We start from the raw sequence: 142,997 nt of genomic DNA on the forward strand, positions 1-142,997 counted from the left end.
AGGGCCACCAACCTCCACATTTCATAGCAGACCAGGCTGCCCAGGGCCCCATCCAACCTGGCCTTGAACACCTCCAGGGATGGACGGGGCATCACAGCCTCTCTGGGCAGCTGTTCCAGCACCTCACCACTCTCATAGGAAAGAACTTCCCCCTGACATCCAACCTCAATCTTCCCTCTCTCAACTTTAAACCATTTCCCCTCGTCCTGCAGTCATCAACCCTTTCAAAGAATTGATTCCCCTCCCCTCTGTAAGCTCCCCTTAGGTTGCAATGAGGTCACCCTACGGCCTTATGTCCATGCTTCTGTCCAGGATCTGTCCGTGCTATCCTGTTCCTTTGGTAGATAATTACTTTTCTCTAAATCACTTTATTTATTGACGGTGTAATCACGCTGCACTTTTTATTGGTGTGCTTCAGTTATCAGAAGAGATTTTTTTTAAGGTCGGCAGCACATTTTTGCAGAAACGATCCACAGGAGAGATGATGAGCTGCTAGAGCTTAAATTTTGCTTCATTGTTCCATCGGCCACATCCTGTATATTTCCATTTATTTTCAAAGGGGCTGTAAAAGGCTTACTTCGCGCAGGGGTATGGAGGCAAGGTTAATAAGCTACGTTATTAGAATACTAATTGGGGATCCTCTGCTGTGCAGAAGGACTCAAAACATCTTTGTTTAGCATGAGCCAAATAGGGGAAATTCAGGACTTCAGGAAGCCCCCCCCTGTGGGATGAATGGGAGCATATAAAGCAGAAGGCTGGAAGTCTGCTGGTGTTTACTGTGATGTAAATCCTGTGTAATTGATCCCAGTAAAGAGCAGAATGTGGCTCAGTATTAACAAAGGGGTTTCCTGCAGACTAACAATAACCAACACGCAGAAAAGTGTGGAGCGCCTCGTTGCACCGTTTTTCTGCTTTAGTATTTCAGGGATTTATATGGGCTGAAGTGCGTAGAAATGCATAGAAATGACAGCGTCAGCCTGAATTTGCAGTGCCTGGAGACGAGGTGAGAGGGAGGAACCTCGGGCAGAAATAACGACACGGTGGTGCCTGAGCACAGTGCAGATTGGAGGTTTGATCACGGAGGGATTTCAGTTCATGAAGCCAAAGTGAAAGGCTGCAAATTACTGTTCAGCCAATTCCACCTGAAAACAGTGTGAAGCAGATCTGATGAGGTTTTCCTTGTAAGCAGAAAGTCTGCTTTCTGGAAGTTATGTGAGATGCTGCTCCAGAGCAACAGACTTCACACAGGACTGATTTGTTGCATTAATTGGACACAAACCCAGAAAAGACAATGGCATCATGTCCTTCTCCATCAGATACAGCTCCAAAATGCAGACACCTAAAATGCTAAGCAGAGAACAGTGTTTCTGTAATGAAGCAGGACCCCCCAGACAGTTAAATGCTTAGAATTAACATTGCTGGAAACATATTTCTACTGACTTGTATTGCTGTTAAGGTCAGCTTGCAGCCAACCATTTCAGTCAGATGAACAGCTACACTTCTGCTCTCTTTCTGAGGGCCTGAGCACGGTGCTTCCACCACCTTTGAATAGCACAGGGTTTGTTTGATTGAGTTTCCTGCCGAGATCCGGGAGCACAACAGCTCCAGACCCAGAGGTGAATAAAAGCAGAGCTGTGTGCTCACCTTCAGGAGAGCTCAGTGAAAGGATGGAAGTCATCGAAATGGTCAAAGCACGACCTGGTGTGCAGAGCCCTGTTTTGCGGGGTGGTGTTTGATGCCAAGCACGCAATTAATTCATACAAGTGTCCTCATGTTTGCTGTACGGAGCAGGGCGGTCTCTGATCTCTCAGTGCTGCAGTTCCTGCAGGGCCTCCCCCTCAAACCTCCTGAACTCCAGGTCTGTGCTTTCGTGGAAGAGTCAAATTCTGATCTGTGAGCTCGCATAAATATGAGGTTAAACGCCTGGATTAACATTTAAAAGGGCCCCCACATCTGCCGGGCCTTCCCACAGCTGCTGCATTTCGGCAGCAGTGTCTGCTGGCTCCCATCCACAGGGCAGGACAGCGTGCTCTGCTCACTCCAACCACAGCATCCAGCAAAGAGCTGAGGTTTGGAGCAGTGTCACACAGAGCTTTCTGCTCGTGCTGCCACTGTCCTGGCATGCCAGCCGGGTTACACGCTCTGCAATGACAACTGTTTTCACTGGGTATCATGTTGGCAATGCAATGTTTTGTTCACCAAAACCAGCAAGGCAGTAGCTGTAATCAAGTGACCCATTCAGCCCTAACACGGCACAGAAGCTGAGATTTGCCCTGTAGAGGTAATGATCCATGGAGCACTCTTTTCTAAAACAAACTTTGCCCTTTTTATCATTCACCTTCAGGGGGGGTGCAGCACTGCAGATCTCCTTTCCATGAGGTCCAAAGCATTCTCTCCTTGGTTTACTCTCATTTCACGACTGTATCTTCCAGACAGGGCAGGATCCTCTTCTGTTAGGGAGGAAACAAGGGAAACTAAGACCAGCTAAAACAAACTCATCTTTGTCAGTCTTTCCCATTTCATTCATTCAGAGTCCCAAGAATGAACTGTGAGTGAGCTGGGGACGTGTGGGCTTTGTGTTCCTTCACTTTGGTGGGGCTGAGATGCACAGCACAGCCCTTAACTATTGTCTGAGGAATGGAGTTTTGAGTATACACACAAATCAGCTAGATTAAACTTCATTTGTGTAAGTCACAGTGCTGTCAGTCACGGCTTGTCGTGTTCGTCCTCCTCATCTGTAAAGATCTCGTGTGGTGGGGCTGAGGAGGAGGTCCAGCTGCCCAATGGTGTCACGGTGAGGGACCGGTGTGTCCCTGCCAGCACCACCACAGTGTGCATAGACAGAGCTGCTGGAAGGATTTCTTAGATGTACTGTGGAGAATGACAATTCTGAAGAGTGAGAACAGCGACTCTTTGGCCTGGCTTAAGTTTAAGTTCAAGGTGTTGTTGCCCAGCTCCTGCTTCTCACTCAGCCTGGCTTCCTAAGGATAGGGATGTGTCTGCACCCAGCCCACAGCCCAGGGTTCCGCCAGTAGTTCCAGCAGTGACAGGAGGGCAGGAGAGGAGGCTGGGGCTGGGTGAGATGCAGGGCTGCAGCAGGCCGTGGTGTGAGTGGGCACAGAGCAGCAGGCAGTGCGTGGCAGGAGGCTGCCCTGAGCAGCAGTGCGGGTGCTGTGCGGGATGTGTCTGCCCCACTGGGCAATTAGAGCTCCCAGACGAACCTCTGCCAGGAAAAGAACCTGTCTGAGGAGCTCAGACCTGTGATGGCTTTCTTACAAAGATCTGCAGAGGCAGATGTAGGCAAACGTGTTCCGTCGGTGGCTTTTGCTGAAGTAGGGCTGTCCCAGTGGCTGGCTTCATTCTCCTAACGAGCAGGAAAAGCCCCGGGGCTGCCACAAATTGACAGGAGGACCATGAGGGGGCTGTGAAGGAGATGGCAGTGCTGTGACAGCCGTGGAGATGGGGGCTGCACCACTCACCCCTGCCAGACCAGCACAGCCTGCCCAGCCTGCAATAATTGCTCTGGTAGGGTGGCTGCGGAGCACCGACAGCTGCAAATACACCACCCCATATTTTCTTCCTTACTTAGAAATAGTTCCACGCGGTTTATGTACAATTACAGTTCTTAGCTAATAGATTTGTCTTCTTAAAAAGCAATCAAACATCATTAAGCAATTAAACACAACTGCGCGGTTGCATGACAGTTCCATGCAGGTGTAGTGCAGATTCACCAGTAGCACCATATGCTGCCAAACGAACAAAAGGCTTTGACGGAGCTAAAGGCTCCTGTCTGGGAGCCACGCCAACGCTGGCTCTGTGTCCCAAAGCAGTTTGTTTCAGCCCTGCATGGCTGCTCTGCAGCCTCCTTCGCACAGGTGTACGTGCTGCCCAGCAGTTACACCCCGCAGTGTGGGAGGGGGTCCCCAGAAGTGCTGCAGTGTTTGGGATCAGCATCGCTGCAGGAGGGGCCTCTGGCTGTGCTTCACCCCTGTGTTTGTTTCTCCCATAGGTACCCGCACCGCTTCTGCAACCCACGGCAGCTTTAGAAAGCTGACAAGTGAATCCGTTGATAACAAAATTCTAAAGCCCTGGTGTTGGTACAGCAGCCCTCCATTAACACCGGGCACTGAGCAGCACGGGAGCCAACAGCAGAACTGTCAGAGCTCAGATTGTTCAGAAGAGTGTTTCATCTGTGCTGAAATACTGGGACAAAACGAGAATCAAAGGTTACGGACTTCGATATCAGCATATATCTGATAGGAGTCATGTACCCGACCCAGCTCCACCCCACACAAGCACCTACATTGGGGTGACACAGATGAGCCAAACAGTCCCTTCCACATTTTATGCGCAAAGAAGTCAAACCCCAAACGTCCATTTTGAATTGCACTTAAACGCAACGTCTTACCGCACTCAGTTACGTGGCAGCACTGCACAGAGCTGTGTGTGGCACACGGCGGGCCCTCGTGGGGATTCTGCAAGGCAGGAAGGCCCGGGATGTGCTCTGGGGCATCTGCAGAATGCCTTAACCCCACCGGGGGGCGGCGTGGGGCAGAGAACCGCCTCCAAACTGAGATCCCCCGTAACTCAGACCCCGGTCCCGTGTGCGTGCCGCACAGGTCCAGCTCTTGGTTAGACTTCCTTACGGTGTTTTCTTTGATGAGAAAGCTGTACAGGACGGGTCCATGTGTAAATAAGGGATTACGTTTATGTAGATGTTAATATTTACATGTAAAAAGTTATGTACATAGGAAAGAAAACAACGGCTCAAAGAATGTTTTTAAAACAGTTTCTTCTGTCTAAAGGCACAGAAGGACAGCGACACAGACGTGCTGCTGAGCTCAACATAAGCTCAGCTTTGTGCTCGGCTTGGAGAGGCTCGGGGCTCGGTCCTGGGGGCTGAGGGGCCCTGGGCAGCCCCAGCCCTGCTCCAAACAGGACGGAGGGGCACGCACTGAACGCACTGCCCGCTCACCGCTGCTCTGCTATGGCAGCCTGATTTCACCTACCGGAGTTTGGAAAGAGCGTGCAGTGTGTTATGTGCAGCACGGGGAGCTTCTGGAGGAACGCCGGAGGAGTCACAGGTGCTCCCAGTTCGGGTACTGCAGCGCTGGGCAGAGGCACGGCCTGGGCTGGACTGATGATGCAACACAGCTGAACTAAGAGCCGCTCTGATCTCAGCTCACCCGGCTGCAGGAGCGCGGCCGTCAGTGAGCGCTGTGCTCCAGCAGCACCCCAGCTTTCAGCGCATCCCCGAGTGCCTTACGCAGCTCCCAAACGGAGCCACTGGCAGCCCAGGGGCTCAGGAATCCGTGCTGCGAATAGTGCAGCACAGCCCCTACTGATGCGAGGTGCGTTTGCTAAAAAGGAACGCTGAACATCGATGCGAACCGGAGAAAATGGTTCCCCGGCCGCCGTGCTGTGCGCTGCGCTGTGACCTCCAGCAGCCGCATCCCGAGTGCAGAACGTTGGGTCGGTGCTGAGGCGACGACTGCTGGGCCCAAGGCGGGGCTGCATCGATCAATTACAGAATTTTACACGTATTTTTGTATCGTGATTCATATGATATATATCAAGAGACTTTCTATTCATTTGTAAAATACATAAATTATTGTAAACTTTTAATAAAAAGAGCAGTTTTAAACCTTGAAATCGGCGACTTGTTTTCTCCCTGCCACAGGTGGAAGCCAGGTGTTACTCACTTCGCTCACCCTTTCCATTATGCCCTAATTTTAAACAGCTGAAGTTCCACCCGACCCATCGATGATACCCGGAACAAAACCCGCACCCGCAGCGCAGCTCCTATTGCCGGGCTCAGCGCCGATCTCTGCCGTTCTCAAACCGCTGACCGCGGAGTTCCATCGCTGCGGAGTGCCGCCCGCGGCGGGGGGCGGCGCGGAGAAGCGCCGGGCGCGGCGGGGGGCCGCTCCCAGAGGACGGGCCGCGGCCGTCGGAGGTGGGCGCTGAGCGGCTGCGGGCGCTCCTCCCGCGCGGTGCCGCCCGGTGCAGGCCATGGCGGAGCGGAGCGCCGAGCCGCTGCCCGCCTGCTTCGCGGGTCTGGGAGCGGGCAGCCCTCGGCCGCGACAGAAACGCGGCGGGATGTTCTGCAGCGTGGAGGACGCCTTCGACAACAAGACGTTGGATTTCCCCTCGCTCGGCGGCGGCGGTGGCTGCGGTCGGTCCCGTGGCTCCGCGACCCCGTCCGATGGCAGCAGCAGCCCCGCGCCGCCGCCGCGCTCTCCGGGGGCCGCCACCGCGGGTCGAGACGTCGGGACGTCCGACGGCTGCCGGCAGGTGCGTGTGTGTATGTGTGTGTTTGTGTGCGCGTGGGGCTGGCCGGGCCCTCCATCCCGTGCCGTCGGGGAAGCCTCGCGCGGGGGCCGGGCCGGCCAGCACGGCGCCGCCGGGCAGCGTGGGTGCCAGGAGCGGAGCTACCGCTCGGGCCGGTTCTGACGGAGCCGCGGCCGCGGAGCCACTTCCGACGGCAGCAGCGGGAGCGTGGCCCCGGCGGGCGGGGGGAGCCGGCGGCGGGGGGCGCGCAGGCGCGGGGCCGCGCACGGCCGGGCACGACGCAGACACACGGAGCGGCGGAAGATGTCGAACCCGGGCAAGAGGAGCGGCCCTCGTGGCACGGTGAGGGGCTCCGGAGGGGGGGAGCCGGGCTCGCGCCGTCCGGCAGCGGGAGCGGAAGAGCCGAGGCTGGCCGCGCGTCCCGGCTGGGAGCTTTCGGCTCCTTCGGGAGAGCGCCCCGCAGCGCTGGGGCCGTTCGGCCCCGAACCGCGAACCCCAGCCCCGCATCGGGGCTTCGGGCGCAGGGCCCTTCGGTGGCGGCGGCCTCGCATGACCCGCTGTGACTCGGAGCTCCGGCTCTGCGCCTTTGTCTGCCCGGCGGCCCCGCACACAAAGCCGCGCTCCGCGCACAAAGGCGACGGCGCCGGTCTCCGCAGCGCCCCGACCCCCGCGATGCCCCGCGCTTCGTGCCGGCCCGGAGCGCTGCGGGGGTCCGGCGGAGATCCTCCGCCTGTTGTCGCCGCTCTGTTTGGGAGCGCTCCGCCAACCGGCGCCGCCGCCGCTGCTGTAGGAGGGGATTCCCTGCTCCTATTGCCGAGCAGAAGTGAGGGAAATCTCCAGACAGCGACGCTGCTTTTTTGTTTTTTTTTTTTGTTTTTTTTTTCTTTTCCTTTTTATTCTGTGTTTCCCCGTCGGCTCACCCTGCGGTCCCCGCACACATCGCGCTGTCTGAGCGCAGCCGCGCGGATCGGAGCCGCCATCCCGACCGGGGGCGGGGATTTGCGCTGTGCCCGTGGGGCAGCCGGCGCAGCTCCTCGTGATTGATGTTATGGGACGCGCACGAACAATAGCGATGCGATGCGCCGTTGCTCGTGGTTCCTTCGTGCACCCAGGAGGTCCCTTTCCCCGCACCCCGACGTGTTTGCAGGCTGTCCCGCAGCAGCACGCAATGCTGGGGCGGTCGTCAGCCCCGCGTGCGTCCCTCGCTGTGTTTGTGCCCCCAGCACCGCCCGCTGCAGCCTCGCTGATATTCGTTAATACAGCAGAGGGTTGGAAAGGAGTCCTCTAATTATGCTGCAGCTCTCTAATATTTCTGGTTAAAGATCTCATCAATCTGACAGCGGCCTTACTTTGAAGGGAGGAAAGACCTCGAGGCGTTACCACCTCTCGGAGACTGGAAAAGCTAATTGTGTCAATAAATTAGCAGGTCAATGAGATGCACTTAGCGGTGCTTGCAGCCCCAGCCCCACGTCTCACCGTGAGCAGCTTCCACGGGAAGAAATCCTACATTTGTTTTTTGTCCACTTAGAGCGAGCAGCTTCTGATCAAGGGCGGGAAGATCGTCAACGACGACCAGTCTTTCTATGCCGACATATACGTGGAGGATGGCTTAATAAAGTAAGTGAAGTTCTGTGATGTCGCTGCCGGGCAGATCCCAGTGCTGTTCAATGTGCACGAAGCTCCTGTCTGCGGGGCTGGGCTGGGTGTTCACCTGAATGCTGTGTTCAGACAGATTGGAGAGAACCTGGCTGTTCCCAGCGGGGTGAGGACGGTGGATGCCTACGGGCAGCTGGTGGTGCCGGGTGGCATCGATGTGCACACGAGGCTGCAGATGGCTGTGATGGGGATGGCCTCTGCTGATGACTTCTACCAAGGCACGAGGGCGGCCCTGGCGGGAGGAACCACGATGATAAGTAAGATGGGCAGCGCTGAGCTGGGCGCTGTGCAGGGCCTTTGTCACGGCAGAGCTTCGTTCTCCTCCTAGCAGAGAAATGTTCATTTTTCTGTAGTAACTGAAGCATTAAAAAGCAAAGTCGAATGCATGATGTACTTCTCAGTAACCTCCTCTTGTAATACGTGTATGCTGAACACACTTAGCAGTTCCTGCTTCACCTCTTAGAGCCACAGAACCATTAATGCTGGAAAAGCCCTCTGAGACCCCCACACAGCCCACGTCCCTCAGTGCCACATCCCTGCAGCTCTGAACACCTCCAGGATGGGGACTGCCCACCCCTGGGCAGCTGTGCCAGCGCCTGGCTGCTCTCTGGAGAACAAATTGTTCCTAATACCCAACTTGAATCTCATGACAATAGAACAGGAGAAAATGTTAATCACTGTTTCGTATATTTTAATAGCTATGCAACTATACTTATAAATCTATCAGCTCTATGACTGTGGGATCCACTTTGTTACATGTCAGTTTTGATTTCTATTCATTTTTATTCTGATTCCAAAGCCCACAGAGCAGCACCTGTCTGCTGGGAGCTCGGCAAGCCCTGCCCCAGCTCTGTGCATCCATCTGCCCACCCAAGGGGTGGAGGTGCCCCATCCCTGCAGGCAGCCCAGGGCAGGGAATGGGCTCTGAGCACTGATGGAGCTGTGGACATCCCTGCTCGCTGCAGGGGCTGGCCTTTGGAAGTCCCTTCCAACTCAGATGGTTCTGTGGTTCTGTGCATATGAATTGCTGTCGGGGCGTTTCCTTGGGGCAGCGGCTGCGCTGATGTCCAGCCACACACGGTGGTGCCAGGCAGCCCCCCAGCTCTGTGTGGTGTCTTTCAGTGGACCACGTGCTGCCCGAGGCTGGGACCAGCCTGCTGGCTGCCTACGAGCAGTGGCGGCAGCGTGCTGACAGCAGGGCCTGCTGCGACTACGCGCTGCACATGGACATCCCGCGCTGGCACGAGGGCCTGCAGGAGGAGCTGGAGGCGCTGGTGAAGGACAAGGGTAAGGGCCTGAGCTCTGACTTACAGAAGCTATTCGAGTTCAAACGTTGGAGGTTGGGCTCCAGAATGGGGTGAAGCGTTGGGCTTTTCCCGGAGATGTCCTTTGTGTTCCGATTCCTGCGCTCTCTGAGCATCCCTTGGATGCAGCCCAGGGAGGTGCTGGCCGGGCATCAGGAATTTGTGCCTTTCATTAATTCTTAATGCCGAGTTTGGAGCTTTCAGATATGCTAACGCAACGCTAAATGACTTCAGTGTAATTTGCAGTCTTGCAAGCGAGGCCCTAATTGGTCATTTAACATAAAAAATTGCAATGAATCTCCTATTAAAACGCAGAGCAGCTGAGTAATGGACCATTTGGAACTTAAAAAATATTTTTCATATTTACCTTCTCTTGAAATACAGTTTGTTTGTGGTTTGATCATAGTTTGGAATCAGTTGTTGCCTTTATCCATATAAAACACGCTGGCAGTTCTCAGGCTTTGACTCTGCTCCGTGAATCATGTTCTGCGTTCAATAGGAACTAAAGGGGTTGTGTGCAATGCTGTGTGCAAAGCAGTGTGCCTGTTTCTCTGTTGAAATAGTGCACTGAGTAACAGTGCTTAGGAATGGGAGAGACCCTCACAGCTGAGCCCACGCAGAGCTCAGCCGTGCCCAGGCTCTGAGCTCTGGCAATCACTGCACGTCTCATTTTCTCTTCCCAAGGTGTGAACTCCTTCCTGGTTTTTATGGCCTACAAGGACAGGCTCCAGTGCACCGATGCCCAGGTAATGCAGGCAGCTGCTGTGCGTTGGAAGCAGTGACCCCCAGTGAGCAGAATCCATCGTTGGTCTGATATTGGGCACCCGTTCTCTCTTGGCAGATGTATGAAATATTCTGCATTATTCGAGACCTGGGGGCCATAGCCCAAGTGCATGCTGAAAATGGAGACATCATAGAGGAGGTATTGTGCTTACATTCATTCAAATTGCAAGCTGATCAGAGTAATTTGGTGTGAGGCAAAACGCTGACTTAGCAGATGGGCCGTAGTGGCTGATAGGAAGTGCCAGCATGCTTTTAGTGCTCATTTGATGCTGCAAAATCAATAGGAATTTGTCCAAGCGAGACAGAGGAGCAGCCTGCTCCGGATGCTATTGCTTTATGAAGACAATCAGTGTGCATTTTGCAGTGCATGCTGTCTGCTGGCATCACCTGGGTTGTTCAGCATCAGGTTGTTTCTGATAGAAACCTCACCACGTGGGCTGGCCTTGCTGCAGCAGAGCAGTCTCTGGTTACTTGCTGCACATTAACTGAGATGTGAAGAGGTTGGGGGCTGTGGCTGTCCCTGCATCCCGCCCCTTCTCCCTCCTCCCACACGCACCTGGTGGTGGGATTTGGCCTCTGGGACAATCTGCTTACCAAAGCTTTGGAACGACGGGGCTGGTAGGAAATCCTGTCGTGGCAGGAACGTGCAGGGGGATCTGGGGCTCTTGGTAATATCAGCAGCATCCTCCCAGTTCCGCACACTCACCTGGGTTTCATCACAGAAATCTGCTTAGTAGTTCCCAGCAAGAACTCTGAGGGGCTCCCTGAAGGCTGCCTGCCCACCCTCAGTGGTGTTTATCCCTCTGTTTATCTTATGTAGACCCCCTGTGTAGCCAGGTGTCTCTACTACTTGAGAAGGCTGAAGAGTTGTGTTTTTTCAGTGATCTGCATTACAGCTGCTATGTATCACCAGAACCAACAGTCAGTACCTTATTTGGTATTGCAAACTATTCATTATTTTCCTTTTCCCCATTAGAAAAGGAAGTGCTAGACAAACACTGCAAATGGGTGCTGTGCAGCAGAATTAGACGTGCAGTTCCTTGTAGCTTACATTCAGCAAGCAGAATCCTGATCCTTGAAATTGGTTTATTTAAACAAACAGGTTGGAGGGTCATTGTCACCTTGTGTTCTGTGGTGTCACATCATTGTATTCCTCATTGCTGTCAGCCCGTGGCTGCTCCTGAACACTGTCTGTGTCCCACACTGCTTCAGACTGACTGCTTTCATTTATCTTTGTCCCTGTAGGAGCAGAAGAGGCTGCTGGACATTGGAATCACTGGGCCAGAGGGGCACGTCCTGAGCCGCCCCGAGGAGGTAATGGCGCCCACATTTCCAAAGAACTGCAGGCAGCTGCTGCTCGTGTTCCTGGGGCTGCGAGGAGATGCTCTGTGCCTCTGTTTTTGTGCTCTGTGCCTCTGTTTTTGTGTCTGCAGGTTGAAGCAGAGGCCGTGTACCGTGCAATTACAATAGCAAAACAAGCCAACTGCCCCTTGTATGTAACGAAAATAATGAGCAAAAGTGCAGCGGATGTGGTAGCTCAAGCAAAGAGAAAAGGTAAGGCTCTATGTCATGTCTGCGTGCTACGTGAGCCCACTCACATATGTCCAGGAATGCTACTCTAGCTGCAGGGCCTGCGAGCTCGTTATCACCCCAGTTGTCTCTGTAAGGGTGCTAACTCTTGGTGTTGGCTGTTCCTTGCCGTGTGCTGGAGCTCACTGCTCTGAGCTGCACTCAAGATGTGATGTTCTTGAAACTTTGACACCTGAATCCCAGCAGATGCAGCTGAAAAAAGAACAGAAAACAACTCCTAATCATTTATCATGATCTAAGAGAAAAATGGAACTGGAGCAAACTTTAAATTCAAACCAGGGAATGGTGGGAGAGCCAGCTGTGCTCCTGCGGGGAGTCAGGAGCAGAGCGGTGTGCTGAGAGAGCAGCAGTGCATGGCCACGTCTGCTCCCAGCCAGAGGGACACCAGCTGGGTACAGATAATAGAGCCACAGAGCCATTAATGCTGGAAAAGCCCTCTGAGACCCCCACCCAGCCCACAGCCCACGTCCCTCAGTGCCGCATCCCTGCAGCTCTGAACGCCTCCAGGATGGGGACTGCCCACCCTGGGCAGCTGTGCCAGCGCCTGGCTGCTCTCTTTTTCCCAATACCCAGCCCAAGGCTGCAGAGCAAATTGCAGCTGGAAATGTGTGTTTTTCTGAGGGTGAATAGATGCATTCACAGCATGTTCTGGCAGCGCTTCCCAGACATCCGAGGTAATCGGAGGTTTTAGTCTGAGTTTAAAAAGCTGCCGTGCTGAGAACACCGGAGAGCAATGAAAGCGGCACGTGCTGTGAATGGAGGCTGAGGCTCTGAGCTCTGCCCTGACCCCCTCTGCAGGCACTGTGGTGTACGGTGAGCCCATCACTGCCAGCCTGGGCGCCGACGGCTCGCACTACTGGAGCAAGAACTGGGCCAAGGCTGCGGCCTTCGTCACCTCACCCCCGCTCAGCCCCGACCCCACCACGCCAGAGCGCCTCTCCTCCCTGCTGTCCTGGTGAGTGCAGCCTGGGGCTCGGCCGGGGGGGGGCCCTGGGGTGGCGGCACAGCCTGGGCATCCACTGAGCTCCAGGGTGTTGATGTCAGATGAAGGGTTTTATCAGCAGCGGCGCTGGGTGTTCACGAGGTTTGAAATCTGAGCTGTAAGTGCTTGGGGATGGTGCGTGTGGGGCTGCTTCAGTCAGTTGTTGCCCCCATGTCAGCACGAGCATCTCTGTGCACAAACACAGCACCGACAGCCCTGCAGGCTCGGGGATGGGTAGAAATACATCTGTGCGTGCTTCACTGCGGCCAGGATGCAGCAGTGACCCTTTGGGGCTGGCTGCAGCCATGTGCAGTGCATGTCCACGCAGCACTGCGTAACCTGCAGTATGCTATGGGGCTGGGATGTACTTGTTGTATCCTTCCTTTGAAAGGTACTTTAGAAGTGCATCAGAATGGTTTTTCTTAGAACTGTCTTCATATTAGAAGGGCTTGAGGTTCAAAAGGGAGGTGCAGAGATCACGATATTGAATAAATAGAAATTATAGCCAGTTTAGGAGAAAAGAGCAGAGGTGCTCATGAGGCTACGGCTGCTGCTACTGTATGATTCCAGTGCTATGAGTGAATAGAGAGCAGTACCTCTGTGTACCTCTTCACTTCCAGTGGGACTTAGGGGTCTAAGCCGCCTGCCTGTGAGCCTGCATTGATGAGATCAGCGTGTATCATACAATCACAGAACAGTTCAGGGTGGGGAAGCCCTCCTAGACCCCTGGGTTCAACCCCAGCCTGCCCACACTGCGCACAGTGCCCACGTCCCCCAGTCAGAGCTCAGGGCTGTTGTGTCACAGCTCCCAGCGAGCCTCCCAGCACGCGGCTCCTCAGGAAGGGCAGGTTTGCTGAGGAGCCCGTTCAGAGCCGCTGTGTCTGCTGTGTCCTCTGACCGCGTCTCCTTTTGGTGCAGCGGGGACCTGCAGGTGGCAGGCAGCGCTCACTGCACGTTCACCACCGCCCAGAAGGCCGTGGGGAAGGACAACTTCACCCTCATCCCTGAGGGGACGAATGGCATCGAGGAGCGGATGGCCATAATCTGGGAGAAGTGTGTGGTAGGTGCAGAAATACCTAACCTGGTTCTTTCCAGGTTGTGAATGCGAGTGGATGGGAGCAGTGCTCAAATCGGGTGATGTCAGATTTCTCATTAATTCAGATGAGCCCTGCAGAGTGACGCTGTCTAGACGGCTCCTTCAAAAGAGCTCGGCGGTGAGGAAATGTGACACTGAGCGCCTTCAAAGCCTCTTCAAAGGCTGCGGTGGGGGAGCAGCCCCTGCGCTGTGACGCGCAGTCAGGAGGCAGCTCTCGGTGATGCTGTGAGGGCTGAGCTGAGATGCTGCTCTTTGCTGGTGCTCGCAGGGGGTGGGGATGGAGCATCGCCACAGTGCCTCTGTCTGCCTGCAGCCACCTTGGCCCCGCACTGAGCACAGTGCTCAGCCCTGGGCCGCTGCCCCACGAGCATCCCTGGGTCACAGTCTGACGGAAGGTTTGTTCTTGAGATAAATACCATTTATCTTAAGACAATTCAAGAGGATTAAGATATTTAAGGCAGTTAATTCTTAGGCTCGCTTCTTGTCTTTCTGTATTGAAATATCCTTAGCCATCTCTGGTGGGTGTGAGTCTCCTGTCTCACTTGAGCCTACGAAGGAAGCCCTCTCCAGAGACCTTACATTTCCCAGTGCAGAAAGCAAACCCTCTAGTGTATCCTTAGCTCCCAGGGATGATTTGCTTGCGGTGGGACTGCTGTGCTGTCCTGTGTTGAACAGCCCTTCCCTCCTCCTGCTGCTCAGGTCTCAGGGAAGATGGATGAGAACGATTTCGTGGCAGTGACCAGCACAAATGCTGCCAAAATCTTTAACTGCTACCCCAGGAAGGGACGAATTGCGGTGGGCTCTGACGCAGACTTGGTCTTGTGGAACCCCAAGGCTACAAAAATCATCTCAGCAAAAACCCACAATTTGGTAAGATATCTTAATTATTTTCCTGAGCTGGTTTTACAGTTGGCAGGGAGCGGCAAAGCAGTGTATTTCTTCAGATCAAAAAGATGAGGGCATTCGCCATGTGAATGGAGGAGCAGGTGGAAAACCTTGCGTTTCCTTTGTGAAATGCAAAGCGTGTTGTTTGCTGCACCGCTGGACAGTGGGGAGGGCTGGGACTGGGCTGAGCAGCAGTGACTGAGCCACGATGCTTTGCTGCCAGAACACAGAGCTCACACGGGTTGTGCTCATTGCAGAGCAGAGCAATTAAGTGCTGACCTCATTCTGAGTATTAAACATCATGGTTTGTTTCTTCCAGAATGTGGAGTACAACATATTTGAAGGCACGGAGTGTCATGGGGCTCCTGCTGTGGTCATCAGTCAGGGGAAAGTCGTTCTTGAGGATGGGAACCTGTTTGTCACCGAGGGCTCGGGTCGCTTCATTCCCAGAAAGACGTTCCCTGATTTTGTTTATAAAAGAATAAAGGCGAGGAACAGGGTAAGGAGAACTTCATTTGCCATAATCACAACCTCTGCATTATTGCACTGTGGTCCCTGTTCTGCTCCAAGCACTGGGGTGCAGCAGGCAGCAGAGCCGTGCTGGTGGAATGTTGCAGTGTGATGCCCTGGTCAGTGTCGTGGCACGTATTGCTTGCAGTGCCTGCTGCAGGATTGCAGCTGATTATGCGGGTGTTAGTATTACTCAATTATTACAAAGTGACAGAGCAAAAATGCAACCTCTACCTGTTTGTTCTATAGGCAGGGAGGAAGAATTTGGTTCTGCTTTTGTTGGGAATTGTGGTGTTGCTGTATTACCACTGTGCCAGTTGGCTGCTGCCCATGACTAGTGGAGTGGTCGTAGTTATTGGAAATAACAGCAGCCCTTCCCAGTGTGCCAGCACAGCTCTCCTGGGAGACACAAAGACGTGCAAAGGCGTAGAATGCCCCGTAACGACCACACCTTCCTCCTTGTGTTATTTCAGACCTTTTCATTATGCATTGAAGAGCAAAAATCTCAAACCCCAGGCACACCGACGGCGCTGGCTGCTCGCAGTGTGCACCTCTGTGTCCGCACTGCAGTGCGGTGGTGGCGCAGCCCCCAGCACCTCCGAGCTGTGTGTGCAGGGAGCTGTGCAGGGCTGGCAGTCAGCCTGTGTTTGTGTCAGTGCTGAAAGGAGACGCCCGGTGCCACTGCTTTGTCACAAAGGACAGACAGAGCTTGCTAAATATAAACGCTCACGTCCTGAAGGTCCCCGGTCTCCCAGTAGATGATAATTGAGTGTCAGACCCGGCTGTTGGTGATTTGTTTGTTAAGCTAATTCACTTGGGCAGCCTCATTGGGCACGTTGCAAACAACCAGACAGCCGGCCCCTGCCTCCTGGTCTGTGGTTCAAGCAGAGCTTCAGGAAAAGCCGGGGTCAAAAGGAGCACAGCAAGATGCTGATCAGAGCACTGTCTGTGTGAGATGGGGGCCAGGATGAAGGTGATGTACCAGAAACCTTGCTGTGGAAAACGCTGTATGCTTGTGGAGACCCCATCAGGCCCTGTGCTTTTAACTTGAAACCCTGCTCTTCTCATCTGCAAACCACGTGTGTGCTGACCCTTTGGTTCTCAAATGCCTCTCAGTCATTAGTCTGCTTTGCTGCAGAGACAACACAGCCTGAAGCAGAGCTGTGATGCATACTGGTACAGGGGTCATTGCTCCACTCTGGTTTTGGCCAGATGCCCAAGAATACAGAGGTTGGTAGAACGAAGCACTGTGCTGCTCTGGTTGAAGTGTGTGCCTGCGGGATGCGCCCCCCTCTGCTGCCCACCGCCTACCAGCACCTGGAGCCCTGGGCTGTGGGCTGCCTCTGCTGCATGTGAAGGGAGAGGGACCTTGGGGGGAGGGAAGGGGTGGACCACAGTGCCAGGCTCACACCTCACCTCCCTCCCGCAGCTGGCAGAGGTGCATGGTGTCCCGCGAGGGCTGTATGACGGCCCGGTCCACGATGTCGTCCTCAGCACCAAAGCTGTGCCCACCATCGCGGCCTCCAGGATCGCAGGCTGTGCCAGCAAAGTGCCCGCCGTGCCCGTGCGCAACCTGCACCAGTCGGGGTTCAGCCTGTCGGGTAGGTGGGGGCAGGGCTGTCAGTGGGGCAGGGCTCAATGCGGATGTGTTTGTTTGTGCTGCTCCAGGGCTGGGTCACGCAGCTCTGTTCCCAGGAAGGAGCACTAGTGCTGCCACCCTGTGCAGCCTCCTCACCTCCACCCCATCTTCCCTCTTTTCGTACAAAGCCATTCCCCCTTCTCTGGTTGTCAGACCATGCCTCTTTTAGAAGCCCCTTAAAATACCAGAAGGCCACACGGCCATTTATACTGTACTGTGCTAACGTTTGCAGCATCCAAGTGGAGTTAGAGGGAGACGCGGGCTGTTCCCCAAAGGCCTTATGGCTGCACACTGACATCCTGCTCTGCTCTCCCCAGGCTCTCAGGCTGATGACCACGTTGCCCGCCGCACAGCCCAGAAGATCATGGCCCCCCCGGGTGGGCGCTCCAACATCACCTCCCTGTCCTGATGCTGCTCCCGTGGTGCTGGTGTGGAGGGCACGGCTGGTTCCCTCAGCTCAGGGTGGAAGCGAGGTGGGCCCTGGGCACCTGATGAACCTTCTTCTCTTAGGTAGAAAGTAGATGAAGCCCACCCCAAGGTAGCTCACCCACCTGTATGTCCCCCAGTCCCTAGAGCTCCCGCTCCGTGTCTCTTACCTGGATCCTCAGAGCCCTTAGCGTATGCATGCCCACACCTAGAGGTACATTTAATGTGTGTTCAGCAGTGCTGCTCGCTGCTCTGCACAGGAAGGCCATGACAGGTTGTCTGGTGTTCGTTCCTTTCTATCCTAGTGACTGCCCTTCTCTAAGGACTGTTAACCGAGGAGCCCTGCCAGGTGCTGTGTGCTGCAGCTGCCCCCAGGGCTGTCCCTGTGCTGGGGCTGTGCACAGGGGCTGCAGGCTGGGCTGCTGTAGCCAGACTTTTTTTTAAAAGGTTATTTATACAGCTTTTCAAGTACCAAGTGTAAGTGAAGTCTTACAGCCGATAAAAGGCCCAGCTGAAGGCTGCTTGCACAGGGCAGACTCTTTTATAAAATCTCTGCGAGGCAGTTTGTTACATTAAAGGTATGTACAGAAAAGGTGAACCTCTATGCCACGAATCTATGCATGTCCCTCTGCCCCATGCCTCGCAGTTGGTTTTCTGTTCCTTGCATTGAATAAACTTTGTTTGAAATCCTGAAGTGATGGAAGCAGCTGCTCTGCCTCACTTTGTGTGCTCGTTCCTCATCTTGCCATGTGCACTGGTTTGTGGAACAGCTCGTGCTGTGCAGGTCTGTGCTGTGTCCTGTGGCCGTGCAGCTGCTGTGTGCGGGGCTGGGCTGCAGCTGTGGGCCTGAGCCCAAGCATATGGACCAGAATGCAGATGGGGTGGCTGGATCAAGCATATATGCTCAGATATATTTAAACAAATGACTTAATTTTGTTTAATGTCTTTTTTTTTTTTTTTTTGCCTGCAAATGCAAAGGCTATTGAACATCCATCTAGTTTCTTTGTAAGCAGCGTTTTGCTTACATCTAAATAAAAGCATCTTTGAAAACTGCAGAAGCCATTCACAGGGAAAACACTCACTTGAACTCGTGTCCCCCACCTGCACAATGCTGAAACCAGAGCCAGCAAGGACAAAGGCAGCAGTAACCCCAGCACAGGTTGCCCCAGCCTTGCACAAGCTCCAACACAGCTGTTCTGAACAAGAGAAATGCTGCAATCCCCAGCAGCTGGGCTCATTTATTTTAGGGTACCTGGGCATGGGCTCACCCCTCCCCTCTGCTCTCTGTGGCACAGCTGTGGGCAGCTGCTCTGCAGGAGGAGCCTGAGGGAGCTGAAGCAGCGCTGGCATGGAGGTACCTGGCCTTGGCACAGGGCAGCAAGGTTAGAACCCAGTGCTTGTCTCAGCAAGATGTCTCAGCCCTTCCTGAAGATCCATCCGTCTGCCAGCATGTCTGGTGCCTGCAGGGAGCAGCCCTGCCCGCAGCACTCAGCTGCACAGCCCTAATTCCCTCTGACAGCACCGCAGGCTCTGGGTCAGGCGCTGGCTCAGCCAGACGGAGGGGAGCAGCTGAGTGCCACTGCTGTGCCTGGCACTGCAGAGCATGAGGCACAGGGACGCCTGTCTGACCCTGGGAAAGGCCCACAGGTGCGGTTTGCAGCCACTGAGGAGCAGCAATGCTGGCCCCTAAACCTCTGCGTTAAGCACCACAACAGCATTCTTGCAGCTCATCTCATTACCTTGCTGTGGGATGGACGGAGCATCCTGCAGTCCCGAGGTGTCAGGCTGTATTTGCACGGAGCTTTCAGCATCTTGATGCATCTTGGGGGCAGCCTTCACAGCGCAGCACAGTGCAGCATGCAGCACTCTGCAATGCACCGCAGGGACGGCAGTGGCTGCACAAGACCCAGGTGCGAAGCCCTCGGGCTCTGTGGGGCAGGGACCCCTGTGAGGAAATTCCTGGCACACGGAGCTGCTCATTACACAGCTGTACCACAGTGCTGCCCGTAGGAGCAGCGAATGCACAGCTGACTGATGGTGCATTTTGGCTGTGATGCCAATGCTGTGGTCTGGATGCTGAACAGCGGAGGTCTGCAATGTGGAAGCACTAACTGTATCCCAACACTCTTTCCTGGACTCATTGTTGTCCTGCAGAGCAATAACCCGGAAATGACTGCCAAGACTTGGCAATGTTAAAAATACACATTTATTACTCCACATAGGCAATGGCTTCTTGCAGTGTCTGTAAAAACACAAATTTGTTGTCCTAATTGAAATGCTCCGTGACATGGCAGTATTGCTATGCAATAAATTACAGAAATGTATTAACATAAAATACAAAGGTATACTTTACCTATTCAATTTACACTGAGATGATTTAAAAATATTCCCTACCAAGGCATCAGGGTTTCGGCACTGTCCAACCTCAAGTTCACATTGCCTCATTCGTATTACTCTTATTCTCTTCTCACCAAGGTGCAGAGTGATGAATTGGCAACAAAAGACCCATCCGGACCTGACCTGGCATTGGTTTCTACAAAAATTCCCAGCAAAGTCTGTGGAATTCAATGGAAACACTTGAAAATATGCAATTCTGCAAAACTCCCAAATACAACGGCGATAAGAAAAAAAACCTCATGGCAAGAATTCAAGGAGAATAATTGCTAGGCGATGTAGACGTCTCACAGCGGGTAACGGCACTCCCTGTATAAATCTGTCATACAAAAGATACACGTGTTTGAACAGTTATGTACAGAACGCTGTTGTGGAGATGCACAGCGGTGCCGGACCGGCTCCCGCAGGCTCTGCAGTGGGGTGAGGAATGGCAGCGCCTCACACAGGGCCGTGAGCTCTGCTCACAGCAGCACTGACCCAGGACGGACAGGAGGGCTCGGGGTTTTGGCAGTGCAGCCATCACAGCCCCCGTGCAGAGCGCAGCCCGCAGCCCAGCACAGCCTGATGCGCCATCGCTGTGCCTCCTTCTCACCATCACTCTTCGCTTTCAGTTTCATCTCCGGCTTCTATGCATAAGTAAATGGGCAGCAACGGAACCTGCTCTGTGGCAGGCAGTAGCAAAACACACATCCACGCACGGCTGGAAACCAGACCCGAGTGGTGCTGGACTCACAGCGCCCTGACTGCACCGTGCTCCCAAAGCTGGCCGTGTCCCCCGTCCTGGTGCCGGGGCAGACGCACACACTCTGCAGTCTGTCCTCCCCGCCTCTGAGCCCCCATCTCACCCTGGGGCGGCAGCCACGCGGTGCCCCCAGCACTGCTGGGCACTGCACGACGCGCGGGGGGAAAAGGGACAGGGCTGGGGAGCCGGGGAAAGAGGCAGCGTGTGGGCACAGCGGGGGGAGCAGGGCTGCAGGCACCTCAGCCCAGGGAGCAGCGCTCAGTTGGGCCGTCCCACGGGGCTGGGAGCAGGGCTACCCAGCCATCGCTGCGCACCCGGTGCTGGGGTCTGCACCTCGAGCCTCTGCTGCCCCTTCATGAACGTGTGGTTCTGCACAGTCACTGATCTCCACATAAAACTGTGGAAAATTAATGTTTAGTGTCATCTTTCATATAAAATAATTGTACACGGTTAAGCTGATCTATTTCATCCACAGAAACTAAAACGCAGCAGTGTTTGTCCTAAAAGAGTCTGCATCTGTTAAAAACCTTTTCTATGCATTTCTGCGTTACAAATATAGAACAGGGATGCAAACCCAGCCACCTCCTTGGCATCTGCCAGCAAACACATCTCGCTAGCTTTAAGATGAACGCCGCTGCCACAATCTGTGCAGCACAACGGCTTTGTTGCAGCAGAACCCACGGCTCATGTTTGACAACAGCAACCAAAAGCCACAACGCAGCAGATTGAGCAGCCGACGGAGTGAAGGCCTCTGAAAGCAGAGAAAGGCAACCCCCAGAACGGAGCCATCAGAGAGCTCCTGTCTTACTGAGAAGATAAAAACAGGTTTTGGTAAGTTATGTACAGCACTCCTACTTTACGCTGAAATTAGAGAAAACTGAAGAGTAAATTAAGACGCTGCCCTCTTTTCATGGCCAAGCAGAACTAGAAGGTCACAAACTGCTTCCGAAAAAACCTGAACCTGTGACAAAATGCATCGCCCAAACCTGGGCACACAGAGCCCAAATGGCCCCATCTGCCACACGGCTCCTGCCACTCACAGCGGCTGCATGAAGGAAGTACACTTAACATTAAGTACACTTTACATATTGATCACGTATTTAATCATTACCCAGCCCCAGAAGTGCACAAAGAACATTTATTTACCCCAAGTCGGGAACGACACTCTGGCAGTGGTGAGGGGACAACAGTTTGCCTACGCCATCCCTGAGCCGCAGGGCCATCCTGCTCCAGATGTGGCTGCAGCAGGGGCAGCCCCAGCTCACAGTGGGAGCACTCGGCCCCACGCAGCCCTCGCTAGCAGCGGTGCCTCATACAGCGTGAGCCACCCATCCAGCTTTCCTCCTGCTGGCTTCCCATCTTGGAGATGTAACTTCTCATGTTGCCATCGCGCTGCATTAAAACAGCAATCTGACATTATAAAAGAACAAGTAATGAAATAAGTCTCCTTCCTCCGACAAGTTGCATAGCGAGTATCCTTCCCCACGGCAGCACCTCAGTGAGTGGAACTGGTGCCTGTGTAAATGCAGAGCTCAGCTCTGTGAGAACTGTTTTGCTACAACGCTGCGGGATGAGCTGCTGTGCCAGGTGCTGCAGGGCACTGCCAGAGGCACTCAGTGCAACCCAGGGCAGGCGGCAGTGGGCGGCAGCAGGGCGGCCTCAGCTTAGCTGCTGCCCGCCGAGGAGCACACGGAGCTGCACATGCTCAGGTTGGAGGGCTCAGCCTCAGCCTCAGCCTCTGTCTCAGCCTCAGCGGTGCTCTCGGGGGCAGACGTGGACTCGCCGATCTGCTCCTGGCTCTTCTTCAGCCTGCGTGGGGCGGAGGAGCACATCACACAGCCACCCGGCTCAGCGTGAGCCCCTACCTGCCCCAGCACCCCCACAGCATCCCATGGCAGGCCCGGGTAAGGCAAAGCAGGGGGGGCTTCACACCGGTGGCACCTCCAGTGCATGGTGATGTCCTTACATGGGTGGAAGCCCCGGCAGAACATACCACCACGTTCCCAGATGCCCAACCACAGCGTGTGGGCTTCAGTGCTCCACTGCCTGCGGGCACAGCAATGCACCCACCCACCCCACACACAGCCCCCAGCACGGGGCTGACTGCTGGCCTGCTTCCGAACACAGCAGGGCCCCTCTGTGTGCTTGGAGATGGCGAAGCAGCACTGAACTGCAGGCTGAACTGCTGCATTCCTCCTGCATGCTTGTGACATCTCCCAAAGCAACATTCTCCACAAGGGGGAGCTGAGGTGGTGCCAAGTGGGAGCAGAGGGGCATAAGGGAGCTGAGGAGGTGCGGCAGGTGCAGGTCAGACTCCAGCAGCCTCTCTGCAGCAAGCCCCCTGCAAGGTGCTCCAGGTCCTCAAGCTTCTGATATTGTGGAAAAGCCAGGAAAAGAACATCTTTTATTTCCACAAAACAGCCCCCACTTACTTCTCTCTGTTAAAGATGACAAAGTCTTGCTGGATAGCTTCAAGGCATTCCTGGAGATAGTCATTTTCCTGTTGAAGAACAGAAAAGAACCACACGTGCGTGAAGAGTCGCGTTTGCACATCTGCTTCCTACAGCACTGCACTGCCCCAACCAATGCACAGCACACAGCAGCCACCAGATGAAGGGAACAGCACAACTGATTGCCTTGCAGCTTTTACTGTGGCATGTTTCACCTGTGGCACGCAGAGACCCTGCAGCCAGGGCTGGGCTCCTACCCCATGCCACCTTGTGCAGTGAGCATGCCAGCTGAGGATTGTGGCAGACACAACAGAAGCCCTGAGCTCTCCTGGTCACAAACCCTCTCCCAGAGGCACTTCCAAGCCTGTTCATTGTGTTTTCTCCCTCCCAGAGCCTGGCAGAGCTGTGAGGCCGCAGTGGCACCAGGCCATGCACCCAAACATGGAACGGGCACAGTGGGTGCTTCTGTGCGGCCATCATCCAGCCCTCAGACAAACCACGAAGCACAAGCCTCACCCTGAGCTGCCGGGCAATAAGACAGTGCTGCTCAGAAAGGCCACAACCAGTTGGATGGTTTGCTAGCTTTACCCTTGATCACTGTGCCCACACCTCTATCTGTCAAATTCACTTCCCTGAGCACAGATTATTGTGAAAGGGTTCTATTGCACTTATGAAGAGGAACACTTGGCTGTCAGGAAGACTCCATATGGCAAACGCTTCCACCCCAATATATCTGCACGGGAAGCAGCACCCCAGCAGCATCCCAGCAGCACTCACAGACTGCGAGCTGTCCTTGCTGTTGTCCCGCGATTTGTTCTTCGCCAGCCTCTTCTTCTTCTTGTGCAGGGGCCTGGACTCCAGGATCATCTCCTCCAGCTCGAAGGTGGGGTCGCAGTGCAGGCGGCCCTTCTGCAGACACACGGACACACGGGGTCATCCCTCCCCAGCGAATTCCCCGAGCCCAGAGCAGGAGCAGTGAGCGGGCAGGCCGTGGTACTGCGGTACTCACGTTGGGGACAAAGCCCGGCTCCAGGCGCTTCTGGCAGACATCGCCCCAGGGCACGGCAGAGAGATATGCTGATGTCTGGATGTCAGCCAGGCAGGAGAAGCGGTGCTCGGGGTTCACCGTCAGCAGCTGCGGGACAACAGCAGTGCTGTGAGCAAGGAGAGATGGAGCCCAGAGCCCCGGTCCCGCAAACGCACCGGGGACCCGGCAGTGCCGCACCCCTTCTGCTGGGGGCAACGCGTGCCATTCTGCACAGGGGAGCGGCGCAGAACGCCGCAGCGCAGCGCGGATCCAGCAGCAGACGCGGCGCCGGCCTTCCTGCAGGACGCAAAGCCCCGTCCGCCCCTCCCGGCGCACGACGCGCTCCCTGCAGCTGCCAGCAGGGGGCGATGTGAGCCCGCCCAGCGCCGCGCCGCCGATCGGCACCAGCGGCCATTGAGCCTCGCACCACTCGGAACCGGGTGTACCTTCCTCACAGCGCGCCCGTCAGTTACTTTTCCGAGTTTTCAAGCAAACGACAGCTGAAAACCAACCTCCACAGCGCACCGACAGCTCTCCAGGTGCAGCAGTAACATGAAAGCATTGCACACATACGAAATCCCTCACTGTAAATGCCTCCGAACCAGACTCCTCAGCGCTGAGCCCACTGCTCCCCAGCTGACCCAGCCACGGCACAAGGACCTTACCCTCGGGTGCTGAAAGAACCCAGCCTCCCCAGGGAAGAACCTGAGCATTACACCAAGAAACAGCCTTTTCGTTGGCTAGCAACCAATGCATCCTATCCCTGTTTGCAGAAGGCAGTTGCATCTCGGTGACCTTTAAGGTCCCTTACAACCTAAGGCATTATGATCCCACACTTACAGAAGTTAAAAAAAAAAAACAAAAAATCATAACAAAAGATTAATCTGTGCTTAAACCGAGTAATGTCTTTTTGCTGGACTTTGTGAAAGTCCACTTTCAGTTTCACACTACTAGCACACTGAAATATGTCCAGGCACACTTGTACACACCACAGCTACCACCCAGCCTAGCGCACAGCAGGAGAGCTAGCTGTGCTGTCCCCGTTCATCACAGGGGAGCTGGACCACACGGCCCTCCGAGGTCCCTCCCAACTCTAAGGACTCTATGATTCTACGACTCTAAGAGCCCTCACCTTTCGTAGCAGAGCAACCATCTCCTTTGACCACGTGGATGAGTACTGAACGCTGACGGTGCTGAATAGCTGCACCAGGGACTCCACCGGGTTGCTGGAGTGGATGTCATACGGCCTCTGGGGAAAGCACACAAGGGTGAGAAGGAATTCCCTTTCCTCTCCGCAGCCCATGAAGGAGCCATGTTCTTAGGCCTTTGGCTCTGAAGCCTACCCAGCCACGGAGGAGCTCGTAAGCCATGATTCCCAGTGACCACCAATCCACTTCGAAGGAGTAACCCGTGCCACCACTCAGGAAGGAATGGAAAATCTCCGGAGCTGAACAGACAGAGCAGAGCCACAGCAGGTTATCTCCTGCTAAAATCACCCACATCGTGCAAGTCCACGCGTGAGCGCAGTTAATGCCACCAGTGGGGCTTCCAGGACAAGCCAGCAGCACAGCTGGTCTCACAGGGGGCTGGGCAGCAAGCAGGGACTGTGAGACATGGGGACACTGGGCCACGGGGACAGGAAACCGAGGGGACACGGAGCTGAGGGGACGCTGGGAACGCCGGAGGGACAGGCAGCACTCTGATGGCAATGCAGCCATTGCGGAGCTCCCCTCTTGAGCCAGCTAAGCTCTGCTGAATGACTCGGTGCATGCATTAATGGGCAAAATCCATTCAGTGCTTTTGTGACAGACAGGATTTAGAAGACCGCATGCAGTGAGCATTCCTTAAAGGTAAAGCACAGAGTAACAACCTGCCACTGCTTCTTACCCATGTATGGCTTTGTTCCAGCTAGCGCAGTTGCTCTTTCACCATCCCTAATTATTGTTGCAATATTAAAATCTGTTAAGTGTGCGTGACCTTAAACAAAGACAGATGTTAGGAAGGAATTACTTGCAGCACAGAACCCCACAGTGCAGAATAAAGGTGTATTTAAGCTTTTGCTCCCAGGGGCAGAGAGCAGGGCAGGCAGGAACCTCCCCAGCCCCCCGTTGGGCCCCAGGGCTCCTGCAGCCTTCTGAGGACCTCGGGCCTGCCTGATGCTAAGTGCTACCTCACTGTGCTTCTGCATCTTGAATCACATATGAAGCTTCACATTTTGCATGGAGCCCATTTAAAATACCCAACTTAATCCACCCTACCTGGCCATTCTTGTTCTTTGTTTGCAGTGCATTACAGGATTCTGAGTTTCAAACCTGGGACATGTCCAGTTTTAAATGCCAAATTCTTTACTGCTTGGGAAACTCAGGCTCAGTTTTTCACCACTGAATACAAACAACGTAATGTGGCAGTGCTGAGCCAACGTGCAGCACAAAAACAGAGGGATGTGCAAAGTAATGTGAAAAATACCACAATATTTCAGCTTACAATAAACATTCCTAGCTCAGCCTACCTTGGGAGCTGTAACTTACACAGCTCCAGCACTTGGTCACACTGACATATCAGAACCTAGAGTCAGTAAAGAAGACAAGGAAACTCTGTTAAGACACCGCCTTGTTCGTGTTGATTGAAAACAACCTGTAACAGTTTGTGGATGAAAGCGTTGGACCACGACCACATCCACATCCCAGAGCCAAGGCAGAGCTGGCACTGCAGAGCACAGCCAATACAGACACGTCAATCTAAAGAAATCCTAACACTTTGCAAACCCTAAGTCTGTATGAAGAAATCACTGAGATGTTTCAGGAAGTACGGAAGAATATTCTCTCTGCTCCTGCATTGCCTGTCACCAGGGCTGTGTGGGGAAGCCAGGGGCCTTGGATGGGGCAGAACATTTTCAAATCTCACCATATGAATGCAGATACAGGTCATGTCCAATAGTACGTGCAGTCTGAGGCACTGGCATTTAGCCTTCATACTCTGTGTTTTTTTCTAACAAACTTCCATGCAAGCCGTGGTCTTGGTAAGCCTTTACCTAAAATGTGGAGTATTTGGAGCCTGCTGTCCTGAGAAAGTGAATCTTCATTTTCTAAGACTTATTACTGGAGAGCTGAATGTATGGGATCTCATATGTGAGCTGTCCTGTATAGATCATGATAGCCAACCAACAGTGTGTTAACAACAGTACCAATAGAAGCTCCCAGGAAGGTTTCCAGGCTCACTTCACCTGGCTCAGCCCGGTTCTCTTCTCACAGAAAGCCTGGTGTGTGTGTATTTCTCACACCTTTCCCACATAACAAGACACACAGAATCCTCGACTGCAAGAAATCTGTAGCGGGTGGACAAAGTGAGACAGAGAGCTCCTACCTTGCTCATCCAGGAGAATGTTGTCTGGTTTTACATCTCTGCAAAGAGAAGCAAAATTACAGCAAACTGAAATCTCAGTCAGATGACAGATTAACTGCTACAAAAAAACCTGCAACCCTTTTATCTACCTTTTTATCTAAAAATAGAAAGATAAAACCCCAAAACACCCTAATATGGAACAAATCCCTTCAGACATTACAAGCTCCGAGCAACTGGGAAAAAAATGTGGGAGCATCTGGCTTATTCATGCATCACGTCTGTGAAATCAGTGCTCCAGGCATCAGCCCACCCTGGGAAGCCCTCCATCAGCCCAGCCCCAGCCACGGCCCCAAGCACCGCACTCGGGCCCCTGAGAGGAGAAAGGTCCACAGGCTGCAGCTCCGTGGGCAAGGTTTGTGAGCCACACACAGCCAGCCCCCTGCGCGCAGCCCAGCCGGACCCACAGCCAGACAGCAGCCCCACAGCCCCGCAGCTCCCACTCGCTCCCAGAGCCTCAGAGCACAGGTACCTGTGAATGATGTGCTGGCTGCGCAGGTAGTCCAGCGCCAGGGCCATCTCACAGAGGTACAGCCTGACCGTCTCCTCCGTGAACTGCACGTTCTGCTGCAGGTGGTAGCGCAGGTCCCCGCCGAGCAGCAGGTCCACCACCATGAACATGTCCTCCTCGTCCTGGAAGGAGTACCTGCGGGGAGTGGCCGTCAGCAGTGCTCCTTGTGACTGCACAGCACCGCTGACAATCTGCCAGCATCCCCGCGACGAGCATACGGCGGCCTCGGTGTCGCCTCTCTTTAATTAAGTGGGCACCATTCACGATGCCATCACGATGCTTTTGCTGTCCTAAGCAGCACTTCCACGCTGAGGCGGCTGCCCCCCGTTAACTCCTGCCTTCTGAGCACCATCCTTCACCAAAACCCCACAGAATGCCATAGAACCACTCAGCAAGCAACCCCTGCAGACAGGTACGGGGGCTGGGCTTTGGGGCTGCCTTTCCAGACCAGAAAACCACAGAGCAAATATGAGTGTTTCAATTCCTACCTGCTATTCTGCCTCGGTTTACCTGAGGCACGCTGTTCCCTGCTTCAAACGTCCCATAACAAACCACAGAACCACAGAATGGTTTGAGTAGGAAGGGACCTTCCAAGGCCACCTGGTCCAACTCCCCTGCACTCAGCAGGGACACCCACAGCTCCTTCTGGTGCTCAGAGCCCCGTCCAGCCTGATGTCCCACAGCACCCATCCCGTACCAAACTCCCCACTGCCAGCTCCCTGGCACACAGCCCACTGGGCTTTGCTCACAGTCGTCTCAGAGCCACTGCGGATTTTCAGTTGTGAAAAGCACGACACAACCATACCTAAAATACCCCTGCATATCCTGAAAATGGATTAGAAAATGCAAGTGCTAGTTTAACCATAAAAACAGAGAAGTAGATTTGTATTTACGGTAGAGTAAAACGCCTCTCTATTTGCAGAGGATCCCGGAGGAGAGTGACAGCAGTAAGGATACACTACAAATAAGGTCCCATTGTTATATTTGGCCACAGCGTTTCTAAGGAGAGAGTGTGTGGGGTTGTATAATGCTCATGAATCACACACTTCTCATCCTGAATGTGTGCTTATTCCAAATGCAGGAGCTGGGAAAATATGCATCAGCATGTCTGCACAAAGATTTCATTACCTGTTGGAAAATGTATCTGCCGTTGTTGAAGTGCCAACAGCCAATGGGGTGGAAATGCTGCCCCCAGGACCCGGTTACACTCCCTGACCCCACTGCAACTGCTGCCTCTACCTGAGCTGTTCTCTGAAGGCACAGAGCATGCACAGCACCGAGCAGCCCCAGGCACAGCACCAGTAACCACGGCCACCTACATGTCAGCAACAAGAGACCAGCCTCCTTCCTCCTCAGCCTGTCACCTCTGCTCTGTGGGACCACAAGTGGTTCCCTCGCCTTGTATAAATGCCACTCTTCTTGGCTGCTAAATCCTCACTCAAAGCCAAGCAGCAACCTTCAGATATAATGGACCACTTTTTAGATTTCGAAATGAATTTATGCTGTGCAAGATTCAGTGAGATAGCTGAGCTCTAAAGGGACACTCTGCACTCAGCAGCAAACTGCTGCAGTTCTGTTTTGCCATCAGCTGCTCTCCAGCCAAAGGCCACACATGTGGCAATCGGCAGAGATCACAGCACTTCTTCTCAGAAACAGATCACTGAAAACAGCTGCATTCCAAAGCACTCAGTACTAATTCAGGGCCTCATTAAAAAGAACAGCTCTCCTCACATCAGGCTGGAAGCTACTGCAATGGTCACACAGCACACGTGGCACAGCGGCACTGCAGCCCAACTGCTAGCGCCTCAGCCTGCAGCAGCGTGTGCGAGGAGGCTCTGAAGGAGAACCAACACAACGGGTTCGATGAAACGAGACCGACTGCTGGAAAATGCTTGTGATGTAACACTTGGATGCCTTCTGTGTGTGCTCCCTGAAAGCGCTTCATTCTGCTGCACCAGCTCCGCAGTACCTCCCCATGGGGCTGTGTGCAGAGCGCCTGGGGCAGAACGCAGCCCTGCAGCACGGGGAGGGGCAGGGGAAGGGCAGGGGAGGGCAGGGGGAAGGGCAGAAACCACTCACCAGAGGTTCACCAGGAACACGTGCTCAATCTCCTGCAGGATCTCCAGCTCCCGGAACACATTGCGGACCTCGTCCCTCTCGATGCACTGCTGCTTGTTCATGTACTTCATGGCATACATCTTCTCAGTGTCTCTCTTCTGCACAATGCACACCTGCAGCAGAAGGAAAAGATTTAGTAAAATGTTCCCTACCCTCATCTGCTGCTTGACATGTGAGACCAGCTCTCCAGGAGGGGAAGCTCACACACGCTGAGTGTACATTTCCAGCAGATTGAGTTTAACCTATTTCAGATATGGCCGTACTCAGAAAGGTCAAACAATCCATTTTGCTTCAGCTGAAAGCGATTAAAATGTAAATAGGTTAAAAAGGAGGAAAACAACCACCACTGTGCCCAGCACTGGGCCACGCTCCATGTCCCTGCACAGCACAGAGCTACCAAGCACAGAGTGGGGCCCACTGCCCCCCCAGAGCATCCTCAGTGCTGCTCCTGTATCTCTGGCTGATGACGACACTAATTATCAAGGCAGGTATTCTGAAATGAACTAATGAGCATCCTACAGCTGGTATCATTATGTCTGCCCTCTCTTCAGTACCAGACTGCAGCGTGCTGCGTACGTTTTCTTTGAAAAAAGAAGTCTGGCAGTTCGCTCCTACAGCCTTCAGTGGAACACCACAGCAAGACCCAACCAAAGGTGACCTCCAGCTGCTGGAGCCACAGCACCAACTGCCCCTCATAGCATCCAATGGATCCCACAGCACCCACTGCCCCTCGTAGCATCCAACAGATCCCACAGCACCCACTGCCCCTCATAACATCTAACATCCCACAGCACCCGCAGCATCCCATGGATCCCACATCATCTAACAGGTCCTGCAGCATCCCACAGCACCCCTGGATAGAGGAAAGGTCACAGGGAGACCTGAGCTCTTCCATACTTCCAAAATGCTCCCATTAATAACAATTTGCAAGTGTTAATGGTACATAATGTAATATCACTGAGGACACATTACAGCAGAAGATGACAAAATAATAGGAGGTTATCGTTAGCCTGCTACAAACATCCTAATTAGCAACACAATGAAATTACGGGGATTATTTTGCAGTTGCCATTGCAATGTCTGCACAAGCAGAGAACCACGGATGTACACAGCTCTGTGCTGAGGGCATGCTCTGGGCTGGCTCCTACCGGGGGGCAGCAGGGGTCTGGCCCTGCCTGGGGACACCAGCAGCTGCAGGGAGACGTGGCACAGACAGATGGCACAGACAGACACACAAGACAGACAGACACACGGCACAGACAGACACACAGCACAGACAGCACAGACAAGGCTGAAACTCGCTGCCTGCATCTTGAATGTGAGCAGGGAGCTGCCTGCTGCGATGCACAGCACCAGCACGACCCGACTGCTGCCTCGAGCTGACAGTAATAAGCCAAGGGAAAATAACTGCACCCTGTAACTTCCTTCAGCAGCAAAGACCCAATGATACCCCCTTAGGACATGGGCATCACTACACAGCTTATCTAAAAACAAGTCCACGAGTAACAGCAATGCAGATACCAAACAATGCTATTTTCTGATTTGTTTCACATTAAGGCTAGAAACACATCAATTTCTAAATCTTTGTCATTAGTTCTGGTTTAGATTTTGACTTTTCCATCCTTCCACATACTGCTTTTTACATTTCTGTCATTTGCTCTCTGTTTCTCTGCAGGAAAAATGGACATCTAGCATAACAAATGAAAACGCAATAGCAGGTTCCCTTGCAAGTGGTGTTCTGAAACAGAAGAGCATCACCTACGTGCAAAGTAACTCCACTTTCAAGTACTATACAAACTTTTCATCTGTTTTCTAGGGAAGAAACGAAACACACGAGGGTCAAAGGAACATTCCTCCCCTCACCAGGCAGCACTGCTCTGGTGCAGCTCCACAGGAGCACAGCACAGCTCTGTGCTGGTGCAGCTCCTCACCTCTGTGCAGCCCTGCAGTGCTGTGCAGCTCTCTGCGCCCTGCTGTCCCCCATCACAACACAAGGACCGGTGCTGCTCCTGCCCTCTCCATCCATGTCGCTTAGGTCCTCCATGACCAGCAGGAACCCTCCCTAAAATGTCTGTGGCTGCAGGAGCACAGCCCATGCACCGACAGGTGAGTGCCCAGCACACACATCTTTACCTCTCTGCTCTGCCCCTGTGGAAGCAGGGAACATCTACAGGGTAACAAGCCCGAGTGGTTTTAAAATAAATCTGGATCCATTTTTCAAGCAGATCTACAATGTAAAGCAACACAAGAAAGAAAAAGAAGAGATGACCGTGTCCTCGTGCTGCACAATGTGGTCCCTCCCTGCACAAAGGACATTTTCTGTGGCTAAATACAGCCATCAGGAAAAATTGTATGTAATGCTGCCAGATCCGCGCTGCAGAAGGCAGGCATCAGCTGGCAGTATATTGCTCAAGACATGGCACATAAAAGATTTAATCGACTCCCAGATACCCTGAGCATTCAGCAGCTGCCAAATGGTTTGTATACAGCTGCCTTTGCTTTTATTGCATTAAAGGCACAAAGGAGCTGGAACTTGCATTTGCTATTCAGGACATGAGATGAGCATTTAACATCTCCCATTTCGACCTCACTTAATGGGGCCACATACAATGACAACAGAAATTGTCACTGGAGCTGAAGTTCGTCTTCATCTGAGCCTGGACTGGCTGGGTCTGCACCCAGCAGCCGAGCTACGGCAGGCATTCACAGCAGTGCAAAGGGTCACTGACCCACATGATGCATAAAAAAACAAAAAAAAGAGAGGAAAACTGACCCTTGGCTTTGAAATCCTCAGCTTAAGGTAGGCATTGCCCTTAAAGCACGCAGCACGTGAAAGCATCTAAACGTGCATGTCTGCAAAGGCATCAGAGCCCTCTGGTCTTCTCAAGATGCCCATCACTGCTGCCCCCAGGGGGCTGTGCTGCTCCCCGCACTGCTGCCCTGCCGCTGTTACCGCAGCGTGTCCTGCAGCCTTCATTGCCACAGCATTTCTCCCACTGCTGAGCAGACAGCAAAGCCACGTGTTTCAAGTTTCAAAACAAGAGACCCTCCGAAGAGCAGAGTCCCTGCAGCCAGCGCTGCTGCTGCGAGTCCCAAGGACGCTGGGCTGCTGGAACTGCACAGCGTGCCGCCCCCCTGCATCGCCCAGCGAGCTGCGCCTGCCCGCCGTGCCTTCTGCCCCCCGCCTGCCCATGGAGTCAGCTGGCATGGAACTACAGCACAGTCACTGGGGCTTCGTGGTGCCCGGGGGACACAAGGTGCTATTTTTTGTGGGAAGACTTCTGTCCTTGCCGCTGTTATTTCGGGATATTTTCCCTGATCCTCTGCATTCTTGCTGCTCTGCACGTTTTCAGTTCAACTTGCTACCTTTTATGCAGCCGGGTTTTAGAAAGTCAATAATTTCTTTCCTGCTGATTCCAAGCGAATCCAGCGGGCTGAAATCCTCACTTGGATGAAAAGTCATCCAGTCATTTAATAGTGTCCTGACTTACCTCAAGCTAATTATAATGGAATACCACAATTTGTCTGTGGGCTCAAACAAAAGCAAGCACTTTGCATGCCGGGCACTCTTTGTGAAGCAGATAAGTACTTGAGATTGCTTGCTCTTGGCTACACAAAGATTATTTTTTCTTCTGCTGATGCAGATGTCAAATTAAGGCATTCGTAAACCCGTCCCCTGCAGGACATCACTGCCACATCTGATGCCCACAGCTGGGTCCAAGATATCTTCCTTCTGCTTTGGGCATGGGAGCAGTACGTTATCTTCTAGAGCCTCTCCATGGCCTTCTGTCCTTGAAGGACCAGAAAACGCTCTATAAACTTCTCCCAGAAATGTTGCTGGACTCGGCTGAGGGCCGTCAGGAATTTTCCTGGATTTTGCTTATTTTGTCTTCAGAGTCAACGCTCGGCACCAGCAAATTGCACACTCACATCAAACATCCTAATCCCACATGAAAGTGAACCACAGGAGGACACTGCTCTAGCTTGTAAAACGCTTATTCAGAGTGGTTACACCTGATCCAAATACAGTGATTTATGCTTCAGTTTTCGCTGACTTCCCCTGGGGATTATGTCTGGGCTCCTAGACACACAAAATATCCTATCAGATATTCAGAAGTTAAGAAAATCCTTATATTTCCCACTCTGCAGGGATGAGAAGTGCTGTACTTACATGTGGGCATTCTGGACAGTGGGCAGCGATCCACCCCCAGGGCTCTGCTGACCACAGCTGCACCTCCAAGCACTCAGCGCCTGCAGCTGCAGGCTGCTGCTCTCAGAAATAATGCCAACCTGACAAAGTCATTAGGAAACAACACAAGTAAAAGCACCACTAGAATTCGGTTCTTCAACTAGCCAAGAAAATATCAGCAAGCTGCAGGAGCTCCCCAGAAAGCAACACCCTCAATGCAGACATTCCCTGTCACATTGCTCCAGGGCACAGACTGACCTCCTCTCACAATGACTGCAGGCAGTAAATGCCATCAGCACAGATCTTACAGTTCATGGGCCTTCCAACCTATTGCATTCCAATGCAGGAATCCATCGTATGGTCATGCCAATGGACAGACCTTCCAGCACCTGGTCATCCTAACATATAGGCCCAAAAGCCCCAGGCCACCGTGCAACTCGTGGCTGTCAGGGACTTGCTCCTCTGCAGATCCTGCCTCCTCCATGCTGCTTTAGCGTGGCTCTACACCAATAACTGAAACCATAATGTTGTCAATTATATTTTAAAAATGAAAATCAAATTTCAGCTGATATCAGGAAAGTAATTGCAAGGGATGTCATCATTTTGAAAGGAAACCAGAGACGGCTGACGTGGCCACAGCATCACAGTTGCACAGTAGGCAGCAACAGTTACTCTGTTATTTCAAACCAATTTTCATATCCATTTCATATTATGATGGCACTGATCGTAATTGAAATACAGTCTTTGTCTGGTAATTAACATCTGTGTAAGAACTGTAATTAAAAGATAATGTTAATTTGCGCTACACTCCGAATAAACGTTAAGGATAAAACCTCCAATCAAATGTTATTTTGGCATGGTAAGATAACAAAGCCTAGAGCTGTCTTCGAGGTGTATTTGCAGTGATACAACTAAAGCACCAAGCACACAAACCACGGCAAGCAGCAGGGCAGAGCAGTGCTGGAAGCACAGGGCAGTGGCACTGCTGCCCAGAGCTGCGGTGCCCCATCCCTGGGGGTAACCAAGGCCACAGGTGGGCCCTGGGCAGCCCGAGCTGGTGGGGAGCACCCAGCCCACAGCAAGGGGCTGCAAGGGCCCCTCCAGCAAAGCTCTGCTGCACTTTCAATGCTAAGCCTGCACCCACTTCCCACAGGCTGCTCCAGCACCGCAGTCCACGTCCAGCTGGGAAGGAGCGCAGGATGCAGCCCTGCCCTCAGCACCAGCCCTGTGCCGGGTACACGTGGGGCTCCAGCCCTGGGGCTGTGGATGTCTCGTGGTCCCGAGCAGCTGGCAATGGGGCTGCGGGGCCTCCTGGTGCCCAGAGAGGAGCGAAGGGACAGAATAACAAATGGACGGCAAGAATACCTGATGGATGGCAGGACAGCGGTGTTACCTCAGGTGCAGCTGGCAGGGCAGCATGGGGAGCAGAGAGTCACGCAGGCTGCAGAAGGAACATGATACACACAGCAGTGACACTGGCTGATCCAAGGAGAAGGGACTGGGGGGAGCTGAGCAGCCCCATGGCCACACTGACCCCGGGGAGGTGCTGCTCAGGGTGGGCTCCTCGGGCTGGAGGGGCTGAGACGTGGCCAGGTTGGGTGCTGCCATGATAATGTCAGGTCCGGAATGCAAACAGACTTGAGAACAACAAAGAGCCCTCACTGCTTTCATTATGCAGTTAATTTATCTGGAATTTCATTCTGGGAACAGTTTTGACAATAGTGTCTCTGGCAGCGTTTTACCCAACCATTATCTCCAGCACACAAAGCCCCACTGAACAGAATGGGACACCTGCAGCCGTGATCACAGAGGCAGTCTGCACAGCAACCTCCTGCACCGTGCAGAGCTGACAACACTCAGCTCCAACTGCAGCACAACCCTCACTGCACAGTGACACAACCAAAGCGACACCACCATCCCATGGCTGTGCCCTGGGCTGGCTCAGGAGGAGCCACGGCTCATTGCTGCTGCTGCACTCACAGTGGGACTCGGTGCTTGCAGACAGGGACACATGGCACAAACGGGTCCTCTTGCTGCACTCAGATGCTGCCTGTGAACCCCCATGTTTTCAGGCCAGCCTGCAGCAGGAGAGCTGTGCTCCCCAACGAGGACCGGGCAGCCCTTGGGCTGGTGACAGCTTCAGCCAGCTGGGGCTGCGTTACAGCAACGTCTCAGCAATAGCAGTGTGTTAATAACACAGCCTCCTCTGCACAGGCAAAGGTCAAAATCAGAACAGGTTTACTCGGGTATAAGAGAAGTTAAGAGGTATGAACTTGCAGCGAGTGGAAAAAGCCAATGATCCCCAGAGACATGCTGTAAGCACAGGGCCAGCAGCTTGACATGTCTGCTCTCACGTCCTCACCCCAAGAGCTCGTTTTGTTTTCTATTCCAAACACCACGTTTTACTCCCGAAGATCTTTTTCACAGAGCCTTACAATTTTGCTCTTTCCCTGCTGAAAGTTATGCTTTATCACCAGACGGATGAAGGACCGGTGTGCCACAGCGCCATAAATCATTAAAAGCTCTTTAATTCAATACCGCTGTTTGCTCCAGCCAAGCTGTAGCGGTAGCTGATGAAACTTTTATTCACAGCAAGCCTGCCGATGCTTTCAGGTCATGTCAACACTCCCATGAAAAATCCCTCCCTCAGTTGCTTATGATAGAGATGAAAACCCCGTCTGACCTAAAATAAAGAGCACTGTGCACAACGTGAGCCTCAGTGCTCATGCCCCACACTGCCGACTTCAGTTTGCGCCTGTGTTCGTACCTTGTGCAAGGCTGCAGAACTGATGCACACCACCTCGGAGCAGGGCCAGCCCTCCGTGTGCCAGGGAAAGGAACTCATGAGGCTAGGAAAGCAGGGCAAGTGCTCAAAGCTGCATAATTATTTTCTTTCCAAATGAATCTTATTCCTATATTGCCACCTACATAAATCACATCTGAACTAACACAGCCAGCACATAGAAACACCTCAGGAAAAGCTCTCCTGGCCGGCTCCTGTACTGAGCAAGTCGGGAGTAGATGTTTTCCATCTGCAGCTACCATGGGATTTCTTCCAGGTTCCCTCTAAGGCTTCACAGAGAGGCACTGCAGATGTTACCCACAAGCTATGAATCCTATGATTAAAAGCAATTTTAGATGGCTCAGATTAGGCACTTCCTTTTCACGTTACGCTGAGGAAATAACATCCAGTCAGATATTACACAGATGTCTCTATAATCGAGTTTGGGGTATGAGTGATTATCTACTCACAGCCTCTTAGGGACGTGAACCCAAACATACCAGGAAAAGCTAAGGACACGACAGCACATAAACCAAGGAACCAGAAAAGAAAAAGCTGCACTTGCTTTTTGTTTTGCCTTTTTTACCCACCTCTCCCCTCCCGCACAGCAGCTCTGTGGTCTCATTGATACAAATCACTGACAGATATCCCAGAACGTGGCGCCTTTACAGAACACTGAAGCAGTGCTTAGGCTGCCTCTGCTCACAGCCTCCAACACAACCCTTGGTGCAGCACGGTGTGGCCCTGCAGGCACTTCCCTGGGAGTCTCACAGCGGATGGGAGCTGTGCTTCCCACTGCCGTGATGGGGAGGAGGACCCTGGGGAGCCTGCTTTGGAGCCGTCCTTCAAAAACCTGACAGGCTCCAGAGTTTGGTACAGCTTTCACCGCGCTCATCTCCCTGCTGGGATTTGCTGGTTCTGATTTTATTTCAAGAACAACGGTGAAAAGTCACATCAACCTGCAGAAAAACCCCTGAAGACAGTGAGACTCGTCTTCTTTCTGCCTTTTGGCTGTGTCCATCCTGGAGCCATCGTTCACTGCAGGATGGAGCAACCCATGGATTCCAGTGGAGATCAGGGCTCCTGTCTGCGAATCAACTCTGAAAAACATGTGAAAAGTACATCCTCTGTGGTCAGCGTGCATTCTGCGTCCAGCTTTGTATTTGGAACCATCTTTCATTACGGCCATACTTAGATCTGTGATGTTTATATGCCAGTCGAAGAGGTAGACAAGATGATTTTTTTTTAGTTACACATTTGATAAAATCTGGGAGCAGACAGAAATCTAATTACTCCCAACGAAGAACGGAGGGCTTTATTTAATCTCTGAACATAAATTGACGCCGAAGCTATTCCTGATCCCCAGGCACAAACACTCCCTGCGCTGTCTCAGAACCCTCCCACTCACCTTGCAGAGACGCAGCAGGCAGCAGCACGGAGCGCTGTGCCACGGGCCGAGTGCCGGCAGCACCGCGCTGTGCCAGGGCTGCACGCATGGGATGAGCTTCCCAGCCAAGCAGGCAGAGCTCGTGCCCCAGGTGTGGACCTCTCAGGAGGGAGCTAATGAAACGTGCAGCCAGGCGCTCAGCGTGGCATTGGCAGGAGCTGACTGCATCGTGCTGATGAGTTTATCACTGAATTCTTACAGAGCCCTGGTAGACATCACTCCCCACAACGCTGCTCTGTGCTGGAAGGCAGAGCAGCAGGCACGTGGGATCACACGGAGCTGCTCGAGCTGCCATGCTGCAGATGCTGGCACCTGCAAGGCCAGCAAACTGTGAGAGATTTCCAGCGGGAGGGGGTCAAAGCTCACCTCGGTTCATTAAAACCAGCCAACATGCCAGTGCTGTATGAAAACCTCCCAGATTTTGACTCTGGGTGTCGGGTCTGCCAGCTGGTAGCCAGAAATCACAGTACATGCAAACAAGTGCTGCCTGACAGCACACAGCTCCACACACACACTGCGTGCTGCTCCGTGCGGGAATTATTCCATCAAGTGCAGGTCTGCAGCCAGCGAGTTGGCAGGACAGACATTCGGGCAGGTTACAGCCCCATCTGTTCAGAGCTGCTTTACACTGTGGCATTAAAACCCCCACTACCTCTGCCTTGTGAAAAAGGAACAGCCCAAACCCAGAGCTCGCAGGACCTGACCAGGCACAGCGCCTATCTACTGCAGCTTCCCATTAGGCACTTAGTGGAGCTTTTTTAACTAGTGATTTGTGCTTCCACTAATTAATCCTGCCGAGTTATTCACCTTCCCTCGGTGCCCATCGCATCCCCCGAGCTGCCTGCTGAGCACCCTGCACAGCCCTGCTGGCAGCAGCACGGAGCCCAGCTGTGCGCCCTGGCTGCAGCAGCACGCAGCAGCTCTGCCAGCACGAACTCACAGATCAGCAGCGGTGAGCAGCGAGCTCCCAGTGTCCTCTGAACGGCACCCAGCAGGCCTGCAGCTGCTGAGAACGGGCTGGGTGCTCTTTGGTCCTCAGCACGGGCTGTTAAACTGCACAATCTGCTGAAGGTGTTCCATAGAAATTTGGGGTACTTGTAAAAATACTTTTTAGATCAGAAGTAGTACCATAACACAATAATCTTATTGCCTGTCTGCGAGGGAATGGTAACAATCACAGATTCTTGGATCCTGTATGCAAGCAGTAACTGAAGTGGTGAAAGCAGTGCTCACTTTTTGTTCTTGCTTTTTGAGACTTCATGTGTATACGGTGCAGGTGTACACTGAAGAAGGTAGAACTCCTGACCAGACAGGAAAATACATCCTTCACCAGAACTGTGACATGTCAACAACAATAAAACTGTACAGAACATGAGAAAAACACACTTACACTTGTGAAAACCAGAGCACAGTTTAGATCTTGGTCCAGAGAAGGAAATCTCATGTTTGTGTGGAAATGGATATCCAATGGACATCTGCCTGTCTCATATCCATCACTGCCCTCCAGTACAACCCAGTTTCACAGCTCTGGGTAACAGAAAAAAAACATCTTTACTTTCCAGTTTCTGCTCTGTAACAGTGAAGTGGGATCTTTTACAGCATCACTGCTGCTGTGAGCTGGAACTGCCAACACAGGGACAAGGACCCACCAGACCTGCAGTGCAAGAACACCGAAGGCACTCAGATGCTGAGGGTCCCCAAACACATTCTCCTTCACTGCATCTCCAGACCCATCTGCATGGCTCTCCTGGAAGCCAGAAAAACCAGTGCCAAATTCTTAAAATACTGGAAAATAGACAAGAGAACTGGAGGAATCAAAGCACACCCTGGGGAAAATGCCTTCTGGGGGTACAGCCTGGGAGAAGCTCCTGCTGCACCTCCTGCCCTGCACTGCAGAGCTCCGACTGCAGCAGCGTTACCTGCAATCTGCCATCACAAGGACAGCTCTTACTTTCTTTCTCATGTTACACTTCGACACAGGGAGAACCTCAGTCACTGTCACTGGTCTGTGGGCAGACCCCGCAGTCAGCACTGTGAAACAGAACAGAACCGTACCCACTGCAGCTTCTCTATGTCTGCACCGTTACTGTGAGAAACAGATCTGCTTCTCAGCGGTGCACACACTTACATGGGAGTCTGTGAATGTCAGACTGCTCTGAGCTCTGGCCAACCCACCAGGAGGAACACAGCACCAGGAGCAGGGAGCAAGCCTCGCTCCACAGCCACTGCTGCACTACGGCGCTGCCTAGGTAACAAGGAGAGGACACCCCATAGCCCTCAGGGTGAATACAGACAGTATTTACTTTAATGAACTACTACAAAAGAAATAAGGGAATATGTGCTGTATCATGCTAACACATTCAGCATTTCCTAAGAGCAGCAGTACTGTTTGTTAAGTATTGCTTTTGACAAGGAGTGGTTCGTAGCTGGATTGTCCAACCACCGGTGTAACAGATAAGCTGCCGCTTCTAGGACTTGCAGATGATCTGGACATCCAATTTAGCTTCAACTTAATTGCTGCCAAATCCTGCATCTGATGCTGAAACATCCCCTGCTCTCGGTACAATGAATGGGCGTGTGGGGGTGGGCTGCATGACGGCTTGTCAGAACACAGAGGAGATCCAAATGCTCACCATATTTAAGCCAATGAGAGATTTATAATTAACATGAAAAAACAGGGCACTGTTTTTTTTCCACTTTAAAACAAGACCATTTAAAGTTGGCCATGTTAGACAGCAGCCTGCATGCAGCTTAGATTGGAGCATAGAATCGGACGGGCAGAAGATGTTATTAGAATTTACTACTGAGAGAAGTCCCAGGTAGGAGCCAGAATTTAACCAGGAATAGTTATTACAGCACTGACACACACACAGATGGAGCTGGCATGCTGCAGCCACCACGAGGGCTGAGCTGGTGGGAACTGCACACCTCATGAGCTGCCCCAGCTGTGTCACACAGCTGCTCCAAGCATCAGGGACACGGCTGCTGCACACAGCCCTGACTCAGGCTTTTCCATAGAAGAGCTCTGCTACGAGCTGCATTACAGTGCAGGCTCATGCTGCTAGGGACCCGGTCTGCTAGCCTAGCTCGTGGCTTCATGAATTAAACATCTGTGGAGAAGACGAGGACATGTGGCTTTTTCATACTTGCTCCCATTGACTTAGAACTGTTGTCCACTTTCAGACAGATTTCACGGAGGGAGGGCCGTCCTGAAATACTGCAGCTGCTCTCAGCTCTGTGAACAGCAACGAGAGCGCAAAACAGAGCCAGCAGGAGAGGAGGGCTCCATCAGTCATTAACCCACACTATCGGGCACCAGGGCATTTTCATGAACTCAACATACCAAGTCAGGGCTTGCTGCTTTGTCTCAATACAGACAGGCTTTGTTCTGGCAGCAAGACGCTCAATCCTCCCCAGTGCTACAGCATTTTGATGAGAAATGACAACAGAAGAAGGTGACAAAACTGCAGGAGAGGCATAAGCAGGCACCTTCCCCAACAACTCTGGGACCCACACTTAACATGCCTAACAAGTGCTGGGGAGTGAACCTGATGAAAGCATCTCAGGGCTTACACTGCACCCACCAAGGAGACAGACGAGCTCATGCACAAACTTCAGTCTTGGCTGTGCACACGACCTGTGGTACATTGCCCAGCCACCCGAGCCCAGAAAGCAGCATCAGTGCAGCACACTCTGCCTCTGCCCTTCATTGCTTTGGGGTGGGAAGCAAAGAGGAAGGCGTGGGAGCAGACATGCACTTGCAAATGAGCAGAGCGAGTCACAAGTACTGCCCTAGAAAAGTCATCCTCACCTCATTAAGAAGCTTCAGCAAAATAGGCAGGACACTTCCCTGAGACATGATGTAATGAATCAGCGGACAAATAGGAGCGAGCTCAGGGTCAGACCCTACCTGAGAACAGGCACAGTATTTGAGTGCCATGATTTACAACCAGCATCACACTTCCCCCAAGCAAGCAGCAAACAAAACTCGGGTGGAGAATCAGCTCCCAGCACCTGCAGCTGGCACAGCTCGGCTGGGCACAGGCCAGGGGCACACAGCTGGGCACAGCACAGTGCTGGGGTGGCTCTGCCAGTCCCCAGCCCCACTGCTGGTGGCAGGGTCGGTCCCACCTCCATCCCACCCAGGAATGCCGGGGGCTGGAACAAACCCCAAGTGGCTTCTAAAGCCAGAGTTACCAAGGCACTGGGCAGCACCGGGGACACAAGGGGGCAGCTCCTACTGTGAATCACCGTCCTGCGAAGGCTGATCTTTCTGACACCCCAGACACGTCCTCGGTGAGGTATGCCAGCATGTCCCAGACTCATTTCAGATGACATTACCGTTCATTTCCTCACGCAGAATCACTTGACAGCGTTTTCTGCTCTGTAATTTTACTCCCACTGCTCTTGCCCAGAGATACTGATCCCAAGGCACTGCTGGACCACACAGCCATTTCAGCTTTCAGTTCTTTGCCGTCCTCTCTCCCTTGGCTCCTTTCAGTCCCATAGGAAGGTCACCACAGCTGTGCTCTGCAGCACCTCGTGCACCATTCCAGGTCATGAGGGAGCAGAGGCCAAAGTCCCATCCCTGCTGCAGCCATCACAGCAGCAGGCCTTCATGCTGGAGCTCCTGCAGATCCCTTGCTAGAGACCCCCACACCCCACCTGAGACTCAGTGTAATGCCACCGGATGGGGCCTGGTCTGCTCTGGCAGTGCTGAGAGAGCACGGTGGGCTGCACACCACCAGCCCTCCATAAGGGCAATGGAGCCACTGCAACACAGCCCTTGTGCCTGGCACAGCCCAGCACTGCTGGGCACAGCACAGCACAGCCTGGTGGCACCGCAGGGCCGGCACACGGCGCTGACACAGGGCCTGCAGGGCGCACAGCCTGGGGTGACCTCAGCCTCGTGCCTGTCCCGTGCAGGCAGAGAAACAAAAGGGCCAAAGCTGCAGTGCTTTAAAACCAAAGGATTGTGTTTCTAGTTTTTCTTTTAGAGAAGGAAAACTCAACATTTGTAAAGCTGTGAAAAAAATACAAAGGATAAAGTTTGCGTTGATATCAAAGAGGTATTCGGCTCAGAATAGAGTCTAAGGGAATGTTGTCGACAGCGTACCTATGGGATGGGCACGTGTGACCTTTGGAAGGCAGAGGAAAGCTTCCAAAGCGCAGCTCTGAGCTGTGTGAGCCCCACCAGGAGCAGTGACAGCCTGAGCTGTGCCGACTGCAATGGGGATCGGCGGCACAGCAGGGAAACACTGCTCTGCCCGTAACACCAGCACACCCTTGGACTTCCTTCCATCTGTAGGCTGCTTGGCTTCACGGCCCTTCGTTCCATCCTGAGCAGGTCAGATGCAGTGGGAAAGCAGTGCCAAAGCAGGCAGGGGCACGGCAGGCGGTGGGAGGGCTGAGCCCTGGGGCAGGGGCTCCACCACACCATCAGACCCCGTGCCCCCATCGCCGCTCCTCCCCATGGGATCCCCGGCCAACCCCGGACTTCAAAAGCAAAGACAGATACGCTTGGATGTCCTCACAGCACTGAAGTGAAAATCATGCATTTCCCATAACCTCAGCTCTTTAATCCTTGGCAAAAAAAAAAGAAAAGAAAAAGAAAAAGCAGCCGATTCAGAGTATGTATGGAAGCTCAGATAAAAGGAAACCTTCGGGAGAATGATCTGCCGTTCCGCCTCCTGGCTCAAACTGAAAAGACTTAACCCAGGAAAGGTCAGCTTCTCAAAGGGAGATGTCAAGGCACCTACCATGCAACTGATGCCTCCGAGGCTTCCAAGCCTCTCGACAAGCCGCCCAGCACTCACACTGAGTTTCCCATTAGCACAGCAGCTCCTAACTCGGACCCAGTGCTGAAATCCCCCCCACTCCAGTCACTGCCCAGCAAAACTGCAGCAGCCTGCCCCGTGCCAGAAGTAGGGCTGTGCCACAGGACAGACACAGCACTCCCATTAAACAACTGCAAATTAAATAATACGATCCCTGATATGCACGGAAAGTGTTAGAAATTTGACAATTTGAGCAAGGAATTGAGCACGACCTTTAGTTGATTAATAGTATCTTAATGATGATTAAGATCTTCTGTAGGATACAAAAAGGGGCTGTTTTCTGCAGGCAGCTCAAAAAACAGTCTCCGCAAAGGCAATTTCTGAGCTCCCTTTTGCTTCACCTGCTGATTCCAAATAACAGCTCTCATATAAGTAGTTCCACATTTTCCATCATTAAATGTGTTTTAAATGACTTTGTAAACGTAAAAAGCTTTTCACAGTATCAAAGGAAATTTATCATATTGACATAATTATCCAGAAAGATGACAGATGAATCATTTCAGCATTTTGTTGAAATGATATACAGTTCTGATGGCTGAAAGACTGTGATGGTGTAAACTTCATCTTTCTTTAACATAAACAGAAACCAAAGCCGCCGTGACTCTCTCTTCAAAGTCAGGAAGACCCTGCCCTGAGACACAAACATTTCTCCTCCTTTTCTTATTCTCAGTACAAGCAATTCTCCAGCACACGCAGTGCTGCTGCACACCAGAACAACTCCCTTCTCTCCTGAAAACTCACATCTGGAAGGATGAGTCTCCTCATATGACCTCAAAAGAAGCATTCCCTGCTATATTTCAGTCAGGTTTTGGTTTATCATAGAATCACAGAATCACAAGGTTGGAAGTGAGCTACAAGATCATCCAGTCCAACCGTCTCCTCATCACCATTGCCACCACCAGCACTGAACCACATCACGCAGCACGTCGTGCAGACGCCTCTTGAACACTGCCAGGGACGGCGACTCCACCACCTCCCTGGGCAGCCATTGCAGCGCCTGACCACTGAGAGAAAAAGTTCTTCCTTATGTCTAACCTAAACCTCCTCTGGTACAACTTGCAGCCATTACCCCGTGTGCTGCTCGTTGCCTGGGAGAAGAGGCCAAACCCTTCCTCACCACAGCCTCCCTTCAGGAGGTTGCAGAGTGCAGTGAGGTCTCCCCTGAGCCTCCTCTTCTCCACACTGAACAATCCCAGTTTAGGCTTTTTGTCCTAGGCAACGAGCAGAAGTCATAACACTGACATTTCCTGTTGCTGTCAGAAGCACCTGCTGTCTGCCTTACCCCTACAGCACCACCCAAATGAAGGACCTCATTCTCCACGGTCTCCCTAACCCCAGAAATCTACATAACTCTCCTTTTAGCTTTTGCCTCCTTGATCAAGAGTTATGAGTGCAAATGTGGGCGACTGTTTAAAACCCACCCTCTCCCTGACTTGCACTGCACTCGGCATAACATTTTCCTTAGCCCTCCTCCCGTGGGATTCGCAAGCAAGGCAGGCAGGGATCGGTGTGGGCAGACCTGCCCTGCACACAACGGAACGATGCAACAGATACCTCCATTAACCGGGGCTGCGACGAACCATCTTCATTAGCAAGCAGTGCTACCAACAGTGCTACTGCTCACACGTCTGCTCTCCCAGCTCCAAGCAGAGCTGGACGGCACCTCATCACGACTGTGGGTGCACTTTGAACTTCTGCTGGTTCTCAAGACTACCAGGACTCCACAGATTTTAAGTATTTTAACAGAAGTTTTGAGCCATTGGTAAAAACGTGGGCTCTCTGCTAAAACACATCTCACAGACCTCCTGAGCTTCTGCCTGTGTGGGTCCCAAGCAGCCAGGCTCAGGGTAGGACAGGCTGCTCACATGTGCTGCTCGCTGTGCCACTGCCGTGCAGAGCAGTCAGGAGCAGCACAGCCCAGCTCCTGGGCCCCTGCCCTCACTGATCAGAGCCAGACAGGGAGAAGCCAGCCCAGATGACCAGAAGGAAACGAGGGCATAAAGTCTTCTTCTGATGATTCACCTTGTGTTTTAGATTATTTCAGCAGTGCAGGGAGATACGAAGGCTCTTGCACTCCCCTTTAAGCTAGTTTGTGCTATTTTACAAGTTTAATATTCCATGTTTTGCCCAACTTCAAAGGTGCGTTTCCTTGACCCAGTGTTAGTCAGTCCTAGCACAAAGCCCACACTACATAGCCATGGCATGAGGTGATCAGGACAGCCAAACTCAGCAACTGTCATGAATTGCTCCCATGGCTCCTGTCCAGTCTCTTGGGTGCAGGTGCCTCATCTAAAGAGAAGGGCACAGCTACTGCTGGGACACAGTAGAATGCAGGTGACAAAATAACTGTGAAACAGTAACAGCACAATGAAGTCTCATAGGTGCATACTGAGCTTTCATCTTTCTCTTCAAATAAACAGTGTAAAATGCTGTGATAAAAGCAGCAAACACAGAGTCAGTGGAAGAGGGAACGAAAAAGGAATATAAACCAGCAAATCAAACTAATTGACTTCCCAAGCTATCCAGCTCTTTGATCATCCTCTCCCACCTTCTCCCACATACTTGGCAAAAAGAACCTTATTTAAAAAAAAAAAAAAAAAAAAATCAACAAGAGCTCTTAGGCAGAATTCATTTCTGAGTGGGAGAGCTGCCCGAGGCTGCAGAGACCTTCTGACTGCACCGTGCCAGCCCTGCCGCCCCCAGCACCGCTCCCAGCTCCTCCTGCCCTACTGCCTGCTCTCACTAACAGCAAACCTCCTCAGGAAACAGAAAACATCACAAATACCTGCCATAAAATGCTCAGAACTGCGCAGTATTGTAAAATACAGCTGTTCACCAAGATGCCAAGAGTTAAAGCACTGCCTCATGGCAACAAAGTACTTTCCTGAAGGCATTTTTTCCTGTGTTTTAATTCAGCAGCCACCATCCCACAATAAAAATAATTAATTTCAGCACCAATACCGTTTCAATACGCTGTAAGTACTCAGCAGCAATTACCCGATGAAATGCTGGAGGAACGTCAGAGCTGAGTGTCCAAGCCTACCTTGCCAAAGCTTCCCTTCCCAATCGCCCGGAGAATCTGGAAGTGGTCAAAGTTCACTACAAGATAAAGAAAAAAAGAATTTAAATTTGTAAGTGCTTTATTGCAAAGAGCTTGTACTGAAAAATAAAGCAGGAAGCATTGGTTGAGCTGTACTAAAAATCACCACCTTGCCTCACATGGAAGATGCAGAGCACTGCTTGCTTTTCTTCCAGTGGTCTGTTTTCACCTGCTTGAAGTTGCTAACAAACACCCTGTGCCAGTTTGCTAAGCAAAGCCACGGCAATGTGGAGGGGTCTCACAGAAGCACCACAAACAGGCGTGAGCTCAGAAAGGACAGGGCCAGGACATCAGCACAGAGCCAGCTCTTGCTCCCCTCCTTTCCCCTGCTCCCCACGTCCCTGCTGTGCACATTCAGTGGGTGCTTTATTTGTGCTTTCCAAAGAACAACAATTAGCAGATGGCACTGACTTCCTCACGTGCAAACCCACCTGCACCAGATCTGCTACTTGCTCCGTAGCTGCAGTGAGGAGCCACGACAGGAAGGACAAGGCAGACATAACCCTTCAGTTACTGCCTTTGTCAGCAATTTGCAAACAAAGCCGCTTCCTCTAACCTGTTGCTGTGATCTGATCGAATGCTGGTCTTAAATACATAAAAAATGCCTATTTGTACCAACAGTGAGGCAACTCCCAGTGCAGTATAACCAGAGAGCCTTGCAGCCAAATGAAGGAAGAAATACTGCCACAAAAGCCCATACAATGGGCACAGCACCAGTCCTGTGCACAAACTGCCTCCTCATTGCCCGACGCTGGTGCCCCCCATGACTCTGCCCTGCCAGCCCACCCAGCAACCCCATGAGACCCTGCCCTGCTGAAGGACCTCCGCTCCTCTGCCTCCCCCTCCAGGAGTGCTGCAGGGTGGGACAGGGAGGCAGCAGCTGCGGGGCTTCCAGCAGGAATGACACACGGATGGGAAGAGCGCGCTGAACAGAGAGCAGGGCAAAAACCACATAGGAAGAGTGGGAGCAAAGAATTCACCATAAATATGCAGAGCCCCACTCCCATACCTCCATAAATGCACATCTGTCATCTCCGAGGATGAATCAAAAGCCTACACATGCCCGCGGAGTTCCTATTATCCTTTTCTGCTCGGCTTATATCCAAAATATTGTTATTGTCACTTCTGCGGGACATTTTCTGCAGGAGAACTCTGACGATTTTGCCAAACGAAATGGAAAACAGCACATTGGCCGCTGCCTACACAGCCCCCCGCCGGCAGCTCCACCGAGGGCAGCGTGGGAGGCGCCCGGCGGCAGGGCCGCCCCATCCTTCCCGCAGCCCCCCGCACACAGAAGCCATCTCCCCACCTCTGCCACCCCTCGGCGACGAGCAGCTGCCCCAGCAGGGCTTGGTGATGTGGGCAGGGGCAGCGGGGGGCAGAACGGGGGCTGCAGCCACACAGCACCGCACCGAGGCTCTCCCACCACCCCAGCAGCAAGCAACACACAGCCAGGCCACAACCTGCTAGCGGCACAATGCTGAAATCCAGCCTCCTAGCATGCAGTGCTGAAGCACCGTGGGCAACAGATCCCACATGCAAGCAAATCCATGAATTGAACCAAGAAATACTCAGAGGAAATCCGAGCAGAGCCATCATGCGCCAGTGCTCGTGTTGCTTGAGCCCGACAGGACAGTTCTGACAATTCTTCAAAACACTGTTTGGAATGCCTGTGTAGAAGAGCGTTTTGCTTAAAAAACAAACCCCAACTGTCATTTCCACGTATCCATGACTACAGCTGATCCAGATTAAGCTCCAGTTGGTAGTCAAGGAATAAATCAAGGTACCAGCATTTACCAGGCCCCTGCCAGCAAACATGACCCCGTGAATAAATGTAAGGCAGCTCTGTTGATCTGAAGTGCACGTGTTCCAGTCCCGTTATTTTCTTCAGGAATTAGCAAGCAATCCCGGTAAGTAAAAAGCAAACCTCAACATTTGAGGGAGGAAGGCACAGGAGCAGCACGTTGCAAAATGTTTTTGAGATTGTTGCTGTTTATTCTGTATTTCTTTACGAAATACCCCGAAGTACGACAAGACAAAAAGCACCGTAAAACTTCACACTCAGCAGAGGCCGTGTGCAGGCCAACATCAGGGCCTGGCGCCCTTCCTGGGAAAGCAATGACTGCAGCCTGCAGACCTGCACCCAGCACCTCATGTCTGAGGAAAACAGAAAATTACCCTCGCATCTTCAGGACAGAGCCAACCCGTCACTGCTTATCTGCATGCTTTCCAGCTTCAACAGTAAAACTGGGGAAGACTGAGCCCCGAGAATGACTCTCAACAGTGCTAGAGACCTCACACTGCATACAGACACGGCTTTCTTTTAACAGCAAAGCTGTAGGACCAGCACAGCACTATTAACTTTCTCTGTCAATGCATTTCTATACGTTGGCATAATTCATAGTGTTTGTCTACTCATTACATTACTGCAACCTAGCTCTGGGAGAAAACACCACAGTAATTGATGCAGAAACATTAACACGTGGCCACAGGAACCACAAAGCTTGCTGCCATGGCACGCCAAGAGCTTCAGCCCACAGCCAGGAGCTCACACTGGCTCCACATCCCACAGCAGAGGGAAGGGCCCTGCAGACAGAGGGCAGCAAGGGGCGCTGCAGGGAGGTGGGGATGTCCTGAGAGCCACCGAGACACAGCGGGGTCAGCAGATGTTGGGCTGGGGCAGATCTCAGGGCGAGGGCTACAGGCAGACGGGGAAGGAACATGAAGACCTGTAAGGAAGGCAAACACCTCGGTGCAAATGGAGGCCCACGGGAAGCTCCCAAACGGAAGGTAAGTCTGCTGAGAGGGGTGGACAGAGAAGCAGGACCGCAGGAGGGATGGGGCTTGGTATGAAAAGTTCTCAAAAAGGAGAATAAAACTGGAAAGATCAGGAAAACCAAAAGTAGGGATTGAGGTCAGATGTGCCTGAAACACAGAGGGGTTTGGCGGGGAGAGGGCTGTGCAGTGCAGTGCAGCAGGGAACAGTGCCAGCTCCACAGCTGCAGCAGCTCCACGGGGGCTGCACGGCACAAAGCTCACGGCAGGGCACAGCGCCCGGCATGCGGGGCTGCTTCACTTATCCACGTCCACAGAGGAGATTACATGGGGGAGAAAGATGGAAATCTGAATAGTGGCTGTCAGGAAACCCAAGGGAGCATTAACTACCCAGGAATTCAGGGAACGCTGGTAGATAATGAAAGAAATTAAAGGTATAATACAAGCCCAGTGCTAGAAATGAAAGTGTTTAGAAACTGAGGATTCAAACATACTATTAGGAAGCAGCTCTGAAATCATGTAAAACCAATAAATCACTGCATGATGAAAAATGAGTCCCTGACTCTGTAAGGAATCAAATATACCATACAAACCAACTGCAAAGATACCTCAGGGAGACTGGATTGCTGACATTGGCCACGAATCCTTCCTAATTAATGAAAAAATACTGTTTATATTCACTAGGATGCTTCCCAAACGTGTGCCAGTGTTTTACATTCATCTGCTTCTGCACCAACAAGTTCAGGAGGCACTGGAGACAGCTGTAACAGCGCAGCACCTTCTTTGTGGCATCCCATCTCCTTTTGGCATCCTCCATCTCCAGCAGTGTTAATGCTGCTGGATTAATTAACATACTTGGTGACAATAACCCCGAGAGGTAACCTGACTGTTCCTTAGCACCCAGCCGAGCTTCCTGTGGGTGCAGAGGGCTGGATGAGCTCCTGGTGATGCTGGCCAGAAGCAGAGCCCACAGCACATGTTCCCTGCACACACGGTGCCAGGCCGAGCTGCACAGCACTGATAGCACCCCCAGCCCTGCAGCACAGCACAGCACATCCCCAAGGCCTGCAGCACTCACTGCTGTGCCCAGTACACAGTGAAATGAGCAACCAGCGCCTGGGGCCAACACAAAAGACGTTCTGTTTCTTAGTACTCAGACATGAAAGTCACTGCAGAAGTCACTGCCTCTCAGCAAATCTCTTGCTGATCCTGGTAACTGGCCTGTGCTACGCTGGTATGGCTCACCTCACAGCTTCCAAGCAACACCAACTCAAGACTGTCCCTAGATGCTGCCCCCCAAAGGAAGGGAAAACTGGATTCATCTGTTACCCGTGTAAGCGTGGCGTGATGAGCTGGGCTGCCTCAAACCAGCCGGGAGGCAGCAAGGAGCATCCCATGCAGGGCTGTGCCTGGGATGCTCTGCACTCATTGCTCTCTCTGGGTTTGCTCCACACCTGCTGAGCTCTGCTTCCAAACCTGAGCCTTCAGAGGCCTTCCTCTATGTTCCCCCACCACACCACTGACAGCACAACTAAGGAGCGCTCCTGATGGCTGTGTAGAGGCACTTCCTCCAGGCAGGCAGTGTGCAAGGGAAAATTCAATGATTTCTAAACGCTGCTTAGCACATTTCTACAGCTTGCATCTGAAGTGCTATTTTCTCTGCTAGATGCTGCTGAGGATATGCACTTGTCTGTGTATTAAACACACTATTTCAGGTCTACATACAGAGTAACTATTCTTAAAGATGATGATCGCAGCAACAAAGCCAACACTAACCACTCACTTAGAAGAGTGCTGCTTCTACCATGAGAGCTGGTTGCACGTGTGGCTAAAGAAAGGATGGACGGGGCCACCAAGTTGAGCTGGCTGTGTTCCTGCCGCTGCTGGGCGCTGAGCTGCTGCCAAGCTCACTGGGCAGCTGTCACCCTGACAGTGCACCAAGGCTGCAGGAGGGCAGAGCTGATGCCACTTGATCATCACTGTCGTATCTGGGCTGAAGGACTCTAGAGGCCCGTGAGGCACAACAGGAGCTTTTACTCCAGCTCCTTGGATGTGTCATTGCAACAAACCTGAAATCTGTTTCCTGGGGCAGATGCACATTTCATGCTGAAGGACATCCAGGCTTGGATGCATGAGGACACTGAAAGGGAAGGCTGATGTGGCAGAGAGAACAACTGCCTTCACAGCTGCAGCTCTGGGAGGCCTCCGTGAGACCTCCGTGAGACAGAGCAAGCTGGACCTGTGGGGACGAGCTGCTCTGCTCTGAGGCACTGCCCTGGCCTGGTGTGAGTCAGGACAGGAGGAGGATGGAGCAGGGGTTGCAGTGCTGCAGCTCTGATGCGCTCCTTCCCACACAGCTGCTGTCAGCGCCGGCCGGTGCTGCAGGGTAATCACTGCTTCTTGCTCCACAGCACCAGTAATTATTTTTCTTCATCTCTCCCTGCTATTTCTCCCAGAATAGAACAAAAGGACCAGGAAGGTTATTTGAGCCATTTAATCCCAGGGCGGTGCCATTATAATGACCAAGTTTGGATGTTCCAGCCACAAAGGGAAAAAAGAAGGAACAAAACATCTCTCGGCACACCCCTGCACACCCTGCTCCCCACATGCCTCTGCTGGCACCCATTGCCCTCCAGACCCCACTGCCCACCACGTCCATCTGCTGGCCTCCCTACAAGCCCAGATGGGGCAGAGAGAAAGCCTCCTCACCACTCGCCTTTCCCTTTCTGTCTGTGCAGTTTCCATGCAGTCAGTGCCAGCCTGCAGGGCCGCACATGGGGCACGAGAGGCCCACAGAGAGGAGGGGCCCCCGGCACACATCCAGCCCTGCATGAATGTCACAGCCATGGTGAAAGCTGCCACTGAAATGCACGCAGCCCTCCTTCATTGAGGGCTCTGCATTTTGCACTGCAAAACAAATCTAACTAAAATCCAGCTCGATCTCCACATTTTGTCTAATGGGCAGATTGGATGCAGCCTCCAGCCCAGGAAATTGTGCTTCAAGTAACTAAAATTGATTTATCAAAAAGGAATGGCTTTGTAGCACATTTACAGCAATACAACACCAGCAATAAGCATCTGCTGTATGTTACTTAACGCTTCTGCAACATATGCTGTAAAAGACAAACGGATGGATGGCTGTGGGTGCCTCACACTGTGCTCAGTGCTGAGCTGCACCTCTGACCCTCAGTAAGACCAAGCAGTTTTAGATAAATTTATTCCAACAGAAATTCAAACCTGCCTACACCACAGCACTGAATCCCCTTTCTCAGTTTAATTTCGTTTTTTCACTGCGTGTAGGGATGTAGCAAAGCATGCTGCAGGGCACCTCCTGCCTGGGGCCACAGCGCAGAGCATTCTACCCCAGTGGAGTTTGATGGGGAGCACTGACATTAAAAAAAAAAAAAAGAATCTTAAAGAAATGAGTCATGAAAACTTGGCCAAACACAGAGTTTGGGGCAATTTGCTATCACCATCTCAAACTGAAAGCTGACGTACGCTGCCCAGCCACTGCTCACACCATGCTTTGCCCTTGGGGCAAGGCCGGTGACCAACCCAGGTTAAGGCAATCAAAGAGTTCTCATAGGAGGACGCAGACACCTTGTCATCAGAAATCAAATGCAGACAGTGAAGAAATAAACTGTGTGCAGAAAGAAACCTTGCCACTGTAACAGAGCAGCTGCAGCGCTCCCAGCTCTGGGCTAAGCAGCACGCCACCAGGGGCTCGTGATGAAACATAAAGCACAAGGAGCAAGGAAAAAGTGAACGCTGACAACATCTGTAATAAAACTGTGGATGTTTGAAGCTCAAGGATCATTTTCAAAATTAAATCAAGAGATGGAGAAGCATAAATCCACCTGGATGAGCCTCAGCCCCCTTGGCAGCTGCAGCACTGGAGCCATGCACACACAGGATGTTTGTGCCCTGACCTCTACTCTGCAGCCTGGAGCTCCCTTCTATTTTAGGACCAGCCACAAGATCAGAGAATGCAGCCTGGCTGGGGCTGCGCCCAAGGCGCTGCTCTGACCTCATCTCCATCTCCAGGGAAGTTACTGCGACAATGAGCACTACAAATCAATATCTATCAACGATGCATCTTCTTACAGTCCCCTGGGATCATGAATTTGATGCAGATGTGAGAGCTTGCTCTCCTGCCTAAAATCCGAGGGACGCAGCAGGCTGCTGAGGTTTGTGCTGGCTTTAAGTCAATAAAAGATAAAATCTGACATGGGGAAAAGAAAAAAAATCTGTTCAAAGTCTGCATGAACACATTTGAGTCCAGAGGATCCATCTTCACGAGCGACACCACAGCACAACGTGATTGTTACCTCTGTGCTCCAGCACTCAGCCCTGCCAGCACTTCAGGTCAGCTGCAACTTCCCCCCCTCCTGCACGCGCTGCAAAGCCAGGAATGGCGCTGGCTGTCACCAAGTGCTGCTGAAAGCTCCCCACAGCCCATCAGCCCCAGCAAAAACACCAGGGCCCCCTTCTCCCAAAGGTGGGCTTTCTTACAGCCTGTTTCCGTGAGTCAGCTTCAGGCACCCTGTAATATTCACACCAGGCAGCCAAACCACCTGTCCTTTTCCAGATTTTACCTTCCTAACACTTCCCTGTTTCTCACACAAACTCAACTTTCATTTCAGACTGTTTTCATTTTCCAAGATACCAGGACTAAAATACAACTCAAACCATCTCAATCCGGAGCAAGCTTATACAGCAGCATCTTCTCACTCTTACTGCTCAAGTACATTCCAATCATTTCCTGAAAACACAGTAAGAGCTGGTGCTGCACATCTGAGCCCCCACTGCTCCACACCTGGCCCTCATGCTGCCCTCCCAGAGAGATTCTCCTCCAAAGCCTCCAGCAAGGTACTCAGGGTGCAGCGGAAGTGAAGGCAGCCCAGTCTGAACCATCTGCAGGCACAGAGGGGCAGTTCCCACCCCCCACTGCAGTGCAGGAGGACACCAGCCTTGCTGCTTGGCTCCTCATCCAAAATAGAGCTGCAGCCCCCTGCAACCCCATGCATGTCAGGAGCTGAGCGGCACCCCACGAGCTGTGCCTGGGTTGTGCAATATTTAAGCCAATCCAGCAACGCCTGATGATGTCTGGAAGCATGACAATACCAGTGTGGTTTGCAGCTGAACTTATGCAAACCCATGCTTAAGCATAAAGGGGTGACACAGAAGCTGCTGGCTGGAGCTTCTGCCCAGAGGACGCACAGATGCTCTTCTGTGCCATAGCAGAGGTCCCACCAAGCACTCTGCAGTGCCCCAGCAGCACTTCCCTCTGGCTTTGCCCCTGGGCCACTCTGGCAGCAGGTGGCTGTGGCTGTAAAACTGGAGGGCACAGGCAAAAATGGACAGTGTTGAAAAAGCATGCAGGCTTTACCTTACTCCCACTTAGAGCAGGAAGCTTTCTGAAATTCTGCTATAAAGATGAGTGGATCTTTAATGCAGTTGTTACTGCTCTGAGAGGAAGCAATTTGTCAACCGAACTTAATTGCCCTATTTGAAATTTCTGGGAAGCCTGGCAGTCAGTGTCAGCACTGTGAGCCCTCAGCCTGCACCGCAGCAGTGCAGCACGAGGGCAGGGAAGGCTTCACACCACACACCAACACAGCGCAGTAAGTGCGTGCATTAAGAGCAGGAGGAGATGCGATTCTCCAGCATGCTTCTTCAGGCATTTGCCTGTTTTTGGTGCTGTGTAACACAACAAGAAAAGAATAGAATTTTTCACAGAACCACCTCAGCCCTCCATTTGAGTGGCAGCAGCACAGCAGCTGGCAGAGCCTCCTGCCTGCAGCGCCCCTGCCTGGGAGTGAGCACAGCACGGATCTCCCACCCGCTCCCAGTGGGAACCTTCCTGCAGTGAACCGGCGGGGTGGGAGGGATGCAGAGGGCCGGCTGCCGGCTTTGTGCACTGCCACCTCCTCTGCAGCTCCTTCTGTGTTAATCACTGCAATGGTACTGAATTATTTACCGCTCACAAAGCGTGTTTTCGTTGCCCAGAGTTAGCAGTCGAAGTTACTTGCAGAAATAGGTCAGCCTCATCCCAGAGAAGAATTAACATACGTTTCTTGTGCTCCCCCCAACGTTTCTATCTTTATACTCTGCTCCACATGAGGACGGGACAATTTTCAACTCCCTGCATTTTTCATGCTGCTCCATCAGGCCGAGCCTGCAGACTCCACAACCCCACCCTGAAGCAACGGTCTGGGGGCTGAGCACAGCTCCTGCAGCACTGCGATGGCTGCAGGCTGCACCACACGGCTGGGAGGGCAAAGCAGCACAGCCTGGTGGGCGCAGCGGGGGCACGCAGCACCACGGGCCATGCGTCTCACCCAGCAGTGCTGCCCCGGCCGTCCCGCTGTGCTGCAGGCTGAAAGCTCTCCTCTCAGTGCAAAGCGCCCCTCACCGTGTGCCACACGCAAGGAACTGGCACAGCGGGGTCTCACCTTACACGGCTACTGTGTGAAGCCTGAGCACAGCTCCGCTTGCTGCTTACAGGCCTGGCTCCATCGGGAAGAAACCCACCGACAGCCTGGGAATTCCAGGGTCCAAGCTGAGCTATGCCCACAGTGGCAGCGCACAGGGCACAGCACTGCCAGCAGTCAGTAGGAGCCCTTCCCACTGAGCAGCGCCTGTCCTGCGGGGCTCTGGAAGGTGCCACCTCACACACGGGGCGCTGGCCACGAGCACAGGGACGTGCGGCAGCCCCATTCCACAGCACACAGCTGGCTGCTGGCAGCAGAGGGCACAGAGGTGGCACGGGCAGAGGAGCCACGGCGGAACACGGTCCTTCAGACACACTGCAGCTCGGTGGGACATCGCCTGGCTGCAGTGAGGGGCTGTGCACTGTGCTGACTGCAGCATCGCTTTGTTCCTGCCGCACACGGAGGTGACGGTTCCCTCCTCAGTAAGAACAGAGCTAATAACAGCATTGCACACAAGCCAAGCTAGCATTAGATTCAAACCACCTGTTCGGCTCTACAGCAAGCAGTAGAACACCAACCCCTACTAACTCGTAACACTTGCCCAACACTAACTCTTGCCAGGAGAGTTGATGCTGAAGTGGCACAACTCCTCACGCACAGCAGGACCAGCTCTTTTGCCTTAAAATTAATGATGTGCAGCCAGGTGGCACTTGATATTCCTCCTTCCTTAGCTACACCCAGCAACGCACGTGTAATGATTGCGCTGCACATACGCCAATGGAGATAATTAGGACTCCTGTAGAGCTGAGCTCAACTTTTTCAGCGTTGTCTAAACCAAGAACAAAATGTTCTGGAAGCCATACTGTGTAGCACAGACTCTGTGCAGACAACTTATTTCTCCAAATCTACAACCAGCCAGTAACGTTTGCTGGGAAAAAGGAAAATGTTTCGCAAGATAACAACTAAACACTCCATTTCCTGGGCTTCCAAATCCATCCACCATTGTCCCTGGTTTCAAGAGAAGAAACTGAGAAACGAGTCAAAAAACCCTCACTTATATGCGCTTCAGAATGGACTGTTCTAAAGACTAACAAACATAAAGCCTCAGTTTAAGAATACAATAAACAAAATAAATTACTCCATCCGTGAAACACTATTGATGTGCAGAGGGTACAGCAGTCAAGTGAACAGAAATCAGCCCCAGAAGCACATGAGGACAGCAAGAACTTCTGCTAGCTGATGGTGCCATTGCCATGGCATGTGGGATGCCTTGGCCACAGCAGCAGGAAGCCAGCAGGGCTCCAGCAGAATACGTGCATGCTCTCGAGAGCCAGTTCAGTTATTTGTTATGGCATCAGGCTGTAAGATTAAGCTACTAAAAACGCACCTCTGGAAGGGCTGCTTTCTGAGAAACAGGTTATGTGCAGTAAGAGCCTGCAAACAGAAAGACTTCAAACCATCCAACCTGTACCAGAATATTACTGATGAATAGTATGAATCCAAACCTTGTTATTTCTAAAATAATTTAATAAACACTCAGCAATACGTTGCTCTCCTGGTTATTTTTTTTTTCCAATTTGCATTGACTTATTTAATAAAATCTTTTTTCCATCTGCTCGTTATTCTTGCACCAGTGTTATCTGACTGTCAGGGAAAAATAACGAACCCAGAACATAACTGTCACCGTCAGAAAAGCCCAAACTTGAGGGTATTTTCCACCAAACAGGACACCATTTTTAAACTGCTGCCATCCACTCTGCACTCATTCTGAGAGGCTTAATGAGGAGCCACACGAGGCGCAGCAATGAAGTGCCGTTTTCCAGGCTGAGCTCAGCTGCCCGCAGCGCACATCAGCTCCAGCACCGGTGCCCACAGGGGTTCTTCTCCGCCAGATTTCAGGGCCTACAGAAATCCCCTTCTGGCAGTACTTACAGGGAGGAAACCACCTCTTAAAAAGCCCTCTCCAACTGACCTCCCAGCAGCACAGGGACCGTGCCTGCAGGGCTGCCCACGGCAGAGCGGCCCGAGCCACAGCTGCGCCGCCACGCGGAGCCTTCAGCGAGGGGCCGGGAGCTGCTGGGAGCAGCAGGGGCTCGGAGCGGCCCGGCTCTGGCCGGCAGCTGCCGCCCGCAGCCCACCGAGCTGTGCGGACACAGGGCGCCCCGGCAGCCGCGGCTCAGTGCCATGCAGCAGCTCCCCGCCGTGCCCCCCCGGCCCCTCTCCCACATCACCGCACGGACGGCACAGCACCCCGAGACAAGGAAAGCCCAAAGCCACGGGCAGAGCCCCCGCGATGGGCCCGGCGCCGCAGCCCCCGGGGCACACGGTGCCCCGCTCGGCCCAGCAGCACGTCCCGACTGGGGCTGGCTGCTTGCAGGGCCAAGAAGCCCAACGCCCACAGGCAGTGCCTTCTGCCGGCGCAGAGCTGCAACCAGCACCTCCCACACCAGCACAGTTTCGGAACCAAATCCTTTTAATAAGCAGCTCTCTTGCACTCCTCCATCGCTGAAGGACCGCTGGGTCAGCCCCATTAGGTCCTACTCAGAACGTAAATCACAAACGCTCACGCCTGCAAACAAGATGGAACCCTCCTGTTCTGGACACTGACATGCTATGGTGTGCATGTGAGTAAGCGGAGAATTTCTAAAGCACAGCGTGGCACGGCCTCAGCACCACATGCAGAAATAAAAACTGAGCTTTAGTCAGCCCTCTCTCGTCCCCTTCATTCCCTGCCCATTGCTGCTTACTCCCCCCTTCTCCTGTTGTTTCTCTTCCAAGTCTGCATTTCTCTCCTCCCACTAGAAGTGAGAAGTCTATAATACACAGGTGCCAACAAGTTCCACCTGTGCCTTTGTAATTATTATTTCCTCCTATGCCAGTGCGTGTGGAAAGAAGATGCGAATGTTGTCTGAGCCACACGTACTGACATTACGTGCTGCTGGACTCTCCATTGTGCACAGTGCCCTGGTCCTGGGTCTGTCTTGGAATGGAAGAGAATGCTGGGAACGTGAATGATCTGTTCAGAACACCTCTGGTCTCAGACGTGCTGCCATTCACAGGACAGTGTAGACAAGACGTTGTATGGCCATACCTTGGGGCCTCAGTCCCAACCCTTCAGTGCCCCCCCGGGAGCCTTAGTAACAGTGCAGGAGCAGCGAGCAACAATGAGATGCATTAGGGAGAAGCCATAATCAGCGTAACAACGACAAACAAGAGAAAATTGTGCCATCTGGACTTGAGGGACTTCCCATTTACATGTCACAGCATTTCACCTCCCAGATTATCTATCGGCTGATGCACCGGATTTAAAGCAATTCCTTCTTAAATAAGGATGTTGTTCTTACGTGGCAGCTACACACTGCAAATGTTGCCATTAAAAATGATTCATTAAAAATGAAAAAAAAATGAAAGGAAAAAATAAGCCAAGCTCAGGAGGGGTCAGCACACAGCTGGGAGCTCAGCGCTGCGTCAGCTGCATGGAAGGAGCGTGCGTCTGCCTCTCATTAGAAGCAAATTACAGAGATTAAAACCAACAATGCTGTGAATTCATGGATTTCCACCGACTCCCAGCACCGCCAGCCCTCGTCACAGGATGCAGGATCCCTGCTGGCCCCTGGGAGGGCAGCGAGCTGCGACTTACACGGGGAAGTAAGGAAAAGCAGGGTGTGTGTGATACTGCAACACCCAGCGTGTGTGTGAAGGAGTGACCCCCAATGCAGAGCACTAAATGCAAGCTCGAAATGCACAACTCGGGCTCCAATGAGTCCTGTGTTCACTGAAACTGATGCAAAATCCCCCCAAGATAAAAGGGCTGCAATTACCTCTGCAATCGTTCCACCTTAGCACAGAGGTGAGCACAGCGCTGATCCCTGCAATTAAAGCCCTCTCCCACACGCAGGTGATGCTCTGCCTGCCCTCCCTGCCTGTCTGTAACCTTCTGCACACCTCTCCCCTATCTGTGCTCTGCCACGTTTCCCCGTGGCTGCACCACGTTTGTTTGCACCTCACGCAGCCCCTGTGCTACACGTGCTGTTAGGAGCAGGTTATTTACATCTTTCCTAACTCCCAGTTTCAAAAATTTCTGATAACTGACAGCGAACCAAAAAAAAAAAAAAATTTGCAACCTTTTCCTCCTCTCAGCCTCCTCTTTCCTCACTGACATCTCGAGCACTTTCCAGTTAGACTTAATGAAGGGAAAGTGTTCTCCTTATTCCCTAAAGGCAAATATGAATCTCCTACCTTCTGGAGAACAGAAAAGATTGCTCAAGATCTGTTTCCTCTTGACTAAAAATAGTGACAGGAAGACTAAATGTCTCCTGAAATAGCTTAATGGCACCCAGGTATATTCAAAGAGCCACCATCAGCTTTAAATACATAAAGAGATACTTATATTAATACGCCAGTATTTTCACACCATAATTAACCACTGTGGGCAAGCCATGTGCTGCCAGAGGAGTGAGGTACAAACACAGCACGTCTGCTTGGCACAGCCTCCACGCACACATTTCAACCAGCACAGCCACAAGGACACAGCCTGTGTCCAACCTCCCACTTTAAAATCCCCTCTTACCGCAGCTTGGTTCACCAGAGCTACCTGGGGGTCATGAGTACAGGGGGAGACGTTTTTTCTTGCCTTTTTACCCCTTCTTAGTGTTTTCCCTTTCCCTGAGCTGCTTTACGTGAGCTCACCGCCCCCTTGGGCGCAGCGCTGCCGATCACAGCCTGCAGGATGCGAGCTGCTCCATCATTCGCTGCATTTCACCATTCATAACCCATCTGCATAAGTAAAAAAGGAAAGAAAAATCTAAAAGAAACAAAGCCACTAATTACATTAGATTTTGGTCTTGGCATTTCTCTAAACATCTAAGAAAATTACTCCTGTGAGTGATTTCTCCACTTTTAGCACAAGAGGAACCAGGGCACACACAGCTCCCAGCACAGCTGGCAGTGCTCAGGACACACTGCTTTTCTCTAATGCAATTCTTTCAGCTAAGGATCCAGTCCTATTCAGACCAAGAGATCAGATGCAGACGCATCCAGCGTCAAAACCAAACCCAACCCATGACTACACAGTGTCTTATCTACCCGCTTCGGATCTGCAAGAAGCATGACAGAACAAAAGATGGGCGCTGAATCATCTGCAGACACGAAATTCTGCCTCAGAACCATAAAATGGCCTGGGTTGAAAAGGACCACAGTGATCACCTAGTTTCAACCCCCTGCCGTGGGCAGGGTCACCAACCACCAGTCAGCTCGTAGCCATCCTAAGTACAAGAAGGGTAAATGTTGCGAATACGTAGGCAATTTCTCCATCTTTTTCACACTGCCGTGTCAATTAGTGGCTGACTTCACCATGCTCCAGTGGCAGCAGGGCAGAGGGAAGGCACCCAGCGCACCCAGCAGAGGCACAGGCTGACAGCCCTGCTCTGCCTGCCCTCCATCGCACAGCAGTGCACGCAGAGCTGCACCCAGCAGCCCCAGGGCTCACTGAGTTCACCAGGACTGCGGCCAGGCAGCTTAACTCAGCTCGATCTGCACAGTTCCGTTGTTAAATAAGTGTGTAATCTGCAATATTGAATGAAATATGAAATAAATACCACTTGTCACTACCCAACACTACAACTCCTTTAAGCCTGTAATTACTCACAAAAGCCTTTTACGACCATACAAATCTCCCACGGATCCCTCTCTAAGTAAGTCTGGGCCGAATCGGAAGATTTCCATCCGAGAAGACGGAAATTGATTTTAACTGACTTATCTCACAGGCCTGCCCGAAGGACAAGGAGGAGAGGAGAACAGCTCTGCGTGTCTGTCAGCACTGCCCAGAAAGCTGCCAGCAAGGCCCCCAGCTCTGTGCCCACGCTGCTCACCAGTACTGCCAGCACAGCACACAGGGCACGCGGCAGAGGCGGCTGACAGAGGAGGAGGCAATGAGGAGGGTATCATAGAATCATAGGGTTGGAAACGACCTGCAGGATCATCTAGTCCAACCGTCCTCCCATCACCACTGCTACCACCGTATGGCTCTTTCTGGTTCACCTCCCTATGAAGCAGCACAGGGGAGAAATAAGACGTGGTGCTGTGCACAAGCCCATGGCCCCAGGGTGGCTCCTCTGAGCTTCCTGCAGCCTGCAAGCACCATTCCGCCACAACGGCGCCAACAGCATTTTGTATGCTGGAATGTAGCTGCCAGAAAAGTTAATTCTGCAACAGCCTCCCATGGATTTTCCTCCCTGAGCAGCTCACTGTCAGTTCAGATGGACAGTGATGGATGTAAAAAATCCCTATTAATTGTTAGACGGTCGTTTGCAGTCTAGAACTGCTGAGCTTTATTGCCCGATGCTTTTGCCTCCAAAATCCACTCTTGCTTTCCTCCTCGACTATTTAATTCCCAGCTCTCTCTCTCCAGTGGAAAGATACAGAAACATAAAACAAGTGGGAAATAAGAGCCCATCTTTTGTGCCATGAAAGTGGGGCAGATGCTTCACAGTAAGCACTGCCAGCACACGACTCACCAACACCAGGCTGGGAGCAGCTCCTCGCGCGCGTCAGCCAGACCAGCACCGTGGTGTCAGGAACAACCCGAGGGTTTGACTTTCTGCTGCAGTGGAAAGTCAGCACTGGTCAGATGTGCCGAAATGCACCGCCTGCTGTCCCAGGACTGCTCCGACAAGCTGCACCAAACGCAGACTCCATGGGGGGACTGTCATCAATTCTATAGCTGGGCAGAGCCATGTCTGGCACGTGAAACACTGCAGGCCCCGTGGGGACATCAGATGTACGCAGAACGCACACTCTGCCTTTTCTTATCAGAGGTCCCAGTTAACGTTGTCAAACGTAAGGTATTTTTTTGTGTGTCTTTAGAGCGAGAAGTACTCAAAATGCATTAATGTCTTGCTCTATTAACAAAGGAACTATGGCAACACAATTATAGTTGCCAAGAGAATTACAGAAACGAGGTTTAATAGTAAGAGCCGGATGATGTCAGACTCATCTTTTAAGACCAGCCCGTATCTGTCCATTAGAACTTAATGTCCCAGAAACTTGGGTTGGCCAGTATTAAGCAGTCTTCCTTTTATCCCAATTATCAGTAACAAAAGCAATTTTCTAAATAATAGGTTAGAGTTGCTCAAACTGCGGCCAGAGCAGAGCACGCCTGTGGATCACAGCACAGCTATGAGCTCCTTTTGTGAAGCAGCACTTTCCCCGTCAGACACGAGAATCAAAATTTAATGTGCTGCAAAAATGGAAAAACCACAGAAGCTGCCCACAGAATTTCCATCTGCTACGTGCCCCGCAGCACACATGGAGCAGATCAAAGAATGTGCTGAAATAATATTTGTGTCAACACATCTCTGAACTACGCTAAATTTTTGTTTATCTATTTACTTCAAGCTGAGGTGATTAAAATCTCTTAAGAAATTATTTCCAGCGTAAATTAGTTTCTAAAATACAAGGATGATTACTTCAGGGAACGACACCGAGCCGGCAGGCGCGCTTGCAGATCTTTTCCTTAATGTGGACAAACCAAAAACGTCCCCATGACGTCTGAAGCCCCCCAGCGCAGCACCTCCAGCTCCTGCCACCTGCATCCACACCTGCTGCTGAGCACCGGCCGGCAGTGCAGGCGAGAGGCAGAACGCACGGACACAGGCAGCATCCCTGCATCTCCCCAGAGGAGCCGGTGACAAAGGTAAATTACCTACACTGGTGCAAGTCAGATTTTCGCTTTAACAAAACTAAAAATCACACGTGTTGTGTTTACCTTGACGCCAGCATAATAGATGTGCTCCCGAACCACACAATATCTGCTGACATCTTCTGCTTCAGGAAGCAAGCCTCCAGCTCCCTTCCACTTGTGAAGCACTGAAAGCCTGTGATTACCATGGAGCACACGTGGCCTTGTTGAAAAACACAAATAAAGCAAGAGATGGGGAGCAGGAGTGCTGCAGGCCCTGAGCAGCACCCTGAGCCGGGAGCACCCAGCTCCCATCTGGGAGGGCCAGGCAGGTAGGACAAATGGAGCCTCATCAAAGGGATGAAAAATGCTCTTTAGTAAAGGAAACGAAGTAAGCACAGCGGGGATACAGCACTGCGAGATCAGTTACATCCCCCAAAAATCCACGTTCTTTGCAGGTGACCTCGACAGGCTCTGAAGATGGAAAAGCCAGATTTTAAACGGGCTCCAAGCTGCACACGTGTTCTCAGCATAGAAAATTTCACAGGATTGCAGAATATTGTCCAAAAGCCAACTTGTCTGCCCCAAGCTCTGCTGCTACTGTCATCACTGGAGACGTGGCCATACCCGAACATCAGTTCAGACCTCCTCACACCTCACTGTTCTCTGGCACACTCTATGCTTGGCAGCTGTCAGCTCACGGATCCTTTAGCACATCCCACCTTTGACCTACTGCATCTTCCACACCTCCCTTTCATTTCAGACTCCAGTGCTGCTTCCCACGCAATCAATCACAGACGCTTAACGCTCCCAAAGAGAAAGACTGGGCCCTTATCTCTGGTTACTTCTAGATTTCTCCTGATTACTCCTGACTCTGCACCCCTTACTCTACAATGCAAAATTGGATGTTGCCAGGTCCTCCAGCAACAAATTGATTTCTTAGAGGTTTTTGCCCCAATGGATTCAATCAGGTCACCAGCCAGGATCTCAGCCCAAGCGACTGCAGCTCCACGCAAACTGAGGGCAGGATGAGGCACAAGCTCTCCCCACGTCCATGTCAGCACCACGAAGCCACCAAGCCCAGGAGAACCCAGCAGTGCCTTGCTGTGCCAGCACAGCCGTGGGTTTTGCATGTAACCACAGCACAGCTGGGTGAAGCTGCCTCTATGCAGAGCTGCCTGCTGCCCTGGGAGCACCTGGGGGTCCCAATGAGCCGAGCCATGCAGAGCCCACAGCACACACGGCTGTGTATGGGGGTACACGGCTGTGTATGGGGGTGAGCCAGAGGTCATTAGTACCGAAATGTTTTAGTAACCCCTCAGCAACATTTCAGGAACAAGAAATGTACGATTTGGAGCAATTTCTCAGTTAGCATCCTTTCTACGAAGAGATTAAAGCCTCGGTTCTTCATGTGAACATTACGTGAGATAAGGAAACGTTCTCTATGAAGTGAACATCTTAATAACAGATGGCTCATATTTGGATCATTCTATCATAAATATAATAGTCACCATTTGGAATAATATGAGCAGTACAGCTGTCCATTGTTCCCACGCAGACATTTTTTTGTTCATTAAGTAAGGAAATCAAGCGTGGCAGGAGCACAGAAAATGACAGCACGTCTTAAACGCCGACAGGGCGACTCTCCCAGTAGCTTTGCTATTGATTAGGAAGCACAACATGATCCTGCCAGCCATTCTGGAGCAAAGCTGTCCTGCCCTGGGAGCAGCACCGAATGTTCTCCCATCTCATTGCTCAAAGAAGGGCCCGCAGTTCGGCAAGGGCTGCCTTTCATCTCTGTGTTTCTCCACATAAACCTCTCAACTACAAAAGCAAACAATAATTAAATTGAAACCTTACCTGTTACCTCTGTGATAAATTATGAATTGCTGCATTACGGACACTCGCTAATTCAGAAGGCTGCTAAATAAAACACATCAATGTTCACAACCGCCACCTAATTTAATAACCTCAGACAGCCTCAGTGAGAGCAGACCAGGCTGTGCTCAGTAGAACCAGGCCCTGCAGGGAAGAGGCACAGAAAGGAGCACAAATCCAAACTAGGGAAGAGATGACTCAGACAAGACTGTTAGCATGAGGTAGCTGATAAAAATACCCTGAGGACGTAAGGGAAATTGCAAAAACACTGATTCGATTCTCAACCGGTACAACGGGGCCCATTTTCCTCTTCTTTGTTGCCTAAGCAAACCCTAAACCCAAACACCAGCAGCATCAGGGATGGGCCATCGGGAGCCGTGCAGAAATGCACACCCACCTGCACACCAGGCTGCGCTCATTCTGGCACGCCGTGGTCGCACTCCTTCCCTCCCCTCCCCAGGCTGGGTGCTCTCCCACCAGTGCTCCCACCTCCCCGTTCTGGGGAATGCACCCTTTCTAAGTAGCTGGTGTTGAGATTGATAGGAAAAGTGTGAAAATGTTCTGAACTGTAAGGAAAAGAGCACCAAACCCAGGAGAGTATGACGTTACTAAGTCCAAAAAGCAGATTGATTAATCAGCTCCATATTGAGCTGGGAACAAAACGCTGCAGTCTGCTCTGTGACTGTGAGCTCCTCCACAGCAGAATGCCTGCAAAGGCCCAGGTGAACGTTTCTCACTTCCAACAACAAACGCCTCTAAAGACAGACGTTAATTTCTTTGAGGCTTTTGTACTGGAGCAGAATAAGCTACCTCTATCTTACTAGTTTGCAAACCAAATTTTAGTTCAGAAGCCGGAGATTTGCTTCTTTCCGAAGTGCATCTCTAACTGCCATTAAGTAACAGACACCTATTGAATTGAAGTCTGCTACTCGGCACAAATCTCCGGAAATAGTTTCTCAAATTACTTCTTTGAAATGTTTCTCACGACCTTCACTGTGAGCAGAGGGAGCAGAGATGGCCCCAACCACGTCCAGCCCCAGCCACGAAGCTCTGGCAGCAACGCGCCCCTCTGCAATGGGGCTGCACCACAGACCTGGTGCACATACGCCATCACATACACTGTGCTGTGAGGAGCCTCTCATCAGCCCGGAGTTCCAAAGCATTTGCTTTGAAAAGAAAAAAAATAAATATCAAGTAAAAGTCCAGCTGCAGCCTTACCATGCTCCCATCTACATTAGTGGTCCATCAGGCAACTGGGTGAGGCAAAATGGCAACTGTCACTGAGAGCTTTGGAAAATCCTATTAATTAACAGTGTGTCAACCGCGTGAGGCACATTTTAATGATACACTGAACGACACGTGTGTTCCAAGCTATTCCTTGTTAACTAATTATGAAACGCAAAGTCATTGCCAATTTACCACTGCACGACAACGTTACAGCTGCCTTCGTGTTGGCACAATAGGCTTAGGCTTCCAAATAGATCCCTCAGAGGCAGAAAGCGATTAACAGGAATATCAGGCAGAGCAGGCCGTTGGCCTGGTGAGCAACAACTGCTGGTGCCCACAGCTTTGAGCAGAGCTCACTGTGAGCATTAATGCACTGCAATACCTGAACTTTCTAACTCAAAATAAACGAACGCCAAGAATTATTTTTTCCCCTTTACTTTCCTTTTTCTTAGCCCACTTCCCAAAGGTTCAAATGAGTCGTTCTCATTGACTGCTCTGTGCATTACTTATGTCATTTCCTTGCACTTAGGCTGCAAAAACGAATGTAAAACCAGAGAAGCTGGAAGTTCACCATATTTTAACTTGGGTTTTAGCAACTAGGCTTCAGCTCCAGTAACCGCATCGCACTTTAGCAGAACATCTTTGTTTACACCAAACACACCACATAACATTCAGCAGTATATGAGGAAGGATCGTAATGAAAATTGTACTGTAATTGTCAAAACATATAAGCAATACTTATTTTGCTCATTTATCCAGATAAATTTGCATAGGAAACAAAATGAATGTGTTGGGTGACGGATTTAAGTGAAGCGTGTAGCAAAACAAGAAACACGGCCATGGGCTGCAGGGCCGGCTGATGAGCAAAGGCAGCCACAGAGCGTGCACAGCTGGGCTGCAGTGCGAAAGCCGCAGCAGCCTGTGTTCTCAGGGACAGCCCTTACAGCACACGCATTGCTTCTTCTACAGACCCAGAACGGAGCCAGGGCGTGGTTGCAATGGGACGCAGAACAACGGGACAGGCAACCCCAAGCCCTCGCTCAAGTCCCTGAAAGAATGTTCCTCTCACTTGCTTTTTAATTAACCATCAATAATTAACATCGCCCCAGCAGCCTCAGCAGAGTGCCTCTTAATGGTTTTCTCTACCCTCTAACTACAGAACAATTTAATTAAAGAGCGATCCTCATCAAGCCAGCAGGTCTGCTCTTCTCCAGCACCAAACCCAACAAAGACACTTTCCTTTCAGTTGTTCCTATAATTAAGTCTACATAAGCACTGCTTTAAGTTTATTGATTATCCTGCCCACCCCCATAGCAGCACACAGCCCAGTGCTGATCACTATGAGGCACCACCGACCGTCCAGCTCCACAGTGATGGTAAATTTGGTTTCCCCTTCTTTCCCCTTTGTGTTTCTTTAGAAGTGCTGACAATGTCAGCATTGTGCTTGAAATCGGAGCCCTCAGCATAAGACACTCAGGAGCTATGCCTGAAGTGGAAAAAGCCAGCTACGCAGATGAGATTCCGTGCTTGAGTAATTAAGATACAGGAACAAACACTCACAGACTGCTCAGTGCGAACAGCGCAGCAGCAACTGGCCCGTTCCCTGTATCACTCCCTGCTGTAAATGTCAGCTTATTTTTGCTATTTTTTCTTTATGCTCTCTGACATTAATAGAGTAAATTTAGAAACAACGGACTAGTCCTTTATATAGCAATACTAAACCTGTGGAAATCGGTGCCCTGAGATGCAGGCAGAGTCCCCAGCCGTGTGCTGACAGCACTGTCGGGTTGTATTACTGCTGACACGCCAAGAGAGCAATAGCAGCCAGGCCATTTCTCCAAGGAACAAACTGGAGGGCAGAGATATTCCTCCCTGCTGCACCGCACCTCTCCTCAGCCGCTCGTGGAGCTGGGATGCTTCCCAGACGCTTCAGAAGACTAATTCAGTGCCAGAGTCGCACAGGAAGCAAGGAAATGATGTTATCCGCTTGAGAAAAACGAGAAAACAACATTTTGGTGGCTGGCTGCAGAACGGGACGTCAGGGCGGAGCCGCGGGGAGCGGCGCTCAGCACCACGGACAGCAGCCGCGGTTCCCGCAGCCCGGCGGCGTCCCGGGGCGGGGAGCAGCAGAGCAGGGCGGGAAACCCGGCGCCACCGCAACCCGGCAGCGCCGGCAACGGCTGCCGTCACACGAACGCACCGCCGAGACACGGAGTCCTTGGGGAGGAAAGGATAAGAGACGTTTTGGTATCAGAACATCAGCGGGATTCGGAGTTACACAGAGCTGCTGCTATTGCGCTGCTTGGAAAGGCTCTCACGCCGTTGTCGGAAAAACGTTAACGTTAATTACTAGAAAAGTTTTCAATATTAGTAATTAACAAATGCTTTTCCGTGAAAAAGTGAGTCATTCACATTAAACCCGGTAACTGTGGGTAATTGAAGTCCTCACCTACTTTTTTGTGTGTAGCCACAGAAGGCAACAAAGACCGCTCTCAGGAAGAAGCACAGGGGCTGCCCACTTGTTGGCTGACTTCACGTTTTATGCAGAACGCAGAGCTATGGTGAACAAACGGCTGGGCTCCGCAGCGACTGGTGCGTGATCGCCCCTGTGGCACAGGAAAAGGCCCCGTACCTTTATCACACACAGCCCCGGGGCCGTTTGTGCCGTGGGACCCAATCCCCACCGACAGCCTGGTGCAAGATTCCTCACAGCACGCTCTGGCTCTTTCCAGCTCTCAAACTGAGGAGTGCAGAGGTGCGCTGCCCTGTGCCCCATCTGCACCGCCAGCACAGGAGCTGCGAGCTGCAAAGGGCTCCTGCTGCACACCTCCTGCCAGTGCCTTCCACCAAACTGCGCCTATTGCTGCACTCCATTGCTGTTTCACTGCATCTCCTTTCCTGCAGGAACGGTCTCTGTGCTGGGAGCCATATCTGACAGCACTGCAGGCTCCCACACCCCACCACAGCCCCACTCTGTCAGTGACCCATACCTGTGGCTGTGCAGCTGCCCCTCAGAGCTTCCAACCAGCACTCCCTCATTCCTGAACTGGGTTTTCATCCAAAGGGACTTTTACTATTTGCCACAGCATAAGGAAGAACAAGACTGTCTTTCGCATCCATTTCACTGTGGCTGGTAACAACCAGGAGAGCAAAGGCAAAAGGCACTGTCTGTCCATGCACAGATGGGGCCGTACACCTCCACTGCAGCAGCAATTCCGTCGGGTCAGGAGCACCCAGCACCTCCCCTGTGTGGGAAGGTGAGCACACACCAACTCACCTTGGTGCAGCTCAGAGACACTTTGATATCATCGCTCATCATCTGTGGGTCACAGAATCACAGAACTGTAGGGGTTGGAAGGGAGCTCCAGAGATCATAGAGTCCAACCCCCCTGCCAAAGCAGGTTCCCTACAGCAGGTCACACAGGTCAGCATCCAGGCAGGTCTTGAACATCTCCAGAGAAGGAGACTCCACCACCTCCCTGGGCAGCCTGTTCCAGTGCAAAAGAAACAGTCCATAAGAAACAGTTTATCCAAAAGAACTGCAACTGGAGATGCACTTACCAAAATGCAACTTGCTGGTTTTTTTAATGTCTATTTACTGCAGCTCTAAAAATGCTGCACATATCATAACTACAGATTTAAGAGCGGTCTCTGCTGCAGCTTTCTGCTACAGCATTTCACTCCACTCAAGCACTGCGAAGAAAATTTTAACAAGAAAACAAAGAAAACACACTTTCATGAAAAAGAGCTGGAGCCGTTCCTTTCTGCTCAGTTCTTGGCAGCTGGACAGACGAGTACCACTGAGATTCACTTAATGCCTGCGATGATGTCCTCAATGCGTGCACATAATGGGAGCCACAAGAGCAGACTGGGGCACCCAGCAGTGCTGCGCTCAATCCCACATGGGGCACTCAGCAACTGCAGGCCTGGCTGCCTCACCAGGCAGGCAATTACACGTACGTGCATTTTAAAAAGCCGAGCAGGTCTTCATTTACTCACACGGTGATGTGAGCAGCGTGTGGTATCTGCACACATTGTACTTGCAGCTAATTTATACACTACCCAGTTAAGACAGCTTTCCACGCGACAGCACTGTCAACACAATTATGATAACTCGAAAACAAACTCTGGATTTTCCTCCTCAGTAGAAGCACCAGTGCAGCCTGCAGCGCACATGTGGCCCCGCAGTGCTATTTTAGGAGCACAGTCCTATCTTTGTCCTGGCAGTGATGAGCAGCAGACACGCGCTCCCAAAATACCTTCAGCAGGGAGGAGCCGGTTTGCTCTCTCTCCATCAGCGGTGCCTCAGCCCTGTGGGAAACGCGGCCACAGCACTGACAAACCCAGCTGGAGAAGATCACAGCAGCACCAGGGCCTGCAGTGGTTTGGAAAGGAGAAAGAATCGCCCTCCAGCCTGAATGGGAGAAGAGATGCTGAACCAAGCGCAGAAAAACACTACGCCAAGGATGGAAGGAACACGGAGCTAAAACCACTGCTTAAGTTTTACAGAGGGGCAAACAACAACACAACTCTTGTTGCTGTTACTTGGCGTTTTGACAAACAGAAGCAATTTGTCCCGGTTAAAAGAAACCTGGTGTTTGGTGCATAATTTCACACACTGTAGGAGAAAGCCACGTCAGAAGATGCACGTTTCAGTGCACCATACATGAACCAATCCCTCAGTTCTGCTCACCACGGTGCTTGTTTTGACACCTGCTCACAATTTTTCTCACTGTGGCATCTAACGTGTGATAAAAACCAAACTGAACAGCAAACACCAGCGCCCCGGCACGCTGAGTTTGTGCTGTGGCACACACAGCATCCGAGCTGCACGCAGACCTGCCCTGCTGTCACAGAGTTACCACAGGACCTCTGCACAGCACTGACACGGCAACATCCTCACCTGCCCCCAGACCTGCGTGTACAGAGCAGCCGCACTGAGACACAGCAGGACTGCTGCTGGCTGCCAGGCAGTGTGCAGGTGCTGGGATAAGCCGAGCACAGCACCGTGCTGCGGGAGCAGGACAGCCACCTCTGCTGCTGAGCACTGTGTGCTGTTCTACAATCACAGAGTAGTGCAGGCTGGAAAAGCCCCTTCAGATCCCCAAGCCCAGCCCACATCCCTCAGCGCCACATCCCCGCAGCTCTGAACGCCTCCATGGACGGGGACTGCCCACCCCTGGGCAGCTGTGCCAGCACCTGGCTGCTCTCTGGAGAACAAACTGCTCTGATACCAACCTGACCCTGCCTGGTGCAATGTGAAGCCACCACCTCTCATTCTATCGCTGCTATTTGGGGCACAGGCCAACCCCTACCTCGCCACAACCTCCTGTCAGGAGTTGTAAGGAGCAGTGAATTCCCCCTGAGCCTCCTCTTCTCCTCCGCCAACAGCCCCAGCTCCCTCAGCCGCTCCACATAAGCCCTGTGCTCCAGACTCTGCACAGCACTGCTGTCCTTCTCTGGACGTGTTCCAGAGCCTTGATGTCTTTCTTGCAGTGAAGAGCTTTACTCTCTTCCTACAAGACAGAGCTCACTTCTGAACAGGCACCATTTCCCAGTTGGGGAACTCAAAGATAAACCCAGCTCATAGCAACAGCTCAAGCCAGCACTCTCTTCCCTGGAAGTGCTCATTACTGGTCAAAGGTGCAGAGATGTACGACAGTAAACAAACACTTCTTGTGTTTGGTGAAAGCCAGGCAGGATGTTACTGACTGCTGGCACTGCCAGGGCAGGCGTGGGGCTGAAGCCTGGCTGGGTGCCCCATTTGCTGGAGCATGGAGAAAAGCCAGAACCTGGAACATGAAGTTACTGGGGCTGTTTGAACACCTGTGAGTTATTCATTTCATTACAACATGCAGTACTGAGCCTTTAAAATGCAAATTACTTGGGACCAGGCTTTAGCCTTATTTTCTGTAGAGCAAAAAGCACATTCTCCCACGGTGCAAACAACCCAAGCCTAATATATATTATTTTCTGCACTTCCTACCTTCTAGCCTTGCCTGCCAGCTTCCATTAACTGGGGTTCCAGGAAAACACGCAGCACATTCTCTTTCTAATGGATCGTGTGACATAGTTTTACAAGGTCATTTAGCATTCTCCATATCACGGTTCAAAAAAAAAAAAAAAAGACCTTTCACATGAGATATGATACCATACTGACAGTGCCAGATAGCATGAGATGCTGGCAGCATGGAGAAAGATGCACCCACTGACAGCCTGATCCAAGAGGTAACCGTGCTTCCACAGCAACTTGCAGCACACGAAGACCAACTGCACAGCCATCAATATGCTTGGGCAGATCTCATTTCTGCTCAGTTGTCATGGCACTGGCTTGTGGGTGTTTGCAATATGCACTGCCAGGGAGTGTCACACCTCGGCAACACACTTGCCATCCAATGCTTCGAAAGTGCTTTTTCTACACCAAAATAGCACAGAAAATAGTAGTAGCAGTGCCATTTGCAAGGAAAAGATGTGCTCATGAGGTGTCCGGAGCCCTCCGAGGTGTGCACACACTGCACTACCTGTGCAGCCAGCAGGAAAGAGATTTCAAAGGAACCTGACTGACCCTGATGGCCTCCAGCACAACGAACGGCCAGCTGACACACAGCTACACAACAGCCCCACTCCTTCAGCAGCAGCACGTGTGCAGCCCCCTCCTCACCGAGTTCCGGCCTACCCTATGGAGACCAGCTTGCTCTCAGCAGCCAGAGCTTCTGCCCAAGCCTTTCGCTCTGACTTTTGTCACTATATTCAGGTTCTAAATCAGAAACACGTCACAATCCCTTAAATAACCATAGAAGTGGTTCTAAGTACTCCCCCCATGCTCTCATACTACACAACCTGTCTACACCAGTAGCATTAGAGTCCAGTGCTAGGAAGTGTCTCAGGTGCCAAGTTCCCGCATACCACAATGGCTTCTCACCAATTCAATGTCTTCCTAGTCACTGCTGTTCTCTTTTTCCCCCACACTGGGTGTCTGAATTACACACGATGCCTTCTGATACCGCCATGCAATCCTTCTCCTCTCACAGGACACACATCACAAGTCAGTATTTTGCACGGTCGTGGGATTTGTTTCAGGGTGGGGAGAAGGGGCTCGGTGAGGGACTGAACCTGAAATGAAGAAAGATGGAAATATTTTTTCCTGAGCGAAGACAGCCGTGTTTTTCCCTTGCACAGACAATGCAGCGGGGAGACCCAGTGCAAGGCACCAGGTCATGCTTCCATGCCTTTAGCCTCACCGCTTTGCTTCCAGGTGCTCAGTACCCCCAGTCTGCACCAGCCCTGGACAACACGTGCTCCACTCACTGGAAGAACTTGCTGCAGGTTAACACAGAACTGCTTGGAGCACACGAACTCGCTGCTGGTGCCCAAGAGCCAAACAGGGTTATTTTTTGAACCACAAATGATCAGCTTCCAGAACTGCCATTTGAGCTGTGAATACATCGGTACGTGGTGTTCCACTTAATTACACGGGCTGGCTGACCATCACCCACAAGGACTCGGTGCACAGCCAGACCAGTGGGCTGCTGAAGTCAGAGCACCACTCAGCACCTCATCCCTCTGCTGGTCCAGGTTTTCTTCAGGAAAAGCCCCCGAAGAACCACAGGGAGGTGACTCAGCACATCGATGTTCCGGCACTGTCAGATCTCACTCCTTAGCAGTGCTCACAGCCGTCTGTTCACACATGGAAAACTAAAACTGCTTGGGATAACTGTCACGTAAAACAACTTAATTCCTGAAGAATTAAAGTGGGGCAGAAGAGGATGCTGACATTTATCTTCTGCTGTTAGGAGACACTCAGGTGCTCACAAGCCACACGCCCTCATTAGGGAGATGAAGGCTGAAGCCCAGGTTGGCTCTCAGCTCTCTGCCCTCACAGCTCCTGCTGCACACCTCCCCACACACAGGCACAGAAGCACTCGGATTCACGCTTCTGTCAGCACTGCCGGCTGCAGTTGCCTCCCCGTGACCTGCACGTCACACAGCAGGCAGCTATTACGTAGTTGTTATCTGTGATTAGTGGTGCTCTGCCACTGGGGTCCCGGGGTAAGGCAGTAAAACCATTCCACAAGAAACAGACGCTGAAAAGGAACCGTTCTCCATGTCTACACACGGACATTCTGTGCGCCCGCCTCTGGATGTCTGCGACCACCATCATGTGAGAGCTACACCAGCCATACACGGCTGTGAAGCGCTCATCGCTTCAGAAGTTCCACACAATTAAGGCATCACATCGACGCAAATCAACACCTTTCACTTCCAAGGTTGTAATTTTTACCTTACAAAAGCTGACGTTACGCACCACACGACCTGCACTTCCACGTGCCAGGCACCCGCCGCCCTTGGGTCTCAGCACCCAGAACCACGCACGACAGCTCCTGTTCAGCTCCATTTAATTGCACTTGCAGCCCCTGGAAAACTCAGCTGCAGGCACCGGGGGAAGCAGCAGCAGAACGAGGTCATCACACCGGCAACAAACAGGCTGCCCTGGGCCGGGGGTCCCGACCCTGGAGCTGTTCAGACCCCTGGGGACGTGGCACAGAGGGATGTGGGCAGTGGATCTCAGGGGGCTCTTCCAGCCTGAAAGGTTCTGTATTTCTGCCATTCTAATGTGATAAATAAGGTGTTTAAGCCCCTAGAAGCACGTTCTTCAGTGCTATTCTCAGTTCTCAAGCAGACTGTAGTGATTGGGACCTTTAGAGAACAGGCAAGTATCAATTTGATCTGACATTCTACCTGTATCTTTGACTGCTTTTCTCTGATCTGCCTTCTCCATTCCAATAAAGCCAGCATCCCATGAACCGCAGTCAGATCTGTTAACTTTTCCTTATTTGACTTCAGGAAAGCAGCCTCAGCTGCCCATTGGTTTTCACCTGACCATCTGAAAACACAACTGCCAAAAAGCTCCAACTTGCCAGACGGAGCGAAGGGCTCCTGCTCTAGGCAGGCCAGGCAGCAGGAACGTGTGACAAGAACCTGCCTCTGGGTAAACTACGCTCCAAAAAAGGCCACGTTACAAAAAAAGGAACACAAAGAAACAACCGACAACACTAAACACAGCTTTTCTGACACCTCCTTGCAATTCTCACTCCCTCCTCCTCCCCCCCCCCGACACTTACTTAGTTACCACTTTGGTACAGAAAGCCTTTATTCCTCCTGTTCTTCAATAACAGGCAGCAAGCGCATCTGCGCTCCCAACCCACAGCCGTGCGAGTCCGGCTGCAGACAGGCTCTGCCTTCCAGCTGGACACGCTGCCGTGAGATCAGAAAACAGGAAGCAGGAGGAGAAATAAAAGCGCGCCTTGGCAGCCCGACGCCGTAACTCACACCTGTGAGTGTGCTGTGGCTGCAGCTGCGAGGAGCGGGCGGCCTGGAACCGGAGCTGCCGGCCCGGCTCCGTTCCGCGCCCCGCGGCGCCTGGGAGCCGCCCGCTGCCACGCCGTGCCGGGCGGAGCCACACAGCCACCGGCCCAGCGCTCGGAATGGCCGCGAGATGGTCGCGGCACGTTACCCCACATCTGCAACTTGCCGCCCGTTTCCATGGGACCCGGCGTGCGGGACGTGCGGGGCGGCCCGGCACCGAGCGGCACCGCGGGGCGGGCACTGAGCCAGCAACAACCATCTACCGCCAGCAACGGTCCCCCAGTGCCCGGTCAGGGTTTGCTCCCACCTGAGCAAAGAGCTCCGTTCCTCGAGAGGGGAAGCCTGAACTCCCGCGGTCACATCGCCCAGCGCTGTGCTGCGTACCTCCGGCCTGCCGGAGCTGAGCTGCTGGGAGCCTCCATCAGGAGCGAGGCTGGGGAACGAGAAAGGTGAAGCCGGCAGAGCGCAGTGTCACAGGGCTGGCATGCAACCGCCGACGCAGACGGCGACAAAAACAATTAGGCTGCCACATTAACACCCCGTAAATCTGCTGCGAATGGGAGGCAGTGCCACCGCGTCGGCACGGAGCCCTGGGGTCGGCCCGGCTCAGCGCAAGCCGAAGGTAGAACAACGCCGGATGACTTTGCACGTTGCCCCTCGTGTGCTGTGCGCTTCTGTAGGAGCCCCTGAGATGGGAGGAGCCCCGGCCTGCTCGCACTTCGGGTATGGGGCACACACACACAGTGCTCTGCTCCCCCTACCATGCACTTCTGCTTAGCTCAGCTCCCGAGCCCAGCTCACCTGTAAGCAGTCTAGCATAGCTGCGTTGAAGCATTCCTGTTAGCTTCACAACAGCAGTTTTCCGCATTTGGGAAAGCAAACAAACAAACCAACGACTTGTTTGTTCCTTTCCCAGAGTAAGGACAGAAAACACTTCCTGCCCCCATTAACGACAAAAACGTATAAGCCCCACAACACATGGATGCTGTGCAGGGAAACCTTAGTGCCTTTGCTCTGAAGGGAGCCCCAGGAGGGAATGGAAGCACCAGATGCACCACCTCTGCTTCTGAGAGCCAGCTCCTGGGCCAGGCAACAAGATTTCTAATGGCTTTCATGGTTATAAATAAGAAGTCCTACAAAACCCTTACAGAAAGGGATCCATTCTTCTCAATATGAAACAGTTCACAGAGTTAATGACCAACACACTGCCACACATGTGCAGGCTTCCTTCACCCCATCTCAGCTGCAGCACATTGCAGCTTTGGGAGCACTCAGCCCTACAGGGTTGGGTTTGTTGGTTTTTTTTTTCCTTTATGTTTTTTTCTCTTTTACGCCCAATTGAGAAAATTAGGCTCAGCGTCGCCCAACACTTCTGGCACCGCATCCCTGGGCAGCGGCACCCAAATGAACACATCTCTATCAGCTGCTGTCTGCGCACTGGAAGCACCCGGTGCCAGTACTCACAAAGATGACAGAACCCATCCCTGCACGTACTGCTGCCTTCAGGAAGCAAACACCAGGCATGCTGCTGCCCTCCTATCGCAGTCAGCTTTCCAGCGTTTTGCATCCCAGCTCCGAAACCCTCAGAAATATTTCAAAGATTTTATCAGCAAACAGCAGAACACGCGCTGCAGTCTCGCACAGCACCAGGAACACGAGCATCAGCAGGAGGCAGGGAGCCGCTCCCCAGGGGGTTCGGATCAGCCCCAGCAGTGCTAACAGAAGCAGCTGCGTTGGGGCGGCACGGGGCACAGCACCCAGCATGAAGGCAGAGAGGAGCAGGACGCTGCTGGTCAGTGCCAGCCTGCTCCATGCAGGTACTGCACAGCCCCAGCGCCCAGGTGGTGGCAGGAAGGCAGAGCGGGGCTGCACCACTGCTGCACCCAGCACTGCCTCGACCCCTGAAAAACAGCCAGATGTCCTGCAGAGAACAGGACACCATGCTGCCAGAGATGGAGGGAGCAGACAGGAGAAGCAAATGACAGAGTTTTCCCTGAGAGTCACGACCTGCAGCGCTCCGTGCCACAATTAAGTGGAGCACAGCAGCCCAGGACCACACACTGCAGTCACACAGCAGCACAGCATGGAGCAGCAGCAGAGGGCCAGAGTCGGGCAGGCAGCTCCCAGCCCACAGCCCTGCTCGAGTCAGCCAGGCTAGGCAGCACCAAGCATTTCTATGCCCTAACCTGCACATGGCAGCACACTGAGCTGAAGGCAATCTCTGGACCTTGTGTTATTACTCATGAGAATAAGCATTCACCTCCTCTTTACACACACCCTTCCACAACCGAAAGGAGTCAGATGCTAGCTTAGGGCAGCTGGGCTCCTGTACATGCACCACTGGGAAACCACAGCTTAAACGTCACGTCCTCACCTATTCATTTTTTATATCCTTTATTATTGTTTTACTTAAAATCATCAGCACTGGCCGTCATTCCGCACAATGTCACACACAGAGCCGAAGTACTAACCGCCTTCTTTATCTCAGGAACTTACTGGGACGTCTTAAGGGATCTCCATAGCAACCATGCTGCGCAGCAAACAGGCGCGCAGCCGAACCGCACCACGGAGCGCAGCAGGCACGCGGAGCAGCAGTGCCGGTGAACATCGCAGAGCACCGCTCGCAATCCCCGTTATCAGCGCCAGCAGCGGTTCACCCGCAGAGCTCCATTTCCCTGCACAGGCTGCGTGCAGGCGCAGCTCCGTCTGAATTCCGGAGCAAAGTCCCCACCTCGCACCGCTCACCGCTCCTGCCGCCGGCCCGCATCCACGGCCAAACCCTTGCACAACCCCCCGCGAAGCCGCGGGGCCGCGCGCGCAGGCAGCGCGGTGCCGGCCCCACTCACGGCTACGGCAACTGACGGGAGCTGGGGGCCGGCGGTGACTCCGACACGCAGCTCCTCTCGGCCCAGCGGTAACGAGGACAAACGAGGGCGAATTACCGCCACGCTCCCCGTGCCCGACGTACGGCCGCGGTGCTTCCCGGCCCCTCGCGCACATCCCGCACGTCTCCCCGCACCGCCCCGCTCCAACTTTCCCTCCCGCGGCCCCGCGTCGCCGTTCCGACCCGAACTTTCCCGGCCCGCCCGGCCGCTCCCCGCGGATCCGCCGCGCCCCGCAACAGGTGCGGACGGGACGCTCACCGTCCTCCCGCTCGTCGAACACGGGTCTCTTGGAGGAGGAGGCGCTCGCTCCCATCCTCTTCTTCCACTTGCCCCAGTGGAACATCGGGCCGAGCGGATGGCATGCCCCGCGCGCCGCTCCCCGCCGAACGGCGGCTCCCGCGAGCGGGACCGAACGGGACGAACGGCCCCGAGCCGCGCTCAGCCGCCCCGCGCGCCGCGGCCGACCGCCCGCATGGCAGCCCCGCTCCTCCTGCCCGCGGCGGCTGCCGCAGCGCGGGGCGGCGGGGACGGCGAGCGCGGCCGGGCGGGGCGGGGCGGAGGAGGGCCGGGAGTGGCGGCACGCAGCGCCCCCGGCGGCGGCGGGAGGACAGCGGCGCTCCAGGTGCGGTGGGCGGCGCGGGGCCGCCGCTCTGCTGAGCTTCCCGGCGCGGGCGCACGCTGAGCGTGGCGGCACTCGGCCGCTGTGCGTGGAAGCGGGGCTCGCGCGGCTGGAAGCGGTCGGCGCGAGCCGGCTCTGACCTGTAACCCGGCCGTCCGAAGGCAGCCGTGTGCGTTGTCCTTTTGGTAACAAAATTGAAGTTTTTCTTGCATGGAAGTTCCCCAGAGTTTCAGAATCTCGTCACCGGAAAGATCTCTGTTGCCGCGCTCTTAAAGATGTCCCATAGAAGCAACGCCCTGATGGGAAGTTGTGCCGAGGTCGGCAGAGGCCCCAGGTAGCGGTGATGAGCAGGATGAGAGGCGATGGCCTCACATTGCACCACGGAGGGTCAGGATGGTATCACAGCAATGTCTGCTCCAGAGAGCGGCGCTGGCACAGCTGCCCAGGGTGGGCAGTCCCCGTCCATGGAGGCGTTCAGAGCTGCAGGGATGTGGCTCTGAGGGATGTGGGCTGTGGGGTTGTGGGGTTGGGGTCTCGAAGGGCTTTTCCAGCCTGCACTATTCTGTGATTCCGTTAGCTTGGATTTAGGAAAGCCAACCGGGCCTGGAGTTTGCAGTGCAGGAGTGAAGTAGCTGATTCCACTCATCACTGTAATGTGACACAGGTGCAGCACAGAGCAACGTGGGTGTGCAGCTGAAATGCAAAGTCACGGCCTGAAGCAGTGATGGAGCACCTGGTGGGAGGCAGGGCCAGCCCAGGGCAGCTCAGCTACATGCAATGTACCTGATTGACAGGAAGGGCTGGAGCCAGGATCCGCCCCTTCCAGACCTCATTTAAGGGCTGGCAGTGGCACTGAGGGTACCTTGCTGGAGGTTCCTACCTGCCTGCAGTTTTTCCAAAGTTAACCAAGTTTTTTTCCTTTGCTTTTGTGTTTTCAGTTGTGCTTCAGCTTGTTCTTTGTTGCAGCGTTGGTCTTCGTTACTCTGCTATTATTGCTGACTTTTCTATCATGTTTTAACATTTCAGGGTGCGATGCAAGGATTTAAATTAAATTAGGAAAATGAGCAGTGTTGAAGTGTCAGCTTTTCTGCATGTGGCACACAGCCCTCCCAGCTGTGTGTGGAAGCCATAGCGAGGACACAGCTGTTGGTTCCACTTCTTATCCCTCGAAAAGGCTCAGTGCGTACCTGATCTGACTTCATGGTTTCTAATTTAAGACTTGTGCTGTTTTCTTTTATGGTATGTCATGAAACAGGGATGTTGGTTACTGCACCCTTAGGGCAGGTGTGTCACAAGTCAGTCGTTATTTAAAACAGGGCTCAAAACTGGAGGGTGTAACTTACAAATTTGTGGTTTTCTAAAGGCAAATAATAGTTTTCTTTAAGGACTATTTCTGTGCAAAATCAAGAACAGCTCTCAGATAAAAGGAGAGAGCACGCTTACAGAAATGGTGATTTTTCTTTGTTTAGGGATCGTTTTGTTTTTTAAATATATTGCGGGTGTCTGAGGATCAGTTTTCACTCTTCTGTTCCTCTTTCTGTTGTAACCTGTAGGAGAAGCACAGAGGTGCCATTCCGTGGCTGTGCTCTGCCTTCCATCCTGTGCCACTTCTCTTTCTGCACTAATATTTGGGCCACCAAACCCATAGGCTGCACTTACGGTCTGTGAGGTTTGTAGGAGAGGAGTGGGAGGCAAGGACCTGACTGCATGGTAGGAGAGAGCCCCCACCTTCCTTGGTTTTGTTCCTGAGGAGCTGGAGGTGCTGCAACGTTGTTTGGTTTTTTTTTAATAACTGTTTTTGCTTCATTACAAGTGCAGTAATGAGTTTTACCTTCATGAGGACGCTTCAAATGGGAGGTAAACTGCTTTCCATGCAGCTCACCACAGTGCTCCAGACACGTCCTGGTGCGCGCCTGGGAATCCCAAGGCAATTTCTATCTAATTGTTATCCTCGTGGCAAGATCTGCCTGCCCATGAGGCCTATCCACTGCATAGCCAAGGAAATCAGAATTTTAGTACTGCTTTCCAAAGAAGTGAGCATCAGATGCTGAATGCTGCCCACGGTCGCAGAGGCGTTTCTCTAGGCGCCCGCTTTGATTTGAGGTAGGATATTCTGGCTCTAAATAGCAAAACAATATTTGGAGCTGTTGTGCCATGCTGGCATGTCACGGGGTCGTAGAATTAAGGTTGGGAAGGACCTCTAAGGTCACCCAGGCCTGCAGCAATGCACAGGGTTGTTGTAACTGAAGCACAGGACCTGCTGCTCAGCCTTGGTAAAACTCTGGCCTCAGTCCATCATCCAGCTCGTTTTGAGCTGTGACGTTACAGACCGTACCACGGATAAGAGGAGAAGTTTAGAAAGGTTCTCCCAGGGTTTTGTGATACAGCAGAGAATCCAGAATTTGTCTGGATTTTTTGTGATGCTCCAGTTGGAGAACCAATAGTTTTGCTTATGCTCTTAAATGCCATCTGACAACATCTAAATGATGAAAAGGAGATGGTTAAAGGGGAAATGAGACGTGAACGTTCACTTTGGAGAATTTATGGAAGGGAAAGGGAGGAAAGCAGCACTGCTGCCATTAAACACAGTGTTATTCCATAGGCTCTGTGCTGCAGTGGTGGTCTCTCCTTTGGGCAGAGCTGCCCCAGTCACTCACTTCTATTGCAGAAGTGATGTTTGCATATTCAGTCTGTGGACATGCAGGGTGTTATGTGACCTTTGCAGTTTTCATTCTGTTAACACCATTGCAAATAAGTTCTGATGTATTTTGCATTCTAACTCTTCTTGTACTCCTGAATAATTCAGAGTTAGCTTTATTGTTGTCTCCTCCTCTGTACCAGAACAAATGTGAAGGAGAAAATCCTCGCTGTCTTGGATCAGTTTCCTTATTTATGAACCGGAGAATGCTGGATCACAATTACCCATGTACAATTATTTACAATGGTGCAAAATCCAGAAAAGCTGGATGTTACCTCCCTTTTTTCTCTGAGTGCAGTATTTGTCCTCACCCACAGTGCAGGGATGCTGGAGGTTCATCATTGTTTCTGCAGCATTCTGTATGCGTGTTCTATTTCTGAAACTGGAAATGGGGTTCCCTTCCTCCCTTCCTGTTCCTTGGGCACACGTGCCTTGTGCCACTATTCACAGCCAGCGCAGTAACATGCAGGGAAGGATGTTCAGCCCTCAGGGGGCAGCTGCACTTCAGAGCAGGAGTGGCAGTGCAGATTGCCAACCACAGCAACTCGATTACAGTGATTTCGTGGAAGCGTCATTCAGTAAGGGGTGTTAATCGTACTGGGAAAGAAAGAAAGGCGTATAAACTGCTCTGTAGTGGTCCAGTAGAGGAAGGGGAAACAGGGAGAGAAGTCTGCCTTCTCACACACCCTGGTCTTTGTTTTTGAAATGAGGAGCCTTAATAAAAAGCTGGCTTGTAAGGTAGGTTATTCTTTCAGTCACCTCTGGCTGTGAGTCCCCCTCTAAGGGGAGGAGCGTGCAGGCGGGGTGACCAAAGAGGTTATCAGGAACAGGCTGTTCTCAGAATCACCAAGAAGTTGTTATTCCTTTTTCTATTTTTCCTCTTCCTGTCTTCTCTTTGTATTTTATATTTTACTAAGAGCTGAGCATTTAAGCAGTGGAAGTTCTGGTTGCGTTGCATGCATGCCTGTTTGTTCCTGGAGCCTGTTACCAGCCAGTGGATGTGATGATTTCCATAAACAAGAGGTCAGCTGGAGGAGGTTCTGCTTGTAAGGAGCGAGAGGGAGGCAAAGCTCAGGCAAAGCAGCACTGCTGCTGTCAGTGCTGTGCACAGCACCTGTGGCCCACGGCGCTGTGTGATGGTAGCAGCTGGGCAGGGTGGTGTGAGAGCTGCAGAGCAGGCAGTGAGCTGCACTCCTGTCCTCTTACTGAGGAAATCTGATTCAATTTCATCTACCTGTATGGGAACTGCTGAGTCACGGCCTGAACCTCTGATTGATCACCTGAGGTGAGCCATGAGTCAGCCAGAGGAGCACAGGTGAAGGCAATTCAGCTGTGCTGCCGGAAGGGGTGCAGCCAGGCTCCACCCCTCCTAGACCTATTTAAGAGCTGGCTACCAGAGGGGAAGGATCTCTTCTGGAGATCATCTCTCTTGGTGTCTTCTGGTGAGCTCAGCCAAAGGGTAAGCTCTTCCACTTATTCTCTTTTGTGATCATTGTCTACCTTGCTTGATTCTCTCGATTATATTGTGATTACAACATCTTGATATCTGTTGATTAAACAACTATATTGCGATTATAGCGTCTTGATTATACATCTACCATAGGTAGATGAACTGCACTTCAAGGCGCATGATGGTAGAAAATCAGCTTAGAAAATCAAAGGTGATGTGGCTACCAAATAGACCGAGCATGAGATGCTACTTAGTAGTCATGTTGCAGCCTTAGGAAGATGAGGATTGTGTGGCTGTTCTACCTGGATGGGTGCAAGGAGCGGTGTGCAGAAAGGCAAGGAGAGATTTGCAACAGGCAGAGCAATGGCTCCAAAGAGTTTGTCTTCTCCTGTCTGTGTTTACTTTTGCATATTGTTTTTTTTCTCACTGATTTCAAGAGATTGGAGTTTCATTTCATCAGCTGTGACACTACCCTTAAAAGCCTGTGCCTGTAGCACACTGGGGGTGATGAAACATTGCTGTGCTTCTTAACTTTCATGTGCCTTCCTTATTGAGAAGGAGGCTTTTTGTTTTGAAAATATCCCTTAGAAGAACGCAAATGTGCTTTTGGTACTGTGTGAGCAATTCAGCCTTTCACATTCTTAATGACTTTTTTCTGCTCCCACTGCCCCTTGCTCTCTGTATTTGGGTCAATCCAGTGTTTCTCTAAGAGTGTGTGCTGGTAAGATTTACCATTAGAACTTAACGTTTCTTTTATGTGCTGGAGAAGGTTACAGAAAGCAGGGGCTTTTCAAATGTTGTTCAGTGGTTCTTACTTCTGGAAAATGAAGGGGAAAAAAAGTTTGTTTACCAGCTTATCTGAACTCAAAGTAAAACATGAGTAATACAGGTGCCTAGCAGTCTGAACAGATAACTGGGCAGAGCAAACACCTCTCTGAAGCTCAGCTGTCACTGATTTCTCTTATGGCATCACCTTACAAGGTGAAACGTAGCACATAAAACCCCAGCAAATCCTCGTGCAGGCACAGTTTGACCTGGCACCATTCGTTGTTAGCTGCAGGTGGCGCGGTGGGGAAGCACTGCTGTGTGATGAACAGGAAGGCTGCAGGTTCTCAGCCACAACCCTGAATCCTGGCTTTGAAAAGAAGTCTTAAGATGTGCGTTATTTGGAGCTGGGTGTTCCTTGGTTGTGTGTAACTGTGTGGGTTGCTTTCTTCAGAGGAGATTTTTTGCTTTTCACATTCAACAGTTCACACAAGGAGCAGCTCCCTTGTTGCAGGGTGCAATGTTTGTCTGTCCTGTTACCCTTCCACCTGGAGGGAGCTGCTGTGTCTGTTACTCCAAGGGTTTGTTTCAGAAGCGACTGCATCTCCAAAGTCCTGAGATGGGAGCTCCTCCCCCTGGGGCTCCTTACCGCAGGTAACAACATTGGTCGTACAAATAATTGAATATAAATCGTATTCTTCTGTTTGCTTTGCTGTGCTCTCATGGTAACAGTCAGACTTGCTCAGGGCTTTGTTTGGCAGCGATCTCTCTGCAGGGGAACACTATGTAAGCATTTGTTTTTTATTAAAACTCAGATGAGCTGACAAGTCCAATTAATATTATGCGTTAGAGAACCTCAGGCTCCTAACTCAGCAGCGTAAGTCCTGTTGGCATTTTCCCAATGTGAAAAATGATGCAAAACTTAGGGAATTTAGCTGGCTGTGTTGTAGAGGAGGTGCAAGCGGGCCCATAGTTGCAAAGCTCTTAACTGAAAAGGAGGGGCAATTTGGTCAAAGATTGGTAGCTGTTAATCTGGCTCTGATGGCCAGTGCAGGGCACTGCTGGAAGCAGTGATGTGCTGTCAGGGCTGCAGTGCAGGGCTGTGTGCTCACCTGCACTGACTGCACCCTGCTGTCTCCTGGGATGCTGGGAGTGGAGGAGCACACAGCACAACTGCTACTAATTAGTGTTAATGAAGAGCTGATGGGCGCTGTGAGGAGGAGAAGCTGACAGGAATGTGTGCTTGTGCTTTTGGGCCAGGAAGAAGCCTTTCTGTGAAGAGCAGTCACAAGAGGAGATGAACCTTGAGGAGTGTATGGTGCAGAGTTGTGCAGGATTGACAATAAATCCGTGGTGTGATTGGAAGGAGGTGTGAGGTATTGTAAGGCCACTTGTGAGTGGGTAATTATACGTTCAGCTCTTGGTTGGAAAATTGCAGTAAATCAAGGTTATGACTCTAAAGAGCTGGAAAATGCCTTTCAGTTTTTAAGTAGCTTTCATAAATTGGTTTCAAATCAGAAGGGTTGGTGGTGCAGTTTGTGCACTCTGTGGTCATTATGTGGTACAGTTGTACCTTGGCTGCAGTAGTTGAGGTGAAGGCGTTCTCTGCACTTTCCTGGAAAACACATCAGCCCTCAGTCCCAGCATGCGATGCACTTCCATCTGCTTTGTGTTCTCCTGTGGGCTTTGAGCCACAGCTCAGGTTTAGGAAATGCCATCAGAAACACGGCACTGCAGCTCCTCCATATTGCTGGGATTTCATCCGTCCTCACTGCATGCTGCAATTTTACCCAGTAGGAGTAAATTTAGGAGAGGCCTAAATTAGGGAAGTGAGACTTGAGGCTGCGGGATCCCTGTGCGCATCCACTTCTGTTTTAAGTTGGATTGAATATTTTGCTTTGCAGTCTGGAAGTGAATGTGGTGGTTGCGTTTCCAAGTGAACTGAAATGCCTTCAAGCATTGCCACAAACATTGGTCGGCTGCTGAGCAGCTGCCAAAATGCTGCTGTTCTCTTCTTCATAGAGGTAAAAAAACAACCACAAACCAACAGCGCTTCTCCTGTGCATTTTGTTGAACATTAACAGCAAGCAAGTCAAATTGCAGCGCTGCTGAATGGAAGCACATCAGCTGGAATAAGGCCGTAGCTCACCTGCGGCCGGACGGTGCCTTGTCCGTGTGGGGTCACCTGCTGTGGTGTTTTGGTGGGTGTTAAAATGGGAGAAGGAAGCAATCAGATGAAGACATGACTAAAGCAGAGGTTCTTGTGCAGTCTCCGTAGCTGCCTGGGTGCCAGCGCCGTGTGCTGTGAGGGGAAACGCCGTCTGTGTTTGGCAGCCCCTGTGTCCCCAGCACGGTGCAGCTCAGAGCTGTGAGCACTGCGGTCTCTGGCTGTCGTCCTGCTGCGAGCTGCCTCTTGTTTTCTCAGCTCAGGCAGGCTGATGGTTTTCCACGAGCTTTGGGTTTGTCTGAATGTTAGCAGGCTTCCAGACTTAGCCCAAAGTATCCCTTATGAGACATAAATGCCAAAAACAGTGTGTGAGGTGAATGCCTGACCCATGTCATGCTTCGAGGCTGCCTCCGAGAATAGGAATGCGAGAGCTTCCAGAAGTAAAATAAAACGTGGTCAGTTTGCTTTTTCCCCCCCAAGTACAAATTGCATATTTCTTTCTAATCTCATTATTGAAAATGGCAGAACAAGTTTAGCTCAAACTGAGCCTGGGGAATGTGCTCAACAACCCAAACAGCTGCAGTTCAGCAGAATTGCAAACAGCTGCAAATGATGAGTTTATAATGGGAGTAGTCAGTGTCAGATTTTAAAGTGATCACTTTGCAAAGAAAGATCAATTGCTCAGTGCTGGAGGAGTGTATTAATTCATGGCCATAATGCAGGCTTCAGATGGCCACAGCAGAGAGCTCTGGGGTGCGTCACTTCAGCACTGATGTTTGCAGAGGAAAAGCATTCTGCTTTCTGTGGTAGGAAACAAAAGCAAGAAAAAGATTGAGGAAAAGTATTCTTCATTCTATTAAATAAACTTTGCTGTACTGTTGCTACTATTTTGTTTTATCACAAAGGCATTTGGAAACTCTGCTTTTAGGAAGGAATCCTATAAAAGAGCTGCCAGCAGAATTTGTAAGCGCTCACTTCTGTTTTGCAAATAGCACCGATGCTCAGTTCTGTAGTTAGAGTTCTCTTTGGTGTTTATCTGGAGCATGTTCTCAATTTACCACAAACATATGCTATGGGGGTGCGGAGGAAATTACTTTTGTGAGTGTGTGTGTAATTACTGCTTTGCTGCGAGGGGAGAAGTTTAATCTGATGTCTGCAGCGTTTCAGTCACAAATGTTTGCTGCTGCATCTCTCACTAAGGCTGGAGCACGGCATCTGTCTGAGTCTGAGCCTCATCCGTCTGGGGGCATCTGACAGGCTCTGAGTGTTAGAGCCCAGAGCTTCTGCAGCAGCTTCTTATGCTCAACGATGCATTTAAGTTTGTAGCTTGCAGTCAGTGCCTTTTTGCACTGCCAGTCACTGCTTTGGAACTGCAGGTATTTCCAAACCAAATCTCTCTGGGAAACTGAGCAGCAGTGTGGGCCCTGTAAGCAGGGCTGACCTGCATGTGCTGGAGGTGAGAGTGGGAGAGAGGTTCTGGGGAGGGTTCACCCATCCTCTGCAAGCACGGGGGCTGTCTGGGACTCCTTGGGCTGCCTGTGCCTGTGTAAGGGCTGCATTCTGTTTTGGTTTCCTCAGCCCTTTTTGAAGTTGTCTGAGTTTTATGACTCCTTGCTGCAGTGATGGGAGGCTCAGCTCCGAAACTGCATCCCCAGGCTGGGATCTCACCAAGCAAACCTCCTGCACTGACGCTGGCCATGCAGGCAGTCCTGCTGCCTCCTGCACAGCTGCTGCTCAGACCTGTGCTGCCAGGCACAGTTGGAGCGCTGCTTGCAGCTGCTTCAGATAGACCATAGTGGCTGCTTCCTTGGACTCCAATAGATTAATCTAGACTTTCCAGTACCCTCTGTGTGCAGTGTCCTACCTGTCTCTGAGATGGCATCTCCACTGGTAACCCCAAAATGTTCCTACGTATGTTCCCAAATGACGCACAGCGACCTGTTCCTACAGAACTGCAGCCTCTGTCCTGAGCAAAGCAGCAGCACACAGCACCCTGCTGGCAAGGTGTGTGGAGCCCTGGTGAGGTTGGGCCATGTGAATGGATTGCGTGGGGGAGGCAGGGCTGGGCCGGGCAGACACATCAGGGGCTGGTGGGGCTCTTCAGTGACACAGTGTTACTCTAAGGCCCAGGAAAGTTCCCAAGCACTGTTTCCTTTTCTGTAATCTAACAAAGCTTTCTTGTTTACAGTAGCTGCTAGGAAAGCCCCTCTGGCTGTTGTGAGCTGAGTGCTCTGTGCTGGGGGCGCAGTGTGCTGCTTGCTGATCGCTGTTGCCTTCTGCAGTAGAACTTGTTTCGTGTGATACTGTGTTCTGGACAGATCCTAGCTTAGGGCTCTTTGCCACTGTAATACTTCTGATTATTACAGATCTCCCACCTTGATATTGAAGTGCACAGAATTCCTCTGCTATACAGCATACATCCCTTTCTTCCATTCCTGCTGGCTGCGTGGATGAGAGGTACCAAGAAAAGGATGCCAGCTCCCCTGCTGTATTGAAGGTTTTGCTGAATCCACAGCAATAGGAAAAGAGCACCGCAGGCTTTTCAGGACAGGCTCTGTTGGGCAGCAGCGTGGTGGTGACAGATGGCTGGAGGCACTCCAGGCTGGCTGCAGGCAGGCTCTGCAGAGCCGTGTCTATCCTCATTAGTGAGCAGTGCCCTGGCTGTGTAGGGGTGGCCCAAGCTGTGCTGCTCTGTTCCACCAGCTCTGCTCACACCGCATTCGGCAGCACTTGCCGTAATCACTTGCCTGTATCCTCCCAGTGTTTCTCAGTCACAGGGGTCTGAGCGCAGCTGGCAGCAGCGTGCTGGGCGATGCTGTCTGCAGTGCTGTGGGTGACCTGTCAGCCCCCTGGGCAGAGGCTGTGTCCATGGCACTGCCACCTACGGCGTAGTATTTATAGCAGGTAGAGACGTGATGTGCAGAACCAGCTCCACAGCAGCTGAGCTGCTTCAGACTCGACTCCTTGCGTAGCAGGCAGTGTGAGATGAGATGAGATGGCACGGTGATGTGAGCCTGAAGGACGGTGGGTTGCCTTGCTTAGTTATTGAAGGCTTCGCATTCCCTGCTGTGCTGCTGTCCCTGTCAGAACTCCCAGGTCCTCTGCATACCCCAGGCAGCTTCTCCGTGCTGAGAGGTCCTCAGGGGGTCACCCAGAAAGCTGGAAGAGAGATGTGGGAATTGTGCCTGTGACATAGCAAGTGGTTGTCAAAGCCTGGTATGGTTTTACAAAGCACTCATGTTTTGACAGGACAGCTTTTCTTTCTTACAAAGTCATGTTTCATGAGCTATTCCTAGCCCACTCTTCTTCCTACCCTTCCCCACTGCTCTCTTGTCCGTATGCCTGCCATCCTAACCATCTATAGCAAGAAACAGAGTAGGAGCAATGCTGACAGCTTCAGCACGCGTTAGCTGCCATCCTGCCGTGTCCATTCAGTGCTTTTGTCTTCTCTTTTATTTTTTTTCCAATAGGTAGAACGCTGGGTTTATGTTGCTTGTATCATAAACACCAACAGAATGTAATATAAACTGAGATGTGTTTGGAGGCTGATGCAGGATAACTCTATCTCAGCTGCTATCTTTGCTTCTTGTGTGTTTTTCTGCACATTCATTCCAGATACGGCCGTGTTTGCCTCCATTTATCAGACTTTTAATGTTCTGTGAATGAAGAATTGTTGGAAGGGGAACAAAAATCTGAATGGTAACAGAACAGTTTTGTTGTTTACCCATTTGCTGGGTCTGTGTACCCAGAGGGGAACTGTGGGAACCAGAAGTTCTGAATGTAATGGTTTGAGGGGGGAAAAAAAAAGTATTGTCATCCAGGATGTCCCACCAGGTGATCTCAGATGTCAGTGGGCTGTGCTGTGGCTGCCTGGGACCAGACATGTGCCTTCCCTGCCCAGGGCTGCCAGCAGCTCACTGGAGAAGTCAGGGAGGTTCTGAACTCTGGGTAAGCCACCTGGCTGCCCTGCCTCGCTTCCCCTGCTGTGAAATGGGAGTGAAGATACTTTTATATCATTTTTTAAGCCCAGTTTAATGGGAGGGGTGGGAAGTCGATGTGTAGGAGCATGATTCTGCCTAAACATTCCTTAGAGTAATTTAGGAATGGATGGATAAACTTTAACCAAACGGTTTCGAAAAGGATGCTGAAGGGTTGAGGGCAGCCCTGCTGTCCTCCTGGCTACGTGAGCTGTCAGAGCACACTGCTGTATCGTGCAGTACCAGTGGTAGCTGTGCAGCACGGGTGGCTTCCACACTGCACCCAAGTCGTGTTCAGCTTCAGCGTTTGTCAGCACGATAAGAGAAGCTTCATTCCTCCAATACTGAAGTCATCTGCATGATTCATTTTGATAATCTATTTAAAAATAGATTGTTTCTTCATACAAGGCTATTTTAAACGTAATTGTATTCCAAATAGTTTTTTAAAAGGTGCATTTTTCAGAGCGATTCATTCCTGCTGATAAGGTAGCTTTTCTGTTTCTGCAATACATGTTATCATTACTGGAAGTAATTCTCTAATTTGTGGATCATGACTGTGAATTTGGGTAATTGTAGCTCTCTTGGCAAAATGGAATCATCGGTGCCGCATGGAAAACCATCAGCGTGGCGGTGTGGTGGGGATGCTCGATGGCTTGAGAAAGGTGCTTGGATTTGGGCTCTGTGGGTGTATTTCTTCATGAGCCCCCAAGCACTGCCTGCACAACAGTGCAGTGAGACTCTGAAGGAGATGCGTGTGTTTGATTTGATGCATTTTTGTTACTCTAATGCTGCCGGTCTGTTGTTGGTAGGTCGTAGTCAATTAATTATTCCTCTATGCCTGCATACATTTTTCTTCGGCTCCATTTGTCTGCCTGTGCTGTTCCCACTGCTCTGTAATCGTGGGTCATTGCTCTCCATGCCTTCTCCAGGACTTTCCTCCATCCGTAATTGAATCATGGAATCATAGAGCTCTTTTCCAGCCTTGGTGACTCTAAGATCATCGCATCCAGCTGTCCCCAGCGGGTGATTCTGCACTCATCCCTGAAGTGAGAGGAGAGCACGGTCTGTTCTGCAGCCAGAACGTGGTGCACATGTGCTGTGCTTTCATTGGTCTCACTGAGGTTTGGTGCCTGAATCACCTCAATTTCAGTGCTGCTTCAAAACAAAGGCTGAGGCAGTTCTGGCTTTCACTGGTTTCAGTTTGTTTGCCTTCAGCACACTTCAGGATAACAATTCTTGCTGAAATTTGACAATTCCAGCTCTGTGTACAGTCAGGCAGAGAAAAAAGTTTCAGGTGTTGTGTTTTTTTTTTTATGTTTGAGTTGAATTTACCTCAAGTAAGTGTTGGGGTGGCAGAGCTCATTTTTGCCTGTGCTATTGGTGAGCTACCAGTTAGGAATAGATCAGCAATGGCAGGAGTGGGAATGCAGTAGAAGAGATGGAAGTTCCAGGTGCATTTGCTCTGTAGTCCAGGGAGATTGTAATGAGTTTGCTGGGATGCCACATAGCTGCAGTGTGGGCACCGTCTCCTTGCTGTGCTCAGACCATCATAGAACCACTCAGGTTGGAACAGGCCTTAAAGATCAACTCCAACCACAACCCAACTGTGCTTCCCTAACTCTAATGGCCCCTGCTAAATCGTGGCCCTGAGCACCACATCCAAGGGGTTGTTGATCACATCCAGGGATGGTGACTCAACCACCTCTCAGGGACCCTATTCCAGTGCTTAACCCTTGGTGGTGCTTGGATGACCCTCGTGGTGCTCTGCTGCTCCTGGAGAACCCCCCTGCCTACGTTAGCTCTCACTTCCTTCCATTACTTGCATGCTGGTTTTTATTTTCTCTTTTTAAGTGCTCTCTGTCAATATTGCTGTAACTGACATTTCTGGAGAACTAACGCAAGGAAGCTGCTAATCACAGTGCAAGATTTGTTTTGTAACATTCCTTTCAGCTTTAATTGCTGGTAATTTAAAACCAAATAGCTGTGCTATTAGTAACGTAGTTGGTATTTCTGCAAGTCAGGTTTCACAGAAACGTTTTACAAGAGCAAAGATGCTGTTCTGTACTGCAAGGCATGGAGCAGAGCAGCGCGCAGAGCTGGGAGCAGTCGGTGTGCGGGAGGTGAGGCAGCGCCGTGCAGCCAGGTGCTGTGGAGGCACCTCCTGATGAGAGCTGGGAGCTGCTCCCAAACAGCCCCCTGCAGAGCACGTCCATTGGAAGTGAATGCCATGACAAGGTGTACCACCTTTCTGCTGGAGACTTCTAATGTTTGTTTTGAGGGATGGAACAGATTTCAACTGCGATAGTTCTGCCCGGATCAGAAAGTTCAGGCTTTTTTAGCCAACTGAAAGCATTATTAAACTCTGGAAATGTAGTTACCAGGAAGGAAAAAAAAAAATGCAATTTTATTTTACTTTTTTGAAGCAGTTATTGGGAAAGACAGAAAATCTGTGTTGTGACACTGTTGCTTATTTTGTGCTTTGTTCCCATTTCACTGGACAGAACCCAAGCATGAAGGGGAAGATGACACCATCAGTCATCATCTGCGTGGAACTCAGCGTGTGTCCTTACGAGTGCGTGCTGTGCAGCATGCCTTGTTTGTTCTGTGCATGGCCCAGCAGGCACAGGGTGAGCACTGGGCTGCAACGTTTTGTACGATACACAGGAGCAACTTTCTGAGCGTTTACTTGGGTGTATGAGAGCAGCAGGAGCCTGCAGCAGGCCTGCAGCCCTTGGAGGGTGAAGATTGGTCACTCCTGTGCTTGAGATCTGGGGCTCTTTGTTTCCTTGGTGAGAGCAACTGGTGTAGGACTGGGGGAGGGCAGCAGGATGGGCCCAGTGTCTTCCAGTGTGGAAAATCAGAAGGTTAGAAAGAAAAGAAGGCAAACTTGAAAACAAGTTTCTGTGAAAAATATTGGCCTGCCCATATCACAGGCTCCATTCATTTGAGTGGAAGCACGGGAACAGGAGCAGAGCAGTGGTACCCATTAGCTGAGCTGCTGTGAGACAGTTCTGTTTGACAAGGGAGCTCTTCAGCTTGGAGAAAATAAGTTCTTTAAAAAGGGGGAGGAAAAAAACCACGAGAGATCACAAATGTGCTCAGCAGCTGGAGAGTGTCAGGGGAAAGCAGGTAAAAGCAGCAGCGTGCAAACAGCCCCAGCAAGAGCTTACACAAATTCGTGTGAAACGTCTTTGAAACCAAAGCACAACGTGTGAGCAGCCATGGAGGGACACGGCCTGAACACATGCTGCATTCCTGGCTCTGCTGGGCATTGCCATACTGAGACAAGGTGGAGGTTCCTGTTGGAAGACACAGCTCCTGTGAGATAGGTGTGAAAGCGTGCAAAACAAGAATGCTGGTTGGTTCTGTACGTGTCTGATGCAGACTCTGGAATTGAGTTTGGACTTCTTCTTCCACGTGGAAGGCTCGGTTAATGCAGAGAAGCTCCAGAGCATTAAAATTGGTAGGAGTCACTTTCAAGGAGAAAGCAAACTTTGTCATGCACCTCAGTCTGGTCTGTTGTGTTTTCTTGAATAGCTCGAGATTTTTGAGAAGAGAAGATAACTCATGAGGAGCTGTACAGGTCGTGATCTTCCCTATCACAGCATTGCTAGCACTCAGCATATGGAGAAGGACCAACAATTCGTAGCTCTAAAAACAGCAAGCTGAAGAAAAATAGAGTTGCACAAATAATAAGGTACTGTATGGTATTAGCCTTTGTGATAATAGTAATTATTAATAGTAATTATTAACAGAAATCATGGTAAAGGCAGGAAGTACCACTCATCCCTCTGACTCAGCTGCCAGGCACTTCTGAAGCCTCCTGCATCTCTCAAAGTGTTACTGAATGGCAGTGCTTTTGCAGGAGGACTGACTGCGCTGCCAGCCTTGAGTCAGGAATGTTACCTTGAATTCCTGCCTGAAGATATTGTACAAAGGGGATTGAAATCCATCCTCTGCTTTGCATCTGGGAACGGCAAGCTGCTCTCTGCAGAGCCAGCTGCTTCAGGTACGCTGGAGATCCCATCCACTGTAATCTGTTGTGGGAAAAAGTGCGAGCAGGGAAGGCTTCCCCAGTTGGCTCTCAGTAAGGAATTTCTTCCTGCCCCCATGTGATGGGGCAGCTCAGTAATGTGGGTCTGTGCTGGGCCACCACAGCCAGCAGTGAGCCTTAAACCCCGGAGCGGACGAGAGGCAGCTGTGCTTTGTGCAACAAGAGGAGATCCTAATGTGTGTGATGTGATGTGAGGGGAGTTCAGCAGAGGCTGTCCTTCAGTCAGCAGGGAAGGAGCTGCACGGTGGTGCTGGGTTGAGCGATGGTTTGTGTGTGTGCTGGTGCTGCTTGAGCACTGTGGGTAAGTGGGCAGAGGGATTGGCCTGTTATAAGGGATCTAGAATCCGAATCACAGAATGCCTCTGGTTGGAAGGGACCCCAGGGGTCATCAAGTTCCAAGCCCCTGCTGCAGGCAGGGCCGCCAACACGTTCTGCCCTCCATAAGAGGTTTTTACTCACTGGTGTCTTGTCCATGTACAGAAAACTCTGAAGGCTTCAGTGTGTTCCTGTTGTTGGAGCTCACGTTCCTCACAGACGAGCACAGTTGGCTTTTTGGCTTCAGATCACATTTTTCCATCCTTTCCCTCGCTATTGCAGCTGTAAATTTATGTTAGGAGGGTGAAATTTAAAAGCTGTCAGCAGTGAGGAAAAGATGCAGCATCATTTGCAGGATTTGTGGTCAGATTTCATGAGCCATTAATAATGGAAATACTTGGTATAATGCTACCTTTCTTGCAAGGAAACCTAATTACTATGGATGCCATTGGTATCAGAGTGGAGTGAGGGGTGTCGAGGTGTGCTGTCATTAAAGGGAACACAGGAAATTCTGAGTGTGAATGAACCACTGAAATGCTGAGCAATGTGGTGAAATGTGAAAGTATTGAAATGCCTTGCAAACAAAGTGAAAGCCCTGCTGGAGGGATAAATGGTGTGGTTTTGCACTTACCTTAATGCCATGGGTGGCGCCATTGCCAGGAGCCATGCGTGCTTTCAGAACTTCATGTGCTTACATGGTTACTTGTTTTCTTGGTATCTCTGTTAGTAACTTTTGTTTTGAAAGCAATTATATCCCAGTACTGCTCCTTAATTACCATACTTACCTTTAAATGTTACCACATCCTAGTGTTACCTGAGAGCAGGAATTGATTTGGTATTCCCACCAACTGCAGAGCGATTTGTAGAATCAAAATAGGAGGAAGACAGGAGTGAGAACAAAACAGCATTTTTGATTACTTTTCAGTGAAAATTAATGTTCTTGCATACTCACAATTATGCTTTCCACGGGCACCAGAAGCATTTTGTTGATGAATTGATATCAGATTTGGAATATATGGAAATGCTTCAGTGCAATGAAAGCAAACTGCCTGCAGGCTCTGAGTGCCCTTCTGGGAGGCAGAGTGCTCAGAGCTGGGCAGAGCTGCTCAGCCCATGTGGATCCTTCCTGATCTGAGTGCTCTTTACAGCTGGGAGATTAATTTACTTTTCAGCTCACACAATAGCTATCAAACTGTAAATGTGTGTATATACACACGTGTCCTTTTTCTGTAAGGTTAAGGAAGTAGAAGCCCCCAGCTCACACAGAGCCATCTGGCCGCATGCAGCTGTGTTCCTCCCTGCTCTGTGCCACGTGTGTGCAGCCGTGAACCAAACGGGGCTCTTCTGGTTCTGCTTTGAAATGCCGTGTAGCAGGTGAGTGTTGGCTGTCTCCATTTTGTCAGCGCAGGATGAGCTGTGCTGCTCTCAGCGATCACAGCTCCGCAGCAGCGATCTGGAGCTCGTGATGCTGCCCTGAGGTTTGCATGGGCGCTGGCGTTTTGGCTGTGCAGGGGGCAGTTCTGGCAGTGCTGTGTTCCTTTCACTGCAGTGTGGACCATCCCTGTGTTTTTCTGGGTTCCTCTGCACGTTTCTTGTATGCTTCCTTTCAAAATAAAGGAGGAATATATTTGAAGCATCAGTTGTTTGGCTTTTTAGCAGACTTTGGTAGTACACAGCCTACCAAATTTTGAGGGTTTTTTGGTGTTCAAAATAGCAAATCAAAAGCTTTTTTTTTTTTTTTCTGCTGGTTTTTCTCTGCATAAAAATGTGGGGCTGCGTTCTGTTTCACTTAATTCCTACAGGAGGGATTGGAATGGCAGAACAAATCTCAAGTATGGACTGGAACAGCTTTGTGACTTTATTGTGCTGTGTTTAATGTTAGCTGCGATAGTGGTGTATTTAAAGACAAATAATCCCGTGGACTTTAATATTTAGAATCTGTGGGCACGCAGATGAGGTTTGGGAACCTTCTGTAACATGCAGGAGTGTTGTGCTCCTCCCACGGGCCCATCTGTTCGTGCTGGATGGGAGCAGTATGTAAGCAGTAGTATATACACACTGCATGCAGAGAGGATGACAGAATGTGCCTTGAAAGAAAGCTTTTTCTCTAGAACGTGGGAAGAAGGGCATCAAATCCTGTGGGTTTTTCCCTCAGATCCGGGGTACCTGCTGGGCTGTTTGTCTGGCCCCAAACCTCCACCCATCCCATGGCATCCCAGCATTGCAGCTGAGCCTGCTGTGCAGCAGTTTGGATCGTGCAGCAGTGTGTGTGGGGCACAGCGCTGCCCGTGGGCAACATGCAGAGCTGTAGCTGCTGTCTGTGTGCTGTGGGTGCCCCAGTAATGTACTGACAAGTGCACCTGTCAGTGATGGCAGCCAGCACGGGACTGATACCCTGCAGTGGGTCATGGCCACATACGCGTGGGAAGTCCCCGAGTAACCTCAGTCACGTGGAAATCGGCTCCTGCAATGCCCTCGTTTTGGTGGTTACACCACGTTTGGATTGGTTATAAAACCTCTGCTGATTTGACTACAGACCACACATGGGGACTGGTGGCACGGTAGTGATTATTGCATGGCTGTGCTCTGCACTTTTGCTTCCTCTGCCATATAGCATGTATTTTAATTACTTGTCCTGCAGAGAGCTCTCATTCAGTCACAGTTCAGGTAGCTCTTATTTATACCAAATCTACTCTAAGAGACTTTAAGAACTGCAAAATGGTGAAGTGAGAGCAAAAAGAGTGGACTGCACAGCCTTGATTCAATCCTTCTGTACCAGGTATTGCAGCACTCTCGATTTCTCATCTTCTCCCCTCCAAGCAGAGGTTCTGGTGCAGAGCAGAGGTTTGCAGTGTCCATGCCCTACTCTGTCAGAACCATGTGTTGTTATGCAGTGGTTCTGACGTGGCCACGTGTGCTCTTGGGGCAGAGCCCCATCCTGGTGTGTGAGGCAGCAGCCCTGGCCCTGCAGTGTGGCTGCTGCTCTGGGATGGGAGTTCTGCAGGGTGTGGAGGGCACGGGAACTGTGAAACTGTTACATGGGAAGCTTCATGTGCTTAAAAATGATTGCGCTGTGAATCAGCTCCTGGGTGCTGGAATTGATGATTTAAAAAGGAAAAAAAAAGAGTGAAGAGTTTACAAAGTTGAGATCCATATCTTCCCAGCCAGGGGAGGCCACGCTGTGCTTCTGTGCATCCGCGGGCTGCTGGGCTCTTCCAGAGCACCTTGCTTGGAACTTGGCAAAAGATCTTTGAGAAGAAAGAAGAGTCAACAGATCACAGTCCTGTCAGACTGATGGGTGCTACCTGAGCACGATTTTTCTTAGGAAAAATGAGTGTAATTGATAGATAGGATTACACTCATCTCTTTTAATTTCAACAGCAGTGCCCCCTATTGAAAAGCTGAAATTGAGGGATGTGCTGCAGTGCAGCTTGGGCGTGTTGGATGAGTGGCCTGTTGAAGAAAAGCAAAGAAACTATAGAACATGGAAGTGAAGAACTTACAGCTGACCAAAGCTTAGTGCAGGGAAAGGGTGCTGGCAGAAGGAGCAGCTCTGCTGGCTGTCAGTGCTGCAGGTGGGCTGAGCTCCGCAGTGCTGCGTGGCAGGGATGGATCCTGCAAGTGATGGCAGCTCTGCATTTCTTGTGAGAAGTATAAAAGCATTTCAGTATGCAGTCAAATGCATTCGCATAACTTGTATTTACGGCAAGGTGTAGAGTACGAAATATTTGTAGTTTGTAGGGTTACAAAAATCTGTAGTGTTAATTCTGGAGAGGATGTTTACATTTTCCGATTTTAATTCTTCCATTTGTATTTTGCTAACTGTACCCCAGGGAGGATATCTGTAATTTGGTAATGTAGGACAGCAAAGGGCTGTAGGACCTGCAGAGAACTGAATTTTTCATTCATTATGCATGTGGCTGTCTGGGAGTTGCTGAGCCACGGCCTGGGGCTGTGATTGAGCACCTGGAGGAGGGACACAGCCAGCCCTGGCAGCACAGCTGGAAGCAATTCGGCTGTGGGACTGCGAGGGTGGATCCTGGCTGCGTCCCTCCCAAACCTCACTGAAGGGTGTCTGCCTGGAGATCCCTCCTGGAGTGTTGGCTGGGCCCTGATCCTGGGCAAAGGTAAGCAAATCTTCAACTGGATCGTGGCCACTGCCCTTTCTTGGGTAACTTAGCACTGGTTCTCTGCCATCGCCTTTCCCTTCGGTGGTGCAGTAAGCAGCTGATGACACAGTAACACCTGATGCCTGTTTGTGTTTTACAGTTGTTTGTTGCATCTCACAGCATGCAAACCTTCTTTGGGAGTCTGAATCCTTTCTGAAATAGGAAGTAACGGTTTGTGCAAAGGACAGGATCACTACACTGGGAATATCCTTACTTTGTGTCCAACTATTTCCCCTGTTTGCCATGATAGTGATACATCTATTTTTTCCCAGCAGTGTTCAAACACTTCTGTTGCTCCTTGCAGGTATTTCTCAGTAGCAGTTCTTGGTAATCTGGTGCAGTCCCATTGGTTTTTTAATACTGCCCTTTTTGGTTAGGTTCCCCGTTTCAGACAGAAATAGGATTTCTCTGCTTACAGTGAACTTTCCCTTCTCTCTCATGCCCTCCTTGCCCCTCACGTTGTTCTCCACACGTTCCTGGTGTCACTCCCATTAAAGCAGTGGGGCCCTGTAGTGTAACAGTGAAAGCTGTGCACCTGGGCAGTGTGGTGGGGAAAGCCTGGGAAACCCTGAGCTGTGCGCAGCCATACCCACGTGTGGGCAATAATGACCTCCTGGTTGTGGTTTCTGTCCTGCCCTGTGCCTTCACAAAGGGTCACAGGTAAATACAGAGGTTTCCTTTGCGATGTGCTGTTGCCATCGTTACATTCAGTGCCTCAAGGAGAGCGCTGCTATCGCACGTCTTCCAGCTTGTCCAGGGGACTCCATCAGTTCCCATTCAGCTGAGTAGAAAATGAATCCTTTTTGATTAATTCATACCTTGTGTTGCATTTTGAGCTTAAACTGAGCTTTATCTTTGCTGACTGCAGGCTACAGCTCAGAGAGTGAACAACTGTGTGCAAGACAAAAAAGTGATGTATATATAGTGCAAAAAATACAGATATTGAAGAAATGTATCTTAACACGTTTGTATCTCTGTGCATTTGGTCATTACTGTCTCTTCTAACCCATGTGATTCTGTGATTCCTCTCTATGAGGAAAACGTTGGGAAGACTTCAGGAGATGATGTGTAACAAAACTGAGGGTGATGCATGCTGGTAATCGAGGTGTTGTTGGTTGGGTGGTGAGGGAGTTGGCAAACATCTGAAAAGACAGTGGAAAAGAAGAGAATTGCTGTTTATTTACCAGCCAGTGTTAGGATGAGGGGAAGCAGCCGGAAACTTGGAGCGGAAATGGGAGCTGGAGAAGTGCTGTGGACATTCACAATCAGTAAATATAGTTTTAATGAGGTGTTTAGTGGTGAGCCTAAGAAATGCGGTGGGTCACACTTACCCAGTAGGTGTATTTCTTGTACAGCTGTCTGCCTTCTCGTCATGTTCACTTGGATTGCTCAGTATCTGAGCTTGTCAAAGTTCAAGTGCAGTTCAGAGATGCATTCCCTATCTGCTGGGCCATTAACTGCTCTGTCCTGCTCTTTGCTTGGGATCCCTGCCTGGGAACTGCTGCGCTCCTGCTCTGAGGGATGCAATGCAGAAGGGTCTCTACAGTTTTTCCTCCTCCTCTGGAAGTTCATGTTGCATGGAGGCTTTCAGGGTTATGTTTCTCAGTCTTAGGCTTTGAAATTTTGCTGCGGATTTTCTTTTTCATCACTAAAGAAATGCTTTAGGGGCGTCAAAGCTGCGTGAAGCTATTAAAGAGCAGGAAGAAACACTGTTCAGATTTCCACCTACAGCTGCAGACACAGAATGTACCAGAGAACAGCAAGGTGGAGCGCTGGAAAATGCAGCCCATTAATGGGGTTTATTTTCTTTATGGCCTTACACTGAAAACTTCGGAGCACAAAGCCAGCATTTTAACTCGCAGCCCTTGAGGAGTGCACGGCTTGGCAGGGCTGCTCAGCTCCGTGCCCTGCGGCTGCTGCCCGGCACCCAGGAGTGCTGCAGGAGTCGTGGATCTTCACACAGCCCCGAGCCTGGAGGGGATCCAACAGCCGGGATCCCTGGGGGCGGTGGAGCAGAACTGCATCTGTTGGAGGATGAGGTTTGGATTACTGAACGCCCCCGCTATGAGGTGCTGCCTCTGCCAAAGGCACTTTGGAGCGGGCTGCCTTTGCAGTGATTGTAAGCTGGCCGGATTGCCAGGAACGCGAAACAGCGGCACAGCAGGGGAGGGGGCTTCTCTTCTGGTTCCTTTTGGGGCACATACAAAAGCCCTGGAAGGGTTTTTTCCCCCAAAATAACAAACTTAAATATCTGTAATGAATCATGCCATTTGGTTTGCCTTTAGATTCTCATTCCTTATCCATAAGTGTTGCAAAATATGAGATTCTGAAAAGAATACCTGTGGTTGTTGCAGTGCTCTCTTGTGCAAGGAAACTAGCCCAGAGTGATGAGCTACTGAGCCCAACTGGAGATGTCATTGAAGTGCTGTTTAATTTTTCTCTTGCTTTGGAGAACTCTTTAATCTTGCTTTACGACTGCAGGTGTGCCCCTCTGAACTTTGGACATGTGGAAATACGCTCGGTTTATCTGAAACTTCCGCAGGTTTTAAATTAAAATGAGTGATACTCCTTGGTTCTAAAAGAGATATTAATAAAATCTAAGCTAAACTGGAGTGTGTCTGCTTAGCAGTACCTGGTGCTCAAGTGCAAAGAATCGTAGAATCACTGAATCACCAGGTTGGAAAAGACCTCCAAGATCATCCAGCCCAGCCATCCACCTACCAGCAATGTTTCCTGCTAAACCTCATCCCTCAGTGCAACATCTAATGCTTCTTCCACACTTCCAGGGCTGACGACTCCACTGCTTCCTGGGCCCTTGTGTTACAGATCTCTGACCTTTCCAGAAGAGCTGTAAAATTGGAATTCAAAGTCTCGCACAACCCGTTTGTTTTCGTATTTCAGTACCAGCAGGGCAGCTGCACTGCCTGCACTCCCGGCTTACTGCACTGTTCTTCCTCTGCAATCATCCTCTGAAACTGGTCTGAACGAATAGCATCAGTGCTTGGAGAAATGACTCTTGGAACTGAAATGCATCAAATAGGAGACGGAAGGTTTGCCATCTAACTGTAGGTATGTAACATAGGTGCCAGTGTGAGGAGCCTGCGCTCCTCATGCGTCTTTAAGCAGAGCACATAACACCAGTGGTCACAGTCATCCTTTTCTTTCACCCATTTTCCTCAAGTCCTCAGGAGCCCAGGTTTGCTCATGTGAATACCGCCCTCTTTAACCTTTCTGCCCATGTGTGATATTTTCCAACAACTAAATGGTGTCTCTTCATCCTGGCAGCAGAACTCTGCTTAACCTGCAGAGCCAGAGGAACGTGTCGAAGGGATGTGCTAGCAAGGGAACTGCGTGCTGGTCAGTAAGGAGCAGTGAGCTGAGGCTCATACTGGGCTGCACTGGGAGAATAAGAAATTTTGATTTGAAGAGATGTTTTGGCCCTGATGCTGTACGCAGTACAACGTGCAGTACAACATGAATGCCTTTGGAGGTGGTTGGTTAAGGGCAAGTGGGATCTTGTTCCACTTCCTGCATCTTCACCAGAGCTGTTGCCCAAGTTTCATTATCAAGTACTCCACTGGTTTTCTGAGACCACAGATACTGCTGTTTCTTGGTGTTCTGGAAATGCTCCTATCTCAGATCCTGCCTGTAGCCAAGAGCAAACAGCCAACCACATGCTGGGGGCACGGCAGGCCTGCAGTGCAGCTGTATTTGTAGGAGTGAGGTGTGCCGCAGGCACAGCGGTGTGCTCTGACAGCTCAGCCTGCAGTGCTGTGTCCATCGGGGAAGCTCCAGCATCTTGTCAGTGACTTTGCTGGTGCTCGTGGCTCATTTTGAACGCTGGGTAGGAGTGATGGTTTATCCTTGCTGTTCCGTGCCCTGGCTTTCACGTGTAATGGTGCTATTGGGTGTTTAGGCACTAAACTCGCACGGCTCGCGTTTCCCTCTTTCCCTCGTTCTTCGCCTTGAGCTGATGCCGTCAGCGATAGAGTTCTGGAGGCCGGTTTGTTAGCAGTGTTCTGTGCCGAGGGTAACTCAGCGTGCTCAAAGCAGCAGCACGAACGGCAGCGGGCGGTGTAAGAGCGGAGCGTTTGTGCTGCGAGCGGGGCGAGGGCGGAGCGCACCTCGTGTTGGCCGGCCGGCTCGGCTCACACGGCAGCGCGGCGCCGCCATGCACGCAGGTGCTGCCGTTTTCATCCTGCCCAGCGCTGTTGGCACTGCGGGAATTTACGTGGCACGGGACAGAGCGGGGTTTGGAACGAGAAGGGAAGGAGGGAGCGCGGTGCGGCACCGCGCCTCGAAATAACCCTCGTGTTTTCCTGGTCTGTGCTCCCACGTCTGTACGCGGGGACGGGAACGCGTTCTCTCCCGGAGAACAGCTGGAATTTGTCGTGGGGCAGCTTTTCTTGGAGGAAGGAGAAAGGGAGGGGAGAAAACCGCCGGTGGAGCTCGGGGCGGGACTTTCGGTGCGCCGTGCGGGGCTGCGAGTGCCGCACGGAGCGCCAGAGGGCACCGCAGCACCGCAACTCCCGGGGCTGCCGGGGGACTCCTGTTCGCCTTAACCGCTAACTGGTGAGAGGTGGTTCTGAGAATCGATCGCTGCAGGTCGATGAGGTCCTACGGGGGCCAACCGGCCGGGCCGGGAGCGGTTCCCCTGGGTGCCGCGTGGTCCGCACACGGACGCGCCGTTTGCGCGCCGGTCCGCGCTGCTCGCTCCCGACTCCGCGCGCCCCGGCCGGTGCCGCTGGTCGGCGCCGCGCGCCGGGCTGGGCGGGGGACGCGGCCGAGAGAGGGGGCCGGCCGCCGCGGCCCCGCCCACACGGCGTGCGCGTACCCGGCGCAGCGCCCCCTGCCCGCCCCGCGCGGCCGCCGGAGTTCGCGCGGCCCCGCCCCGCGCACGTGCGCGCGGCCCCGCCCCGTCCCGCCGAGCGGGGGCCGCCGGGTGCTCGCGGCGCGGGGGCGGGGCCGTGACGTCAGCGCTCCGCTCCGCCGCTCCGCCGCCGCGGGCGCCCGCACCGTGAGGTCATCGCGCGGCGCGGCCCCGCCGGGAGGGGAGGAGCGGCGGCGGCGGCGGCGGCAGCATGGCGGAGGCGGAGGCGGAGGCGCCGCGGGTGGGCGCGTGGCTGCCGGTGCTGGTGGAGCAGGTGGTGAACGACACGCTGGTGGTGACGCTGCGCTGCGGAGAGCGCCGCTTCGCCGGCGTGCTGCTGGACTGCAGCAAGAAGTACGGCGGGACGGGGGGAGGGCGGGACGGGGAGCCCTGCCGCCGGTGCGCGGCGGGAACAAAGCGGCGCGGGGTCCCGGGGCCGCCGTCCCGCCACGTGCTGCCGGCCGCGGCCTGCGGGGGTGCGGGGCGTCGGCGCGAGACCCCACCTGAGCCCCTCCCCCCCCCCCCGGCCGCGGGCGCCGCACCCGGTGAGTCTCGCGTGGCCGGGCCGGCCGTGTGCCCGCGCCGTACGGCGTCCCGCTCGCCCGGCCCTGCCCCGCCGGGGATGCGGCGGGCACGGAAGGACGTCGGTAGGTTCGGGTTCCGCCGCTGCGCAGGACGGCTGCCCCGCGCCCTCCCGCCCCGCTCCGTGCCGCCGCCCGGCGGAGGTGACCCCGAGCCGCCCTGCAGGCCGCGCCGCCACGCGCGTTCCCGCAGCGCCGGTCAGGGGCGCCGCGCTCGTGGGGGTGCGGCGGTGCGTTCGGCTGAGGTCGGCGCCTTTGCTGACGGAACCGATTTTGTTGCAGCCGAACCCCTGATGGGTCGCTATTAATTGTGTGCGAGTATAAATGAAAGGACGGTGTTTCCCGCTCCGAGGGTGGAGGGGACCCACCCCACGTGGCTGTGTGCGCCCCGAGCTGGGGGGGATGGGATGGGGCGCCCGGCCCGGCGGTGTCCACAGCGCACGGTGCCCGCCGGCCCGCAGCCCCTGCATGGAATTGGCTGCTGTGGGCAGAACCAGCAGCGGACACCTGGGCCCGGTGTGAGCAGCAGCCAGGCTGTGAGAAGGCCAGCGCGGTTTGTGCTTCTCCTTGCGGTAACAGCGAGCTGCTGCGGGGAAGCAGCAGTGGGTTCCTGCTGGGCGGTGTTCTGGGACGGCCAAATGGAATGGTTTTATGGCCTGAAATAACCAAAATTTATAGGCAGAGCTTTGGAGATGGTGCTACTTCCCGTTGTCCTATGAACAATGCTGACATCTTTGGCTGCACAGTGTGTGCTCGCTCCCTTGGTTGTTATTTGAGAGGTACCTGCCCTCTCAGTTGTCTCCTTGAGGACGAGCCCGAGCTCTCAGGACAAGAATACGTTCCCAATTACACAAGCAGCCCTCCGCAGTTCCCCGTGATACCAACCACACTGCGTAGCACACTGCTCTCCAGCCTTTGGTAAACCCTCTCTTTAGCATCTGGGCACTTCAGTTGATCTTTTATTTCAGCAGGAGAGGAGCGGTGACCCGGTACTGGAATCGGATTGATTCCTCTTTGCTTTCTTTGTGTAAGCTTTGGTTTTAAACTTTGGAGTCTTCATGGAGGTCAGGTGAGAGAGATGGTCTGTGACTGAGTGAAGGAGAGCGAAGCTGGGGCTCAGAGCGTCACCCCATCCCCTGTGACAGCCCCTCAGAGTGGTCGGAGCCCTCTCTGTGCCACCCTGGGCTGTTCCCTGGCAGCTGGAAGGGGAGCAGTGCCCGGTGAGCCCCCGTGGAGCTGCAGTCTATAGCTGCATCTGCTGCCTGGTCTGTGGCTTCTCTGTATTGCTGGGGCTTTTAGTGACTCATCCATACCTCATTTCAGAAATGGTAAAGAAGCTGAAACGCTTAAGGATCCCCACAGAAGGATCTCTGGAAAGTCAGGATAGCGAGAGATGCCCGTTCTGGTGCTGTGCGTAGGGGTGGATATTTGCTGAAGTGCTGTGCTGGCATTATATTGCCAAGTGTCAGGCCATAGCCAGGGATTCTGGTGCCAGAGATGAGATGCAGTTCTGAGCTTTGGTGCCGCAGAGGAATTCCTTATGGCAGTGCCTGTGCAAGGTATGGTACCTGTGCTTGGATGACACATGCTGAAATGAGGCAGTGACCAACAGTTGCTGCCCTTACCCTGGCTCTCCTGAAGCAGTGCCGTATTTGTTGTTACAAATGGTCACATATGCAAAGATGAGGGGAGGAGCAGAACTGCACCAGTGAGCCCATGGCTGGGAAGCAGGAGATGCGCAGCAAAACCAGGTGCTGCGGGTTTGAGTGGGAAGCTGAAAGCCAGGTGTGCAGGCACAGTGCGGGCAGGGGCTTTGGTGGCTCCTTTGGGGCTGCACTTGCACGTATGGAGCACTGCCTTCCTGTGCCTCTACCAGCCTGTTCCCAGAGCGTGCTGCTTTGCCTTCTGGAACTTAGAAGTCAGTGCAGAACCTCTCTGTGCAAACAATGCGTGGAAAGAGAAGCTGTTCTCTGTGCCTTCTCTGGCACAGGAGTAGGACATCTTTTCTAAATTTTGAAACGGTTGCTTCTTTCAGCTGTAGATAGGGTTGCCTTGTTTTAAAAGGGAAAAATACCGCATTATTAGGACACGGAAGCTTTTTGTGGTGTGCTTTTTTGTTTTTGTGGAACTGGCGCGTTAGCTGCGCAGCCGTCCAGAGGCGCCCCTTCCACCACCCTGACCGTCTCCCTCCATCTCTCACCCCGCTCCAGGTCCGGGCTGTTCTGTCTGCCCTCCTCCTTCCCAAAGCCCGAGGACCCTCCTGCCGCTGCCTGCGCCATTCCTGCCGATCCCACGCACGGTGAGATGCAGCCGCAGCCCGGGGACGACCAGGTGCCACCGCTGCTGCCCGCGCCGCCCGGCGTTGTGCCGCCGTACCCGCCCTACTTCGAGGGAGCGCCGTTCCCGCGCCCGCTGTGGCTGCGGCACACCTACAGCCAGTGGGTTCCGCAGCCGCCGCCGCGGGCCATCAAGAGGACGCGGCGACGTTTGTCGCGGAACAGAGACCCGGGACGGCTGATCATGAGCACCATCAGGCTGCGGCCCAGGCAGGTGCTCTGCGAGAAGTGTAAAAATACCCTGAACCCCGAGGACGAGAACGCGGCGGGGCAGAACGCTAAAACCAGGAGGAAGCTGAGCGTTCAGGACAAGGAACAGAAAAAGCACAGCGACTCTGAGTGCCTGGAGAAAAGGAACAAAAGAGAGAAGAGAGAGGATGACAAGTTTGCCGGGGAGCTGGTGCATCGCACGCCAGTTATCAAAATATCCTACAGCACACCGCAAGGGAAAGGCGAGGTGGTGAAGATCCCCTCCCGGGTGCACGGCTCAGTGAAACCGTTCTGTCCTGAACAGCTGCTGCAGAACAGAGAGGAGGACCGGGAGGAGGTCGGAGATGCTGAGCAATGTCAAGAAACCAAGGGCTTCACGGACAAGGCAGTGGGCAGCCAGCTTGCTTCCATCCCCAAACTGAAGCTGACGCGGCCGGTGCATCCCAGTGCTGATGTCCCGCCTCCAAAGATCCGGCTGAAGCCCCATCGCATCAACGACGGTCAGAGCGTTTCTATCTATAAGGCAGAACTTATCGATGAGATAAACGTCCTTCAGAACAGCAGGGAGACGAATCCCGGTGCGTTTTACACCAATGAATCGGCAGACAGAGGTTTGGCCGAGATCTCTTCGGGGAGTTCGGGTGAAGATGACGACTTTAAAAGGTTTCCCCAAGGTAAAGACGGACACGAAAACTTGGCTTTCCTTATGAATTACCGGAAGAGAAAAGCGGATTCTTCTAGTTTGTCAGTGTGTAGTAATGACAGTCTAGACGAATCCAAGTCTTCTAGTTCGGAGGTAACATCACCAGAAATGTGTGACTTTTTACCTGGTGATGATGCGTCTGTCTCTTCATCTTCAAAAGATGAGCGTAAAATTGTGCCGCCCTTGACAGTTAGGCTGCATACCCAAAGCGTGTCTAAATGCGTCACTGAAGACGGAAGGACTGTAGCAGTGGGGGATATTGTTTGGGGTAAAATTCACGGATTTCCATGGTGGCCGGCACGCGTTCTTGACATAAACCTTAGCCAGAAGGAAAATGGGGAACCTTCATGGCGAGAAGCCAAAGTGTCGTGGTTTGGTTCTCCAACGACTTCATTCTTATCTGTTTCAAAACTTTCTCCTTTCTCTGAATTTTTCAAACTGAGATTTAATCGCAAGAAGAAAGGGATGTATCGCAAAGCTATCACAGAGGCTGCGAAGGCGGTGGAGCACCTGACTCCAGAAATAAGAGATCTCTTAACACAGTTTGAAACATAACTGTGCCACCAGTATCAGGTGAGTGCTTGCTGGGCCAGTGCTTCCTTGGGAGAAGCTTCCATGTCTTTTTTTAACCAACATTCCACTGTTTGCATTTCTTAAGAACTGATCTCAGCAGTTCTTAGTCTTAACTGCCTGGGTGTGAGGAGGTGGTGGTGATTTCAGAGGCGATAAGAGCTGTTGGCTCCACAGCTTTGGGAGGACTATGGGACCGAGGCCCAAATTGTGAGGGGTGCCCAAAGCAGCTGACCCCTTCAGGAAGCGAGCGGTGTTTGCTCGGAGAGCTGATGGAATTGCAGTGGTAGGAGAGTCGTCTGCAGCTGGGATGTGGTGAGTACTGGTGGTAACTCAGTGGAGGCAGAACTAATCCTGTCAGGCTGACGGGTCAGCGGCCCCAGGCTGTTTTCTGAACTAAGACTCTTCCTGGAGTTGAGGTTGTATTTATCACACCTAGGTGCTGATACCAAGTGGTTACCCACAAGAATTAGATGCTTTTGAAGGTCCTTTCTTCCCCTGCAGTTACTGCAACCCTGCACTGTTTATTTCTTATGATGGCACTTTCTTTATGACTATTGAAAATGATGCTACTAAAAACTGGCTGCTGGGGAGCAGTATTTCACAGCCCCTGGCTTGGCTTGCTGCAGCATTGGTGCATTGCTGCAGGCCGGTCAGGACACCAACTGCTGTTCTTTTGGTCTTCACCTGCAACATCGTGGAGGACATAAAACTGGAAACATGAAAATGAGAACTAATCCTTTTTGATGCCTCCGTATTGTACTTCTGCTGGTTGCAAGTGTGGAGGTGGGGAGGTCTCCTCTCACACTAAACAGTAAAACTTTGTCCCTGATGAAAACGCAGTGGCTGTAGATGCCGGGCGCAGTGTGGCTGGGAGTGGATGGCCGTGTGTAGCACTGCTGCTGCCTGCCGCACTGAAATCCATGGGGAAAATTCCATCACCTTGAGGAAGATCTAGAACTGTTGCACAACCTTCCAGTCGTAGTTTCCTAGGTGGGACCTCAGCTGTGATACTATTAAACAAAGGGGTGGACTAGTTTTTAATCTGAAAACCATTACTTATCATTGGGCAGAATCTCCTTGTCAAATATACACCTGTTACATAGTGTCCTGCAGTGGATTTTACTGGTTCACTGTGTTGTCTTGTAAGCTTTTCCCCGAGTTTTCTTTCTGATGCCAGAAGGACTGTTTGTGTGCATGAGCCAGTGCTGCTCCTGCTGCGGGCTGCTCACTGTTCTGTACCTCAGCAATTGGAGTGCAATGGGACTGTGATGGCTAGTGCTCCTATAATCCTGGGGCAAAAAAAGGTCTTTTGTATCCTTTGCTGGAGAGTGACAAAGTTGCTTGAATTGAGTTATTCCATCCCAACAAGCCTGGTTGGAGCGTGTACTGAGACTGTGGCATGTTCATCTTGTGGGCTCAGGGTTCACAGAATCACCAAGGTTGGAAAAGACCTTCAAGATCATCCAGTCCAACCATCAGTTCTGGACAACTGGACAGTCAGTCAAATAAGAATATGTAATGGCAGCAGCAGCATTTAAGCTTCAGCCTTGATCTTGCTGCTTAATTGTGGCTAGAAGCTTTATTATATTGAGAGTGTTCGGATTTGACCCAAATTTGTTACTAGCTAGATCTGGAGCATAAATAATCCTAATGCTCAGAAGCTGCCTTATGGTGAATGATGGCCAGGATCCATGGCTCCTGGATAAACCGCTCTGGGGCCACGTCAGCAGGTGGATGCTGTTGCCTGCGTAGTACTGTGAGCTCTGCTGTCCTGTAGGCACAGAGCAAGAGAGGATGGAGCAGGTAAACTGAGGGCAAAGAGAAGATGATGAGAGCAACGAGAAAATGATGCGATGACATGGCTACACCGTACCCTTCCTTCCCTGTGAGTTCTTTGGCCATGCCTTCCCACGTACGTGCAAATGCATAGAGGCATTTACCATGTACTGCTGTTGTGTTGGTGGTCAGCTGGCTTTCTAAAGTTGATTTTCTGCCTTGTGTCTGAGGTGAGCTGCCTGCATGATGATTTGAGAAACAGCTGCATTTACTCAGAAGGAAACGAGAAAAGCAGAACAAAACAACTTCCTGTGTTCCACGTGTGCCATGCTTGCTCAGATTCCCTGCCAAACCCACGTGCTGGGGCTTTGACACGTCACTTGGATGACAGCTCATTGGTTCTGAGCTTTGCCCTCTATCTAGTTCTCTCCCACCAGGACTTTATTGCTTTCCTTGAGTGATCCTAGGGAAGCTCTGCAGCGTTTTCACCAGCTGCTAGTTGACTGTTCTTTCCTGAATGTTGTAACTTAACTTTTCTCTCATGTTTGCATTTCCTTAGTCCTAGGACTTGCACACTGACACCTGAACTGCAATTAAATATCAGAAGGCTCTGGTCTTTCACAGGCAGCACAGCCTCAGATCAGTTACAGCTGTTTCCAGGAGCAGGCGTGTGGCTGTAATACTGCACTTTGCAGCTGGAAAATGCACTGTGTGGTGACTTCTCCAAGAGCTGCACAAGGGCCCCTTGCTGTGCTCAGGAGGTGCGTCCAGCATCTGCACTTTGCTCCTGAGCGTCCAGGCACTGCAGAGCTTGGGAGCTGCTGACGCATTCTGTTGTGGATCTCTGCTGCCATATGGTGCTGTTCTGTAAGCCATGGAGGGGAACTGCTGGAAAAAACATACAAACCATTCAAGTATTTGCAAATGCATAAAGAACAGCAAGCAACTGGATTTAAAAAAAAAAAAAAAAGAAAACTTTTTGGGTTGGAAAAGCTGGTATGACAGTTTTGAGTGTTTATTATTCTGTCCTTATTCTTTTGCAAGGAGTGTACTTTATTAAAACCCTGTCACTGTCTTTAGGCCAAGGTTTCTGGAAGAACAGCAGGGAGGCTAGCAGCTCGTAAAAGCCACGTCGTAAGACACTTGGTTCACAGGGTAGCCAGGAGAAAAGCACACACTCAGCATGTTCTCAGGCCTTGTAGCTTCTGCTTTTGTAGCCTCTGTGCAGGGCTGCCACCAGCCTGGCACTGTGTGCTGCAGAGATGGCTCCTGCTTCGCAGCTGAGTTTGTGCTGGTGCCACAGCGCTGATGCTGGCTCTGCTCGCTCTGAGGCTGAAGGCCGTTGTTAACAGCAGTGCCTGAAAGCAGTGACAGCACCAGCACATGAGCTGGCCTCCCTGGCCTGGGCCTGCCCTGCTGGCTGTCAGGTCCCACGTTCCCTGGGCTTGGAGCCAGCGCTTGGCCCGGCCCTTCCTTGGCACTGCTCCTACTGCAGGGCCTGGAAAAGTGGGTGCCTGGGATTGTGGAGGGCATTGGCTCTGCCGGTCCTTTGGAAGCCCTTTGGTGCCGTCCAAAGCCCCAGCTGGGGGTGGGCTGTGTGCTGCCCAGCTGAAGGGGGAGGACGGTTCAGGCTCAGCTCTGGCCCTGCAGCCCTGGGGCGTCTGTGGCAACCCGGGGGCAGGAGGCTGCTGGGAACAGGACGCTGGTGTCCCTGAGCCTGGTCAGCCTGCGAGGTGCCCTGTGGCAGCAGCTGGCGATGCTAGAAATACAGTGGGGAACTTGCCTTTCATGTACCAAAGTGGCTGCTGTGGAGAGCTGAGCTCTTGGTGATCAGAGCTATGGACTATAGGTTGGGGGAAAAAAAATAAAAGCCAGAAGAAACAGGCTGAAATATGGAGTGAAAGAGACTGACCTCAGCACCCTCTGCCTGGAGTGATAGCTGGGAGGCTTTTACAGACCTGGGGTGAATTCTTGTGTTGTCCTCAGCCCAGTTCGGGTCTGGGATTGGTCTGCAGAGGTGGGGGGTGGGCAGAAGGGCTTTGTGGGGAGTGGTGAGGCTGCAGCTGGGTGCTGGGGATGCATTTCTGAACAGCCTCCACTGCGGGATGTGCCCAGGAGCCAGGCCCCATGTGCGTGGCACTGCAGCCTGACTGCGCTCCGTATCTGATGCTCTCCTGAGGACAGGAAGCTCTCTTGCACTGTTGCATTTGCTTTCTGCTCGCTTTTTTGATAACATCATATTTGAACTTCGTATTTAGTCCTGCAGCTGCGTAAAGTTGAAGTTCCTAGAGCTAAACAATTGCTTTTCTGTTATCTTTCGCAATGATTAAAAAGCCAGCTTATCTCAGATTTTATAAAGGCAGCTCTTTAATAGTAAAAAAAAGCTCTTTACAAAAACTGCTGTAGACTTTCGTATTTGTCTCTATGTGGAACAGGCCTACAGTATGTATATCCATTTTCATTTCCAGTCTGGAATCCTTCATTCCCCTTGCCCCCAGGCGCGCTGTGACTGTGATACCATTAAATGTTAAAAAGCTGCCTTTCTGAGGATTTTTGTTGTTCTGCTATTAGCTAATAGACCCTCCACATCCATCCGTTCAGCCATTCGTCAACAAAGCACCCTGCAACTGCATACAGCAGAAATCAAAGCTTATTGCGTGCCTGCTATATATAGTAAGCTCTAATGTAAAATTTGGAACGTTGGGTTATGACTTCACCTTCAAAGATGTTCAGGGCTCCGTATGCGCATGCAGCCAGTGCTGCTTGCCAGCACTTCATGAAGCAACATAAACCAGCCTTCTTTTTCCTTTTACTCCTTCTCTCTGCTCTACCAGTGGCACCAAAAAGGTTATATAACTGCATAGAAAGCTGTGGTAGCTGTAGTTCTAAAAACACCTACCTGGTCACGTGGAATATTTCAGCCCAGAAGAGGAGTGCTGAGATTTTTCTTGGCCTGGTTTCTGGATGGTTCAGTCAACTAAAACCAAGCATCCTGCTTAATTACTGCCTCTCAAAAGTCTTCCTTCAGACAGCTTGGAGTCAGCGTTGTGTACACTGACACAAAGTGGGAGAACAAGTCTGGAGCAGCCTGCACTGCATACCTCTGTGCCTGGTGCTGGGGACTGCAGTTGCACCTCTGGCAGCAGCCTGCTGATTGCCCTGCTTCTCAGAGCGCTTGGGCGTTTGTGACCACTGCTGCTGCATTTGCAGACATCTGGATCTGAGTTTGTGCCGCCTTCTGCCCCTTTGCATCCGCCCTGCCCTGGGTGTATGGTTTGGAAATGCCAGTTGGCTATATGCTGTGCTGTTTCTAAGTGCACGCAGGCTGCACAGATTCCCAAGAAAAGAATGTGATCATCTTATGTGAGCTGTAACTTCAGCTGCCAAAGGAGATTTGTGTAAACTGAAGGGCTCGGCAGCTCTCCTTGGGAGGACAGCAAGATCCTCTCCTGTGCAGAGGGGACCTTCGAGTGCAGTGGAAGTGGTGAGCATGCAGCGGGAGGCTGAGGAGCTGCAGAGGGCTGGGTGGCCTGCAGCCCTGCTCTGCTTTGAGAATGGGAATTTCTGTCCTCTTTCCTAACCTGTATTTATTTACTCATTTGGTTTGGTAAAGTTACACTGTAGCTGGCTTCCCTGGCAGATGGGATCTCAGACTCAGGGATTGTGACAGGCGGCTTAGAGGTAAGCACTGGGCAGCACCGTGGGTGAAGTCCTTGCAGAGGAGGTCCTTCTGCCTCAGTTCATCCTCTGTCTGTTGCAGTTAGGCAGGTGTTTGCAAAGTTTTGCGCACCCTCAGGTTGCACCTATAAGACTGATTTGTGCCATGAAGGAACAGGGGATATTTGGAAACGGGAGTACGCTGTGTGGAGAAGGGTGCCGGTTCCTTTGGAGGACAGGAGATTAAGGTATCTTCAGTAGCCATGCATCGTTAATATCTTATGAAGGTGCTTGGCCCATGAGGCTGGCAGAGGTACTTCCCAGTTCAGTGCTCAGGCATGAAAGGCGGGGAGTTGCTGGAAATAAAGCATTGCACTTTGAAGCTAAAAATTGATGTGAAAACTGTTATATATCGAAAACGTGCAAATTGTTGATTTTCAGCCTTGATACGTTAGGTAGGATTTTTTTTTCTTCCAGAAAGTGCCCTTACTGATGCAGGTCAACATGAATGAGAGCAGGTGTGGGGGCTGAGTAACAGATTCTGAGTTCTGCCTGAAAAAGGCAGCAGAAGCTGCATACACATATCCCACAAACTAGTTGAAACTGGGTGCCCAGCTTATTTGTTTTGAACTGCTTGATGCATCTGTTATGTACTTTGCACCTACTTTTAAAGAATATCTGGACTTTGCATTGGCAGGTTTAGAAAGCCTTGCATGGCCCGAGATTGTAGGCTTCTTGTGTCTGTCAGTGATGACAGAGACGGTGTCCAGTGCCTCAGCTTGTCCTCCATATCTCGCAGTCCCTGCACTCAAGTCTAGCTCCTCAGTGAGTTGAAAGTGCTCTCTCTTCCAGAGCTTTCCCTGCCCCTGAGCAGGAGCAGATCCTGCCGCACGTGGCAGTGGTGAGGTCCATTGAGTGCAGGAGGGCAGGGGCTGCGGCCCCATCCGTGCTGAGGCTGCAGGGCTGTGCCCTGGTGCCAGCAGTGCTCTGGTCCTCAAAGGCTCCTGGGCCTGCGTGAGCAGACTCCAGTCAGCTCACAAGGCTGTGTGTACTTTCCAGTATCACGTGCCTCACCTTTCCCACGTCGTGCTGACTGCCTCGCATTGTCTGTGTGACCGTTTCTTTGGTTGCTGGCATGTGTGCCTTTGTGGAAGAAAGACAGAAGGGAAGAGTAGGGTATTTTTTAAAGAAGGCTTTTTTTTTTTCATTGAGTTGAATATTTTCTGAAGAAAATATTAACCAATGTACCAGGTCCTGTTTAATCTGCATTAGATTTTCACTGTTGTGAAAACCTTTTTCTTTTTGAAAAGTGTGTACCTTTTTCTTTTTGAAAAGTGTGTACCTTGTGTGCTTTCTGCAGTTGAAGAAATGAATTGTAGCCAAATCACTGGTTTAATTTCCTTTATGAATGGTGACTTGCTCTGTTTGATCCAAGCCAGTAATTTGAGCTTTAATGCAGAAAGCCCCAGAGCTGATGCTGTTTCTCCCCAGAGCTGCCGGGCCGGTGGGCTTGGTGCTGCAGATGCACCTGCCAACCCAGCCAGCCATGCGCAGCACCTTGGGGTGGCTGGAGGTGAGGTGCTGGCTGCGCTGCTGGCCCACTTCTTGGGTCCTGCTTTCTTGGGTCATGGCAAGCACAGGGCCACTCTGCCCGTCCCCTCAGCTTCTCCTGATCAGTTTCAGCAGCGCTGCCTTCAGAAGGAGGGACAGTTGGGAGCCTGCCCAAAGCCCCCAGATTCTTGGGTGCTGGCTGGGCTGCTGCAGGTACCAGCACTCCGTTCCCCTCAGCTTGCTGCCCAGTCTGACTCTCCCCAGAGAGGAGCTGTCTGGAGGAAGACCGGTCTGGCAATGCTAGTTCTCAGCCTGCTGCTAATTGTGTCCAAAATGAGCTACGTGTGTGGAGAAGGTGAGCAGGTCCCCGCTCCTTCAGCTCTTGGCCTGCCTCGGTGGGCAGAGGGCCGCAGTGGGAGCTGCCCCACTGCAGTTATGAGCTGCCCCGTGCCTGGGCTTCTCCAAAGGAGCCCTTGAAGGCAGCTGGGCGCACGCTATGAACGACGGTCACTGTGTTGCTGCTGCAGGACGCGTGTTGGCCCGGTGCAGCCGGCCGTTGAGGCAGGACACCTGAGCTGGGCAGCGCACAGAGCTTCGTGACCCTGCTTGGCACCGTGCTCCTGCTGTGACACTTCTGTCCTCCGAGTGTTAGCGTGAGATTGCAGGGTGTATGCCTGGCCTGAGGGCTTGCTGCTACCTTCTCAACAGTGGAATGCAGAGTTTCTCTTCATACAAAACATTCTCCATCCATAATCTGTCTCTGAAGAGTCAGCTTCTTGCAAAACGCGTTTGAGGGATATTCTACCAAGTCTGTAGACTTTGAAAGTTAATAAAAATGCACACAAGGTGATACGACATCTCAGTTTGTTAGGAGCAGGATAATTCTGATGAAGGCTGAAGGAGTTCGTGGAATCTGATTGCAGCCCTCTGAAATACAGCTTTTGGGGCTGATGTTCATGGTGCGTTAAATCAGATCTTTGAAGTCTTAAATGAGAGTGCGATGTTCAGAATCCTTCTGGGTGATGAGGCTGTGCAAACTGGTGTCTCTTTTGGTTCCATGCCTGCAGAGGAGGTATTGGTACATTTTCAGCTGCGGTGGAAATGTAGTCATCTTTCTGTGTTTGGTGTTGGCATTCTTGGTTTAATTGTGTTCTGTACTTAGAAGTCACAAATGTCAACTATGAGGGGCTTTTAAATGTCTTTGATTTTTTGCTTCCCAGCATTAATCCTGTTTGCCTGCGTGTCCCGTGGCTTTGACTCGGCCTCTCTAGTTGATTTGGCATGGACACATGTTAGGACCGATCTGTTTTGAACTGTTTCAAACTGAATTCCTTTTGAAGTATGTTGCAGAAATGCTTTTGTAATTGAGAAGTGCAGGTGTAGGTCCCTATGCCATTTTTTAAAAATTCATTTGTAAGTTGTTCTAAGTTTCATTAAACCGTTTCACATCTGCTCTTCTGGCTTCTCCACACGCAGACAAATGGATGTGTTTTAAACTGACTCACAGCACCAGGGCAAATGCACCTGGCATGCAGATAAGGTGCAGAAAGCTGCAGGTTTGCACTGTTCTCTTTGGTGTTTTTTTTCCTGCAACAGGCCCATGGCTCTCCAGTAAATGATCCTGTGGGAGCCTGTCCTCTGCCTTCTGTAGTGGCTGATATTTAGTGAGAGTGCCAAAGGGCCACAAGTCCAGCGTGAAGCAAACTTCATTGCCACTTGGTATCTTCATCTTTTCTTTAGCATTTCTAAATGTATTCCTTAGCATTTCTAAATGTAAAAAGAGCATCTCATGTATCTCATTGCCTAAATACTCTTCAGAAATGGGCCAGTGTGTTTGGTCACATCCAGCTGTGCAAGGGTGGCTGACAGGAGGCTGGTAGCACTGTCCTTCTGAGTCAGACACTGGGTGACCTGAGGGATGTGCAGCACTGCTGTGGCATTGCGTTCTCATGGAGCCTGGCACAAACATCTGGAGCAGAAAGGGAGCTCCCACGGTGAGCGGGGCTGTGGAGGGGAGGCAGGGCCAGCTCTTGCCTTTGGAGCTTGGGCTGCTGCACCTCTTCACTTAGAGCAGGATTTGTGTACTGTGGCAGCAGTCGGTGCCTTGAGCAGCTGCTGGTACTTGGAAAAGCTTCTGTAAGGCTTGCTGTCAAGAGGGAAATAATCCTATTTTATAGATTGTCTTTGAAAAGTGAAGGCAGAACTGAGCAGGTGTTCTGTACGTGGTGCTCTTTGTAGGAACTCGTGGCAGATTAACCCACAAGACCCCACCCTGAGCAGGGGCTTAAAAGGCTTTAAGGCAGAGACTGAAGATTTTTATTATCTCTGGAACTCATATCACGTCTGTCTTGGAGAAAATTCCCACTCCTCCTTTAGATCTGTTAACTTGACAGGCTTCTTCCGAAGCTGCTGCTGCTGCTGCTGCTGCCTGCTGAGCAAGCTAGAAGCTGCAGAATGCCAGGCTATATTTAGCCAGAGTCCAGAGCGTGTGCCCCACCGCCACTGCCGCTCTGCCCGTGCCTTGCAGTAACCTCTCCCTCTCTCACTTTCTTCAAGGTAAAGAAGATAAGAGCACAGCTGTTCTCCTAGAATGTCACGAAGTCTGTACGCATCCTGACACGCTCCCCAGGAGAAGCGGGAGGTTGCCATGCACGTGACAGGAGGACGGGTTTCCTTGTCAGCTTGCACTGCTTATCATCATCTGGGAGAGGTGACAGTCACTGGGACGTGGAGTTAGGAGGCTCTTCTGGTGTGAGGCTGGCAGGAAAGAAAAGGATTTCTTAATCTAGGATGAGAATTTGACAAGTCATACGGCAATGAACTAGGAGAACAGCAAAAAAACACAACTTGGAATGTATTTATTACCTAAAAGTTAGCTATTCTTGATAAAATCCCCAAAATTATGCTGCTGCTTATTTTACTTACAGATTTCACACACTTCTAATTTTAAAGCTACCAAACATTTACTCCATTATGTACTCTGAGAAATGTAATTGGAGGAAGACATACAGAAGAATGAAATCATTGTAGTGTCTTAAATACAACGGACTCACTTTTGTGTCTATTAAAACTTGGAAAATGTGCAACACGTAACAATGTGGCTGTCATTGCATATGTTAAAGCTTTTTAATGTGATTTGCTGCAGAGCTGAGAGAACTGATGTTTACAAGTACGCGAACAAGTAGTCAGCGGGTAACTCGGATGGCTGTGTGTGCTAAGTGAGGGAACTGAAGTCACCCCAAGCCGTGGGCAGCACAGCTTTGGTCTGCTTGCACTACGTGCGTGGAGGTGAGTTGTTAGCTTGGTGGGCCAGCTGGAGGATGAGCTAACTTGTGTGTCCACACCTTCTAGTCAGCGAGTGTAATATAAGGCCTCTTAAACACCTGCCATTGGGTAGAAGAGGTCCTCATCCTCACACATTACCAGAAGTGACTGGCAGTCCTTAAGAAAAAGAGAAAGTAAGCGGGCTGTCCACCCTACAGGAGAAATGGCTTACAAACTAAAGTGACCTGTAATCAAACTTCTGAAACTAAATCACTTAATTTCTTTTGGTCTGCGGTCGTTTAGGTTTTCCCTGGAAAGAGGTCCTGTCTAGGAATTTGATGAGGAATATCAAATATTGGTAGGAATTTGTTGCTTCTGGTGCTCCGAGAAGAGTTCAGAGTTGCCCTTGCTAGGTTAAATGTCGTCTGCGTGTGCTAGAAGATTAGCTTCTGGCTGAAGAACCATTGCACAGATTTTGCTTCCTGTTTCTTCTTAATCTGTTGCAGCAAATACTGCGACGAACTGTTGTCAAATTCAAAGACCGAGTGGAAAGGAAAACATAGAAGGTTGTTTTCTTGATTTATGCTGGTTATAATGTGGTATTGTGAACGTCAGCAAGAGAGATCCGAACTTCCTCTTTCTGCCTAACAGCAACAAGGTTTAACATGAAAAGTCCAACACCAGAAAATCCCTTCTGCTCAGTCTCGATAAGAGCATTCAGTCAAAAATGTTTCTCTTAAAACTGTTGAAAGGCTGTGGTAAACAAGCAAACTAAAATGTATTGCTAAAATAGGACATCTGTATCCCAAGGCCAATTTTGGCTACCTCTGCAAACAAATAATTTTCCTGTTTTCCAGAAATAAATGTAAAAAAAAAGACAGCAGTGTATAGAGAAGGTGTTCTTGTACCTTGTGTACAGCCTTTAAGAAGCAGTTGTTTACCTGGCATCTGCTGTCCCCATCTCCAAAACAGCATGTGTAGCTGGCGAGGATGCTGAGTGCTCCCACTCATGGGAAAAAACAGTTTGGCCTTTATCAATCAGTCTTGAGGAATTTCTGGGTTTTTTTCCTGTTTGTTTGTTTGTTTTTTTCCTAGCATCCTCTCAAGCTTAGGGCTAGCTGGTGGCTATGTGAGGTGATTTCTATGTTTGCTGCGCACACAGATGTTCACTGTACAAATTCCCTGCCAAGATGTGTTGCAAAGCTTTGTGGCTGCAGAGCAGCAGCAGTTAGCTGACAGGAGTTACAGATAGCCTGCTGGCTGCTTAAAAGAAAAGGGCAAAATGAAAAGAAGCAAAACCCCCACGTCCAGGAAAAGCAGCTACCTGGAGCTGCTACGATCTGCAGATGGTGCCAGTCGCCCCAGGCACAGCTCACAGTGCCCCACGCTCTGGGTCTCACTGCCTGCTGGTTCGAGTTCTGAGGGCCGGTGCTCAGTGCCTCTGTTCTCCATCCTGGCGTCAGTGCTGCGAGCAACATGGAACGGATAGGGAAGGTAAGATCAAGCCCAGTGTCCTCCCCTTGATGCTGGCCGTAGGGCTGGCAGTGCAGATGTCCGGGGGCCCTCCGTGATGAAGCAGTGCTGCACTTCAACCCCCGCTGCATGTAAGGCCCCGCCAGCCGTTGGTGCAGTGGCAGCCTGCCCAGGCAGCCATGTCGGAGCTGGGCTGTGCCGGTGCTGTGCGGAGCGGTCCCTGCAGGCACACCTGGAGCCTCCAGCTTTGTGTCCCACCGTTTTCCCAGGGCGTGTTTCGTACCTGGGGATGGGCTGCATCCCTGTGCCTGTGTGGGACAGCCCTGAGGCCGCCGGGCCCCGCGCAAATGCAAAGAATACTTTCTGCCACCTGACTGCATGCACACGGGGAGCTGAAGGAGAACCTTAGGCGCTGAGCCCCGGCCAGGCCCTCTGTCAGCAGTCAAACAGCCCGGACTGGCTCACTGCCCTCTGAGGGGTGGGGGGACTGTGGCCCTTCTCAACGAGTCGTGGGGTGGCATCTGGTGACGCTGTTCTCTGTATCCTTGCGCTGCCAGGATCTGACGTGTGTCTGTGTTAATGCCAGCTTAAAGGATGAAGCAGATGAGTGAACCTGAAGAGCTGCTGAAGGTGAGTCAGCAGATGGACGCTGCTTGGCTGTGCACGGCTGCAGAGTGCAAAGAAGGCTGCGGGGTGACCTCATTGCAGCCTTCCAATACCTAAAGGGAGCCTACAAACAGGAGGGGAATCAACTCTGAATGGGTAGATAACTGCAGGACAAGGGGAAATGGCTTTAAGTTGAGGGAGGGCAGATTGAGGTTGGATGTCAGGGGGAAGTTCTTCATGGAGAGAGTGGTGAGGTGCTGGAGCAGCTGCCCAGAGATGCTGTGATGCCCCGTCCATCCCTGGAGGGGTTCAAGGCCATTGGATGGGGCCCTGGGCAGCCTGGTGTAGTATGAAATGTGGAGGTTGATGGCCCTGCCTGTGGCAGGGGGGTTGGAGCTTCATGATCCTTGAGGTCCCTTCCAACCCGGGACATGTGATTCTGTGATTCTGAGTTTCAGTATAGACAGAACATAACCCTCAGGGGGCCTGAGCAGCCTGACCTGTGTGTGTGTCCTTCCTCAACCCGAGGCTGAGCTTTGCAAGTGGATTACACACCAGCCTTAAGCAGTATCCCAGCACAAAGCGTGGCTGTCCATCTGCAGATGGGAGTTGAAGAAGCTGGCTCACTGAAATGATTGTTCTTTGGTTTTGGCAAGGCTTAAAGCAAAAATCTCACTGCAAATTGCCTTTTTGCCTTGTCCATTATGCAGATAAGTGATAAGAATTATGCAGCAAATGCAGAAGCAAAAGCCAAGAGCATACTGGTATTCCATTTCTTATCTGATTTTAAGAAGTTAAGTGGAAGTTTCTGTTGTATGTAATGATGTGAAGCTCTGAACAGCTTGCTTTAGTCTTTTGTTCTGACAAAGCAAAACTCTACTTGGCTAAAAAAAAGTGGAAATTCTTCAGGGATTGTAAGTTGTCTTCAGTATTCTCTGCCAATTGGTTTTGAGTTACCCCTTGAACACCACTAATCAGTTCCTACGTCTGGTGACACTGTTCTTTCTGCTCAGTTGTTAAGGTTTCCCTTCATATAATTCTAAAACTTGCATGTGGCTTTAGGAAATGGTAGGGCTGCTTCAGTTCATTTCAGTTCCTGTTACACTAACGGCTTCTTATAGCCGCCTCTGCTCCACGCTGTGGTTTTGGAGGTTTCCTCCTGAGCCCTACAGCTGTGCTTCAGCTCAAACAGCTGATGTCCTAAGCGTAGGGCCTGCAGAATCACAGATTGTTCTTTGGTGTATTTTGGGTCGGGATTTTTCTATATTTTATTCTGACTTAAATGCTAAAGCTATTACTATTTCCTTGTAAGAAGGCGTTCTGCAAATATTCTGAATCTGCAGATTGCAGCTATATGTGCACAATCCACCTTCCCTCGGCCTCACATCTCACACATTTTGAGCAGCCTGTCAGGTCTGGGAGCCTCTCCGCACCCCTGTGAGAGCTGTGCCCAGTGGGTTCACACTCTCTGAAGGGGAGAAGTGGGGTGTTTTATAGAACTGGAGAGTGATTTGGTTATATAGCTGGCTCTGATGAACCCAGCAGGTGCCCTGGCTTAGCAGCACCCGTGTCTTGGTGAGCTGTGGGGTGCCCCCGTGACGGTGCCGTTTGGGCTTGGGCTGGTGGTCTCCCATCACCAGCTGCTGGCTCACCCACCAGCTGGGTGCCAGCTGTGTGCTGGTACGTGGCACGGAATGCGGGCCAGCCCCCACCTCGTCCCTCCCTGTCCGTGGCAAGGGGTTGGCAGCCAGGCTGCAGGAAAACCTACACCAACCATTTTATGGTGTAATTGAACTCTCCACGCCTTCTGTTGACCCGAAGCAATCATTTGTCATAACTGATTTGTGGAATTTCAGCTTTTTACCTGCCATAGTCCCGCAGGCTGGAGGTGTTGGTGCCAGGAGGAGGGGGCTGAGCTGTGCCTGCCGGGCCCCGTGCGCCCTGCGTGCCGGGCAGTAACGGGTGTTGAGATGCTGGTTCAGCGGCCGCTGGCACTGGGCTGGTTCTGCAGGGTTGTCTGCCACTCCTTGGGGGAAAAAAAATCATCCTTCTGGCCAGCTGGCTACATTCAGCTATAGCTGTGCTTTGCGTTAGCATGTCCTGCTGGCTCGGCTGCAGTCCTGGAGCGCAGACCTTCCCTGCGGCTGCAGCTGCCTTTGGTGGGCAAGAGGCCCTGAGCAGCCCCTTGTGAAGGTGGGAGCAGCCTTCTGCTGGCCACAGGCAGCTGCTAGGCTGTCAGTTTTCTGATTTTGCTGGATCCTTAGATGATCGTTACTGTCCAGGTTTCATTACTACTGATAGCAGAGCATTTCTAAGCAGCACTGGCGGTACCCAGTAAGAGCAAGCTGCTGGCGTCCAACCCAGCGCCTCTCCTGTATGGAAAGTATTTGCTTTCTTCTGAATATTTTTTTTAAGTGCATATTATAAAACTCGAAGTTGGGCAAGTTGTTCTTAAACTGATTTCTCTGGGAGAAATACATAAATGGTAAGCTGGTTTGCATTAGATACCAAAGGCTGGAGCATTTGGCTTTGATAACCACAACCTAACGTGGCCTGAAACAATGTGTATGGAAAAGAATATCTGAACTGGATGCTGAGCAAAGCCCCAGCTGTGCATTTTGGACCTGCAACTGTACTGTGATGGCGTCTGTACCCAGGGTGGGTGGTCATGAAGCCTTCATGCTGCAGGACACTGGGGCTCCTTCCTGGCATTGGGGTCTGGCTGCTGCCCCTCCCTGCAGGCCCGCTGGCCCCACTGGCGCTGCAGTGCCTGTGTCTGAAGTTTGGGCTTGTTTTGCATTTTATTTCTGGCTTGTGGGTTCTGCTTTGATTCTCTTTATTACTTTCCTCCACCTCATAATTTTGCTCAGCGATATAGCTTGCTGAAGCCTGTAGTGAATTGGTATGGCTTTAATTAGTTGATGGGCGTGAGCTAATGAGGGGTTTGGGCTGGGGTTGTGCTGGCTGGTGCTGTGGGGCTGGGCACTGGGGGAGCAGCCACGTGCTGCTGCGGGGAGCGCAGGTATGCACTGCTCCAGTGGCAGCACAGTCTGTGCCAGTAGCTCTAGATAAGCATCCTCATGTCACCATGACCTCTCCAAGCTGCGTTCATTTATAGTTTGCACAACTGAAGTTTTGTTGGTACAGAAAAATGGAATTTTCCCGGTGGCAGGGAGGATTGGCAGATGAGTCATTGGACTTCATTAGCTAATCTTAGATCTGCCGTGAATTACTCAGTAACTACTGATACAGAGTGGGCTAAGGAAGTGCTCGTTCTGAGCACTTAATTTTAGAATTTGGGCCTCTTCTCCAGCAAGGAGACTGCATACATGGGATCGGTGCCACCAGCATCTGAGCATGCTGCTTCCCAGGGGCTGGCCTTGGAGGAACACTGCTCTGAGATTGAACCCATACATGAAGTTCAGCTAGGTGAGGGTGCAGAGAATGCAGGTGGTGGGTTCCACACAAACTGTACCCACGCTGTTCTGTTTCCCCCTGGGCTGTACCGCCTGGTCCAGGAGTGTGGTAATGGCCTCTGGGCATGCTGGGCACCTCACACACTGCCACTGGGCACCTTTTCTAGGGGCCCTGCTGCCAAAGTGTCCCGTGCCAGGCTGTAGGGTTCCTGACCCACCTGCTATTAGGGGAAAATATGACAGAGAGTGCAGATAAAAGTCTTGTCACCACTAGGTGACCTCTAGCTGAGATGGGTACCCAGACACATGGCTTATTAGGAACCTGGAGCACACTGACTGCTCGATTCCACCACTGAAGGGTTCATGCTCGCTTCCAAAGGTTTCCTTTGGAACGTGGTACCTTGTGGAGTTCCACAGGACTAAACCATTTTGAGAATCATTCATAGAATCATAGAATGGCTTGGGTTCAAGGATCATCAAGTTCCAACCCCCCTGCCACAGCAGGGCCACCATTCGCCAGGTCAGGCACTAGACCAAGCTGCCCAGAGCCCCATCCAACTTGGTCTTGAATGGCTCCAGGGATGGGGCATCCACGACCTCTCTGGGCAGCTGTTCCAGCACCTCACCATTCTCTCTGTAAAGAACTTCCCCCTGACATCCAATCGAAATCTTCCCTCCTTGAGCTTAAAACCATTCTTCCTTTTTTTATCACTATCTACTCTTGTTAAAAGTTAATTCCCCTCCTGTTTATAATCCTATTTCAAGTACTGAAAGGCTGCAACGAGATCTCCCCACAGCCTTCTCTTCTATAGGCTGAACAAGCCCAGATCCCCCATCCTGTCTTCATAGGAGAGGTGCTCCAGCCCTCTGATCATCTTTGGCTCTTCTCTGGACCCTCTCCAACAGCTCCACATCCCTCCTGTATTGGGGGCCCCTCACCTGGATACAGCACTCCAGATGGGGCCTCACAAGAGCAGGGAAGAGAGGGACGATCACCTCCCTGTTCCTGCTGGCCACCCCTCTGCTGATGGAGCCCAGGATACCACTGACCTTCTGAGATGCAAGAGCACACTGCTGGCTTGTTCAGTTTTTCATCCACCAGCACCCCCAGGTCCTTCTCTGCAGGGTTACTCTCAAGTTCTTCTCCCAGTCTGTACACGTATCTGGGATCGCTCTGACCCAAGTGCAAACCTTGCACTTAGCATGTTGAACCTCATTAGGTTCACACAGGCCCACCTTTTGAGTTTGTCAAGGTCCCTCTGGATGGCTTCACTTCCTTTTAGTACGTCAACCCCACAGCTCAGCTTGGTGTCATCAGCAAACTTGCTGAGGGTGCACTCAAGCCCTCGAGTTTTGAGCACTCGAGTTTCCTCTTTCAGTATTTAAATGAATACTTTTCCATGTTCTGCATTAAAATTGGACTTATCTCTTTGCTGGTTTCTGAGCTCAGTTGCTTACTGCGTTACAATGAGGGGTTTTGCAGAAGCTGTTGCTGCCATAGGCACCATGCCAGCAGTTCCCCATCCATTGCTGTGTTGGTGCATTGGGAGCCACAGGGTTTCTCCCCAGCCTCCGTCCCAGCAGTCCCCTGAAGGAGGGCGGGGGGGTCGGGATGCTGGCCTGTGAGACTCTGCTTTCATCCTCTTTGTAAGGCTCACATGTGTGCCAAACACCACAGCTGTGCTTTCCCAGTGGCATTTTCACATGCGACTGGAACTAAAGATGAGGTTTGTGTTAATGTATCAGTAATATTCTCTTTCTGGTGCTGGATGTTGTCAGCTACCAAGCGATGCTGTATGGCTTGGCCTTTTGCCCCTGACATATGAAACACTTTTTGGTAGAAAAAATGCCTCAATTTCAAGAAATAAGAGTAGGGATCTGGGCAATAACTGCCTTTGGAAACATCTGTTTTGCTTTTCTGTGTATGTCACCTCTTTCTTAGAAAACAAACAAAAAACCCCCAAACTTTTAAATTAAAAAGAAAATACTCAACATGTAATACAGTCACGGGACTGGCTTACAAATGATCGTTAAAAGCTACGTTAATGCCACTTTATTTTCACATGTTGGTGCCCGGTGGGAAGAACTGCAGGGCCTGCACCTGAGAGCCCTCCTCCCCAAGAAGCGGGTGCCTAACACAGCTTGACCCCAGCTCCCTGTGCTCACACCGCCTTGCCTCGGCCCCGTCTGCCCGCTGTGTGGCCGTGGTGCCGGCTGCTTCGTGGTGAGCAGTGGGTTCATGCTGAGGCGGCGGCAGCAGCCAGTGCGTGGGGAGAACACTGCACCTGAAGTGCTCCATCTTTTTTAATTGTGGACTTACCACCCCAAAGAGTTCTTTTAGAAGCATCTGTTTGTCATTGGAACGAGGAGCTCCAGCCCTGAGGTGTGGCAGCCCGTGAGGAGGGCATTGCTCAGCTGCCAGGACACGGCTTTGGTGCCCACCCTGCTGCACGCGCGTTGGTTGCCTGCCCCGCAACCACCCCAATGCTACTGAATGCACAGTGCCTGCTTGCAGCTCGTGTGTCTTACTGCCTTGCACACCTGGCTTCTAGGTAGCAAATGCAGCTGTTCCTTCTGCTTAATTTTACTGCCTTGCTGAGATTGTAAAAACAGGAATGCAGCCACAGCACTTGTGCCAAAAGAGCATAAGTGACTTGTTCTGCTCTGTGTGGGATAAGCAAGCACACAGGCACAAGAGGGACTGCAGAGGCACCTGGTGCCCGAAGCCTTGGCTCAGCATCCTCAGACCATACTGGGTGGCACATGGAACAGGAGGGCTGGGGGGGTGAGCTCCTTGTTAGGGAGCACTGTGCAGTTTTTTGGGGGGAGAGGGGTGGCGTGCTGGAACTCGTAGGTGGGGCCAGACCCACGGGTCTGCTGTGCTCAGGAACCTAGAGAACTTGGCCTCCAGCAGCACACAGTGGTCAGTCAGATAGCAGGGCTGGCTCAGAGCCTGCAGTCTTCTGCCAGCACCATAACAGTCAGGTTTGTCAGAGGAGCTGCATTTGGCTTTATGTAGTGCAGCAAAGGGGAGCACGAGGTACAGGACGCTGCGCACCCCACCGGCTGCCATGCTGTGTGCAGGGCTTCCAGCAGCATCTGGGCTGTGTGCAGTGGCACATAGCACAGGCACATCAGCAGCTCCCAGAGTTGTCAGTGCTATCTCCTCCTGTGTTCGGACTGTAAGGAGCTCTGGAGGTAGGCTAACGCTTGCTTGGCTTAATGACACCTACTCTCTGGTGTTGCTGTCCTCACTGCTCTGCTGTCCCAGCCTCCAGCCCCATCTGAAAGAGACATAGTAGTGCTCCCACTGTGCACAGCTCTGTACCTAAATTTAATACATCCTTATTTCAATGTGAAACCTTTCTTAACATCACAGGTGTTAATTATCAGCTGTAACTGACGTTTTTCCCTCCTCCCACTACGATACTGGGGATTAGTTGCCATCAGCCAGTTACAATCAGGTGCTCACACAATGGTGCTGGTTATGACACACAATTTTCTGTGTGATGTGTGTAGCACTTCCTTCATTATGAATCACTGTTGTCTCTAACAGAGACAAGGAAAAACATTCTATGTAGAAGAGCATTTCCTGTGCAGGTTTGTGTGTTTTTCTCTTTGCTACAAGTCAGCAAACTCAATTAATTGCCCATTCACATAACCTGTCACTGCAATACTGGTCCTGTAGTTATCTTCCAGTGGGAAGGAGTACTGTGACCAGAAGTCAGGACTTTCATCCTCTGGGAATTTCCGGATACAGTCATCATTCATTTTGGAAGTATTTACATCAGATGCAAAAGAAAACCTATCTCTGACAGAGCATGCTGACTGTCCCTGCCGCCTGGTGTTACGGGAAGGATGGGGGAGTCCGAAGGGACATGGTGCTGCATAGGAACAGAGACAGCAGAAGGCTGGGACGTGGGCTTTACAAAGACAGAAGGGCTGGGGCCTGTGCTGGCTGAAGATGCTTAGCAGTGCAGAGAAACAGAAAATAAAAAGAGCTGAGGTCATGCAGAGAGAACAAAATAAGAAACATGTTCCTGCCCGTGTGTTTCTTCCTGTCTAGAGGACATTCTGGAGGCTCACATCCAACACTGGCACTGGAGGAGACGCCCCTGTTGTCAATAGAGCTGTGCTTGTGAGGCTGGGGGGCTGAGTGCACCCTGCTGCCCTGGTGGTGGGATGGGGTTAAGCTGACCTGCAGCACTGAGCAGGGCTCCGGCCCCTCGGTGACTGCAGGGAGCTCTGTGGGGGGCAGAAGATGATTCCCAGGCATCCTCAGTGTCTCCAGTCCTTGGCTAGGTCACCTGGAAGGGGTCAGAAACTAAATGGTGAGAAATAAGGCATGCCCAGGAGAACAGCACAGAGCTGTGGAGGCAAAAATGTGTGAAACAAGGTTGTGAGAGGAGCGACTAAGAGGCCAGAGCAAATCCCATCCCAAGGCAGAGCAAGCCCTGCTGCACACCATCCCTGCTGGATTCTGAGCGCAGTCAGCAGGAGGGCTGGGAGCAGGGCAGCACCAGGCATCACTTGTGCACACCTCGTGCTCTGCATGCTGTGTCCGGGTGTCCAAAGGGCACAGCTGCTGGTGAGGCAGGGCTGCAGTGAGCAGCTGTGTGTGTGTGCAGCTGTGGCTGTGCACATCATGCAGGCTGCCCATAGGGTGACACAGGAGTCAGGACAGCAGCACTAGTTCCAGTGCTGCTGCCTCTGTGTGCTGATGGCAAGCAGAGCAGGTGTGGGCCTGAGAGAGTCCCTGCTGTGTGCCTGGGGGGTGCCCGCTGCTGTCGGTGCCCCATAAGGGAGCTGAGTGCGGGGCTCTGGGGCCTGAGCACGCTGTGAGGTGAACCTCAGGCACAAAAGCTGTTCTGAGGGGAGCACTCGGAACGGAGGGTTAGGGAAGCCCTCATTAATACATGTAGCTGACATACGTGCCTGGACATTGACTCAGGAGAAAGCGTACACAGTGGAGAGCATTCAGAGCACGTGCTGATGTTGTACCGTTGCTGAAGTCCTCAACTACTGTGCAATTACGTGTAGAAATAGCAGTAGTGTCCAGCTGCCATCAGAGCCGGAGCGAGGCAGGGGCCCAAGCCCAGCAGGACGTGCCCAGCGCCGTGCCCCACACTGGGGCTGCCCTCCCCCAGCTGCTGCCATTTCTCTGCTCACTGCAGCCGCTCACAAAGCGCCCGTGTTGGAGCTGGAGCCTGGGATGGCCGGCGGCTGCCTGTGTGTTTGTTGATGTATTTATAGATAAGGTGTGTTTGTCCCTGCCTGTCCCGTGCCGCAGCCCGCCCTGCTGCTGCAGCTCTCCACAAGTGTTATTTTGAGCTCTGGGTGCGCAGTGGCCAAACGGGCTGCGGGTTTTATTTCCAGAAGTAGCAACAGATTTCTGCACATTGCACATTTGTGACACGTACAGAGAGCACTGATGGCCTGGGGGGAACTGCCGAGCTGGCTTTTTACAAGGCACTTTCCAGGTGTATACCGTGCTTAAAGCACGCTGATTTGCAATTAGCGTTTTCCACTTAGATAGATATTTTTATTCATATTTCTGCATTGCACGATGAGAATATAACTACATGTGTGGCACACGATATTTTTTGTCAGAGATCCATTGATTTCCAAGGAGACAACTGAGCTAAAAGATCAGAGCACGCTCAGGTGGGATGGCACGTTCTTAGGCTGATTTTTCTGGTAATTTTTGAAAGGCTCACAATTGAATTCCACGCAACTTTTCGAGGCTTTGAGTTACTCTTCTTAGTAAAATCTAATGGTTAAAACTGAGCACTCTTCCTTTGATGCAGTAATAATAATAATTAGCAACAGTACTTTTCAAGTAGCCAAGTGCGAATTGGAAGGTCAGTACATTTGGAGCCAATACATGTTCTTTCCCTAGTGATTTGTATCTCTCTGGAATTCACTTCTGCAGAAGATTTAAACAAACAGCTTGGCTGGGATAGGAGGAAACCCGTGGCCCATCAGTCTGTGGCCATGTGCAGCCGCAGCCGTGTGCCTCCGCCAGCTCCGTGTAGGTGCTCAGCGCTTCCCTGTGAGGTGACAGGCAGCCATCACCAACAGATGTGCCATAAAACGTGAGCTGTCCCTGCGGGGTCACGCAGGGCTCCTCGCCAGGCTGTGGCAGTGCAGCTGACCGTGTGCTGGCCGTGGGGCCCAGGGAAGCAAAGGCCAGGGAGCCCCTGTGCAGGGCCCAGCGCTGTGCTGGGGGCACTGCTGCTCCCAGGGAGCCCCTGTCCGTCGGTGGGCACTCCCAGGTGCTGGCAGCCCACAAAGCCTTGTGCTACCGAGGCGCAGGAACGTCTCCGAGCTGCCCGGCGGTTCCACAGGCTGTAACTTTTAAACTGTGTTGGATAAAAGCCGAGGGTAGGAAAAGCTCCAGCAAATCCCATGGACGACAGGCTTGTTCTTAGCTCCAGGAAATGGAACCACGTCTGATGGTTTCACTGCTCTGCACCACCAGCAGGGCAGCAAGAAGCCCCATGCAGCCCTGGCTCCCTCGCTCACTGCCCCTTTGCAGATGTAGTGAAGTGAAGGAATTGCTCGGCCTCGCTCCTCCCATCCTTGGGTCGTCCTGCGAGCTTTTTGCCTTGCCTGCAGCTGCGATGAGAGCTTTACTTGGTGCTGACTTTGGAGTTGAAGTGTCTGCAGCCTCCTGGCAGCCCCGCAGTGTGCTCAGCAGAACCTGTTGGGTGTCTTGCAAGGGCCGGCAGCAGAGCATGAACGCTGTGCCCGCAGCCAGCAGCAGGTGGGAGCAGGGCAGATCTGTATGCAGAGCTATTGTGTGCGCACTGTTTGCTGTTAATGTAATTAACTCAAGGCTTCCTCTGGAGAGAAGTTCTGCAGAGTGCCTGTGCTGGAGCAGTGTGCCCTGGTGGGGCACCCCGCAGTTCTCTGGGATGGGTCACAGGACACGCAGAGCTGGCTGGGTGCTCAGGAAATCTCCTCCGGCGTTTGTGTTGGGCTCTCTGCATGTCCTTTGTTTCCTCCTGGCTCCCTTCCTCTCTTTTTAAACGATACGGTACAACGCTGTGAATGACAAAATGATGTTCCATTCATTTTATCAGCGTTCTTATTGATAGGGCCAGAGAACAGGGCAGCTGTGCGGAAGGGCCCAAAGTTCCATTTCTCTGCGATGAACACAGACTGTAGGGAATGCACCCTTTTAAGTTCTTTTTCAGAGCTATAAAAAGAAAATGGAAATGTTTCCCTTTGGTATGTCTGCATCCTTTCCACTAAATGAGTGATTTCCTTTTTCTCTGTGCTGATGAGGAAGTTCTCTTCTGCAGGATCCTGCTTTGATGTCTCCAGAAAAGAAAAGTCGAATTAGCAAATCCACAGGAAAGCATTAGCATGGCATTGTTCGCCGTGTCTGCGAGGTGGGGATTAACCCTCTGACTTGATTCATGCCAGCTTCAAACAGACCCAGAGAATGGGAACGCAGCAGGCTTACCTCCGTGTCAGCTGCACCACCGGCGGGGCTTCCAGGCACCGCGCTGCCCACTGTGACCGCAGCATTCCCATTGCTGCTGGTACCACGGTGCTGGCCCTGCTGCGTGCATGGAGCTCCCAGCCCGGGTGAGGACAGCACGGGAGGCCTCTGCCAGAGCTCTGTTTTTGTTTTCAACTCCCATTTGCACAGCAGAAGCCTTTACCTCGTTACCTCTGCTATAAGCAGTTCCCTTTGTGCCGTGTTCCCCCGCTGTTGCCGTGTCGGGGGCTGTGTTTGTGTAACCAACGATTTCTGTGCCTATTGCTAGTGTCAGAGCAGTGCAGTAACAGGCTGAACCAGGGGAGACTGCAGCAGGAGGAGAACCAAGAAAAAATGAACCCCGTTCCCAGGGCCCATGTGATCAGTGCACACTGCACAGCGCCTGGCAGCAGCGGGACCTTCACTGCGTGGGGATGGAGCAGTGTGCTGCCAGTGCTGTGTGTGTGTGTGGAGATGGAGCAATGTGGTCCCGGCACCTGAGGAGAGCAGAGCTTGGGGTGCATGCCAAGCCTGTGCCCTTCAGCAGTGCAGTGCTGAGCTGCAGTCTCTAGGCTGCCAGCTGCAGGGCATGCTGCACTACTGAGTGCAGAGTGTGCAGGGTCAGCCCTCATTTCTGCACTCTGTGCTGCAATATTTAGAGCTTTGTTTCACCCCTCTCATGCATGAGACGTCAGAGAGATGCAGAGTCCCTTCCAGCAGAGCCCCAGGGCTGTAGTATGTGGGTGTTGTGGCTTTCAAGGTTTCTCTTCCATGTTTTCTGCTTCCCTGGGCAGGAACACTAGGGTGCTTGCAGCTCTCACACCGGCGCGCTCTGTGTTCCCGGCTGGGGCAGTGGAGAGCACACCGTGCTGCCAGGAGGGGTCGAGGTGCTACACCGCACAGAGGGGAAATGGAAAATCTCAGCTCGGGGTGGCACAGCCTGGAGCTGAGTGTGGAGGTCACACCTGAATCACGCGGGGAATTCCCCGACACTCCCTTGCACAGCCGAGGAGCAGCCCTGGTTAGAGCATGTGCAGTGCTATCAACTGCAGCAGCAGTGCGTCAGGGTGGGGTGATGGAAAGTGGGGAGAGCCTGAAACCGGCCTGAAACCAGCCTGACGGGAAGCCGCTCCCACTCGGGAGGTGTGCGGCTGCGAAGCACCGGTGATGCCTGCCTGCTGCACCAGGGGTTGCTGAGCTGCAGGAAGGCTGTGCCGGGAAACATTCCTCCCTAATAATGGAGATGTTCTCCTTCCTCCTGTTATGCAAACGCATCTGTGCGTGCTGTGCCTGCTCTCCTATGGACACTGGTGTGGTTTGGCAGCACCACAAGCCCTGTGTTGCTGGCCGCCCTGCGCTGCCTGTGGCCCAAATGCTGCCCGGTGGCGGTGTGAGTGGGGACAGCAGCTAAAGAGGCTGTGCCATGGACTGCTGCTGGGAGCTTGCGGCAGGAACTGCGTGTTGGTGGGGCCCAGTGGAGCGGTACTCCATTATGAATGCTGCAATTGAACCGTGCTCCCAATGAGAACATCAGGACAGCGGCACCACAGGGACACATCTGGGACCAGCGCTGGCTCCTCCCGCACATCCCACAGCACTCCTGGTGGGGGGCCTCAGTGCCACATGGCTGGGACAAGTGTACTGTCCAGTTCCAGTGTTTTTCATCCACACCGTGCTAAAACTTTACATTAGATCCAGCTAAATCTGTTACCTTGTCTCTGATTTAATCCGACGTCAGCCACGAGGGCTGTGCTTTGTGGTGATGCTGAACGCAGTGCTCAGGCCGGGCTGCTGCAGCGCCTGCAGGAAGCACCCGCACCCAGCAGTGCGCTGTGCCTGCAGGCAGCAGAGCACCGCCAGCATCGCACAGCGCAGCTGCCAGCAGCGTGCTGAGTGGGCGCTTTCCCCAATTGCTGAGTGCTTCCACCGTCCGAAACCAGAGAAGTTAACATCGTGTTCAGGGAGAGAGGAAGCAAAGGAGATCCATGGGTCAGATGTGCTTGGTGTTTCAACATCTGGCAAAGGTTTGGGGAGTGGAATCTGTTGCGGAACCATGCTGATGACTTCAAAAAGGTCTGCCCAAAATAGTAAAAACCGTGAATCACTCACGAAAGTCAGAAAGTGTTTTGTAATTCCATGCATTTAGGATAAGCCCTCAGCATCCTGTTTGCATGCCGGCTCTTGTCCCAAGGCTTTGGGCTGGGCTTTCCACCTGGGGCTCACCCCTGGCACAGGCGGCTTCAAACTCACCTCCAAGACATCTGAGCAAAGCAAAATGCAATTCCGATTCATCAGGTATGGATGGATGGATGTTGATTCACCTATGGGAAGGAGGAATGCCTGTATCTCCTTATTTGCATGACCCCTGCTCAGCACTGGGTTATGTTTCTAAAGAGCGAATTCAGTGCTGAGTCAGTGCCACATCCCTGCGGGTCTGAACTCCTCCATGGACGGGGACTCCCTGCCGCTGGGCAGCTGTGCCAATGCATCACCATTCTTTTGGAGGAGTAACCCAGGGCCAATGTGGGAGCAGCAGAATGGGAGCTCAGCTCTCTGCAGCCTCCTGCAGCCTGGCACTGCTCTGCAGCGCCAAGCAGCCCTGAGGAAAAGGCTCCACCTCCTGTGCTGGTTTCTGACGTTCTCTCTCCTGTTACAGGTCCCCAGGAGCTCTCTGCTGGAGACAGGTGGAGCCCAGGCAGAGACAAGCAGGTCGGCTTTGTAGATGCCTTTGTAGCCCACTGACCTGGGCTGTGGCTGTGAATCCCACCTGAAATCCAGAAGCTTCTCATTTCTTGGGTAAAAGCTCTTCTGTTACGAATGATCACCGCTGAGGGGAGCCTCAGGCCGCCCTGCATTCCCCATTCTCCGATGCCATTATTGTACCATACAAGTGCCAAAGAGCAACTATTAATTATTGCTTTAGGAGAGGCATTAGGGAATGTGATTCCTGTCTTGCCTTTCAGGCTGAGGAATAATTGCTCTACCCAATATGCACTCCCCTGGGATTCTCCTGTGCATTTCCATTAGCTGCAGCTGTAGGACAATCACCAGCTCCATGGGAGCTCCATTCCCCACCCGCTGTCACTGCAGGCACTCTGGCCTGGCCGTATGGGACCCGGAGGTCCCTCCTGTGGGACTGTGGTCACTTGTGCCATGGAAACATGAGCTCGTCCCACACAGCGCTGCGATGTGTCCTGCTGGGAAATTAATCAGAGGAAACGTGAAGGCAGTGACCTCAGTGTGCGACTCAGGATGAATCACAGTTACTGACAGAGGCGTCTCCATGCCACCGTGAGTTTGGCAGAAGCGAGTCCCTGTGCTCAGACCGGGAAATGCACAGGGACAGCCAGTGTGGCACAGAGCTGATCTCAGAGGTCTTTTCCAACCTGAAGGATTCTGTGATTCCGGTTACGGTTTACGAAAAGCATTTTTTGTCATCTCCATAAAGTGCCTCAGCTGCACAGCGCACAGCACCCTGACAATGGCTGTGTGCTCACTGCCTTACGAGGAGTTTTGTTGCCATTCAAGGTGCCGTTTCACAAAGCTGATTTCCACACTGAAAAATGCAAATTTCATTTCTTGTGGAAGACAGCTAATGAATGCTCCTCAGCAGTTACCCTCATTAATAGCTCCATAATTCTCTAATGAATATTTATGAGTGGTTAGCTGGAAGCAAGGTACCTTGGTGTGTACGGACAGATACTTTGTATAGATTGTGTTTGAAATTAAAATAATGGTAATTTTTTTGGTGAAGAGTGCAGTGAAACAGTGGAACAGAATGCAAATAGCCACAGGTGCAGCATTTCTTTTCATCGATGGCAGGTATGTGTTAATCAGAGGCTCTTGCCAGGAGAGGTGTGCTTGAGGTCTCTGGGTATCCCACATGGAGCCCACACAGCCCTGCAGCACGGTGTTCATAGGGCTATATCCTGTGTGTGTCTGTCTGTGGCAATCTCCTTATTAGTACTGCAGTCATATATCATAAGAGCTTTGATTCCCGTCTGCTTCTCTTCGTATGTGCACAGACTGCAATGGTGGCTTCTGACCAATAGCAGGAAAAAAAAGCAAGGAAGCTTCATGTCCTGCTTGTGCACTGACACACGTGGCAAGCTGCAGCAGAGCACAAGGCACACATCCCCGTGTCCAGCAGCACTGCACCACGTCCCCTCTCTGTGCACAGCAGCAGCACAGTGCAGGAGCTGCTCGTCCCACTGCAGGTGTTGCCTGGCTGCTGTAGGGCTGCTCACCCTGCAAAGCTTCCTCGTAAATCAATAACTGCTTCACAGTCTGTTGTTAGAGAGGCAACCATCATTCTTCGTATAACCAAACCTGTGAGGATAGCTCCAAAATGTGAAACACCAACAAAGAGAAGCCCACCCTGCCTCTCCTCCCCGTAGGACTTACGTGCTGCCCAGGTGTTTGCAGAGATCAGAACTTTGTGCCACCCAAAGTCGAGATCCTGAGCCAGCGACAGGTGAGTGGGGTCTGGGCCAAAGGAAGAAGGCGTATCACTGTGCAGGGCTGCATTCGGCCTCTAGATGGGCAGACTGAACTCCCAGCCTATGCAGTGGAAAGCTTCCCCCATCCACCCTGAGTCAGGAAAAAGGAACAGCTATCACACTGCACTCCAGTTTTCGTGTTCCTTCTTATTTGAGTCTAAAGAAAGCAAATAGAGTGTTTGAGAAGAGAACCATCAAATACATGGAGTGCTGCTTGGTGAAAGGCAGCAAGGTAAGCGTGTCTGGGGGAGGCTTTAAGTTCTGTCTCTGGGTGTTTCATAAAGTGGTATGAAAGCTTACTTGAGGGCCGTCGTGCCTTGCCGTGTGAGCCCGGAGGGTGGGAGGGAGCTGGGAGCAGGGGAGAGGGGAGCAACCAGACAGCAGGTCCTGGGAGCTGATGGGGATGCCTGGGGGAGGACAGAGCCGTGCACAGCTGACACAAGGGGGTGTGGGGATGTGACACGGGGGGTGCCTGGCACTGAGTGTGACATCATGTGGCACCTCTAGAGGGAGGCTGCAGATCATCTGCTACAGCACTTTGTCCAGAATGTTCTGGAATTGCCCGGGTATCAGAATACTTTATTTTTTACCCTTTGGGAATTGGCAATATAGCGCCTTGTAAGTGAAAAGCCACTGTCTGCAAACAAGTGCTGCACAGCGTGTAGTCATTGCCTGGTATTAATCTCCATCATTGGATGTTCCCAATCAATACAAATTAAGTTTCCAAGAGGAGTTGATTAGCCAGAGTCCAGCAGTGCTTTCACTGCGTTTCGGATGGCGTTCACTCTGGCAGCACCACCCATTCCCTGCGGTGCTTTTCACACACAAGATGTGGTGGATGTTGTGAGGCTGCTGCTCTCCAGACGCAGACAGCACACAATGTAGTTTGTTACCTCCTGTTCAGCTCCTGCGTAGTCACCACTGTAGTCAGTAGCACCATTTCTCCCTGAAATTATTTCCGCTGCAGGGGGCAGCTTTCCCTAAATTGTGCTTCTGAAATGGTATTTTGAAACAGAAGATTTAAAATCAGTGTTTGAATTTGAGACTTCAGAGTGTCAGGATGGCTCCTCAGCTGGTTTTTGAGCTCAGGCCCTGTAAAGCTGCTCAGTGCCCCAGCTTCTCACCTGACTCTGCATAAATCAAATGCCAAATTAATAACATTTCCCACAGCAAATTCCATTGTCTCTCTGCATTAACTCTTTCCTTGCTACGTTGACGTCCAAGGCAGCTCACCATGCACCAGTGAAGAAACTCTTCAGGGCAGGAGCAGGCACAGAGCAGAAGCAGGCAGGCAAGTGGGCTGAGCCATGGGCACCCTGCATGCCCTATATCTCAGCACAAGGAGAGGTATTTTCTTTCTTTTCTTTCTTCTGAAGCATTTCAGAACGTACACGGGACTGCACTACAGGCTGACCTGTAGATCTGCAGCACAGCCCTGGTGGAGGGGAGCCCGCCGTCCCAGCCATCATGGGAGGACATGCCAGGGCTCACCCAGTCCTTCGCGCCCTGAAATCCTCTGGCACTGGAGACCCGCACCCAGGGGAGGCTGTACAGTGGCGGTGGCTCTCACTGGGAAATATTTCCTCCTGGTGGCAAGAAGCAACTTTTACTGGTGCTGTCTGTACCCACTGCCATGTGCCCTCTCTGTGTGGCTCCTGCTGTCGGGACTCAAGAAGAGGAGTTCATTTGTGGCTTGGCTAATGTGCAGAGCACACTCTGATTGGCTCTGCTCAGTGCTGTGCTGCTGAGCTAACACTGCAAGAGCAACTTGATCCCTAGAATATTAGCAAGGTTATTAAAGTCAGCAATGCAATGGGAAAACAGGGATTGCATTTTATGTGGACTGAGCTCACCTCAGCATTTTAGAAAAAGGTAAGGAATGGCATCTGCAGTTGCATTAGTTAAAATGGTAATAACAACTGTGCCTCTTCCTGCTTTGGGTCAGTAGCTGCCCACTGAGCCTGAGCTGGGGATCCCTCCCCTGAGGGATGGGTGGTACACTCTGTGATAAAGTCCCTGTAAAAGTGAGTTCATAATGGCCTGCAGCACTTGGCAGACAGCTGCATTGCATCTGCAGCTCAGCAGCTCTGGGCTGTGCAGGTGTCCCCTGCAGCCACTGCAGCACGGAGGTGACCCACGCCAGCATGCAGCCGTTCTGCTGCCAAGTGGTCTTTGTCTGTCTGCTGGGTGTGCTTATTCCAGGGGACTGCTTCCTGTGCTGTGCAGACAGGAGGATTTCCTTGTGGAAATGTCACCATAATAAACAGCTGCATAATATTTATGGTAGCTTTGTTGAGCCTTAACTCTTGTATGGCCTTTTTGACTTCTGGTGGCTCAGTCAGGAGCTGATGCAGTGTCAGTGCCAGGCTGCAGCTGCTGCAGTGCTGAGGTGCCCCTGGCTGCACAGCTTCTGGCTGTGAAGTATCCCTTGCTGCTCAGCCCTTGGCTGCAGATCACAGAATCACAGAATTGTAGGGGCTGGAAGGGACCTCCAGAGATCATTGAGTCCAACCCCCCTGCAAAGCAGGCCCCCAAACTGGACCCTTAAACTAGGATGCCCAGTTGTGCCATGGCCCAGGTGCGGTGTTTCAGTGCAGACTTTTCCCTTCCAGGTGAGGCACTGCTCTGCTGAGGGCTGGGGCAGCTGTATTCCAGTGCGAGGAGGAGAAGGAGGAGGAGAGAAAGAGGAGAAGGAGGAGGAGAGAAAGAGGAACCTCCGTGACACAGATAAGCCCCAACGTCCCTGCCCAGCCCATGTGCCCTTCCCTGGTCCCACACCCCCTTGCCCAAGGCCAGGGCCAGTTTCATTCCATCCCAGTGGTGCTGCAGGATCCCATCACAGCCCGTGCCTACCGCAGCTGTGCCTGACCCAACCCAGCATTGCCCGTGTCACAGGAGGCTGCTGCCAGGCACTGCCAGCAGCCACATCACCCAGGCACAGCAGGCAGTGCCCTGCCAAACCGTGGCCTTGCAGCCCCTGCCCTGTCCTCCATCAGCACAGCTCAGTGTGCCCAGGCTGGCTGTGCTGTTACCGTGATTGCTGCAATGGGCATCGAGGCGGGTGGGCTGCACTGTGGACAGTGGGCACTGGCTTTGCAATGCTGGACATTTGCCTGTGAACCCACCTGCTCTAATTCTCTACACCTACTTCATGTTTCTGTAGTTTTTCTGTAGCTTTTTTTTTTTTTTTTTTCACTGAAAGACTGAATTTATCTGAATATGTTTTTTGAGCCCCAGCAATGCATTTGTCTTGGTTCATAGTATCACTGCTCAGTGTCAGTTCCTCCTCAGTACAAAGGAATCCCTGTGTATACCTTTTCTGTGTTGGCTTTCCCCGCTCTGCAGAACTAAAGCCCTTGGAGAATGTAATGCCTTGCTGCGTTGGAGACTGGCACAGCACGAGGCTCTGCAGAGAGCCTGCAAGTCGCAGGGATGTGGGCAGCCCCAGCCCCAGGTCAGATGAGGCCACCAGGCCAGCTGCCTGCAGCCTCAGCCTCTCCTCACCCAGTGCCCCCCAGATCCCACATTGTGTTGTTCCCTTTGGGCCTGAACTTCTTGCTGCTTGTGTGCACATGGGTGAATCGCAGCCAGGCAGACAAAGCCCGAGTCAATTTTGCTGCAACCTGCTGCACTGATGTGCTAATCATTGACCGTTATAAATCCTTTTTTATGAGATTCCAAGCCATAACATTTCCTGCTCTAAAAACACACTAGGAAGGTGAGGAGCTCAAATGTAAGCGATCTTGTTTAATCTAGATTTCATGCTGCTAATTTCCAAGAAAACTGCTTGCTGTGGATATTAAACCATTAAGTTGCAGCTGCAGAATGAGAGCAGAAGAGAGCACTGAGAACCAGGTAACCCCAGACCGGGGCAGCAACAGGAATTTAGTGGAGCTTTTTCAAAATAAACTGAAATTTTTCATGGCTGTTCCTGGGCATTAAACACGATCAAGATCAGAGCTGCAGCTGCTGTTCTGCAGCTGGTAATTGGGATGGATTCCGAGGAAAAGCACCAGTTAAAAACTCACGGCATTTTAGGTGTGTCTGTGCTCTGGGATTATAACTCAGCATCGTTCCAAGTCAGCGATGGGACCAGCACACACACACACATCGAGCAGCACACACACACACACACCGAGCAGCACACACACACACACCAGAAGCAGCACACACACACACACACATCGAGCAGCACACACACACACCAGAAGCAGCACACACACACACATCGAGCAGCACACACACACACACATCGAGCAGCACACACAAACACATCGAGCAGCACACACACACACACACCAGAAGCAGCACACACACACACACACATCGAGCAGCACACACACACACATCGAGCAGCACACACACACACCACGAGCAGCACACACACACACACATCGAGCAGCACACACACACACACATCGAGCAGCACACACAAACACATCGAGCAGCACACACACACACACACCAGAAGCAGCACACACACACACACACATCGAGCAGCACACACACACACATCGAGCAGCACACACACACACCACGAGCAGCACACACACACACACATCGAGCAGCACACACACACACCACGAGCAGCACACACACACACATCGAGCAGCACACACACACACCACGAGCAGCACACACACACATCGAGCAGCACACGCACACCACGAGCAGCACACACACACACCAGAAGCAGCACACACACACACCACGAGCAGCACACACACACACCAGAAGCAGCACACACACACACATCGAGCAGCACACACACACACCACGAGCAGCACACACACACATCGAGCAGCACACGCACACCACGAGCAGCACACACACACCAGAAGCAGCACACACACACACATCGAGCAGCACACACACACACCAGAAGCAGCACACACACACACACATCGAGCAGCACACACACACACCAGAAGCAGCACACACACACACACACCAGAAGCAGCACACACACACACACACCAGAAGCAGCACACACACACACATCGAGCAGCACACACACACACACACCAGAAGCAGCACACACACACACACACCAGAAGCAGCACACACACACACACACCAGAAGCAGCACACACACACACCACGAGCAGCACACACACACACATCGAGCAGCACACACACACACACACCAGAAGCAGCACACACACACACACATCGAGCAGCACACACACACATATCGAGCAGCACACACACACACACATCGAGCAGCACACACACACACACACCAGAAGCAGCACACACACACACATCGAGCAGCACACACACACACACCAGAAGCAGCACACACACACACATCGAGCAGCACACACACACACACATCGAGCAGCACACACACACACCAGAAGCAGCACACACACACACACACATCGAGCAGCACACACAAACACATCGAGCAGCACACACACACACATCGAGCAGCACACACACACACACATCGAGCAGCACACACAAACACATCGAGCAGCACACACACACACATCGAGCAGCACACACACACACCACGAGCAGCACACACACACACACATCGAGCAGCACACACACACACACCAGAAGCAGCACACACACACACATCGAGCAGCACACACACACACCAGAAGCAGCACACACACACACATCGAGCAGCACACACACACACATCAAGCAGCACACACACACACCAGAAGCAGCACACACACACACACACATCGAGCAGCACACGCACACCACGAGCAGCACACACACACCAGAAGCAGCACACACACACACATCGAGCAGCACACACACACACCAGAAGCAGCACACACACACACACATCGAGCAGCACACACACACACCAGAAGCAGCACACACACACACACACCAGAAGCAGCACACACACACACACACCAGAAGCAGCACACACACACACATCGAGCAGCACACACACACACACACCAGAAGCAGCACACACACACACACACCAGAAGCAGCACACACACACACACACCAGAAGCAGCACACACACACACCACGAGCAGCACACACACACACATCGAGCAGCACACACACACACACACCAGAAGCAGCACACACACACACACATCGAGCAGCACACACACACATATCGAGCAGCACACACACACACACATCGAGCAGCACACACACACACACACCAGAAGCAGCACACACACACACATCGAGCAGCACACACACACACACCAGAAGCAGCACACACACACACATCGAGCAGCACACACACACACACATCGAGCAGCACACACACACACCAGAAGCAGCACACACACACACACACATCGAGCAGCACACACAAACACATCGAGCAGCACACACACACACATCGAGCAGCACACACACACACCACGAGCAGCACACACACACACA

The 142,997-nt window shown here is 51.9% G+C and overlaps 3 protein-coding genes across 5 annotated transcripts; 2 read left to right on the forward strand and 1 right to left on the reverse strand.

Moving 5' to 3' along the window:
* Nucleotides 1–6,012: 6,012 nt before the first annotated feature.
* On the forward strand, nt 6,013–17,145 carry DPYSL4 (dihydropyrimidinase like 4; the record flags this gene model as incomplete). 2 transcript variants are annotated; one of them, XM_079536428.1, is made up of 14 exons in its annotated part: nt 6,013–6,294; nt 7,820–7,908; nt 8,020–8,204; nt 9,070–9,234; nt 9,936–9,997; nt 10,093–10,173; nt 11,280–11,348; nt 11,468–11,588; nt 12,423–12,579; nt 13,525–13,666; nt 14,402–14,572; nt 14,907–15,086; nt 16,527–16,698; nt 17,054–17,145. In XM_079536428.1, 14 exons carry the CDS (start codon nt 6,013–6,015, stop codon nt 17,143–17,145), a joined length of 1,968 nt encoding a protein of 655 aa, XP_079392554.1. The 2 variants fall into 2 exon arrangements, with proteins under 2 accessions (XP_079392554.1, XP_079392555.1); XM_079536429.1 differs by lacking the exon at nt 6,013–6,294 and adding an exon at nt 6,595–6,633.
* A 4,817-nt stretch (nt 17,146–21,962) lies between these two features.
* STK32C (serine/threonine kinase 32C) lies at nt 21,963–79,744 on the reverse strand (the record flags this gene model as incomplete). Of its 2 annotated transcripts, none has more annotated exons than XM_079536248.1 (12): nt 21,963–22,107; nt 22,731–22,798; nt 23,526–23,657; nt 23,758–23,883; nt 24,908–25,024; nt 25,119–25,222; nt 25,663–25,752; nt 27,139–27,176; nt 27,647–27,820; nt 29,765–29,916; nt 47,102–47,157; nt 79,660–79,744. In XM_079536248.1, 12 exons carry the CDS (start codon nt 79,742–79,744, stop codon nt 21,963–21,965), a joined length of 1,287 nt encoding a protein of 428 aa, XP_079392374.1. The 2 variants fall into 2 exon arrangements, with proteins under 2 accessions (XP_079392374.1, XP_079392373.1); XM_079536247.1 differs by having other exon boundaries at nt 29,765–29,985.
* Nucleotides 79,745–104,696: 24,952 nt separating this feature from the next.
* PWWP2B (PWWP domain containing 2B) lies at nt 104,697–108,870 on the forward strand (the record flags this gene model as incomplete). Its single annotated transcript, XM_079535340.1, has 2 exons — nt 104,697–104,839; nt 107,277–108,870. 2 exons carry the CDS (start codon nt 104,697–104,699, stop codon nt 108,868–108,870), a joined length of 1,737 nt encoding a protein of 578 aa, XP_079391466.1.
* Between the last annotated feature and the right edge of the window lie 34,127 nt (nt 108,871–142,997).

This window comes from Tetrao urogallus (genome assembly GCF_951394365.1).
Source record: "Tetrao urogallus genome assembly, chromosome: 5".
NCBI lineage: Eukaryota > Metazoa > Chordata > Aves > Galliformes > Phasianidae > Tetrao > Tetrao urogallus.